The sequence below is a fragment of the Piliocolobus tephrosceles genome, chromosome 8 (genome assembly GCF_002776525.5).
Source record: "Piliocolobus tephrosceles isolate RC106 chromosome 8, ASM277652v3, whole genome shotgun sequence".
In the NCBI taxonomy this organism is placed as follows: Eukaryota; Metazoa; Chordata; class Mammalia; order Primates; family Cercopithecidae; genus Piliocolobus; species Piliocolobus tephrosceles.
In genome coordinates this window covers 87,746,344-87,886,546 of record NC_045441.1, presented here as the reverse complement: position 1 = coordinate 87,886,546, position 140,203 = coordinate 87,746,344, and the positions used below count along the sequence as shown (strand labels likewise).

The window sequence follows — 140,203 nt, the reverse complement described above, 5'->3', positions numbered from 1 at the left end:
TCATATGGTACAAATTTCTTAGTTTAAACGTCACTTCCTCAAATAGGTCGGCCCTGACCAGACCAATCAATAGATAATCACTGATTACTGTGATCATTAATATTGTGTGTCAACCTGATTGGATGCAAAATATTGTTCCTGCATGTGTCTGTGAGGGTGTTGTCAAAGAAGATTAACATTTCAATCAGTGAACTGGGAGAGGCAGACCCACTCTCAATCTGGGTGGGCACCATCCAATCAGCCGCCAGCACAGCTAGGGTAAAATCAGGCAGAGGAAGGTGGATGGGCTAGACTGACCTGAGCCTTCTGCATTGGTCTTTCTCCATGCTGGATGCTTCCTGCCCTTGGACATCAAACTTCAAGTTTTTCAGATTTTGCACTCTTGGACTTACACCACTGGTTCGCCAGGGGCCCTCAGACCTTCAATCACATACTGAAGCCTGGACTGTCAGCTTCTCTACTTTTGAGATTTTGGGACTCAGACTGGCTTCCTTGTTTTTCAGCTTGCAGACAGCCTACAATGAGATTTCACCTTGTGATTGTGTGAGTCTTTACTAAACTCCCCATTTATATATACACCTATCCTATTAGTCATGTCCCTCTAGAGAAACCTAACTAATACAATTACTTACTACACAGCAGAATTTGTCCTTGACAATGCGAATACAGTAGTAAGTATATCAGACAAAAACCTCTGTCCTCATGGAGTTTAAAAGGTAGTGGGAAGACAGACAAGAAAGCAAGAAGTAAAATCCTGTTGTGACAGATGGTCTGAGTCACAGGAAACATAAGGAAGGAAAGGGAATGAGAAAGACCGGTGTGTTTGGAGGTTATATGTTTCAAAATGTTCTTCAGGGAAGGCCTCTGTGAAAAATTAGTTCTTTAGTAAAGACTCAAGAATGTGAAGGCATGTGCCACATGGAAATATGCATAAGAGTATGGCAGGCTGAAGAAATGTGAAGTCTAAAGGCAATGAGGAGGAAAAAGCTAGGAAATGCAAATAGTTGTAGCCTGCTGAGCAAGGGCAAGTGCAGCAGAAGATGAGACCAGGCAGGCAACTGGGCACCAGGCTGGGATGACCTTAGGTTCTAACCCTGATTGAGATGAGAAGCCATGGACACTTTAAGCAGAGTGACATGCTCTGTATTACATTTGAACCACATTACTCTGGCAGCTGGGTTGAGGCCATACTGAGGCAGAGCAAAAGTAGTCTAAAGGAGCACCTCTCACTCCTCATAAAGTGCATTATTATGTATTCAATTTTACATTCATTTATTTAGTATCATCTCTCTCATCTGTTGAAATACATTTACCATGAGGACCAGAACAAAGTCACTTTGTTTACGGTATCTCTTTTCCCAACAGGTGTTGAGCCTGAGTTTTTGGACACATAGTAAGTACTGAATAAATAATTGCTGTTGAAAATATTAAACAATCCTATGATGCATGATTTCCACCTTAGAAATAGATAAACTGCATTTCTGGGAAGTTGGATTGCCCAGGAAAGTGGGATAATGGGAATTGAATTTTTTTCCATTTCCAAAGTCAAATGTTTTAAATAAATACAATATTCTGTTAATATTTTATATATTTTCTATAAAGATTGTAATCAATACTTGAGTTATAAATTAACGGAACACATTAAAATTCAAGTAACTCTTTTTGATTGTCATTTTAACTAGGAAGATTCACACTTCTTATCATACCTAAACATTGCATTTCCCAATATTACTCGTGGAGTGTTAGTCCATTGTATGAACTACATATATATGGAAGACAAGGAAAAAAAAAAAAAGCCATCTTCCCTCTTCCTTCCACAATGATGGAATACGTTTCAAAAACAACTGTGGTTTTTGTTTATGGCAGCATGAGGATCTCTAGGGATTTGAATCTTTACAGTATATCTTGGACTCAGCGAAGGTAGAATAGAATCACATTTCCAGGAGGTTACCTAATATCATAAAAGGCTTTTGCTAAAATCTCAAGTGATCTGCAGTAACATTTTACTGCTCCGTTGCTATAGCTTTCCACATGTAAGTGTATATAAGCTGTTTGAGAGTCTTCAAAAGTGAACTTTGATGGACAATACATCATTAGTATATCTTTCCCATTAAAAGAAAAAAAATGGTTAATGTATTTCACCAATGATGCTCAAAATTCTGAGATTTTTTTTCTGTTTTAAAAAATGTCATTCCAAACTGCGTTAAATTAATCTGTTTTTTAAAAGTAATTTTAAACACAAAATCTTTCAATAATGTGTTTATCTGTCTAAAGCAAAACATCAGTTGAACAGTCTTTTAAATGGAAAAATGGGAAGGTGTGATAACATAAATTCCAGGAATTTCTCATAAAAATGATATAATCTTATCCAGAATATTCGTGTATTCTTATGTTTCAAATATGTGCTTTGAAGAAGGAAAATAGTAGGAATGGTAGAAAGAAATGCTTTCTACTAACATCAAAGATTTCTTCTTCAGAGTCTTGAAACTACCACAAATACAAGCTAACCTCAAACTAACAAATTAACCTATATGATACAGTCTGCCTTGTGAGCAATGAAATAATGCAGTTTTGTTATGATGTTTCTTTATTTTAGAACATTAGTTACCAGTCAGATACAAGTTTCAGGGGAATAATATGCAGTAAGAATTGTTTATAATTTATTTTCTTTTATCTTCTGTTCAAGAACATGTTAGTAACTGTAAATAAGACCCTGATAATACAAATTTCATTTTAGCAAACCTTATTTTCCCCCTATAACACACTGAAGCTCTGTAATATACCAGCTATTCAATTTTGGCAATTCAACTCACTATAAATTGAACTAACAATTAAACTAATCTAGATATTTATCATTTTATGGCAAACATACAGATAGCTAATTGTATATTTCAAATTAAATTTATGTTTTCTCTGAACACACTTTTAGGCTTCTTTTTAAGTTTATAAAGTGGACATTTCAGACTTTTGGAATTTATTTTTCCTGTTTAAAATTTAGTCAGAATAAATGAAGCATACAGTAGGAATTCTCCTGGAAACATATAGTTCAAAGAAATTTCTGGAGACGTCGTTGTAGCCCTGCAGAGCCTTTCTCTGTTGCCTACAAGGTTGCCTCCAATTAAATATTCTATCAGTGCTGGGGGCCTACCAGTATTTTTATAGCTTTTGATATCCGGGATCTGTCATAGTTCTATTTATTTCTTCTGTATGCCTTGCCACTTAGGAAGAAAACATATTTTATGAAAAATACTCTTCTTCTACCCTTGGGAGCCCCAGAGAAAGAAGCACAAAGTTGGGATGGCCTGTAACACATTGTTTATGGCAGTATCCACAAGCAACATTTTGTATGTCTACATATGGTACAAGTCTTATTTTAATTCAGCCCTTGGGACTTCAATCCAATAATGCTGCCAAAATATACTCTTCTAAGTTCAGTGATAATAGAGTCTGAGGACAGCACACTTCCAAGCTTTCCAGCTTATAGATGGCTTAATTTTTCTACATATTTTATACATATGCATAGTAAAATATATGTAAGTAGTATTTGTTACTTTATTCTATGCTTAAGCCCGAACTCTGATGTGGTAAGTCAATGTCTGTTTACTTTTACTAATAGAATTATGTCTTTACTATTTTGGTGTATTTTTCTTTTGTTTACAGTGCAACCAAATACAAGTGACATCTGTTAGGTGCTTGAACTTTTTCAAACACAGGTACACATTTTTTTTGTAACTCAAATGCTTTTTTTACAAAGTGAAATATGGAATGTCCAAACACGTTGTAATGTCCCATCAGAACTGTTGCTTTTTCTGGATCTGTTTCAGCGTTTTGGGCCCAAGCATAGTAAGGTGTCCACTGATTTTACAAGCCAAGCCTGACATATGTTTTTTACAGAACTCTAGAATGGAGTAAAGAAAATTGTTCATATTTAGGTCACAACAATGCCTTGGGGAAGAACAAGTGTGCTCACTAAGTCTGTATTACACTTAATGCTCTGGCCTCTGTGCCAAGGCTTTATTTTGTGTTTTTTTCTAGATTAGAGTGTTATTACTACGAGTATATCACATATTTGTCTTTAAACCTTGAATGATTGTGAGCAGAGAAGCAGCCTAGGTTAACATAGCTCCCGTTAAAATGCAAACTATGTACAGGGTTTGTTTTTTTCTTCTCACTGCCATGTAATCAAAAGGAAGGACAGCAAAACCACCACAAATGGCTTTGCAGTATTTTTCCATGATGCCTTTAGTTTATTTCTGGGCTTAAGCTAGGTAAACAGTCACTTAAAATCATATTCCCCAAACTTGTCACTTCTTATTAAAAGCTTAAATAAGCCAGATGAAACAAAGATTGTTTTTATTTACAAAACATGTAGCTTCTCAGTCCAAATCTAACAGTATTGAAATATTTTAATTCAAATATATTGGATGTAATTTTATTGCAAACTAACACAATTATTCATATAGATCAAATAAGACAGTATGTAAACAGAGCTACATCTGTAAACTGAGTAATGGCATATCCAATATTCTTTGCTTTATAGTTACAGCCTAAAATAGGTTGTCTTGGCATTCCCCATTAATGTCAGTAATTCATTTCTGAAACAGAAGTTCTGTTTGAAAATAACTACTGGAAGTCCATTTCATATTGTATCAATGGGAAAAATTATAATGCATTGCGTGCCAACCTCTAATCTTCAACCAATTATCTAATATGAGTGTGTGTAAGTAACAAAGTACCATGTTAGAATGTTAAATGTTTTAAAACATTAATTTTTGATGATCAAAAGAATAATATGTGCTGTTTAAAAGAAGCAGTAGGTGCAGTACACTGTGTGGTTTGCACTCCTTACCATAAGCATTTAGTTTTGATAAGGCATGTCAAATGCAATATAATAAACATATTTAGAAAAGCATAGTTACACAAAATATAATGAAATTATCTAAAAATATAGAATGACAAATGAAAACTAGGGGATTGCTCTGATTATCTCTTAATGCCTAATATTATCAACACTTACAGTTCTGTGGGTTGACTGGACTCTGCAGGATCCTTCTAGCTTAGGGTTTTTCATGTGGTGACAGATGGAAGCTGGCATTGTAGTTATCTAAAGGTGCAGCTGGATTGAATGTCCAAGATTGTTCATGCACACAGCTGGCAGTTAATACTAGCTGTTGCCCAGGACCTGGAGCCGTCAAGCAGAGCACCTACACCTGATCTTCTCATGGTATGGTGACTAACTTCATATAGGAAACATTCCAAGAAAAAGCATTTCAAGACGTCCAAGCAGAATCTGCAAGCTTTCTTATTTAGCTTCAGAAGTCCCAGAACATTATTTCTGTTTCATTCTCTTAGTGACAAGTTTATTTTAAGATCAGCTCAGATTTAAAGAGAAGGAGATTTAGAGATTTAGATTCTACCTCTTGGTGTCAGATGCAGCATAAGCATGTGCATATAAGGAAAGAAAATAATTTATAGTGAGCATATTTGGAGATTGTCCACCATAGAAATTATCAAACTACAACTTCCAAGCAAAATCTATCTTACCACCTGGGGTTTTAAATACAGCTTTATTGTAACAGTGCCACACTCATTAGTTTACATGTTGTCTATATCTGTGTTCACTATATAAGGGCAGAGTTGAGTAATTGTGACAGAGAACATATATCCCACAAAGTCTAAGGTACTGTTAGGCAAAGGTTGCTGAATCCTTCTTTAACAGCAATTTTCTGGAGCAAACAGTTATTAGCTGAGTAGGGACTTGAAGCTTTAAGAAAAGTTCAGAAATAAGGTGGGAAAGAGAAGTAGATCATTGTCACTGGGTGTGAAAAATGATGGTGTGGATGAGCCAAGTGAAAAAGGGAGAGTTTTAGGTAAACTATTAAGACTCAGAGCCTCTACCTTAGATTTTTCATTGTTTTTGTGTTCCTATTGATATTCCTAAGCAAAAAGATCTTAAAATATTTTTAGTGGATTTAACAAAGTCTTTTGAATATTAAAACCAATGCAAAATGCAGCTTTACTCACGTTCTTATTTGTGTGTATGTGTATGTGTATGTGTGTGTTTGGAATTATGTGAATGGTGTGTTATGAAGGACATCAGACCGTTTTAAAAGAAAGGACATTCATGATACATTCAAGGACAATGCTTATTGTTGCATAATCCACATTTCTTCAAGTTAATGGTGTCTTGTGTTTTGCTTGACTGCTCTTTTAGGTTTTTTACACCATGGCCTTCTTCACACTAGGTGAAACTTAAAGGCTTTTCAAAGTTATGTCTTTGATTTCTTCTAAGCTAGTTACTATTTCAAGAGGAAAGCTTTTCCTTTTGGCATTGATTATCTTTTCAAAGCTTTTGAAATTAACAACAATTGCAGGATCTGTTTCTTCAATATTCTGTTAATCATTCATAGAGAAACTCTTTGTCATGCCTTATCAATGATTTCTAAAACTGTTTTTATGTAAAAGCATTTTCAAAGGCCTTTCAGTGAATCTTCTTGATTGGCATTCACACTGTAGATCACATATTGTTTGCATAGGGAAATAAGCACGAGAAGCTATAAAGAAGGCAATACCATACTAGTTCACAGGATGCATTAGAGAGGTCCGTTTGGGAGAAGGAAAGCCACCTGAATGTTGTCACTACATATTACAACATTGTGTTGTTGTCTAGGAATATTGTCAATAATGTGTAAAGCCTTCTTTGTGAGGTTTTATTTGACTGTTTTCTCCTTCAGGAAGAACGGTTATTAGAATTGTACGTAATTTGCAAACACATTCTCATTAACTAGTGTAGATATTTAAACTCCAGAAACTTGATTTTTTTTGAATATTTTTTAAGCACATGGAGATTTACAAAATGATCATTAGAAAATGTTGAAACTTAACTCACAGCAATGAAGTTGATCTCTTCTGGAGGCTTTGTGATCCAATGCTTTCTTCTCCTCTAGTAAAATAAATACTGTGAAAGGCATACATTTTCAAAACTAAAATTTGTTTTGCCTATAATTTTTTACATTGAATGATTGCTCACTTGTATAGACACCTTCATCAATACTTTTTAAAAATTAGATGGTAATGTGATGTTCACCTCACTGTCAGCTACAGCTGCCTCCCCTGTTGTCTTGATATTGTGGAATATGGCTTAAATATACAGCAAAACTCAGGGCTTCCTCCTTTATTAATTTATCCTTCTGTACTACATTCTTCCTCTTAAGCTTCTCAAACATGTTCGCAGTCTCCCAGATCAACATAGTACAGAAAAAGTGTCTTGATCACTTTGGTTTAACATCTACTTTTCCAGGTTTATTCTAAGCTTTCCTAACATAGAACAGTGTATTATTTCCCTCACTGCACGTATTGCTACCAAAGTGCTTTATGGCTTTTTTTTTTTTTCCACTCCTTATTATGATAGTACACAAGGTGATGATTAAATAGTGCAGTATGCACATGATGTCTTTGGTGGGCTGGCTGTCCATTGTCAAAACACTATTAACTTCATTTTCTCTTCTATTGCAATCATCCCTCATACTCTTTCCAAACTTTTTCATACTTTTTTTTCAAAACTTTTCCAAACTTATGAAGACATTTTATAACGTGAGACAAAAATAAAGGTTACATGTAAGTATACGTTGTAAAAATAAATTTAGGACGTTGTATAGCTGAGGAAAAATAATTACACTAAGTGTGATCCTGTGATGACCATCTTGGTGCTAGCAACAATTGATATTCACATCCCTTTTATTAGCACTCAAAATATCTTTTAAAATATCACGTGATTTTGCTATTTCACTGTTAGATTTCAAATGTAACATGAGACGTTACTTACACATAATTTTGTAAAAATATTTCAGTTTGGAGATTTATACCCACACACACCCCAAAATGACCCTCCAAACTTAATATACACATATTTTATACATATATCCATGTTTAATATCTGTATGTATAAACTTCAAACTTAAATTAAGCTTATATTTATATGTAAACTTTAAAAATTGTATATAAACATGTGCCCACATATGTTTACATATGTATTTAAACATATATGTACAAGTATATACATGTATGTATATATAATTTTTTCTTCAAAAAAATTACTATTACTGAGCTATGTCCTAAGAAATTTTGATATTAAAAACTAGATGGTATTTCAGCAAGATTTATTATATGCCTACATAAGTTTTGTTAACAAAGGAAATGTTTATGAAAAAATGACAAATAATTTATTAAATTATACATAACCTTTACCTTATTTTAGATACATTACTTTCACTTCATTAGATATTAACATTTGTTGCACTCTCTAAAATAATCTTTAAAAAATTGTTAAAGAGACATATCCTTTATTACACATAGAAGGAAAAACGTATGTATAAATGCACTTAATTGTGCCAGTAATATCAGAGACTGAAAGTCAAAAAAATCAGACTACGTTTCTTCTTTTTGTCAATCAAGTATTTTAACAGAAACCATGGTAAATACCTCTACCTGTCCACTAAATTCCATTTTTTTTTTTTTCTGTGCAATAGAATTAGAGCCAAGCACATGACTGGACTCCATTCCCCAACCTCCCTGAAGGTGAATATGACCATATTACTAAGTTTATCCAATGTTACAAAAGTCGAGGTTTCTGATAAGGGCATATGTGCCCATTCCACTCTGACTTTCTGCTTTGTCTCTCTGGAAGTGGCAGGTGACAATGTCATAGAAAAGGGTGGAGCCCAAAACTCCTTGTATTACCATATGAAAGATAGCTGCCTACCAACAAGGAATGTCTATTTTGGTTCATTATGGAACAATAAATAAATTACTGCTGTGTTCATGTCATTAAGCATTTTGGGTTCTGGTTGTTACTGCAGTTTAGCTTACCCTTACTATTACAGAAGTAATTTAATACATTGAAATTTTTGTGCAAAAACATCAAAGATTTGTAAATATTTTGCTTTTTCATTAATAAAGTAAGAATTTAAAAATTCAGTCATCGGGGCAGGGCGCGGTGGCTCAAGCCTGTAATCCCAGCACTTTGGGAGGCCGAGACGGGTGGATCACGAGGTCAGGAGACCGAGACCATCCTGGCTAACACGGTGAAACCCCCGTCTCTACTAAAAAATACAAAAAACTAGCCGGGAGAGGTGGCGGGCGCCTGTAGTCCCAGCTACTCTGGAGGCTGAGGCAGGAGAATGGCGTGAACCCGGGAGGCGGAGCTTGCAGTGAGCTGAGATCCGGCCACTGCACTCCAGCCTGGGCGACAGAGCGAGATTCCGTCTCAAAAAAAATAAATAAATAAAATAAAATTCAGTCATCAAAAACATTCAGCATGTAGAGTTCTAAGTTTGTTATAACCTCTAAACATACTCTTTGTATCTTTATTTTGGCTGCTTGGCTGGGAATATTAGCTATATGGTATGGTGACTACATTTTCTATCACTTTTAATTTTATTTTATACTTTTTTGTGTTTATAGTTTCCCTCACAAAAACTATGAAACTCTTCAGGATCATATCATGCATGTTTTATAAATGGTGCATCCCACCTAGTATATACTAGTTACATGTTAGGTTCATAACAGATGCCATAAATAAAATTGAGAACTTTGGTGTTTTTTGTCATTATTCCCTCTCATATATACCAGTCTTTGTCCATAAGGTAATTCTATGAAAAAGGATAATGATATTTATCTCTAGTATTAAAGCAAAAATGCACAATTTTCATATGTTCTTTTCATTGTAGATGTAGATACTAATACATTTTTAAAAATTCATTACAACACTGGTTTATCTTGGGAGTTGCTTTGAGATATTTAATATTTTTCCCTCTGATAGTTAACACAAAAGTTACAAAAAAAAAACAAGTGTGGGCTGGGCGCAGTGGCTCACGCCTGTAATCCCAGCACTTTGGGAGGCCGAGGTGGGCCGATCACGAGGTCAGGAGATCGAGACCATCCTGGCTAACACGGTGAAACCCCGTCTCTACTGAAAAATACAAAAAATTAGCCGAGCGGTGGCGGGCGCCTGTAGTCCCAGCCACTCAGGAAGCTGAGGCAGGAGAATGGCGTGAACCCAGGAGGCGGAGGTTGCAGTGAGCCCAGATCGCGCCACTGCACTCCAGCCTGGGGGACAGAGCGAGACTCCGTCTCAAAAAAAACAAAAAAACAAAAAACAAACAAAAAAAAAGTGTGGATCTCAATGATCTCACACATTGTGTTATTTTAAATTACTTTGTAACAGGGCATCATTATAGAATTAAAACAAAATGAATGTGAACAATATTATATTACTATAATAACAAATTCTATTTTTTTTCAGCACAATATTTCAAAAATAAGCTACTCTGAGAATAAAGCAGTTAAAAATAAATTGAATAGGTTTCAAATAATTTCCATTTAGGCAACTTTTCATTCTAACCATAAATAGTATAAGCATGCAAGCACAGGCTTTAAATGCATATATACGAAAATGAAATACTTATTTTTAAATAACCCAGCCTAACCACAATATTGAAAATAGTGATATATCATCAACCATTGAAACTGCAGTAAAACATTTTAATATTCTGAATTCATTTTATTTTTCATAAACTACATCACCAGTGTTAATAATAATTATTAATTGGACAAAACAGGATCCATATTATTTATTAATTTTTACATGGTTAAATCACCAGTTAAATCAACACATTGTGAAATATAAACTGAATCATGTGCCTTTTCCCTCAAAGTTCTTATTTCATTCGTGGTTAACATGATCTTTTTTTTTTTTTTTTTAACTTGTTTTAAGGCTACAGTTAGAAACATGCTTATATAATCAAACACTGCCTAGTGTATTGGGTAACTATAAATAAACAATAATTCTTAGTTCTTTCCTTATGTCATCAAACACTGCATTTGATTATTAATAATATTAATAAATTAGCATCATCGTTTATACAAACATGCTCTTTTGCTGTGTCATTTTCAGCGTCAGTGTTGGCATCCTATTGAGTCAAATGGAAGATCATGCACAGTGATGTCTTAAAAACAAATCAACAAAACTTAGAAAGAAACAACAAGAAACAGCTAGACAGTTTGCCAAACATTCAGATGCCAAGAATTCTTTACAGCAATCCATCTCCCTCTTTTACTAGAATAAAATATGCAGGAGTAGGGACATTAGACTTTTGAAACACTTTTCACCACATGTAGTTATGCTAGCAATTTTTGTTAAAGTTAATGAAAAATCTATTACAGACCCTAGGCACTATCACAGATATGCTGTTCTTGGATCCCTCTCTCAGGTCAATAGGGCTGCAGTACTGGCTGGCATGCTCTTTGGAGAAGTTTTGTGGAATTTGAGATGGTAATTCTTCATGTAGGTAATGCAAGCAATGTCTATGTTACCAGAGAACTAAGAAATATGAAAATTTGTCATTTACTCATTTTTTTCCTATTTCTTCCCAAAAGTCATGAATAATAATGTATACTTTAATTTGCTTTGCGTATTACTTTACTACTTTCATGTCTTTTACTTTCCAGTTTCTACAATCATATGAAAACATTCTAGGACCTTCTATTTAGAGCTTTCATCTCACAGATTCTTTCTTATCCACAAGAAAATTTACATTGCCCTCAGGTTTACCCTAACACAATTTGCAAGTATGATTAGGGTAGGGAGAAATGTAACAAGTTTTCACCTTAAACTTACTCAGGTTAAAAAAAAATTACACACGGCCGGGCGCGGTGGCTCAAGCCTGTAATCCCAGCACTTTGGGAGGCCGAGACGGGCGGATCACGAGGTCAGCAGATCGAGACCATCCTGGCTAACACGGTGAAACCCCGTCTCTACCAAAAAAAATACAAAAAGCTAGCCGGGCGAGGTGGCGGGCGCCTGTAGTCCCAGCTACTCGGGAGGCTGAGGCAGGAGAATGGCGTAAACCCGGGAGGCGGAGCTTGCAGTGAGCGGAGATCTGGCCACTACACTCCAGCCTGGGCGACAGAGCGAGACTCCGTCTCAAAAAAAAAAAAAAAAAAAAAAAAAAAAAAAAAAAAAAAAAAAAAAATTACACACAATGAGGGCCAAGAAAAAAAAACAAAAAACAAAACATTGTTTTATGTGACAATGTTTTTTCTTTTTTTTATCAACAAGGTAGTCTGCTATAAAAACAGATTGGGATTTTTTTCTGTTATATTTGAGGTATTGCCTTATATTAGAATTATTAAAATCCCAGTAGTTAATGATGTTAGTTATATATTAGGTCTGGAAAACAAGCATCATAATTTTTCAAGAAATGCAAAATTAGGGTAGACTTTAGAGTCTTTGTGGAAATTAAGTCTAAGTGGTTAGAGTCACTGAGTTGTCACTTTCATAAGGATGGCTGAAAATAGGGCAGACAACCTCTCCACAAACAACTGAATCTCTACCATGTTTAATGTGTTTCAGATCCTCTAAGTTATTCCATTCTTTTCTAAGTATAAAAGTCTATAAACTAATTATGAGCATGGTTAAGAAAATCTAAACAGAAAGTCATATTTAAACGTTTATTATAAAAAGTAATCATACACTTAATTCAATACGTAGCTAGCAGCTATTAAGTTGATTATTTAACTTATAATAATAGATTTTTATATACTCCTCTTACCTTTTTTATAACACTATGAACACCCCAAAAATGAGTCACACTGCTTGTATGCATGTAACTTGGTAGGCTGTTTACAAAGAACAGTGGTTTCCAATACTGGCAAAATATGTATTTTTGGTTGGCCCCGAATTTTTATACCTAAGAATGAATATAAAGGAACTAAGTGAATGAAGTAAGTGATCAGGATTTAAGGAATTAGCAGTAAGGATTTCATCACAATATTATTTTTGATATGAAAATGTTGATAATAGCCTAAAGGTAAATAAGTTAAATAATGAGTAAAGGATTATTTGGTCACTAAAATGATATCATACATATTTCATTATGTATGTGGAAAGATATTCACGTAGTATCAGGCAAATTTAAGCTTAAAAACAATGTGTGGAATATCAGCTTACCTTTTATGAAATAAACATAAACATAAAAATTTCTAGGAAGATATACAATCTGTCGATTTTAAAAAGTAATGATTAGACATCTAATACTAGAAATAACTCTCTATTATAAAACTTAGTTGTAACATATTGCACATTTACTTCACTCTTTTTCTGAATTATTAAGATTATTATTATTTTGCTGGGACTGAAAAATGCTTGATAATCAAATGCAAAATACTTTAACATCTACTGAGTGTTAAGGTAGAATTAACAAAACATTTACTGCTTACGTAAAGACAAATTTATTGGCAGTCTTTCTACTGGCATCAGGCAATCAAAAAGAAAAAATATCAGTGATGTGATAAAGGATGTAGTTCATGAACTCATATAAATGTTTTGTTAATTCTACATTAACACTCAGTAGATGTTAAAGTATTTTGCATTTCATTATTAAGCATTTCTCATTTCCAGGAATAATAATAATAATAATAATAATAATAATAATAATAATTCAGAAAAAGAGTGAAGTAAATGTGCAATATGTTACAACTAAGTTTTATAAAAGAGAGTTATTTTTAGTAATTAGATGTCTGATCATTACTTTTTAAAATCAACAGATTGTATACAACAATGAAAAGGATGTTGAAACCAAATGTAGGTCAAAGAATACCTCTTTCTTGGTTTTGCTCCATTGATCATAGTTTCCTTATTAAACATAGGAAGTTGTGCTTGGAGTTGCCTTAAATTGTATCATGTCAATCGAATTGAGTTTAGGAGGAAAATGTTTTGAAATACTGACATAAATGGAAGTAAAACCTGAGAGTCTCCTCTTCATGCACTGTGTGCTATCCTCCTGATAATACCACAGAGCTTATGCCAAACTCTGCAGACCTGTTCCAGAGGTACGTCTAGCCCACAGTGTGTGAGCAGTGAATTTTGGGCACTCTTAGAGCTTGAATAGATCAACTTTGGAAGTTCAGTGAATCATTTCAGCCCACGTGGAAATGTCAGTAGCTGAAATCTTAGTAAAAACAATTAGTGGTCTGAAATACTAAACTCACGTGAAAATTTGTTTTCACTTTAAACATCTTTTTGGCTTGTTGTACATCAAATACAGGTCATATTCGTTGCCTACATACTTGTAGATTAAAAAAATAACGACCAAGGATGTCAGCACTGTAAACTATAATTGTAATCAACATATATGATGGGTATAGTTGCTTTATCTTTTCAAAAGTAGACATGTTTATTAACTGACCAGGTTACAAAAATAAACACAGCAAACGTCTTGGTTCATCCTTCTAAGTCTTTTGATTCTTCTAACGCTTTTGGTCTGGCCTTCCCTGTTGTCAGCATCTCCACCTTCTACAAAATGAGTGGACTTTTTCTTTATTGAACATCCTGGAGAGGATGATTTGAAGGGCCACAGGGAGTTATCTGCTTCTTTGAAGCATTTTCTAACGGTATAGATCTCATGAATAAGGTACTCAGTGCTGATGATGCCGTATTTACCAAGAGATGGACCAAAGCGTTATCTGTCAAGGCAATTCACTTGTTACTGATTTAGCCATAACCATGCTTATAGATTAGTTCATTTACTGACTTTAGGTTTGGGTACTCCTGTGCAAAATATGGTTCCACAATTCTCACATTGTTAATTGAAGCCTCGTTGAGGTTAAAAAAAGTTTCTTTCAAGATCTGATGAAGGCAAAGAAACTGGAATACCTTTTGGACCTTTGGACTCACACCGTTAATACCTCAGATCCTGATGACAAATGCCAATTTGGGTTCTGCAGGTACATATAACTTGTCAGTTTTTCTTGCCATCTTATCCAATCGCATATCAGTTCTATACATTTGACTATATTCTTTGTAGCAGTGCTTCACTTTTTCATAGATCAGCTTCCTCCTTGCCTTCAGAAGCATCTTTTGGACTAAACTCCTTTCTCAGGCATTTGATCTTCAGGTCTGCAAAATTCCATCACAGTTTCTTAAGGGTTTCTGGAACAGCAGAACCTTCTTCTTCCCTTTGACATCCTTCTTGGTTCCAGCTAGAAAAGAGTGGTTGCTTTTTCTTTTTAAGAAGTTGTCATTTTTTCAAAGCATTGAATTAAGGTTTTCCATGGTGGTAAGAAATGCAGAGAGAGCATGAAAATTCACTGACAAGGCAAAAAGTTGACAATTGTTTGTGGGCAAGCATCTTTTTCTTAAATATAAAGTGTGAGTTAAAGAAATGAGCCAAAGATGTAGGTGAGCCAGATGGATACAACTTTCATTTTATGTTTTTCTCACACCTGTATAAAATACTGTTTTAGTTCAAGGTATTGGTGTGAATATTCAAGTCCCACTCAAGCCACCCCAGAATGTTGAGATCAATAATGCATGTCAAATAAGAAAAGGAAACATTATGGATCCAGGTGTAAATGTTATTTGTCGTGTTTCTAGCTTTGCTGAGTACTTTTTTCTTCTCTCTGCCAATTAACTTTTTTTTTTTTTTTTTTACAGGAAGTAATCTTTTATTCCATGGGTGAGGTGTGTTTCTAATCTTTTACTCCATGCAGAATAGTACCATTAAGGAAACTTAAGTTTCTTTTCTTTTTTTGAGATATAATTTTTTTTTAAGCCACAGGTTTAATGTGCTGCCCTTGACCTGAGAAGAAAATCTTGGATTTGTCTTTAGAGGAGGGATTTTGCTATGCCCCACAGTGTTTATGACCAAAGCACATATTTGCTTCCTTTGTCACTGCTGTGGGGTTATCATGTGCAACTGGGTTAAACAAATGAAAATTACATTCCTATCACACACCCACCTCTGAGTCCAGATAAAAACATGAGAATGGGACCATAAATGTCATCATTAGTTTGATATCATATGTATGCATATATATTAAATGTGTGCTTGATATGTACCTATTTGACAATGAGTCAAAAAATATTCTACTATCATCTTTAATAACTCTTATGTAAGCCAAATGTGGCATGAAGTGATGTGATCCAGAACTCTGAGTAATCCCAGCCACAGTTTACTAGGATTTTCAGTAGTTATTGAAGCCTATGAATGTGTGTAGCTTTTCTTTAAGTCCTTCTGAAAACAGGTCTGTCCTTGAGGTGTCAGATTAACACTCCACTCAGAAGACAAATTGTTCGTGGGCACACTGGACATATGAGAGCCATTAGAAAGTGTGCTCTGCATTCTTGAAAAATGAAAAATTCTAGGCAACATTACATCTTATAAATGCAAGATGTTTATTATTACAGTACCAGCAATAAATGTTTAGAAACTAGAGAGGGTTCACAATGGTTCTGACTAGGAACATATGCCTATCAAGTTCATTGGAAGCGGAGCCATTGATTTTTGGCATTAAGCAAAGGGTCTGGAAGCTATTATGCGTTTAGGCTTCTATGAGTATTTAATTATATCAATAGGAGAACACAATTTCTGTTGTGTGTATAGTGCTGAATGTCTCCATTTATTCATGTTTCTGTGCATGATAGATGAGTTTAAACCAGATGCTGTAACTTTCTTGCTATTTGGCCAAATTATTTAAATCATATTCTTTGAAAATTCAGAAAATACCCTCCTGAATATCATTAAGGAAACTTCACCCATGGAATCTGTTTACAGACTTTTCTAAGGATGCTATACACTTTAACATACCCACATACACACACAACTGTATATAAACATTCCCACTCCTTGATGTAAACTAATATATACTACTATATTGCTCTTACCCTTACGCACTTTTCCAGGTCTGTCATTTCTGTTTTTCAATGATGCTTGCTTGAATATGTGATTACTACTGTTTATTTTATATTTGCCACTGCACACTCAGACATTATCTAATGATGCAATCCAAAGCTTTTTGTCTGGCAGCTTTCTTTTTATATGACTGCAGTTAAGATATGGGCTCTGGTACTCTTCTACTGTTTTTGATAAAGGTGATTTTACATTTAGAGTAAAACATCTTTTAAAGAAACCCATTCCTAGTTTGAATAAGATAAATACATTGTATATATAAACTAACATTTTGTGTTAGCACTTAGTACGATCAATAACTTACACGTAGCAAGGATACAAAAAATATATATCAAATGAATGACTGAATGAATGAGCTTATGAAAGTCTCCAAACAAAAGAACAAACAATAAACATACAACTATTTCCAAAGTAGTCGTTTTCTACCACAAACTATTTCTTTTATTTTTATTTTTTAAATTGACAGATACAATTTTATGCATTTACCATATACAACATGATGTTTTTATGTATATATCCATAGGAGGTAATGCATTTGTTAATTAGCTATACTGAACCATTACTATGTAGTTCTGATTTAAGTAAGATTATTGTTCTTGAATTGTTCTGTTGGCCTGTTGGCTTGGGAGGAACCATTGTTGGGATTTGGAATTTATAATTCCATTTAAGTTTATACTTTATTTAAGCTCTGGATCATTACTACCCAATAGGTAATGCTAGTCATTATTTTTTAGGCATTGTGCTGTACCCACATATTTCTTATCTTTTTTGGGTCTTCAGATACATGATGTATTTGTTCCATTTGCAGTTCCTTGTTACTCCATGACAGACTCCATGACAGAGAGAATCTTGAGAGACTGAAAACAATAGGCTCTGAAGTCAGATTTGGCAATAGCAATAAGTTGCCTCATTTCTAATATAAGAATAATTGTATTACTTGGGTAATGACTTTGAAAAATACAGAATTAATAAATATAAAGCAGCTACCAATGTGAGTATTATAAATTAGATCCCCTCATTAGGTAAACTACCAGTAAAATATCCCCTAGAAAACAATCATCCCCTGTCGTCTTTGGGCTCTCAAAGGGTATAATTTTGTCATGGTGCACACAATATTACTTATCCCTGGTAGACTGGTTAAAAAAAAAATAGTGAGTCCAAATAATTTTAAATAGCAAAATAGTTACTAAAACTGAAATTCAAAAAAAAGTAAATATGAAAAGGATAAATCAGTATAAAAACATCATATTTGTGTTTTCATTCTTGTTTTTTCCTCTTCCAATGCATTAGGTTAAAGTTAAAATTCTGAATCTAGTATAACAGCATCAATGACAAATTTAAATGTACAAGTCAGAGGAAGCTGAGGGAGTCAAAAAAGTTAAATAAGACTAACAAAAAAAGGAAATCTTAAAAAAGTTAGATGGTAAGACATGGTACTTACTGTCAAGATGTAAATATACCAGTTTTCACATTCAGGAAAATTTTCCACATGAGCGGAATGAAACACAGGAAAAGAAAGTAATTTGCCGGTGTTATAAGGGTAAGCCCATGTGTGAAAAAAAAAAGAATAAAACAGAAGAACAAGGGAGAGTAACAAAGCAAAGCCATTACTTTTGGGTTGGGAACCAGATGATGAATATTCCAAATGCAACATAATTGTGCCTTTAAACTAGGACAAGGTTTAATTCCCTTAATATGTTTATATCTTTTTTTTTTTTTTTCTCTTGCTACATTTTTCCTGTCCTCCATGACAGTGCTAGGACATAAATTGAAGACATGGGGCGGAGGGGCAGTAATCAAAACCAAACAAAATAACCCTCTTGTTATTTAGTAATTCCTCCTTCTGTGGTATTCTAGGAATTCAGATAACTCGTTAACAGCTATCTTTTATTTACAGTGCCTCAAGCAAGAGGAGTACTTTCTTTTTAAATGTTTATGGTAGAAGAACATCAAGTATAGTTGTCAACGGACTTCTTAACATTACTGGTTGTGCCCTGCCTCCAGAGCATGGATTTGATAGCTCCAATATTGTAATCTAAATTTCCTAGTAAGAATTTTGTTATTTCATTACTTGCTTAGGTAAAACAAAGTCTTGGTACTTTTTAATGGCTTTGACACCTTATTTCTGATAAGACAAATATGCTTTAATTTCTTCGCTTGTCTTAATTTGGTTTTAGCTTGCAAATAATTCCATGACCTAAACATGCATAATTAATACTAAACACCATGAAAATATCCAATAGTATTTGTTACAGTAGTAGGAGTGGGAGCAGGAGGAGTAATAGTGTCAGTGACTAACATTTGTTTCCAAATTCCGCATTTTGTTCTATCTACTCCATATGTATCATCTAATCCTGAGTAAATGCCCATTTTAAAGATGAAATAACAGAAGTTTTAAAACCTTATGTGTCAGGCCTCTGAGCCCAAGCCAAGCCATCGCATCCCCTGTGACTTGTAAGTATATGCCCAGATGGCCTGAAGTAACTGAAGAATCACAAAAGAAGTGCAAATACCCTGCCTCGCCTTAACTGATGACATTTCACCACAAAAGAAATGAAAATGGCGGGTCCTTGCCTTAAGCGATGACATTATCTTGTGAAATTCCTTTTCCTGGCTCATCCTGGCTCAACCCCCCCCCCCCCCACTGAGCACCTTGTGACCCCCAATCCTGCCTGCCAGAGAACAACACCCCTTTGACTGTAACTTTCCTTTACCTACCCAAATCCTATAAAACGGCCCCACCCTTATCTCCCTCTGCTAACTCTCTTTTCGGACTCAGCCCGCCTGCCCCCAGGTGAAATAAACAGCCATGTTGCCCACATAAAGCCTGTTTGGTGGTCTCTTCACACAGACGCGCATGACATTATATAATTTGCCCAATGTCACCTAGCAAGTAAGTGACAAAGTCAGATTGGATGTTAATACTTTTACCCATTAAGATATATAAACTATTTTTTCTTATTAAGTTTATAATTTAGTTAAGATAATTATTTCCTTTATTGAAAAAAGAACAGTCTCTTGAAAACTGTTTTTGAATATTTTATATTTAGTTGTTTATTCATAGGTCCTGGCCCTCATTAGATCATGACTATGACACAAAAATCATCTTTTTTTTTTTTTCTTGCATATGAAAATTTTGTAGTACTACACAAGAGGGGAGTTTAACTCTGCTTTCCTGTCATCCAAAATATCAGCTTCTACTTCTTTTGTCACCTCCTAATGGAGCTGGAACTCAGCAGGGCTTGCTTGATAATGGAGCATTCTACAATGAATGCATCACATGCTGCCTGGCCCCAGAGTGGGCTGCCTTTACGTAGGGCTACTACTGCTGCTTCCAATTCAGAATGCTGTGCTGTTGTTGACTGCTTTGTCAGGTTCATGGAGAAAGACCATACATCATGCATGGGAGTCAGATTTTCCTTGGGAAGTCATTAATTATAGCCAGGAATACTGTAAGTATCTGACTTGAGGTGAGGAGGAATATACTCTATCTAAATCCAATGGGAGGCTGAGCTTACACTCTGAGGTATGGAGAGTTCTGGATCTCTGCCAATAATGGAGTGCACCAGCATAACTAGTGAGAAACAAATAGACCAAGAGTGGCAATAGGAATGAACAGTAATACCAAGATTCAATATTTAATGAGAGGTGGCAATATAACAAATCAATTCTGCTTGAGACTATTTTCCAAAGAGATTACTGAGTGTTCTTTCCATGAAGTGTGGTGTGATGCTTAATTGACCCTCTATGGGTTATCTGATTCAATTAGAGTTTGGGTTTCTATTGAAAAATAGCCCAAAACTCTCACCTTCAATATAAAACACTCTCCACCTTCAGCCAGGTAGTTTCAGGTAATAGATGATAATGGGATAGACAGAAGCAAAGTCTCAAAAAATTCTGGATCAAAGGTTTATGTTCACAACAGAACCTGGTAATACGGGTTCATTTTTGAATGCAGAGTAAGAAGTTGTGGTTGAAGTTTATCAACTAGAGGGTCCATAAAAACATATACATTATAAAAGTAGACTTTCATCCAAGAAACACAAATACATACATCACATCATTTCCTGAACATTAGGAATTCATTTTTGAAAATTCATAGGTTCTGCATGAAAATACTAACTGGGGGCCTATATTAGTTTCATGTGGCTGCTGTAACAAATTACCACAAACCGGGTGGCTTAAAACAACAGAAATTTATTCTCCCACAGTTCTGCAGGCCAGAAATCTGAAATCAGTATCGCTGGACCCAAAACAAGGTGTTAGCATCATTGCACTCTCTGAAGGCTCTACAGGATAATCCATTTATTGTCTTTTCCAGTTTCTGGTTGCTATCAGCATTCCTTGGCTTGTGACCATATAATCCAACCTCTGTCTCCCTGTGCAGAGTGTTCTCCTCTCTATGCATGTCTAATTTACCTCTGCCTCACTTTTATAAAGATACATGTAATTGCCTTTAGGGTCCACTCAGATAATTCAGAATAACCTCCTCATCTCCAGACCATTAACTTAATCATATCTACAAAGACCTTTTTTCCAAATAGTGAAACATTTAAAAGTTACAGAAATTCAGATTTATTATAGTATCTAGAGAATATTATTCAGCCTAACACAGAATGTATTTTCTGTTAAGTTGGAAAAATGATAATGGGCTACATGTTAACCCAAGACTCTCAAGCGATACCATGTAACTGAAACATGGTAAAACACTTTCATGTAAGAAATATACTACTATGTAAATATATAAAATACATACTTAAAATGCTACTTCCTGACCATTACCTGATGAATATGGATATTAAACTAGAGTTTTATTGTTTGTGTTTGTGTGTTTATACTCTACTAGGAGAGTATAAAAACCAGGAATATATTTTGTGGGGCATCCCTAAAATGAGAATGTTGTTTTCCGAGTATTGCCTATAGATGGGTCATAATGACCCATATGATAAATGGATCATGGGAGAGAAACAGTTTCTCCTTAGAGAAAAAGAATGAACAGATGACCAATGTGACAAGATTGTAGGTTTTACATCCGCCAAGATGTATTTGTGAGTCTTTACATCATTAAGAAAAAAATAAATAAATAAATAAATAAAGTCCAACATCGGGAGAGTCAATCCTAAAACGGATCTTCCTTTCACTCAACCCAAATAACACTTCTCAATTGTGTATGTGTGTGTGTGTGTGTGTGTGTGTGTGTGTGTGTGTGTTGTGCTGTGCTTTGATTCGGTTTGTTTTTTACTCTAGGACTCTAACAATTTTAATTTCTGATTCTGGAAGATACATTATCCAAAATACATCTAACATTTTTCAATTTTCTTCGTTTCTACTACTACCACTCTGGTCTAAGCTATCACCTTTTGCCTCAATTGCTCTAATAGTCTTTTAACCAGTCTTCTTTATTCCACTCTTGCTTCTCTACAATTCATTTCCAACACAGTGATCATTTAAACATGTAAGTCAGATTATTTCAGTTTACCAGTTGCAAGCCCTCTAATTTTGGGATCTAATCCAAATTTGTACTGTGATGCTGGTTGATGTGCCTCCAGCTTGCCTCATTTCCTACCACTCCTTCCCACTCTCACTAGCCACATTAGACCTCCTTCTGTTCATCATTAAGCTCATTGGAGATGCTGAGCTTATCTCCACTTTCAGAGCTTGCTGCGTCCTGAGCTGGAAGGTAATTAATTCCCCCAGAAAATACACCACTGTTGGGAATCATGCCAGTCTCAGCTGATCTTGAGACAGCCCGGTCATGCCGGTCCAATCTAAAGCAGACTTTGAACCCCAGTCACTTGTGAATGCTTAACTCTGCTTTATTTTTTTTCATGGGATCATCATCCTAAGAATTGATCTTATTTATTCACTTGCTTATAGTTGGTAAGCACCACAAAAGAGTTACTGCTCTGTTTATAGGGATGAGAATAGTTTCACTTGCAAATTTGCTTTTAAGAAGAGAATTCTTTATGTCCTGGTTTTAAACACCAACTCATCAGTCTGTTTATACTGCTGGACTAAGGCATTTCTTAAGGACAAAACTTAGGCACAAGGCCACACTGCAAGTAGATATGTGATTTCTTTAGAATATCAAATCCTAAGGTGTGTCAATATTGAGAGTCTGCTGAAATTGTACCAGGGATTTAACTGGTACATCAAAAATGGGTTTTAGGATGCCCAAATATTTATCTTTTTTTGGAGTCTGTTGTGTGAGATCTAGGATGTCTCAGGAGGATGTTATGACAATCCTCTTGTGTTTACCCAAGTATGCAGTGTAAATAACAAATGAATCATTTTCTGAGTTGCCATGACATTTAAGGAATGTTGAGAAGTGCTGCACAGACACGACTAAATCCTTGCTGTGCCCTTCATAAATACCTATGCCTTTCCTGGTACAGAAGACATGCTCCAGTGCTCTCCTGACCCTTGCCTCGGTCCATTCGTGTTGCTGAAACAGAATATCATGGACCAGATAGCTTATAAACAACAGAAATACATTTCTCACTTTTCTAAGTCTAAGATCAAAGAGCCAGCAGGTCTGGTGTCTGGTGAGGGTTTGTTTCCTGGTTTATTGTTGGTGCCTTCTTACTTAGTCCTCACATGAAGTCAGCTTGCAAACAAGCTGAGGGATCTTATCACATTTATGAGGGCTCTGTCTTCATGACCCAAATACTTCCCAAAGGCCCCACCTACCAATATCATCTCCTTAGTGGATAGGGTTTTTACATATCAATTTGGAGACGACACATACTTTCAGACCACAGCACTCCTCAAAGTCCTGGACTTTGGGTAAACTAAATAGAAGTTGTCATCATGTTTAGCAAAAATTGCAATAATGGTACAGTGTCTGCTACAATTTATATAGTCTTTGAATATTGTTGTTGACATTAATAGTGAATTTTTATAAATAAAAATAAATAAATTTATTGGTTTGAGGTTGATGAAACCAAACAGAAGAGTCAGTAAACTCCATTTGATAAAGGAAAACATACAGGAAATGTTAAAACAAGCAAAACAAAAATATAAGCAAAAACAAAAACAAAACACAGTTTAAAACAAATTATAAGTGGCATTTATTTTTTCTGTATGTCATGTCAGAAACATATATATTAGTGACACAGATTCTTTTAGGTTGCCCAGGATGTTAAAGGTACCTTATCCTTTTTGTTCTAAGTATCAATCAGGTTGAAACACCATTTCACATCCCAGCTCCCATCAACATGCCTTGGGTTTAGTAAGTAGCTTGAACTTTGTGCCTGATCATATGTGGTGCCTATTTATTGCTTCTCAGCAGACTCTTCATCTCCCTCAAGTCTTTCTACATATGGCTGCTTCTGTCTTTCCTCTCATGTCACCCATATCAGTCCCTCTTCCACCCATCTATTGAGTAGGAGACTTCTACTGAAGATTGAGGAGTAAGGGAAACACAGTTGATGTACAAGAAATAGTGCTGCATCAATGAGCAGCACATAATTTAAATTGGTACATTATACAGCCTTCTTTAATATAAAGGTTAGGTCAGTTCCACAACTGAAAAAATATTCTTTTCACTTCTGGGGGCATCTCTAAATTCACAATATCCCAGAAACCTGTATATTTCTTCATAGAAAATTACAAATTATACATTTCTTTACATTTTCTTTAGTATTATTTTTATTACTTTTTTTTTTCTTTTTGGAGATGGAGTTTCACTCTTGTTGCCCAGGCTGGAATGCGATGGCGCAATCTGGGCTCACCGCAACCTCCGCCTCCCAGGTTCAAGTGATTCTCCTGCCTTAGCCTCCCGAGTAGCTGGGATTACAGGCATGCACCACCATGCCTGGCTAATTTTGTACTTTTAGTAAAGACCAGGCTTCTCCATGTTGGTCAGGCTGGTCTGAAACTCCCGACCTCAGGTGATCTGCCCACCTCGGCCTCCCAAAGTGCTGGGATTCAGGCATGAGCCACCATGCCAGGCCTCCTCTTTACATTTTCATTTTCAGCTAGCTTCTCTAGTCTAGGCACTTACATAAAACTGCTTTTTCACAAATTGAAGACCCATCAAGGTAATCGTCCAATGAATTCTTAAAAATTAAACTCTTTCTGCCCTCTAAGATTTGTAATTATTTAATATATTTGATAGCAGATCTTGTAAAAGCTGTAATGCTACATGAGTCTTCATAATATAAAAAAGGTGGTTTTTTTTTTCATTATCCAAAATCAGTAGGAAAAAGGATTAGGTCTGAAATTAGTAACCAGATCCTAGTTAACATTTAAAACCTAGAGGCCCTGTTTATACATTGGCAGAAAACAAGGCCAACAAACAGAGCCCAGTGGGACTGCTCTGGAATAGTTTCTTCTTTCCCATTGAGATGAGACACAGGAAAACTCTATAGCAACTGGAATCAAGAACCAAATTGGGCGGTAAGATAAATACACTTTGGCTCAGCCAACAGTTGAATTGATAAATGTCCGCTTCAAGCCAAGCTGTTTTTAAAGAGCATATATTCCTTATAAAACTATCTGGGTGGCGGGAGGCGGAGTTTGCAGTGAGTGGAGATCTTGCCACTGCTCTCCAGCCTGGGTGACAGAACAAAGCTCCGTCTTAAAAAAAAAAAAAAAAAAAAAATAGTGGTACAGAGAGGTGAACCCTAGCCTAAAGGAGGTTGGCCTGGAATACTTAAGAATACAAACATCAGGCCGGGCGCGGTGGCTCAAACCTGTAATCCCAGCACTTTGGGAGGACGAGACGGGCGGATCACGAGGTCAGGAGATCGAGACCATCTTGGCTAACACGGTGAAACCCCGTCTCTACTAAAAAAATACAAAAAACTAGCCGGGCGAGGTGGCGGGCGCCTGTAGTCCCAGCTACTCGGGAGGCTGAGGCAGGAGAATGGCGTAAATCCTGGAGGCGGAGCTTGCAGTGAGCTGAGATCCGGCCACTGCACTCCAGCCTGGGCAACAGAGCAGGACTCCATCTCAAAAAAAAAAAAAAAAAAAAAATACAAATATCAAATGAGTATGGCCTTTAAAAAATATGGGAATTTATAGGGTGGTTTTCCAAGTGGAGGAAATCACATCCTTAATGCCTTTCCTTTTCCGTTCTTGAGTTTCTCAATGGTAGAGATACTCAATCCTCCATGCCTTATATTTCACACGTTAGTCTATTGACCTCAACTGGGAAAATATTAGAGAGGTTAGACACAAGTTTAACATTGGGTACACGACTTATACATCAGTAAATAGACCAATTTTGTGGTTCTCTGACTTAAATTTCACTTAGTATATTTCAAAAATAAATATTAATTCACTATAGCTACTAAGTTTTGTAATTTGGGCAAGTGAAAAGTTAAAAAACAAAAAGCAAAATGACCTCTACTATAATCATTTCACAAAAGAAAGAGTGTTTTAACACCAGAAAGAGTAAAAAAGCTTCTTAGACAAATAATGAAAAAGTCTTTAAAGAAAATAAATGTAGCTTTGTCAAAACTTTTAAATATTATGTTCTAGTTTTCATTTGGCCCAGACCCAAGGCGAATTATTCACAGACTGACTCCAAAGTGCAAGCAAGTGATTGGGTATATTGGAATAGCTCTTTTTGTTTTTTCTTTCTGTCACCACTTTTCTCACTATAATTACCTGGAAGAAACTTGCATCTTCAAGCACATAGGTTCACATAACTTCTGAGTCTCCTTCTGGTTTTCATTTGTTTATAACTTTAAACCACTACTGACTTTAAAGTGTTCAGCATAAAACCCAATTTGTGCTTTTATTCATTTACAACAGATGGGGTCAGAGTGAAAAGAGGGGCAGCTTATAGCTTCCCTTTTTTGTAGCCCCCTTTATTAAAATCACTTGCATCATTTTTATAAGGTTCACACTTTTCTCTAAGATGTAATGTTTATAAAGGATACTTTATTTAGAAGTGTTTAGTAAGTAGTAAACCTGGACCCTGAAAGTCTCTATAAAAAAGTTACGGCCAAACTGACCTTCATCTAAATCACAATACAGAAACCTAATAATTTTTCAAACATGCAGAAGCCTTAAGCAGAACGAAATTCCAATAACACATGCTACAACTGATGACAATGAATGCAGCCAATTGCTTACCAAGAGCTATTGCTTACCAGGGTGAGAAACAAGATGAAAAAAGACTTATTACTCTTTTTGACTGAAAAGACATTGTCAGTCAGTCTGCCAACAGACTAGTACTTAAAATTCATTTTAGACTTACAACTACGGGGATATTAGTAACCATTACTGATAACACACACACACTCACACACACCCACACCCACCCTTTATATGTCTCTAATTCTAATTTTAATTTGAAAGGGATATGCAAGAAACAGGCCATGAAAGTGAAGGGCAAGACATGATAGGCATAAAACAAATTAATGAGTAATTTTAACAAAGAAAAATGTATTGAAAGAAGGAAATTGCTAGAAAGGGAAGCATACCTCCATCTTCCAGAATATGTCATTTCTTTCTTAGCATGTATGTCACTGGACCATGTAAAATTCCTGTCAACTATCCTCATGCTTTGCAGTTTAGCTTACAATATACAGGATAGACTATGGTAATAAATTGTGTTGGTCTGATAAGGTAATATGTGAGCTGGATCACTGAGTATGTCTTTATAGTAACAAGTATATAAAAAATACTTTTAAAAATCACTTAGCAATGATGAAGTTTTTTTCACCATTTATATAAAAATGCAAAATGTATTTTCTATTTTATACAGAAAAGGACAAGCAGATATAAAATTCCATGCACATCACCAGTTATGCCCCATAGAAAATATTATTTGCATGACTAGCCGATCTCGCCTCACTGCAACCTCTGCTTCCCGGACTCAAGCAATTCTCCTGCCTCAGCCTCCCGGGTAGCTGGGATTACAGGCGTACGCCAACACACCCAGCTAATTTTTGCATTTTTAGTACAGACGGTGTTTCACTATGTTGACCGGACTTGTTTCGAACTCCTGACCTCAGGTGATCCACCTGTCTTGGCCTCCCAAAGTGCTGGGATTACAGGTGTGAGCCACCATGCCCGGTCGTTATCTCTATATTTTCTAAATTTAAAATTGCTTTCCAGCTTTAAACATACCGATATACATATGCATATATTAACCTAGTCAATACATGTTGCCTATATCCTAACATTTTGCTATTTACACATAATATCCTGCTTATGTTGTCTCTTTCTTAGATAAACGATCACATATTATACCCACTTTTCTTGAACTTGCTTTCTATATCTAACAATATATATTAGAGAAAACTTCTTAGTAGTTTGTTGAGGTATTCCATTTGTCATTTTAATATTATCAGGATTTCTATTGTGTTACTATACCGTGTTTATTCAACCAACTGCAGTATCATACTTATATACATTTGTTTTTTTCCCAGTTTTTACAATTCAGATATTGCAGCATAAATGGCATTGTACATATTGTTCTCTTTTTCATATTTTTGTCAGTATATCTTTGGGATATGTTCTTCAAAGTGGGATTGCTGGGTCACAAGACAAAGGCATAAATGTTGCTAGACTTTATTAAATTTCCCTTCATAGTGGTTTTGAACATTTTGCATTTTCGTCATCAATGTATGAGACTGTTTTGTTCATCCTTACCCAAAGAGGACATTGTCAATCTTCTGGATTTTAGCCAATTCAATATGTGAGAAATTGGATCGCAGAGTATTTTAATTTGCAGTTTTCATATTATGAACAAAGCAGAACATTTTTTCATATTTTAAAAGCATTTATATTTTCATTCTTTTTCAGCTATCTGTATATTTTGCCTATTTTCTATAGTGTTAAGGCTTTTCTTTATTTTTAGAAGATATTAATATGTTTCACATACTAACTTTTTTTGTTGTGTGCATTACATATTTCCAGTTTCTCATTTGCCATTTACACTGAATTTTTTTGCATTTACAAATTTTTATATGAACAAATTTATCAATATTGTCTACTATTTTGTCTATAAATTGTCATAGTTTGAACAATTTTCTCAACAGTGAAATTAACCTTTGTTTTTACCTAGCACTGGTATATAGTTTTTTTCATTTTAGATTTTTAATCCATTTAAAATTTATTCTGGCGTAATAGGTAAGACTGGAACAAAATTTGTTTATTTTTTCTTACATGGCTATTTCATCACAAGATCTTGATTATTAAAAACTAGTATATTTTACTCACTGACTTGAAGCCTCACCTTTGTCTTATACCAAATTTATATTCACAATTTGGGCTATATCTGGAATATCTATTGTAAGGTACCAGTTTTAGTCATATGAACTTGTTGAAATTAATGAAGCAGCTGTCCAGAAGAATGTCCTGCCTATTGGGTTTGTCTGTTTAATTCCTTTTGAGGTATTTTACTTTATTTTTCATTTTGCTAGAAGTTAAATTTAAAAGCTTTATAAAATCAAACGAAGCATTTTTGACTAGAACAAAAACTGATGAAATTATATCCTTCATAGTACATCATAGCAGAATTTATGCAATATCAGTTTGACCCACCATTAATTATACTATAATTTGTCACTAAACAAGTTAACACTGATGATCCCTCTGTCATATATTTTTCCTTGAAATTTGTAGAAATAAAATTTAGAATACATCAAAATTTAATTAGTTAATTTTAATTAAACTTAATTTATTTATAATTTTAAAATAAAATTTATCAATGATTTAATATAGATTGCTATATTTTTAAAATATAGTATATTTTATAAAATATTTTATAAAAATAGTACTCAAACTATAAGATAAAACATTGAAAATATGTTATGGCAGCTAGAATTATAGTTGCCTAATTTTTAAAAAGTTATCTCTAGTTTTCTGTTTTCCTCTACTTTTATTTTTATAATTCTATTAATACTTAATATCATTACTAAGGTAAGGGTCTAAACTTGCCTTAATAGTGATATCAGTATTAATACTTATTATATCAAATCATATCAAACCATCATATAATCAGTAGACATTTTAGTGACAAATGAATGATTTAAACAATTTTTTTTTTACTTGACAAATGAATGATTTAAACAATTTTTCTTTTTACTTGTTCCCTTATTCTAGGCAGACAAAGCAAATTGCAAAAAAAAAAAAAAAAAATCACATTCAACAAAAATATGTGAACAAGTTTTTAAATTGATAATTGTAAACTATGAGTTTCAAAAATATTTTTGTATTCAGTTTTGCTAGAATAACAGTATATATAGTACTTGTTTTGATAAATAATTTTTAAACATTTTTTTTCACCTTTTAATGAGAGCATGGATATTTCCCCTCTAATTATTTTACGCATGCATGGGTAAATATGACTTGTTTCTAAAATCATCCAAGATGCAGCCTTAATTGTTTTCCCTTTTTTATTTTCAGAAATGTCAGTAGCTACTAACATTTTTCATATTTCAAATAAATAGATGGAAATACAAGGAATTCTAACATAGTTGTATCACTTAATTATCTAAATCCATTTTGTATTGTATGTGGAAACTATATTGTGATCATTTACCAGACATTACTTTTAATGATTTATTAACTGACAACCATATTTGACCATCTTTCAATTTTGTTGAAAGCAAATATTGGAAAGCACTTGAATTGTAAAAGCATTTGTTACCCAATCAGCAAAGTCATGCACATTTTCAATTTTGGGGAAGTCTAAAAATTGACATGACCAAGATCTGTCAAATGTCTTAGTTTTCATACACATGTTAGAAGTTAAAGGATGCTTCTTAGGCAACAGTAAATTTAATTGTTTTTTGTTTAGTAGTACAAAGTAGGTGAGAATGAATGATGGCAGAGAGTTGGTCAGAAAGTGTGGGAACTGACAGAACATCTTTACAGCAAGTGTCTTCTCAGGCAAATAGATTTTAGCAAATAGTATCTATGAAAGTGAGAATATGATCTGGAAAGTGACTGCCTAAAAAGTGTCCATGTCAGCTTCTCCCTTGGTAAGTATGTATTCCTGGGTACATATGTCTCTCAGTTTGAAGAACACTGTCCATAGGTTCCCACAAAATCATGTAGAGTGCCTTTCAAAAAGAAAGAAATGTTGATAGAGGAGATGCTGATAAGTTTCAATAAAATAATTCAGGAACCAGCACTTCAAATTTATTTAGATTATCATGGGTTTTAAAAAATATATATTCTGGGAGCCTGTGTTGTCTCTTTCCTTAGAAGACTCTAAAAATAGTCAACTGGAATCTGTTTCTCCTTTGCATTAATCAGCTTGCGTTAATCAGCTCAATTAGAACCTCTGCCTATTCGCAAGGACAGAGGACTTTCTGTATCTTGAGTTCTTGCCTTAGTGTACTGAAAAAAATCGGATCACACATGAGCTTGGAGAATGAGTGCAAAGTTCTGTTGAGTGGAAGTAGCTCTCAGTAGCTCTCATTGAGTTGAATGGGGAGGACAGCAGGGAATGGAGTGGGAAGTTGGAATTGAGCAGCCCAGCGGCCAGACTCTCCTTCTGCCTTGACGTCTGCGTCATTCCTCTGTGGATGGCCTTCCAGGATCTGACGATGGGTTCTGCCAGGGTGTTCCTCTAGACATCTAGCCGCTTGTGTCTGTTCCCACGAGGATCTCGGGGTTTTATAGGCATGGGGGCGTGGTAGGCCAGGGTGGTCTTGGAAAAGCAACATTTGGGCATGAAAACAAGAGTGCTTGTCCTTACCTAGGTCGGTGGGCACAGACTCGAGGGTGGAGCTTTGGCCAGGGAACCACCCTTCTCGATGCAGCACTTCTCTGCCCATTGCAGTATCATGTGATATATACTTATACACAGTTAGACATTATATTTAATATACTATTTAACATATAGTGCCTAAGGAAAGTCCATAAACAATTCCACCTATTATTTGGTATGGTTTTTGGCAAGAGGAATTGTAGCCTTCTCTGTAAACAATTACTATTATTACCAACTTATAGTACTTAAAAGGTAATCAGGAAAGCATTGGTAGTGAAATGACATACATATGTTAAAGTACTTAAAATGTTGTATAGGATGAGATACGGTAAATTGGACAGAGATGACAAAATGAATGGAAAATGGCATGGAGGCTAAGTATGATAATAATGTGTCTTATTCAATTATAGGATTTAATGATATTTTGATTTAAGGTTAGATACAATCCAAATCTCTCAAATTTTAGATTATTAGCAAATGTAAACTATTTTTTATTTTTCCCTCAAAAACTGAATTAAGTTACTTATAGTGTATTAAATGGGGCCATTTGTACATTCAATAGCTCTATTTAATCAGAAACATTCAAACTGTTTCCTTGAAAAAAATATATGGGTGTAAATAATAGTGGAAAATGAGCTTGGCAAGGTATCTTTGGAGCATGCCAAACCCCAGACATCTTAGAAATACCTAAAGATGTTATAATGAGCAAAACATACTACCAGTTCACTGAACCTTGGCGAAATGTGTCAGGAAAGCAGACAAAATACCAAATATGTTATCACGCTTTCACTGAACCAAAGCCATCCTTTTGCATTTGAATTTTACTAAAGACTTATCCCATTTTTAGTTCAGCTCTGAGATGAATTAGTGTGATTAAACCAATGGCAGATTCCAATAAAACTTTTCATCAGTTGCTTATATTAATCTCTGAAATGGAATTGGGCACGTATGCTTTGAAGACTTTCACAAAAGGATACAACAGCATTTAATGAATTGCCTAAACTATATATTGAGGAAGGAATTTCCTACCAGTGGTACATGGAAATTTTTGCATTAGAAAAATGTTAGTAAAAACACACACCATATGCTTCTGTTGCAGGAAGTTTCAGAGCCTTATTATGTCGCATAATAGACAGAGAGCAGTACAAATTCTTACTTTTACATTGTACACTGTCTATTCTTCATGTCAAATGTGTACAAAATGAGTTCCTCTTCTACTGATCCAAGACTATTTTCTTCTTCCTTTTATTACCTGAAGTCTACTCCTATGTTATCATTCTTTTAGATGAATTGAAATTGAACACATATTTTATGCACTACATCAAGTGCAGCATAGCTTATTTATATATGAATTATTTTGCTTCTAATAAGAGAACAATCCACAATCCATCCTATATTATATATTATATAAAGTGGGTTAACAAAGAGGAGATTCTAGAATGTATAAAAACTACTGGGTCAATGTTCTGTTTTTAGTTTGCTGCTTCCATTTGGATGCCTCTAAACTGAGCTAAGAGAAACTCTTTGATTTCATTCTGAGGAATTACTAAAAGATTTCTGACATTCAGGTGAGAGGGCAGAAGGAACCAAGAGGCATGTAAAGCCAGCAGTATGCAGCTCATTCTGATTTAGAAATATCCAAAGGCCCAGCCACAAATGGAAAAACCACTGGAATGCCAAGAGTGCAAATGTTTTAAGAAGACAAGAATTCTAATTAGCCTGGATGGGAAACTCAGCATGACGTTCGATAGCTGGTTTGATGTTTAGAGTCATTACACTGAACTGTGTCAGTAGGATTATACAATACTATTGTGATAATACAAATGTTAAATAAACCACCTACCTCAGAAATTTCTAAACAGAACTTTACAGTTTGTGGAGCAAATAAAAAAAAAAATCGTAGTATTTTTCTTTGTTAGATTTCCTAATGAATTTAGCAGTCTTTACACTTAGCAGGAAATCTGGACTGATCATTTGAGGCCTGTTTTCTTTATACGTTTTGGAGTACGGGTTTGCTTTTGGACACCTAATAAATCATGATCTAACATCTAAGAGAGACTTATTGCTATACTGTGAAATCAAGGGAAGAGAAAAAAAAAAAAACAATGTAATTACTTGTACTATCTTGCTATATTCTTTGACCTACAGGACAGTAATGAACCAAAAAGCAAAATTCTCTAGCAATGATATGTTAGTGCCCCAGTCTTACTATGTGGAGTTAGTAATGGTTTTGTGTTTGAAAATGTTAAGCCTTACCTTGTTTGTAGTTCACCAAGGAATACAACCATATGTGATGCTTTTTCTATTTCAGGCAATGCCCCCACTGCTGGATAGATTGCTGTTGACAGTTTTTGACCAGAGGGAGCCATTAGATTTTGCTGGCTAGCAAACAATTACAGCTTTGATATGAGCTACAAGGTAAAGATTAAAAGGAATACCAATGCCCAAAAATATGCTAGGCCTGTGTGGTCTCTAGTCCCTTCTTGTGCAAATGAAAAATTGTTTAGATGTAAAAACTAACAAAAGAAAACCAAAAATAGCCAAACTTTTTAGGATTCTAACAAAGGTCATCTGAATGGTGAAAGATCCCTTTAAGAAGAGTAAAGACTTCATACCATTATAAAGAATTCAAAAGTTCCATTTAAAGATAACACATATCTTTCAATTGATGCTATTAGTAAGGGAGGTTTAAAAATAATTTTCATATTTGGAAATGTGCTGTTTTTATTTCTAGCAGTGTAGTCTTATGGGAGCAGTTATATCTTATGTATTATGGTGCAATAGTGCATTTAAACTGACTAGGCATATGGGTCAATGAATGCTGTCAAACAATAAGATAAAAAGATTGTTCGTATGATTTGGGCATTGCTGAGAATAAGCTAAATCCATAGTTTGTTAGTTTGAAAACATTGCTTGGAATAGAAAAAGAGACAGGAACTATGGCAAATTTAGTATTTCATAGATCCTGATATTATAAGAAAAATCAACTTAAACATTTTTATAGGCAAGCATATCTTCCTTTGGCAGAAAAGAACCTTACATAGATTCTGAAGGGAATCTTACAGAGAAAAGATAAAAATACTAACTTTTTTTGTGTGTGGAGTGTTCTGTGCTCTGAGATTTTCAAAAACTGGAAGGAAATAGTAACCTATGAGTTCAATTTTAAGAAAGTAAAAGCTTCTGATGTCCTAAGACAAATGCAACCTTACAATCTTTTACTGTGGTAAAGTGAGGTATATTACTCTTTATAAAAAGCCTATGGATTTGATAATTTGTCAAACTACTAATATATAACTTAATTTTTGTTTTGTTTTTAACTGCATGATTATTAGAATCATTTTTCCTCTGGGTATTTTCATCAGTATCTGTAAGTATAAAGTAGAAACTGATGTATTAAACGTAACATATTTAGGTTGACTATAGTATGAAAACTGACATGGTTTGGATGTGTGTACCCTCAAAATCTCACGTCGAAATGTGACCTCCAGTGTTGGAGGTGGACCTGGTGGAAGGTGTTTGGATCATGAAAGTGGACTTCTCATGAATGACTTTGCCATCCTTGTGGTAACAAGTGAGTTATCACTCTATCAGTTCATGCAAGAGCTAGTTGTTTAAGAGTCTGGCACCTCTTTCCCTGTTCTCTTGCTCTCTTTCTCTCTCTCTCACCATGTGGCAGGTCTGCTCCCCTTAAACCTTCTACCATGAGGAGAAGTTTCCTGAGGGCTCACCCGAAGCTGAGCAAATGCTGGTGTCATGTTAGTACAGCCTGTAGAATAATGAGCCAAATCTCTGGCGTTTATAAATTACCCAGACTCAGGTATGCATTATAACAATGTAACACATATTAACACAATAGTTAAAAAAGCATAGTTTTATTATGTTATGTTGTTTTCAAATATAGGCATCTTGTATAAATACAAACCTGCCTTACGTAACAAATCCATTTACTAAATATTTTCCCTTGCATTGTCTCTTACAAGATTTCTGAAACAACTTTAGTCTATTTTAATGTGTTTGCTACCCTCGTCAGTTAAGACCAATAATCTGGCTGTTGGAAATGAAAATATGATTATCGTACAACTGCCATGATGACAACAAAAAATATAGTCTTTTTTGGATTCCCTGGATCCAAAATTACTATTAAATAGCCTGCATAAGTGAGAGAGATGACTTACTTTACAATAATATGGAACCAAATAAGAATCACTTCCTATTCCATGTCTGAAAAATTGCCTTAATGGACACTCTTCCTCCAAATTTTGGGTTTATGAAAGGTCTGGCTGTCTGGCGTGTAGAACTACAAGTAGACAACTGCATTCTCATTTGGCTTATTTTCCAAAGTATACCATTTTTTCCACTTTGCTTCTATTTCTATATCCGTTAATGGAGGATAACAATACTTAGCACAAGAGTTGTTACAAGGCTCTTAAATTGCTTTGCGCACTGACATATGGTAAGTGCTCAAAACCTTAGCTAATTTTATAACTGTAATTGTTTTTACCTACTTTTAGGGTACAGAGTCTTTATCATATCATTAAAAGAACAAATGAGTGATTTAAAAATCAATGAATCTTCTGTGGACAGCTTATGAAAAATATGTTGATTTAAAAATATCTTAAATGATATTTATCTTCTTGGACATCACCTAATTGCAAGTCTTTCTCTTTTCTCTAAAAATAAACACACACACAAAAACAAAAAACAAAGCAAAACAAAAAAAAAAAAAACAAAAAAATTTCAAATCTCGGCTGGCCGTGGTGGCTCACTCCTATAATCCCAGCACTTTGGGAGGCCGAGGCTGGTGGATCACCTGAGGTCAGGAGTTCGAGACCAGCTTTGCCAACATGGTAAAACTCCAACTCTACTAAAAACACAAAAATTAGTCAGGCATGGTGGTGCATGCCTGTAGTCTTAGCTACTCGGGAGGCTAAGGCAGGAGAATTGCTTGAACCCAGGAGGCAGAAGTTGCAGTGAGCTGAGATCAAGCCCCTGCATATTGCAACAGGGCTGCAGAACAAGACTCTGTCTCAAAAAAAAAAAAAAAAAATCATTAATATTCTTCAAAAGAATCAATAGAAGCTTACAGTAGCTAATAGCCTATTCAATCTCTAATAGAATATGCACATTTTAAAAATTCTGATAAATGAATTTACATTTGAAAGAATCAAAATTAATTGAAACAACATAAAAAACACTCAAATTTTATAAATGAATGATTTTGAAATAAGTGAACATTTTTATGTTAAAAAATGCTGAAAGAGAATGTAAGCTATACATTACATTGTCCTGCTAGATATGTTTTGATCATTTATTGGTTTTGTGTCTGTTTGGGGTGTTTACACATATCTCTCTATGTTGGTGACTTGACTTCCTTTATTCTTCTACCCTTTACTTGAATCTTTACTTTTTCAGTTTTCTTTGTCTCTCTACATTTGCCTAAGTGACAAGGCTTATTGTCACCCTTCAAAACCCTCCTCTCCACTTTCTGTATGCAGTCTGACACAAAGATATGGCAGTGCTGGGAAGGAAAGAGCATAGTCACTTTAAATGATATGGAAGGTGGGAAGAGAAGTGCTGGATAGAGAAAGGCGGGTCCTTGGCTAGGGTTCCACCCCCACGGACTTCAGCGAGGACAGGTATTTCCTGCCCAAATGTTGCATTTTCCAAGACCCTGCCACTCCCTCATCCTGGGTATATAAAAACCCGAGACCCTAGCATGCACAGAGGTGGCCAGATGTTGAGAGAAGCACATCAGTGGAAGAAGATGCAAGCGGCTGGTTGTGGAGAGGGGCACACCAGGAGAGGAGCACACCAGGGGAGGAGCACACCAACAGATGCCAGAACTCAGGCAGGCCATTCACCAGTGGAATGACACAGAGTTCGGCTGGGGTGGTCGGAGAAGAGTCAGGCCAAGCCTGACTCCAGGGAAATAGCATCTCCCTTCTGGCTCCCGGATCTCCTGAGAGCTACTTCTACAACAAAACGTTGCACTCAATCTCTAAGCCAACATGTGATCCGATTCTGCCAGTACACTAAGAGAAGAAAGCCCTGTATATAGGAATCCCTCTGTCCTTGTGATAAGGAAGGGAGTCTAATTGAGCTGGTTAACACAAGCCGCCTATAGATGGCAACTAAGAGAGCACCCTGTTACACACCCACTGGGGCTTCAGGAGTTGTAAACATTCACCCCTAGACACTGCTGTGACTTCGGAGTCCCACAGTTTGCCGTCTGTATACTCCCCTAAAGGTTTAAGCATCAGGGCACTGAAGAAGCATGCCACACACCCCCATCGTATGCCCTGCGAGGGGGACAAGGGAACCTTTCCCATTTCAATGATTCCACTTCAAACAATATCTTAGATTGGGCCACGTTCTTCTGCCTACACTACCATCGTTTCTTTCCTGAAGAACAACAACCACCTTCAATTTAGTGTCTCCTAGAGTTTTCCTTTAGTCTTCCCATAATCTAATGCAATCTTAAAATGTAAACTTGTTTTCTGCATTTCCCTTCTTAAAATCATTTGACTGGTTTCTTATTGTGTGTGAATAAAATGCATATTCCTTACTGTGGTGACCTTCTCTCAGGTCCATATCATCTTTCACTGTACTCAAGCCAAAGCGGCTTTTTTTTTTTCTATTTCTAGAAATGTTCAAACTCTTTCTTTTCTCAGAACTTTAATATCTGTCCTTTCTTTGCCTCAAATGCTCTTTTCCCAATTGTGCCTCAGGAAATATCTACCTAAATAAAAAGTATGAATTTTAAAAGTTAAGGTGTTAGAGAGAACTGTCCTAATCGAACAATGCAAGTTATGTTCTTTCTGTTACTCTGCTTTACAGACTCACTGTTATTTTGCCTGGTAGACTCAATGCACTTATTTTTTTTAGGACCTATTTACTGTTTTTTTTTTTTTTCTATTTGTTTGGCTATGAAATTGATCAAACAGAAAAGTAAAGGCTGTTAAGAAGTACACAATAGTGTTCCTACCACTGAGATTTAATCTTACATACACTGCCCAATTTTCTTAAATACGTTGCAATAAAAAGTTGCCAACATCAGCATTTCTAGAGGGCATGTTTATTTTCACCCTTTATGGCAATGTATGGAGCTGTTATACTCTCCTAATCCTTGTTAACACTAGCAACACTCACGAGTAGTAAATGAAGTCTCCTAGTTTTAAATTGTTTACTGATTGCTGTTTTCTTAGGGGACTTTCTCCCTGTCTACTGCTTAAATATCCTTACTCTTCTTTTGTGACTTGCCTTCATAATATTTATCTATTTTATTCTTGAGTTGTACCACCCTCTCACACCACCATTATCAGCTTATGGGAGATTTTTAGATGTACAGCATCTTATCATTTGTTTATAATATATGTTGCAAATATTTGCTCCTAGTGTGTGTGTGTGTTTAATTCAATTTACTTTTTTGTTTTACAGTGTCTTTAGTTACACAGGGATAATTCATTGTAGTGTAATACAATTATCATTTTTTAAATTATGACATTTAAACATTACAAAGAAGGACTGGGTCACACTTGGGGGTAGAAAGGAATGAAAAATTGCTTTTAGGACTTCTAAATCTGAAGTTCAAATATGAAGATGCAGGACTATGGGTAATGTGAGGCTGCAACACAGGAAGGACCCATGGGATTGAGAGGAAGGAGAAGCTCAAGGAGGAAGAAAAGAGGCACAAACTGAGAGAGTGTAGCAACCTGTGGAGTTCTAAAGCTGCGACTTTATTAGCGTTTCAGTAGTTTAGGGAAGGAGTATGAAAAGAGTATAGTGTGGGTATTGAGATCTAGGAGATAGTGCTAGAAGAATTAAGTGATGATTTTTCAGGGTTAACCCAGAACTGGAGACAAGTTTGAGGAAAATGTTTTTAATATGAGCTCAAGGCCCCCAAATGAGTGAAGAGAACAAGGAAAATGGGCAGAGAAAAGTGTGCATGCAATATGAGTCGCAATAGATCATTCTGTGCTTGCTGTTTTCTCAAGACTGGATGATCAATGTCATGCACCCAGTTAATTTCTGTTGAGTATGACCTACATATGAATGAAGTCCTTGTCGTGCCTCAGTTATTTTGCATACCATAGATCAGACATGCTTTCACTATAATTCCCCATTCATGGCACAGTTCCACTCATTTGTGAGAAAACCCCTCAGTTTCCAAGTTCTCCCTAGGGAGGAAGCTGGACTATGCATTAAACATTCCACCTTTTTCAGCTATTTGTTGAGGAACTAGCTTTCTGGTATCACCGTCTAGGAGCACTGACAGAACGCAACATACACTAAACATCTCAGGGCTACTGTGAACAAAGGCAGTGGTTTGACCTAGTATGTGGGCACTCACCACAAATCATCTCACTAACTCTGCATACAGTAAGTGGATAAAGAAGAGCCTCAGCTCACAGCTTTTCACTGGAAAGAAAATGGTTGGACCACAAATCCAAGGTTCCAAATTTTTCAGGAGCTGCTCAAGGGTCTGACTTCTGTCTTGCTTTTCTCAGAGTGCTGACAGAACCAATCACAGTCTAGAAGCCTGATGGTCACTGAAAATAAATATTATTTTTTAAAATTTCATTTTTGTTTAATTTGAGTATTTTATTGTTAAAAATTCCATTTATATTGAAATACAGATAAAAATCAATGCATACAGTTACAAAATACAGACAGAAAATTTCCCTTCCAACATCTCTAGCCTCTTACTCATGGGTTCTATTTCTTAATAGCAACTACTTTTTACTGTTTTGTTTTTAGTCCTTCTGGCTGTTTCTTTCATAAATTTAAATTATATGTTCACTCCTGTATTTTTGAATAATCTGTGCTAAATAACATCTAGTAGTTTTTATTTAAAAATTAAAAATTATTTTACTTTTAACATTATGTCATCTCTGAAACTTCTCTTCATTGTTGAAAATATTTTTATTTTTACCTTTTTATAGATTATGTTTACTTTTTAAATGACACATAATTGTACCTATTTATGGGGTTTAAACAAGCACAAAAGCAACCTCCAACTCTCTCCCCTGCCTCGTGAAGAGTGAGTGAAAAAACTTTGTCTTCTGTCTTCTCCCTGGGGAGGTAAAGAGTTGGACAATGAACCCAATGATCTAACTCTCTGGTTTCTATATGAGAGAATGGCTTCTGTCTTTGATATCTTGGAGCAGTGTCAGGATCTGCTGTACTATAGACACTTGAGGGTGGTTGGGAACTAAGATAGCAGTATGGACTACCACAAAGGTTTGGGAGATCCACAGATAATCTGGCCAAACTGATTGACGAAGGTCTTTTACTGCACAAAGCAAATATGTGAAGACTGAGTGAAGTGATTTTTTTCTAATGTGTAGATCATATCAATGTACAAAGCAAAGGAAATGAAAAAACAAGAAAACACAATCCAAATAAAGCAACAAGATGAAACTCCAGAAACCAATCCTAATAAAACAGATAAATATAAATTAACTGACAGAAAACATGCAGTCATCATTATAAAATGTTTAATGAGTTTAAGTGAACAATATAAGAAAAATAGAAGAAGTTCAACAAGCAGATAGAAAATTTTTAGAAGAACAAAACTGAAATCTTGAAGCTGAAGAATATAATAACTGAAATAAAAATGTAATAGAGAAGTTTCAGCAGCAGACTAGAGCAATCAGGAGAAATAATCAACAAACTAAAACACAGGTCATTTGAAATTATACAGTGAGAGTTGCAAAAAGAAAAGAAATGAAAAATAGTGAAAAAAGCTTAAGGGGCTTAGGGGAAAACATTAAGCAGATCAATATAAGCATTATGGACATTTCAGAAAGACAAGAGAGAGAGAGAGAAAGAACCATAAAGTTTACTGAAGGCATAGTGGCTGAAAACTTCCAAAATCTGGGGAAGAAACTGGAAATCCAAATGCAGAAAGCCCAAAGGATTCTAAATAAGATGCACCAGAAAAGAAACAGAAAGAAGAAACACACCAAGACACATTAAAATCAAATTGTCAAATTCAAAGAAAATTCCAAAATCAGACAAAAAGGAAACTTTCACATACAAATAATCTCTATAAGACTAACAGCAGCTTTTTACTTTTCAGGCCAGTAGTTAGAAGTATGATATATTCAAAATGCTGAAAGGAACAAAAAAAAAAAAAAAAAAAAAAAACCTGACAACCAAGAATATTATACTCATTAAAACTAGCTTTCAAAATTGAAGGGAACAAAGATTTTCCCAGGTAAATAAAATCTGAATAATTTTATTACCACTATATCTGCCTTACGAGGAGTACTAAAGGGATTTTTTTCAAGTTGAAATGAAAGGATGCTAAACCATAACATGATAGTATAAGAAACCATAAAACTAATTGGTAAGGGTAAATATATAGACATATATAAAATGCTGTAATAGCAGTGGATAAATAACTTTTTATTCTAGTATAAAAACTAAAAACAAAACCTATTAAAAATGACTAAGTAAAAATATGTTAATAGATACACAATATAAATAGGTTGAAATTATGACAAAAATAATATGAAGTGTGGGAAAGGGAGAAATAAATATGTAGAGTTTTTGTATGCAGTTCAAGTTAAGCTGTTATCAGCTTAAAATAACTTATATAATGATAAGAAATTTTATTTAAGTCTCATTATAACCACAAAGAAAAAAATATATTTATCTAAATCACACAGCAACACAGAAGAGAAAGTAAATAAAGCATATAAAAAAATCTACTAAAGACAAAGGAACACCACACAAGTGGAAGAGTGACAGAACAAAAAACAAAACCTCATAGAAAGCAATTAACAAGATGGCAAGAGGAAATTTTTTCTAATCAATAATTACTTTAAATGTAAATGGATTAAAGTACTCAAGCAAGAAGCACTGAGGGGTTGAATTAATCAGAAATAAATACGATCAATCCATATGCTATCTACAAGAAATTCACTTTATGTTTAATGATACACAGTGACTGAAAGCAAAGAAACAGAAAAAAAAAATACTCCATGCAAATGATTGCCAAAAGATAGCAGAAGTGGCTAGACTTAGATCAGGCAAAACACACTTTAAATACAAGACCTTCACGAGAGATAAAGAAGCACATTATATAAGGATACAAGAATAAAATTGTCTGAAAGGTATACATATATATATATAATTGTGATGTTGCATATGTGTGTGTGTACCCAACATCAGAACATATAAATATATACAACAATCATTGACAGACCTGAAGGAAGAAATTGACTGCAATATAATAATAGGAGACCAGAAACAGCCAACATGAACAAAAGTACAGATTGATAGATCTACCAAACATATATAGAGCACTCCACCCAATAATAGCATATATATTGAGTAGAATATACATTCTTCTCAAGTGTACATAAAGCATTTCTCAGGGTAGATCACATTTTAGGTCACAAAAGAATCTTAACAAATCGAAGAAGATTGAAATCCTACCAATTATGTTTTCCAATCACAATGGAAGAAAACTAGAAATCAACAGCAGTAGGACAATTGGAAAACACACAAACATGTGAAAACTAAACACAATTTGAACAACCAATGAGTCAAATAAGTAATCAAAATGGAAAATGGGAAATATCTTGAGGTAAATGAAAATGAGAACACAACATACAAAACTTACGGGATGCAACAAAGGCTGTGTGTACTAAGGAAAGTTTATAGTGATAAAACACTAACATTCAAAAAGAAGAAAAATCACAAATAATCAAATTAAATTTAAACCTCAAAAGATTGGGGAAAAAAACAGCCTACCAAATTTAGCATAAAAAGTAAATAATAAAGATTAGAACAAAATATATAAAATAAAGAATAGAAAAATGATGGGAAAAAATCAACAAAACTGAGTTTTTTTTTTAATGAAGTATTTATCTTTTCAAAGCTAAACAAAACCTTTAGCTAGACTAAGGAAAAGAGAGACGATTTGAATAAATAATCAGAAATAAAAAAGGAGACATTGCAACTGATGCCATGAGAATAAAAAGGATAATGAGAGACTATTACCATTGTATGCTTTCTGAATAACCTAGAAAAAAATGAATCAAACCCTAGAAAGATATAGCTTACCAAGATTAAGTCAAGAAGAAACAGATAACTGATGAAATACCACTAGATTTAAAGAAAAATTAATGCTGGGTCTTCCCAAACTCTTCCAAAATATTGAAGAGGAAGGAACACTCCCAAATTCATTTTATGAGGCTAGTGTTACCCTGATAACACAGCAAGACAATGACACAACAAGAAAAGAAAACTGTAGGTCAGTATCTCTGATGGATATAGAATTTAAAATCCGTAACAAAATACTAGCAAACTGCATCCAACAGCACATTACAATGTTCATACACCATGACAACGTAGGTGTTATATCTAGGATTCAAAGATGACTCAACATAAAAACATCAATATAATATACCACGTTAAAAGAATGAAGAATATAAATTACATGATCATTTTAATAGATGCACAGAAAGCATTTGAAAAATTCAACACACTTTCACAATAAAATCTCAGCAAATTAGGAACAGAAAGAAATTACTTTAATATAACAAATAATATACATGAAAAGTCCTTGGCTAACATCACATTCTATGGTGAAAAACTGAAAACCTTCCCTCTAAATTGAGTGAGGCAAATATGCCTATTCTTATCACTTCTGCCATAATAATAAATGTCCTAGCAAGAGCAATTAGACAAGAGAAGGAAATAAAAGTCATCAGAGAAAAAAGAAGTAAAATTGTCCCTGTTTGTGGATGACCTGATCTCACATATTGAAAATCCCAAAGACTCCACCAAAAACCAAAAATGAAAAAATCTTTTAGAATGAACAAATAAAGCAATAAAATTGAAGGATACAAAATCAAGATACAAAAATAAGTTTTTTATAGTAAGTTTTTGTGTTTTTGTGCATTAGCAATGAAATATCTGAAAAGGAGATTACCAAAACAATCCCATCTAAAAAAAGCATTTAAAAATACTTAGGAATAACCTTAACTAAGGAGGTGAACAATCCTGTGTAATGAAAAGTACAAAACATCAATGAAACAAAGAAGACGCAAGTTGAAATACATCCTGCACTTATCAGTTGCCAAGCATAATGTTTTTAAAATATCCATAGTTAACCAAAATAATCCACAGATACAATGCAACCCTCATAAAAATTGCAATTGTTGTCTTCAGAGAAGTAGAAAAATAGCTTAAAATTTATATGGAAACCCCAAAGACCCCAAATGGCCAAAAAAACTTGAGAAAGAATAAAGCTGGAGGCATCATACTTCTTGATTCCAAAATATAGTACAAGGTTACACTAATTGAAAGAGTATGATACTAACATAAAGATAGACATATAGATCAACAGAGTAGAATACAGAACCCAGAAATATATCCACACATTTACGGTCAACTGATCTTTGACAAGGGTTACAAAACTATAAAATGGGAAATGATACTTTCTTCAACAAATAGTATTGGGAAAACAACATCCAAATGTAAAAACAATGAATTTGAACCCTTATCTTACATCATACACACACACAAAAAAACCTCAAAATAAATTAAGGCCTTAAATTTAAGACCTGAAACTGTAATAGTAACAGAAGAAGAGATGGAGAATAAACTTCATGACATTGGTCTTGGCAGTGATTTCATAAATATGACACCAAAGGTACAGATGGCAAAAACAAAAATTAACAAGTGGGATTACATCTAACTAAAAGCTTGTGCGCAGCAAAGAAAATAAGCAACAAAATGAAAAGGCAACGTATCAAATGGGAGAAAAAAATTGCAAACCAGATATCCAGTGAGATTAATTTATGAAATAAAAAAGGGATTTATACAACTCAAAGTAAAATTGTATCAACAAAAACAAACCTAATCCTATTTTAAAAATTGGCTAAGGATTTGAATAGACATTTCTCCACGTAAGTCATACGAATGTCCAGCAGGCCTATGAAAAGATGCTTAACATCTCTAATCATCAGGGAAATGCAAATAAAAACCACAATACAAGTTATCACTCCACATGTTGATATGGTTAATATTAAATAATAATAATAATAATAATAATAATAATAATAATAATAATAACAAATCTTGGCAGTTAAGGAATTGAAGTCCCGTGAACTCTTAGTGGAAATGTAAAATGGTGCAGCTGTTATGGAAAACCATATGAGTTTTCTTCAAAAAAAAAAAAAAATACCATATGATCTAGCAATTCTACTTCTAGGTATTTGTCCAAAATAACTTAAGTTAGGATCTCAACAAGATAATGCATTCTCATATTCATTGTACCATTATTCACATATGTCAGGGTGTGGAAACAACCTTAAGGTCTATCAGCAGGATAGGTGGATAAAGCAAATGTGATATATAAACACAATGGAAAATTTTCAGCCTTAAGAAAGAATTTTTGCTATATATGACAATGTGGATGAACCTTGAGTACATTATGCTAAGTAAAATAAGCCAGACACAGAGAGGCACATATTTCATGATTCCACTAATATGCACTATCTGAAATAGTCAAATTATTAGTAACAGAAAATGGCATAATTGTTGCCAGTGTCTGGGGAGATAGAGTGACATGGGAAGTTGCTAATCCATTGGTATGAAGTTTCAGGAATGCAAATATGTCAGTTTTTTAGAGATCTGTTGCAAAATACTGTGCCTGTACTTCACAATACTGTTTTTGGACACTTAAAAATTTCTTATGAGGGTGGGTCTCATGTTAAGTGTTCTCACCACTATAAAAACTATAAATAAATAAATAAGAGTAAGATAACTATTTTCTAACTGTCTTACAATGTGCAAGGATCCTCTCTCTGGGACAATACTTCATTTTGTCAGTCAGGTCAGAGAGTGTCAGTTCCATTCCTTTATCAATGAGTTCAGAGTAAACATTTTCAGTTTGTCTGGAATATGAAAGTAGTTGAAAATGTAGAGATTCATTGTCCACTCTCTGTGAAAAGAATGGAGTCACAGAATTTTGTGATTACTATTAATGCAGGTTAAATTGTAATCATGGCTCAAAGCTCTCACCTTCTTCAATATGTGGGAAATCGGGAGGAGTATTCCTTTGGTTACATTAGAGTAGAGCAATAATTTAAAGACCTGTTATATAACTAGAGAGCTTAGACAAGTGTGTGCTGTATGCATGATAGTTGATTTCTAGTTTTACATGCACCAAATAATTGTCAAAGTGTTCTACATTCCACTGCATATAAATTTCCTCATACAGTCTATTGATTTATTTTCTTTTTTTTGGAGAGTAATGATTGAATGAACTATGTTCCAGAAATACGTTAGAGTCTGAGGTTACAAAAACATGTTAGATGTAGTGCTTGCCTACAAGGAATATTTGAATAAGGGATATAGGCATGTAATTCATAATTATAGTGTTATAAGTGCCTATGATTAGAGTATGGAATGGGTAGTATTGAATTACATAGAAGGGGTATCTAAATAAGGTGAGGGATTAAAAAATTTTTGAAGAGATAAACTGTTTCAGTTATACATAAAAAACCAAGAGAGTAATGGGAAAGATATAATATAAAAGTTCATAAAGCTATTAAGTAGGGGGATTAATAACCATTGAGGGAGAAAATACTGTGCTTAATATATCACTAAGTCATCAAGTAATTATATTTTATATGAATTTTGTTAATTCTCATCATTAAAAAATGATCTATTTAGTTTTTGTGTCAGGGCTGCTCATTGTCCCCCAAAATACATTATCTTTCTTATCAGTAAGGGAACTTCAGTATTTGGTTAGGTACAGGGGCTAGTATAAAGCTTGCAGCTAAGATTGGTCTATAATTAATGATTAAGTTCTGGTCCATAGGATATAAACAGGAATAATGTCCTTAAAAAACAGTAACGTATCCTTCTCTATCCCTTCCTCCTTGCAGGTGGTGAGAATACAGACGTGTTGGCTGGAGGCAGAACAGTCTTTTTGGACAATGCTGTAATAATTGCGAGTTGAAGATGACAGAGAAAAACATAGAAGAGCTCAAGTCCCTGCTGACCCCATGGACCAGCATCCCACCTCCACCCATGGATTAGCTATTCTGGGATTTTTTTTCTTTTTTTTTTTTTAATTGGAGAGAGAAACAAATATGCATATCGGAGTTTTCAATTACTCAGAGCCAAGCGGTCATAATGAATATAGTTTTATTCTTACAACACTCATTTAAAAAATACTTTGTAAATGAATGACAACATTAATTAGAATAACAGTTATCATTTTTCGATCACCTCTGGTGGTCTAACACTTTACCTAGGTATATGTATCTCATCTAAGTCTCTCAGCATCCCATGAAGTAGGCCTTATTATTAGCTGCTCCAGTTCACAGGGGTGAAGGCTCAAGGTCAAAGAGTTAGTGAAGAGATCAACCAGGATTTGAACCAGGCCGTTGAAATCTAGTGTCTGGCTCTTCCTGTTCTGCATATTCTGCCTTCCCTAACTGGATACAAATTAAGAAAAACAAAATAATTTATTTTTTTTCTGAAATCATGAAGATGAAATTAATAAATTCATTGAGTTTTCAAAATGTATTTTCTGTCTTTTTCAGTAAGCATGCAAACTGCAATACGTTTCAAAAAACAAAGCTATGTGAAAATAATACATTTTAGATATATGCGTTCTAGGAATCAGGTTCGTGAACTTAAGATAGAAAAAGATGAACTATCAACAGCATATAGAAACATAAACTTCTGAAAATATAAATTAAATAACAACTTTTTAAATTACTTTTAAATAGACAGTCATCCAATTCATATGACTCTACCATTCCTGTATGTTTTCCACTGATGTGTGACTTCTCCTATTATTGAGTCAGCAATGAGAGTAGGAATTTTTTCCTGTACAATATAGGTGGTCATATAATTTCCAGCCTGGATTAGACTTAGAGAAATCCTAATTCTATCTGTTTAATTTATCAATAAAGAAACTATTAGAGAATAGTTTCTCTATTAGGACGGCATGTTATAGCAACTTAATTACAGTTTGAATTGTATTTAGATCTAGTTCTAATTGTAAATCTAGTAACAGTTTCATTACATCTCATATATGAAAAGAATCTTCTGCCTCCATTTGATGGAAAAGCAGGCAAACTGCTTAATATATTTACAGGCTAAATATCCCTGAACAGATTGAGGGTTTCATGGTATCTATTATTTTATTTATTTATTTATTTATTTATTTATTTATTTATTTATTTATTTATTTTTATTTCTAGAGATGGGATCTTGCTATGTTGCCTAGATTGGGCTCAAACTCCTGGCCCCAGTGATTCTCTTTCCACAATTTCCCAAAACACTGGGATTATAGACATGAGCCACCATGCTTGGCCAAGGAGTCTGTTATTTGATAGTAGATATAATATTATTTGAAAGTAATAGTAGTTTATTGTACTCAATGTATCAGCCAGACAAAAGTTTCTAGTCTGGAGATGGTTATTTGTAGGTTTATAAGCCACTGAAATTGCATAGTAAAATATTTACATGTAATCATACATTGTTCTGAGGAATGAGTACATAGTTTTGTTAGATATTCAAAGTGTTGAATAATTGAAAAACATTGAGAGAAGTGCCTACTTCAAATGTCCTGATTATCTGTTGAAGCGTTTTTTTTCTCACCACTTCATTCACAATTATTTGCTCTTGTTTTTTTTTTTTTTTTTTTTTTTCCTGCCATAATTTGGAAAGTGAGACGTAATCCAGATAAAGGGATAAAAAGGATGTCCATAATTGCTCTGGGACAATTGCCCCATTAAGTAAAACAGTAAAACAAACAAAAACAAAACACAAAATGTGAATGGCTTGGATGAAATAGTTGCAATGAGAAGGCAGTAGTGTATTTGTTGCCATCATAGAACACACAGGTAATCCTGAGAATGAGGCAGAAGAGAAATGTTCCTTGAATAAGCTCCCTTCTTATCTTTTAGCAAAAAAAAAAAAAAAAGTGAGCTGGTTTTTAAATATCACACCCTTTATGAAAATGGATCATGAAACACATTTGACTTCACAGGTATTTCACATTAACTTATTCTTTAGGAATGGTGATGGCTGAAAGACACAAAAGAAATAATTGTTCGTGAGACTGTAAAAAACACCAATCATGCAGCACACCTCACACTCTTAACTAAGAACATGCGGCTCAGTTATGAGTCTCCATCTAAAAAGATTTTCAATATAAAGTAAACATGGCAAATGAATTCGCCTCCTTCCTTTGGAGAGGTCACATCTGAGGTTCACCGGCAATGCAAGATGGGAAGGCCTGGCTTGTGCTCACCTACTAAGAGTTCAACAGAGAGTTTGTGCAATCAATGCCTGGTGTTTAATGGGCAGAACTGAATTTATCACCTGAAACTCTAACAAGCTAATAAGCCATTTATTAATTTGTGTTAGTTTGGGTACCATAGAATTGCCGTACCTTGAAAACAACCACCCTCTCAAGATATGCAAAAATTCTCAGGCAAAATAGTTGCATTCATTGCTTTGGAAAATCAAGTTTACCAGGCAGGTTTTGTTGTGCTCTTCTCAGCATGGTTCTTAGAATCTAAAGTGCCACCACATGTTGTAACAATAAAGCTCTTGCTTATCAATCAGACCAAGTTGACAACCAACAAATGCTGCTATGAGTTGTTGTAGGCTGGGTTACAATCCTCTCCTTGGTTACCCATCAGGGTGTGTCTAATAAGCAGTGTTCAGTAATGTTCAGGGTAGTAAACTCATGTAGAAACACTTAGAAATTAAAACAAAAACAACAACAACAAAACAAACAAAACAAGAAACAAAGGCTATGTGTGGAGAAACTTTTCCAGAAACAACTAATTGTGAAAGTACACAGTTTCCACAAGGGGAAAAATACACTATTTTTTAAAGACTTGAATAATTCTAGACAACACCATGTTTTTTATTAAAATCTAACCTTACAAGTAACACTGAACTATTCTTAAAGATGGATGGGCATTCATCACCCTCCTCTTTGATGGAAGGTGTTGATGCATTTTTGGTGGTAGCTTAGCTACATCGTTCTTTAACTCTTTCAGAAGTTTTAGATGAAGACCATTTGAACATGGTGATTTATGGCCACTTAATTTCTCATATTTTTTCAATCAGGTCTTTGTTTTGATTTCTCTGACAGTTCTCCACCTTCTTTCTTTGTACAAAGTAATTCTAGAGTAGATACTTCTTCATCATCCTGGAAAGCAAGCCAGGCACAAAGCATCCATTCAGTCTCTTTGTATTTTTTACTATCCCTTTGGAATGTTTCATTCCCAACATGGTCTAATAGGTCAATATAATCTTCAGTGGATTTTGCATTTCTGATATACTTGTCACCTGTCTGAAGGGAATTCTTTTATTATGCACTTGGGAATTACTTTTGATTTTTTTTTTTTTAACATTATCCCTAAAGATCAGTATTGTGGTCTCTGATCACATCTCCTCCATCTTTTCCAAACTCAAACATTTAGCCTCATATTTACTTTTGTCGGTGTTCACAAGTCTCTGATAATGTATCCTTAGTCAGGGTATATGCTATTTCTATGTATTTAGGTTCCCTACCTTTTTGCTTTTGGACCTTTCTAACTAGTCTCTTCGTTGTTGTTTTTCTTAAACTTATCAAAATTTGGGTATCCACATATATCCCTTTGATGTAAAGATTTCTATGAAAATATCAAATGTGATTGTGTCATCACTACTGCTAATTTTGTAAATTTATCATCTTTCACCTTCAGACCAATGCGTCAAAAGTCACAGAAGCTAGAACAACACTCTAATTTCCTAAATGGTGTGCTTTTAAAAAAACGCATTCATCCCACGGTGATACAAGTTTCGTGACTTAAACTAACAATGTAAAAATCTTGTTATTTTTATGCCACCTTTTGAAATGTGCCACTCATGCCCAAATAGCCAGAACAACAAGTTTCCCCATCTACCAGACCTGCCACTGCTGTCCCATGCTCTATATAACATGCCTTTGCTTTAATGCAAAGCTTATGTCTTGTATTTTAATATGATAAATCAATCGCAATGAAACATAGGTTTCTTATTAACATATGTCAATCACTCTTTGGTACTTCACCAACACTTGTGTATAGTAACCATAGTTTATCCTTCCTTGTATAAATAAAACAATGTGTCTCTCTCACTTTTCTAACCATTTCAATGTAATGCCTAGTGTCAGACAAACCAACTAAGCAGTGGGGAACCTATTTTTACTCCTTCCAGATTGAATAAATCTAATCAAATAGTTTTATATTACCACAGATTCTCTTTTGTAAGAAACCATGAAAGAATTGCCAAATTCCTGGATTAACTGAAAAACATACAAATATTTCAGCAAAATCTTAAAGTGACTTTGTAAAAACTCATAAAGCCAGTATATACTTTGCCATTACTAGGGACATGTGTTCTGAACTTAGATCTCAGACTATTTTATAATAATCTATTTCTCTTATATGGATTGTTCAGATTGCCAGGTAACTTGCAGACCTCATTGTCAATATTTCCCAAATGCCCAAAGTTTACAGAAAGCACACCTGGCTCTGTATCCATTTGTTAATATTTGCATTTAAATTCAGATTCAGAGTATCCTATCCTATCCTTGTGAAACTCAGGACTTTCACAAGATAACCAGGCTTCAGACAAATGTTATGGATGGATTGTATCTCTCCCAGATTCACAGATTGAAGTCCTAACCCCAAAAGTACCTTGAAATGTGGTCTTATTTGGAAATAGGGTTATTGCAGATGTAACTAGTTACATTTAGGTTATACTACAGTAGAGTAAGCCCCAAAACTATATGACAGGTATCCTTATAAAAAGGAAATATTTGGACAGAGAAATACACACACAGAGAGAATTCTATGTGAATATTGGCATTAAAATGTCACAAGCCAGGAGTTGTTACCTAACAACCAGGAGTTAGGTAAAAGGGTTGGAACTGATCTTTGCATATCCTTACAGAGAATACAGCCCTGTCAAAACCTTGATATCAGACATTTGGTCTCAAGAACTGTAAGACAATTCCATTTCAGTTGTTTAAGCCACCCAGTTTGTGATATTTTGTTATGGCCTTTTCAGCAAAATTCAGTATAGTTAATATCAAATAATGAATCACGCAAATAACGAATGATGGGCAGAGTAAAGAGAAATTTATAATATAATTTTGAAGGGTTGTTCTTTTATATAATCCTGAAGTATACATTTTTTTCTATAATTGCTGGGTAATTATTAGCTTGCTCTTCAGAACCCCCATAGCATTTGTTTCATATGTACATTAATAGTGCTTTTCACACTGTTATGATCACTTATCTTCAGGTCTGTCTGTCGTTATCTCGAAATCGAAGAAGCCTGGGACCACGTGTAGCTTCTTCATCTCAGAATCCTATGACACATAATACATGCTCACTAAATGTCTTCAAAAATGATGAGACTATCTTTGCCATCATATTTAGAATTTTTATCAGATTGTTCTTTAAGTAAGATTTTTACTCAAAATAGTAATAAACGAGACACACAAAACAGTTAAGACTGGACTCTCATCGTATCTTTTTTCAACATGATTACTACAAAGGAGATATATTGTTTTTTAAAAGGGTTTTAAGGACCAAATTTACTGATGATATAGTGGACTGAAAAGTAAGAGTGAAGGGACAGAAAGCAGTCCCTGGCCTTTGAACTAGATTTCTATTTGTAGATTCGTAGTTGATGTCTGTTTCTCAGAACTTAGTATTAAGAGAAGGCAGGCCGGGCGCGGTGGCTCAAGCCTGTAATCCCAGCACTTTGGGAGGCCGAGACGGGCGGATCATGAGGTCAGGAGATCGAGACCATCCTGGTCTACACGGTGAAACCCCGTCTCTACTAAAAATACAAAAAAAAAAACTAGCCGGGCGAGGTGGTGGGCGCCTGTAGTCCCAGCTACTCCGGAGGCTGAGGCAGGAGAATGGCGTGAACCCAGGAGGCGGAGCTTGCAGTGAGCTGAGATCCGGCCACTGCACTCCAGCCCAGGAGACACAGCAAGACTCCGTCTCAAAAAAAAAAAAAAAAAAAAAAAAAGAGAAGGCATAAAAATATTGCCATGTGTTAACCTCTATCATAGACACCGCTTGTCCTGTTAGGCCAGGGATGGAAGTATGCAAGCTGAAACACACATCTTAATGTGAACCAGACTTGGTGGGGGATTCACCACTGTATCTTGCCAGGTATTCAAGCCTTCCAGATACTCTTCGTCTTTTGATGATCTGCCTATAAATTCTTTCAGTCTCAGAGACTGAGCCCAATATTTCTTCTCCTCCTGCTCCCTCTGACCTCCACTGTGTCTCATCTGTATTGTACAGTCTGACACAAGCTACCATGGTTTTGTCTCACTTTCATTTTGCTGCATCTGTTTTACCGCATAACCCAGATCATTGTGTTTCCAAGCATAGACTGGAAATCTGACTTCTGTTCCTGATAGATAATTTCGTTTTATTTTTCTGACTCTGTGTCTTAACCCACTAAGAAATATCCAAGACATAGCAGTTAATCACAAGCATGGAAGCATATATTTTTGATCTCTGTCCCCAGATGTATGTGAAGTGGCCCTGCATTTGATCTTGAAAGATGTGTTCCCCAGGTAACTGTGCTATAGCTACTATTGGTGGGCTCCTGTATATAAAGCATTTACAAACACTATTTCTCAATTTCATTAGTTTAAAACATGTTGGGTATATATATACAGCATTGCTGATTGAGTTTGCTTTGCACTGAAACTCTTTATTATAGATTCTTACTGATTTTCAACGATCTTCCACGAGATTTAAGTTATTTAGAAAAAAATTGTAAGTTTTCTCTCACTGTCATTATTTTCCTTCTCAAAAACAGTTGATAGAAATACAATGGAGATTTAAAAATATTTGATACTACTATAATGGAGATCGAAAGTTGAAAGACCCCAGATTAAATGAAGTTTAAAGTAGTCTGTTGGGCTGATGAATGTTTTTAAGGTTATTTGTCAACAAAATTTAAAGGCAGTATATTTCCACCCACCTCCCTTCATGCAAAACAAAAACAAGACTAAATTCTGAATCTCCAACTGATGCTGAAAAAAAAAAAAAATGAAAGATCTGGCAACATAATATTTCCATTTCCACATGACTGAAATTGATTCTGATATGGTATGGTTAGTTTACCAGATTCCCCACCTCTCCCTCTTATCCCTACCAGACTTACTTCATTCATGAGAGATAGCTGTTGGCTCCTGTATTAATTTAAATAACCTGTAAATTGCCCGATATGTTGATGTTTTATGCAAGTGATTTCAGTAGGATGAATCCTACATCATACTGAAAAAAAAAAAAAGTTTTTCAATAGAATTGTGTTTATTGTTGTGTGTAACTTGCCCATAAACTGACCCACTCAGTACAGATACATATGTCCCAAGTGTTAGCCTTTCTTAAAGAGCAGAACTTTGATCTTGTGGATATAGGTTTTTTGTTCAATAAGGAAAACCATCAATTACATTATGTTGTTTGGTTCCAAAAATGCTTTGATCTTTTTTAAGGGTATTTATTACAAAGGAAAGCAGGGTGAGAACCTTCTGACAGATATGAGGCCGTGAGGCTTTATGTGACAACCTTGAGCATCTGTGACTGACTGACATAAAACCATGGGTATAAAATGTTTCAGATCTGATCCACCTCACCTTTCTGGATTTGATTTCTAGCTTTTCTACTTACTAGTTATGTATTTGTGGAAAAATCCCAATCTTCCTGTGCCTGAATTTTTAAGTTTGTCACATTATTTCTTTTTTTTATATATGTTTTAAAATTTTTATTTTAGGTTTGGGGATACATGTGAAGGTTTACATATGAAGGTTTGTTACATACATAAACACAAGTCATGGGGGCTGTTGTACATATTATTACATTACCCAGGTATTAAGCTCAGTACCCAATAGGTATCTTTTCTGCTCCTGTCGCTCCTCCCATCCTCCCCAACAGTGTCTGTTGTTCCCTTATTTGTGTTTATAAGTTCTTATCATTATTTCTAAGATTCCAAATATGATCACTGAAAACCCACTGAATTCGTTAGAAAACCTCAATAAGACTCCATAGCATTTTAAAAGTTCTCATTCTAATTAGCACATTAGAAATTCATGGCCACAACTCAAATGTTTTATAGTAAAACCATTGTGCAATTTAACCTAAAATTGCTGAACTCATTGTTGTTCTATGGGTAGTGTATAGAGTTTTTATTTACTTTTGTTAACTTCATGTTTTCATCACAGTATATTAAATTTCAGATGGAATTTCACCCTAGAATCTATTCCAACTGCTAAAGGTTTTGAATGTATTAAATTGCAATTCAATTCTCTGACACCTCTCCACTTTCTGTTTCATCTTGAAAATAGGCTCTACCTCTCCTCTGAGTATTAGAAGTCTGAAAAGAAGAGCTGTCTCCATGAAAATGGGCCACATGTCCTCCCTCCTGTGGCTGATTGTGCTACATCATCCCAGCATGATAAACCATATATCTTTGAGTGAGTTTGACTTCCTATCCCTCTGTGATCCTGCAAAACCCAACTAGTCATGTAATTTGTGCATTACTTATATCCACCCACCAGCCAAACTGCTGAGGTTTTGTAACAAACTCTTTGCCCAAGGCCTGCCCCCTTAACAATCTGTGACAGTATTTTCAAACTAGTATTTCTGCAACATGTGCTTAACTATTTCTTTCTTTTTCATAAAACCATTGTCCTCTTTCTCACAGCATTGTGAAGTCAGCATGTGATGGTCATAAGAACACAGAGTTGGGGAAGGTGACAAGCCAGGGTTTATACTGATGCTCTCCATTGTCAACTATGTAGTCACAGGAAGTAGCTATGTTTGAAAGGCAGATATTAAAAACATTACTTTAGGGAAAAGAGTTATATAGGTTTTACACGTCACCACAGAAGGCAAAACTAGGACTTCCTGATAGATATGATAGGAGTGCGTATTTTCAATGTAATACACTGAAGAATCTTCATTGAAGCAATTTCAAAATGAAATTTAATGTTTTATGAAACACAATTTCTCCATCCTTAAATGTATTTTAGTAGAGAAAATATGACTATGAGTTAAAGAAAGAAATGCATGTATCAGATGGGAAAGAAGCGAGGTTGCATGAGGAAGCAGCAAAGGATGTTTCCAATCTGAGATTTTCCAATTCTCTGGTTTTAGTTTAATTGAATTGGCTTAAATTAAATTCTCATTCAAGTTACTTTATGCTTGAATTTCAGGACTACATTCATTTATAGAAACAAAGTTTACTAAATGTAAAACTTCTTTATCAAGTGGATATGTACTATAAAATAACTCTTTCAAACTTAATTTGTGTAGAACTTGTACTTGGATTCAGGGATGTATGAGCCGATATTATGTTTAATTCTTTGGTGGTTAACTTGAGAAAATTTTAATACATTTCTTGAGGAATCTATACACATGTACACACACACAACAGAATTATCACAAAAATTCAAAACATTTTATTTTCTTTGAAATGAATAGATTATTTATCAAAGAAATTACACTATTAATCTTAGAGTTTCTATAGTGATTTAAACATCATTTACTTTTATTTGCATTTACATATATTTCAAGAGTTTTATTTTGAAATATAATTTTTTCAGAATCTGAACAATTTTTGTCCTTGAGAAAATTTGTTGTTATTGTTGTTTTGAAATAACATTTTTGTTTCATTTAAGCCTAAATGTAAGGAGATAAATTGCTACAAACCCTAATGGTCTTTTTTATGATGTGAATACCTGTCCGTGGAATTGAGACCACCAACCAATTTCCTATAAACCATCAAGTAACATCATGTGTTAACAATTTTCGGTCACTTTTAATCTGGTTTGGATTCAAAATGGTAAAACAGAGGTGAAAGGTCGGATTTAAAAAAAAAAGAAGAAGAAATTCTCCTGGGATAACCAGCCTTTTGAATTTTCCGATTTTAAGTTAATTATATTATTAGAATTTAATGAAATTATCAACATGTTCAGCTTCATTTCACAGTAACACTTCCCTGTTCAGATTAGAATCAATCTTTTTATGTTTATCTAGGTGTTTATAAAGAGAACTACAGAGGACCTAGTGTTTTTATAATGCACTTCATTATTAGATTTTGAAGTGAGACCATAATTTAAGATTTGGTGAGGGAAATGCTTTTTTTAATGGTAAATGAACAATGTTTTTGTTATGTTCTTATGGAATTTATACTTAAAATTTACTCACTGGTTAAATATTCATCTCAATGTTGTAGTGCTATTTTTGACCTGAGGGTTATTATATTTTTGTCATAATTATTTATTTGTAAAATTAAGAAAATATTTAATATTAAGTAGTTTAATAGAATGACTACTATTTCTTTTAACCAATATAAATATAAAGTAAAATAAATTATTCTAAACTTTAATATACGGATAATCTTTTGAACTTAGATTCTAAAAAGTGAGAATGAGTTTATAACTATATTATAGGTTTCATACTTCACATATTATTGTGTTTTTAGATTATCTTACCAAAATAGATGATTCTTTGAAGTCCTTAATGACTCTAGCTTAACTTTATGAACTTAGTCACTTTAAAAAAAAAAAAAACTTAAATTTTTTAGTCACGTTATTATTGTAGGTTGCTTTCTCTTGTTATTTTAAAATTTATTTATTAAATAACAAAAATTTAGATAAATATTAATGGAACGTGACATAAAAATGATAAAGATGAAAGATAACATAGAGTATTTGTAAAATTTGTTTGTTTTTCATATGACACCATGTGAAGTAATTAATTAAGGAGATACAAATTTCAGAAAGAAGTAATAAATAGGCTCTTGGATTTCTGACAATCTATTTAATAGACAGTAATGAAATAAGAACATATTTTAAAAAATTTTTAAATGGCAGTTTGATAAAAAATGCATTCGTAAAGAGACTATACAACTCAGAATACACCTCAAAATAAGGACCACCATAAGTATCTCATGATTCAATAAAAATATAAGTTGAAATAAATATTTAAATTTTAAAATTAAAGACAGTTTATAATCAACTGTAATCGATTATGATCATTCTCTTCTACTAAGATGGTAAAGGTGACCTTTATAGGCTTTATAGTTGTTAAATATTTGTATGTTTGTGGCATTTTTTTTCTCTTCATAAAATCCTTTAACACCCAATGTTGTATTTATAATTTTATCTTTGTTTGATCTTAAAGAGGATAAAAAGATTTTTTAGGTTTTGGGCTCCACAAAACTTAGATCATCTCCTTGTTCAAAGTAATATTGTTTAAGAAATATTTAAAATTCACTCAGGTGAAGAATGGTGTACATTTCTAAACAAGAAGGGGAAATTACAATCACTTTGACTTTCTTTTACATTCTTCCTCCCCTTCTATTTTCATCTCTGTGCAATGCTAAGTTGTCTAGTGCAAAGCCTTCTCTAACCGTGCAATCGGGAAAAGGTTTGCGTACGTGGAATGAGAAAGCTCGTAATGTATACCTCAACAAAACGTCTCAGCCCAATTTTTGAGACAAGAGATTCTTATGATAGTCATTATTTCCCATTTATTTTATTCCTTCAATGACACATTGTTCATCAGTATAACTAACTTGAAACACAACTTCAACTCTGCCAACTGACTTCTGCTTTGGAAGATAAATTAATCTGTAATTAACAGAAAATCCAAAATAAGTGTGGCTTAAACAACAGAAAAATTTATAACATTCCGAATTAATTGTAAGCAGTCTAACACTGGTCTGAAGCCCCATATTATCAGGGATGCCAGCTCTTTCTCCTTCGCTGATCTGTTGATCACAATATACAGTTTCTACAACATTTTCCAAGGCCGTTATTCAAGTAAATGCCTGAAGTAAGAAAAAACATGGTAGTAACAGATTTCTCCTTTAAGACACTTCCTGGATATTCCACAAGGCACTTCTACTTATAGGTCATTGGTCAGAATTGTGTTGCATGGAAAATGAATTATTTATTCTGAGTGTCCCGGGGCATAGCTAACCTCCAGGGTTGATATAAAATGTCCATGCCGTATAAATTGTGTTATGTTTGTAACTACCGTTTTCCAGTTCATTGTCTTTATTGTGGCTATCTAAGAACTTGAAAGTACCCTGCTCAATTCTTGTCACTGCACAGTTTCCATTTGTATAGAGATGAATAAATTATTGGTATCATTCACAGCCACTATTTTTAGTTGTCATTCTTAGAGAGTATAATTTAAGATAGGAAGTTAGTATTCTTTTTAACTTTTTTCCCTTAAGGCTAATCTTAAGAGATGAGCCTAGGAGTGCACAGTTCTCTTAATGCAAATGTAATATGGCATTAGAATATTGTGTATCATGATATTCTTAGACCTAAAAAAGTAATATTATTTCACATCATCTGAAATCCTAAGAAATAAAATAAGAAAATAAATAATTTAATAAGACATATCAAAATTACATATATCAAAAATAAGATAAATTAGTAAAGGAAGAATACTTAGTTAATGAACTATGGACGAAGTAAACCACCAAAGGTGCTTGAAGTTTCAAATAATAGCAAGGAAAGCAAAATGGAAGGGGAAAAGGCAAAATGATTATGTTTGTATTATATTTTTACTAAATGGGAAAATAATGAAGCCAATAATATAGTTAAAATTGTGGGGGGAGGTGAATAACTTTAATGGCTAAACAATACATATTCATGAACGACATAGAAGGGGACAGGAAAGTAATATGATTTTATGTACCAGTTCTTTATTTTAAAAATATATATGGTAGGCCTACTATATTCCAAGTTGTATTCTACACTCTGGCAATAAAAGAGTATATAAGACGAAGTCTATGACTTCAAGAGTTTATATTTTAGGAGTGATAAAGGCAATAACAAATAAACAAATATAAAATTAAGTGATATCAGTTAATTGTTAGTATGTTGAGGAAAATAAAACAGCATAAGAAGACACAATGATTTACAGGAGGTAAAATGACAGGCATTTACAGAAGGTGGAAGGGCAGGGCACAGAGTAATTTACAGAAAGTGGCAACTATTTTGCAATTACAGTCTGAGAATGTCTTTCTGAATATGCTATATTGGAGCAGAGCAAAATTGTAACAACAAGATTCTTGCAGAAAAATGTTCCAGTCAAAGGAAATGTCTCAACTTGCACCCAAATTCTGAAATTTGAAGATAGATAAGGCTCTAAAAGAACTTCTGTTAGGTTTATTACAGATCTCATCATCCAGAGGAGTAAACATTACTTTGAACATGTTACAAAGGCACAGAATGAGAGGAATAACATGACGTTGCCATCATTTATAAAAGGCTGAAGGTCGTGAAGCAAATTATTAACCCTACAAACATGCCAAATGCACAAAAAATCAACTGATAAGTTAGATAAGTTTCCTAGATTTCCCTTTTTTAGGTAATTAGCAATGATACTTTTAAATTAAAAAAAGAAATGAAACAGGATTAATGTTCTCTGTCATATTTTGAAGGGACTCAATATCCCTCTACCTCTTCCACGTTGAAAAAAGATAATAAACCAAATTGCTCCTATTCTAGAAAAACAGATATAAAACTAAAATAAAATTACATTAATATGTACTTGATGCAATGATATCAATTACTACATGTTACTAGAAAACCACAGAACAGGGGTTTGTAATTCACCCCAGAGAACATTCAGTGAAGGCATCAGTGATTAAGTGTTATTTGATAAATGGTGTGTTGCTGTAGTTTTCAGGCAAAATATGAGCAGCATAACAGAATTAGGAATGAACAAAAGAAATGACTGGAGAAATATCCAGGTGAGAAATTTTTTGATTAGCTAGCAGGACTTAAGGAAATGGACAAATCAATCATGACTCCCAAAATTTAAATGTAGGGCTACTAATTTAAATGGACCCTACAAGACTAGGAGATGGGAAATGAGTTAAGCATACCACCCAAGGCCTATTCTATTAATGCTGAATTAATTACCTGGCATAACTAGATCAGTAAGGGACCAAGGGGAGAAGAGTTAATTTATATGCCCCATCTCCTCTGAGTTGCTATTTAGGTTATTAGAAAAGCACATAGTAGGGGTTCCTAATCCCTAGTGTACATCATTTTATATACTAATAGGTTTTGAAGCTGTTACTTCCTTGTATTTCCTCTCTCTTGGTATTTACTCAATGATGATAGTTATGATTCCACATGAGACTAAGAAATAATGGGATAATATTATGCTTTTATTCTAATAAAAAGATATCCTGTGGCAGTTGAATACAGAAATCTCAAAATCAGGGTAAATTTTGGAAATCATCAGAATACGAGTTGGGGCGAAATCATAAACACAGATAAAATAACACAAAGAGAGTATAAAGAACAAAAAAGAAATTTAACTTGGAGAAAGGGACTCACAAATAAAATTAAGCACCAACAGTAACAGAAGGATAAGGCAAATCCCATGTATTCAATAATTCAATCAATTATATAATCCTGCAGTTCCTAGACAATAAGTCAACAATGTCAGATTCTATTTAAGTTACGTACTTTTAGTTAATGTTTTGACACAAATTGTTATTTGGTCATTCCAAGTAAAATTCAAAAGCTCTAACTGCTAATATTTTGCTTGTGGTAGTACTTGAGTACTCTGAAAAGCATATTGACACATTTTAATTATAAATTAGTAAAAACAATTATGGAAATATTTACTTAAAAGCTCTATAATTGGTTGTATTTACAAGAATACCTTTTGGTTACAAGTCACAAAAACTCAATCAATAGTAGAATATGTTGGTTCAGAAACATAAAAATCCAGGGTCATTTAGGTTTAGCTGGATCCAGGAACTCAATAAAATAATCAAATATCAGATAACCTGCCTCTTTTTATGCTCTGTCTCTGCTCAATTTTACTTTCTAATGGTTTCAGGCTCAAGAAGTTTGTCTCCTGGCCATCATCAGATATAGTTTGGATTGTACTTTACAACTAGCAATGCCAGAGAAAAGTGCATAGCATCCCATTCCCAAGATTTATATCAATCTTTGGAAGACAAAGTCACTGAAGCTTTTTCTTTCATATGCACCATAACATTCAGGAAGTGAAGCCAGGTGATTATAGACTCTACTAAGTGAAAGAAAGAGCTGTCCTCCTTAGAGGAAAAAGATGCAAAGAACGGGATGCCAGGAAGATAAAAACAACAAATATCAACTGCACTACCTAGGCATGTTATAGGTAAAAAGGATCAAGAGTCAGTATTTGAAAAATATTGTGACCCATCAAAGTATGTTTTTTATTCATATAAGGAAACAGTGTTCTTTTACTCCTTACTATGATTTAGAATAGTTCATAGTACAAATCCAAATAATTAACTATTACTATAATGTTTCTTCACCAGACATACATAGAAATGAATACTTCTAATGAAGGATTTGAATTGCTCTGTTTTGAATTTGTTAACTATTTGTTTAACCTGTGCTGTCAGAAGTACTATAAATCTATCTTGGATAATTGTATGTGTCTTTTTCTTTTGCTTGATACCCTTAAATGTCACTAGAGACTATCTTTTCTCCACGAATGATTAATTTTAAAAAATTATACATTTAGATTGAAAGATGTGGAAATAGCATAAAATATCAGGAAATCCACCCAGGAAGGAAAGCCAAAAATAACACACCTGAAAAAGTAAAGAGTGTAACAGTTATGCCAATGGAATATCAATTTAAAACATAAATAATTATAATTTTGATTGACTATTTCTAAAGCATTTTTACATATGCATATGAAAGCAATGCTAAATTGCATTTTTCTGAAAGCTTCTCATCTATGGTTTAAGAAAAGATTTACATATTTTACATAAAAATAAATTTTGCTGCTGCATTCATTAATCATTCAACAGCTATTTGATAGCACCTGTGGCATGCCAATCACTGTTGTCAATTTTAAAGATAGAGAAAAGTACCTACCTTTAGACTTTGCAAAATTAAGAGTTTAAACGATTACAATTTGGGTATAAGATATAAGGAGAAAAAAGAATCAAGAATGACTTCCGGGCCTTTGGCCCTAACACATTGTGTGAATAGTGATTCTATTCAGTGAGATGGGGAGGAAAAGCAGATTGGGATGATATGCAGGGAGAGGGCAGTTCTGTTTTGGACATAGTTTGACATGTCTGTTATAATGCCAAATGAAAGCATGAATTAGACAATTGGATACAGAGGTTCCTGTTCAAGAAAGAAGTTCAGCCTGCAAACATTTGGAAGTAAAAAATGGAGAGATGTTAACCAAGGCCATCAGACAAAATGAGATTCTGTAGGGAGAGAAAAAATTAGAGAAGAAAGGGCCAATGATATCCTTGAGGTGCTTGATAATTTAGAGCTATGGAAAAAAGCAGGAGTCAGCTACAAAGATAAATAAAGTGATGTAGGAATATAAGGCCAAATAAAGAAAGGATTTCATGATAGATGCAGTTGAGTTAACAGTTGCTAAGAAATCAAAAAGGTGAGGACTGAGAACTTGGCAAGACGGTGATTATTAGTAACCTCAATAGGACAAGTTTCAATGATGTTGTTGAAATAAAGAAATAACAAAGCTGAGGAAACAGATAAAGGGAGAAGTAATAATTGCTTCAAAGAGTGTTGCTCTAAAGAGAAGTAGAATAATAGGGTGGCAACTAGAGAATGAGTCAAAACTTTTAAAACATGGGTCGTACCATGATGGGAATTATACAGCAGAGAGTGAAAAACTGATTATATAGGGGAAACAAGATGGATATTTTAGGGAACAAAGCCTTGAGAAGTTAAATGAATTGGATCTAGCAAACCTGTGGAGGAATTAGTCTTCAATACAAGTAGTGACATTTCATCCATAAGTTCAGGAAGGAAGATCTTATGTACAAATATAGACACAAGTGGTTTTGTAGATTTTCTTCCTTCACATCTGGGATACAATAAACAAGATCATTAGTGAGACCCAGGGTTGGAGAAAGTTGTTGGCAATTTGAAGAGAGAAAAAAAAGTGTAAAGTAGTCCAGGAGACTGGAAGAGCAATGCTGGAGCCCATGAAGGGTTACACTATCAGAGAATGTGCCGGGAGAATAAGTGTGATGATGCATGATATATTTAGACAGCAACCACAGGGCATGATCCTGATCCTATCAAGTGAACAACTGAGATTGGGCTGCAGGGCATAGTCTAGGTCATAGATTAGGGAATATGTTTTAGACTTGATAGGAGTTTGTTGGTAGAAAGTTTTGCAATTTGTAATATGCTGAAAAAAAAAGAGCTATAGCCATATAGATTCAAAACCATTTAATCTCACTGGTAAACAAGGAAATACAAATTACAAAAACCATAAAATACCATTTTATGTTTTGAAATTTGCCAAAAATTAAAATACCATAATATAAAGTCTCACAAGGATTACATTCCCAGCTGGTAGAAACATAGTTATACCCAATCACTTTCAGATTATTTTGTCAATATCAAGGAAAGTTGAAGGTGCCCAAATTTATGTGGGAATATACATTAAAGAGACTCTTGTCAGCTTCATTAGATGTACACAGGTAATTATAATAAAAAATACATGTATATTGGTAGGAAAATAGGACAGTAAATTGTGTTATTGTTATAAGTTAGAGTGTTCTGGAGAGATAAAAATGAATGAATGAGCTCTATGGACCAATATAAAGTGAAACAAGAGGGAAGGTAAATATTTCAGTGCTGTAGAAAGTTGGCTTATAGAATTGTTGGTGGGAAGATAATGATATTTCCATCCTTTTGTTGTCTTAATGAATTGAAAGATGAGATTAGAAGCTAAAATAGGATGGAGGAAAGAAGAGAAATTTGGAGACTTGAGAAAAAGCAAAACTGTACAGTAGTCTTCAGAAAAAGAAATGAAGAAAATTCACTAGAGAAATCTAGCAATCATAAGCAGAGTTGCAACGCCTACACTTTTCATCATTTCGATAGCAATAATCATTTCAGTAATATAACTGAAATTTATTTGTATCTACAAGGTTATACTGCTAGACCAGAATGATTTAAAGTTTCCAAGGGCAATTAGTTGAAAATTTTTTAAAAGGGTGGAGGTGAGGAGGCTAAATTTCTCTGAACCTTGAAGATGCTTGTGCAATTGTAGCTCTCTTAAAGGATGATACACAATCTTACAGAAGCATTTTACCAGAGAACACATAATTGGACTTGACTTGCGAGACCACTTTATATATAGCCTCATAAACTTAGTAAAATATTGTCTATCATAATTAATATTCATTTAAAAAGAAGTCTTGATTTAGCAAATTTCTACCATGTTAAAAAAACCATTATAAGTACAAGGATCTAGTAATATACTAAACAGCGTTCAGGCATTGAATCAAAGAGGTTTGAAATACTATTGAACATGTTTCTTACAAATACAAATTGTTGTACAGTTCTTGCAATTATGAGAGGTACTTCAATATAAAATCTCTGGAATAAGATGGAATGTATTTTCTAAAGCAACTTTAAATTTCAGAGAGATATAAATAATAGTATATCACATAGTGGTTTTTCCAAGTATGTGCTCTTAAATTTAGATATTTCCTGTTATTTTATTTCCTAGGAGTAATTTTTAAAGTAGAATTGGTTAAGGTTTTAGCCTTCATTATTTCCTAATACATATCTATATGGAAAAAGTATTCCAGGTATTGTTATTTATAGAAGGCATTATTTTGCATTGTATTAACAAGAAAGGAGTGTATCCAGCTGAGTATTAGTATTTTTCTTCAGTTTCCAGGAGTGGTTCGAATTCCTAGTCTCAGATACAATCTTAAATTTCTGAAATGGAAACTCTCTGTTCTGACTGTTCCATATTTGGCATCAATTTTATTATTAAGCTATTAATACAGAGTGCTTCAAACACTCATCTCCAGATTATTTAGTTTAAACAATTCAAGTGAACTAGAAATATATATATTTATTTTTCAACGCTTATTGGAATGATAATTTGGGGGATAAAAAATGTCAATTGAAAGCATTCAACCACAATAATCTTATTTAATAGTATCTTTCAGGCAAGCTAATATGTATCAATGACACAGATAACTTTTAGACTAATTTGATTGCTTTCAAAGAGCTACCCTCTTTATGAACAACTTACCTTGAAGAAGAAGGACCGGGGAACAAACATTTTAGGATTTACAGATCAAATAGTCTCTGCATCAAGTACTCAAGTATTCAGCTCTGTTGTTGTAGTGTGAGGGCAGCCATAGATAATTTGTAAATGAATGGCTGTGACTGTGTTTCAATGAAACTTTATTTACAAGAACAAGTTGCAAGCCAGATATGGTACCTGGCTGTAGTTTGCTTACTCCTGGATTGGATCACTTATATATAAATAAAATCCATTTACTCAAAGTTATGTATTATTAGTAAATATCTGGCATATGCGGCTAATGAAGTAGAAGAGATTTTCCAAGAAAAATATTAATAAAATACTGATGTAATAAGATAAATTGTATTGACATAAGAAAAATCATTTTTGTATGTAACCTTAAGATAAGATATAAACACAATAGTTGATGCCTTCTTTCCATTTTCTTCTGTTAAACATTCCCTCTAAACTCTCCAATGTTGCTTTTAAACACATTCTGTATTGGTCAAAGACTTTTTTTTTTTTTTTTTTTTAAGTTTCCAGTAAGTAACAGAGTACATGTTAAAATCCACATCTTTGTATTCCAATTTTGGTTTATTATTGTCAAATTTAAACAAAGAGGCATCTGTCTAACTCTGAAAGACAGGAGTTTACAAATATTAATGTTACTGCAAGTGGAGAGCTATTTACCCACTACTCCAATGGAATTGTCATTCTGCCAGAATGCTTCACTGGTATCTATTAAAACTCCACTACACAGAACACTGATCCCCTCCAAAGCTCTAAAATTTTCAGGGCTTTGCAGTGTTTTAATGATGTATCTCTATAAACTCAGATTTTTTTTTTCCTGATTTTGAACTGTTTTATTTCATCTCTCTAAAAATAGATGCAAACCCCATTTTAAGTGCTGAATTTAACATTTTTAAAAGTTTAATTTACCAGAATGTTGAATGTTTAAGATTCTAAATAATGATGACATAATTATGTAGCTTTGTATTTTTCATCTTATATATTTTCTCTCTTGCTTATTCTATTTCATTCTCACATACATATATATTGTGTGTATATATATAGATATAGTAATTTTGTTCATTATTGTGTGTAATTTTCAAACAAATAATTGCAAATAAAATAAATACTAATTTTTATGTACTTTACTATTATCTATACATTAAATTCTGATATATGGACTCCTATAATCTTTTATAATTTGTTATATTGTTAATTGGGTGGCAATTTCAGTTAAATAATTTTCTCTAGACTAAATCTATAATTTAATGGCTAGAGTAGAAAGAGTATAGAAAAATATATAATCTATAAATTGTTATAAGAGAAAGATTTCTGAAACATAATTTTCTTTTTCAGGTACCACATCTTTATTCTTATGAAAATCCAGATACCACTGGTACTCTTTGCAGTAAGCATGCAAAAAATATGTAATTGGCTCTTACTGAAGAAATTTGAAAGCATAATTTTTGTGACAAGAATAATAACTGCATGAGAAATAAAAGCATTAATTTTTCAGTGTTTCCAGTTCACCTTTTATTAATTTATTTTCACTCTTTAAACAAAGAAGGCCTAATGGGATAGCATAGTATTAAGATATTAGGAGACTTGAGGTGCATACAATTGTTTTATAAGATTTAAGGATTCTTTTGATGGCAGAACACAACACAATTGCATTCAGGTAGAATAAAGACAGAGTTCTTTGTTATTTATATCTCCAAACAAGAGAAGGCTGACACACAGGGCCAGACAGGCAGTTGTACCTAGGGCCAGGGGAGCAGCAAGCTGAAGTTTGGAGAGTAATTTATGTGGGGAAAGTGGGGTGACACTAGCTAGATGTCAGGAGCTCTCTGCGGACTAGTTAATTTGACTAACTTCATGGGCTCTGAGCATAGGTGCTGTCCCAGCTAGCTGGTGCCTGTGCCCCAGGCAATTAAGGTAGGTTTATATGGTCATGGAGTCTGAGAATTCTAAAAAAAGAAGTGTTGGAGGTGTGGACTTCGCTGCTCAAGAAAATAAACTGTCAGTCTCCAGTGAAGTCCTCAAAACTGGGTAGACAGCATTTAAAACAAAAACCAAACTATGTTACAATTGACCCCTTTGTGTCTCGACATCAGTTTTAACATAAATTATTTGGGGTATCTGAATGGTCTAAATAGTAGAATCTGCCAGTAGATATTCCACACATTACCCCCAACTCTGTAGAAAATATTTTATGATGACAGTAAAAAGGAAGACAACAAGTAAAAGTACAAGGCATCTTTATAGGTTTCCCTTAAAGGAAGTTTCCCATGTATAGAGTATTACCTAGGAAAACAAATCTGAAATATCTGGGTGTCTAAGAGTATCTTTGTGGTGTTATAAAGTATGTTAGAAGTATGAATTAATTTGTATGCCAATAATATCTTGGTGTATTCCTGAGTCAAGGCAACAAGTCCAGTAGTTATTTTGTAAAGGGCATGAACTCATATTCAGTAAGATACATGCAAAGTTAGGAATAACCAAAGCGAAAGGGACAACTGTGATGCTCCTGGTCTGAGACGTAGTATGCGGGGTCATGTGGAAAGCTGGACCGGGGTTTAAGAGAAGGAGCTGTGGCGTGGGAAATTCTCCCTTCATGGAGCCGAGGAGTGGACTGATACGAGGCAGTTACCTCCTGGAGAAAGTAGTAACCTTGATCAACTTTTAGAATGGCACAGATAGTAGTAATGGCTGCAAGATTTCCATTTAGGCTTGAGAGCATAGGAATGCATGTAGTGGAAGAGTGCAAGGTTTATGGACTGAGGAAACAGTGGACTCAGAGAATATAATAGAATCTGAAATAGCAGAGGAAGAAAAGCAATAAATGCCCCATCTCCAATTTGTCTGCATCTTAGGAAAGGCAGTCCACGGGAATTGCTGAGGCAGTGTTCTCAGTGTACAGGATGCCATCTTCTCTGGCAGCAAGCTCCTGTCCGAGAAGATGTTATCTAGGCTGTGGAATTAGGGCATCTTTCTCAAGTAGATAATCACTCAGGCCTTGTGGATCACATTTTTGTGGTTCTATAGTATAACGAGTCTGAACCACCTGTGAAATTTGAAGGAAAATTTTGGCCTGGGAGCTTGACTTGAAAATATCTTTTAAGTCAAGGGGCCTTTGGGTACAGGTGATGCCAGCATCTCAGATATGTTAGTAACTGGAGCACAGTGCCAAAACCTGCCTGGCACAATTAAAGCACCAATTATTGGTGACTGAATCTAAAGGCCCCCAACTCTCCATGTTTTTCCCAGATGGATGAGGAGAGGGTTTTGAAACAAATATGTTTTAAATCATATGGCCTGATTTTGGTTCATGTGGTTAATACGGTGTGAAGTTGCTTGCCAATTAAAATACCTGTGGCTATGAGTAGAGCTGCAACACTAGCCTGTAGGCAGGTCCTCCAATTTCACCGATTACTATGGATCCATTGCATCAGCCAGAGTTTGGAAAATGCTACTGTAAAATCTGGTACCTTGGCATTGATGAAAGAGCAGAAGCAGGCCCTAGAAACTAGAAAGAATCCCCCTAGCTATCCTGAAACAGGCCATAAAACCCAGCTCATCTTTCCCTTAAAATAGATTATAATACCCTCATTCCAGAGGGGTCTTTCTTCTACCCAGAGAGGGGAAAGATATCCTTAATCCTGAAGATGCAAAGACACAGAGAAGAATCTGAACACCAGGTCTTGATGAATTTCCTCCCCAATTTGTTACCATTACCTCAGACCACTTTTTGTCCAATTACCTTTCACCACAAATATCTACTTCTTCTTCAGACTTAGCATAATATGTACAGAGTTGACCTCATTTTTCTGAGCATTCATTTTCTGAGGACTTTCATATAACATAAAGCATATTAAATAAATGTTTATGCTTTTCTCTTATTAGTGTTTTTTGTTTGTTTGCTTGTTTTTGTTTTTAAGAAATTACTTTTTCTTCCTTCCACATCCGTTGTTGGTTTTTTTGGTGAAGGACAAGCTGGTGAGGCCTTTGGGTTTCATTAGTCAAATTCAATATTTTCCATGCTTGGTTAAAACAATGACTTGGAAAGTTTAAGTCTGTGTATCACAAACCAATGAAAGTACCCAAACTGAGAGTAACCGACTAATAGCCTGCAGAATGGTGTGCAGTTAGATTTGACAGGGTTTTGCTGCTTGATGTTGCTTTTCCTCTGGTATGTTATTACCAAGAAGGGTTTGTCTGGTTTAATCTTTATGAAATAATGGTGTAAATTCCATTATTATCTCTGAAGATAATTTTAATTTACTAAGTTGAGTTTTCTGTCTTCCTTCTGTGTAGTCTATACTGTCTATAGGATTGGCCCTGGACCACTAATTTTAATTTTATGGAGGGATGAGAAGGAGATCCCAGATTAATTATCCACCCCTTATAACACAAATATTGAGGGAAGTATTTAGAGTGGTGGTAATTCAAGTTCAACTAGGTCCCATACTACAGAGGCAGGTATCTGGCCTGCGAGACAATCTATAGCTAATGGGTCTCAGGAGAGTATGTGCTGTCCATATGACTTCCAGGCCTTATGAGCCAGCGTAATAACTGAAAATTTATAAAGGAAAGAGCAGATATTATTGAGGAAATTCATAAATAAAGAGTCTCCATATATACAGAGATGAAACATACCCCCCATTATATATAGGAATGGGCAAAAGGTAGGATTTTAAAAGTTGTATAAGATCTAAAGTAGGCCAGTGGGCCTTCAATTAAGATAGATGAAAGTCTGGGGCATGATATGGACCCATTTATAAGTCTATTTGCCATTTCACAACTTAAATATAGTTCTCTGAGTAGCCCATTAGGCCTCTCAATTAAACCCTCTGTCTGAGGCCTATAGTGGAGATGAAAGTTCCATTGAATGTCTTTTCTAAGAGCTGTTATTGGGTATTCTGAGATGTGAGATGCACTAGTAATGTCTGGAACTTTGAAGGGAATGGAAAACACCCTGATGAGGCTTTATGTTGTTGTCTTAGGATATGTGAAGATACACGAGGACTTGATTTAGTTTGATTTCTGTGAGGTGAAATATCTCAGAACTCTTTATCCTGAAGAGAACAGATCAGGAAATGGCCTAAGTGTTTGTAAAAATGTGCAGATGGGGTCATTTGTTGACTAGGGCATTCAGTGCTAAAATGACTTTCTGAAGCGTGGCCAATTGTCCTGCCCATTATTAAGGAATTCTTCGTTAACTATGGAAAGCAGCAACATTCTACTGAGCTTCACTACTTATAATGGTTTCAATGCCATATGTTCAGTCTATGCGATTCCACAGCTATTCACTCAGTTAATCTCACTTAATTTACAGGTAGCCAAGGAGCTAGACATCCAGCAACATGACATCTGGCAAGGAACTGAAGACAGACAAGGCCATTCCCTCCTGCAAGAGGAATATGTTATAGGGCTCAGGTTCAGGTACATCCTGTACCAAGGATTACTCACTAGCCATGCTGAACTTGTAGGATGTTGTTACCATGATCCAGGTCATAATGGGCAGGATGGTATGCAGGGCCACAGGCTTAGGGTTTTCAAGAGCTTCAATTTCCAACAGCTTCCAATATGTGGCCAGAAATTGCCACTATAATGGTAGATGTCTGAGAAGAAAAGTTTCTAGCATTGGAAACCCATGGGCAATTTATGCCCATCATAGCTGGTTCAGAGACACCATGAGGCATGAGGGGACACTATTAAAGCTTCCACAGTGAAGAAACCTCTGAGGATACTAATAGGAACGTCTGTTGATTTTAATTTAGACAAAAAGATGTACTCATATTTCCACAAAATGTATGTCCAACAAATCTACTCAGAAGAAAGTGTCATACTGGAGAAAGTGGGATGTAGTTAAGATCTTACCTGGAAAGATGACATGCAAAGACAAATCTGTTGAGATATCCCATGAGTAGGCTAGGAGATATTGTAATCCCTTCAAAGGTGAAGGCAGACGGCAGCTGAGAGACTGCTGAAGTCAGCACCAAACAGAACATATTCGTCAAATGTACAATATAAGGATATTTACCAGCTGCTAATTTGATAAAGTTATTAATTTTAGTAATACTGAATTTTGGCTAGGGAGGCCTTAATGGATGGGACCTGAGAATTAAGACTGCAGCAAGACATTGTAATGTACTATTCATTTTTTATAGGTTTAAGAATAGCAAAACTGAACCTCACGCTTCCTGGAAATAAATCGTGATGGAGTGAGACCCTCTCCACTCCACACGCAGGCAGATCTCCAGGTATTCAGAGCATAAGCTCACCTGGATTAGCAGCCTGAGCTGTCCCACTCTTCCTGTGAAGAGATCCTGGTGCAGGGCAGGTGCAGCGGGGAGTGGGCTCTCTGCTACATGCTCAGGAAGATCTCCATGCATTCAGAACATCTGCTTTTCTGGTTCACCAACCTAAGTCACCTCCACTCCTGTGAAAAGATCTTGCTGCAGGGGAACCTTCACTCCACACCCAGGTAGATCTTCAAGCATTTGGAACACTCACTCACTTGGTTCAGCAAGCTGACCTGTCCCAACCTTCCCATGCAGAAATCCTGATGGAGAAGGCCTTCTCTGCTTAATACCCTGGCAGATCTCCAGACATTCAGAGCACCCACTCATCTGGTTCAGCAGTCTAAGCCACTCCTCCCTTCCTGAACATAGATTGTGGTATAGCAAGGCCCTATCTGTTCCACACCCAGGCGGATCTCCAGACATTCAGAAAACCTGCTTGCCTGGTTTAAGAGCCTAAGTTGCCCCACCAGTCCTGTGTAGACATCTGGGTGCAGTAGGTCCCTCTCTGCTCCATGCACAGGGAGATCTCCAGGCATCTGGAATGCCCACTCTCCAGGATTAGAAATTTAGTATATCCTCATCCTCTTGCAGAGAACCTGAGCCCAAAGAGGTTTCCCAGCTCCACGCATAGACATACTTCTGGGCACCTGGTGGCCACCCACTGGCTTCTCCTTCTGTACAGGTATTTGTGCCTGCCCTGGGGGACCTTTAGGAGGACCTGCCAGGTCTGGCTCTACCCATCATGGCCTGATGGGCAGGTGGTTCAGACCACTGTGCATTATATGAATAAACCCATTCTCTGAGACAACAGAGAGCTTATTTCAATAAGCAGGGATCAAGCATACACTCAATCATATAAGGTGCAGCCAGCTCTTACCTGTACATGCTTTTTATTGGCTCATGCATTGAACTGCACAGGCCAATATAAAATCTGCTAAAAGAATTACATAGGGCTATAGAAGCAAAACCCAAATACCCACTTAGCATTATCTAGAGTTGTACCCTCTAGGGAGTGGGAAAGAGGGAAAGAGAAAGAAAAAACTTAATACTACAGGAAAAGGAAGAAAAAGGAAAAATATATATATATACCCGCACAAAAACAATTTAACAAATCAGAAGTACCAGCATTTCCAGCTGACAAGGAACCAGTGCAAAACTTCTGGCACCGTGAAAAATCTAAATGTTGTGACACCACAAAAGGATCACACTAGCTCTCCAGCAATGGTTCCTAACCAAAACAGAAATTCAGAAATGACAGAGAAAGAATTCAAAGCATGATTTGCCAGGAAACTCAAGGAGATACAAGACAAAATTGAAAGTCAACACAAGTAAACTTCTAAAGCATTAAATGAAGTAACAGATAAACATCTTAAAAAGAAAGTATTCAGAGCTTCTGAAATTGCAAGCTTACTTAAGGAACTTCAAAATACAATTGAAAGCTTTGTTAATAGACTGGACTATGCAGAAGAAATAATTTGAGACCTTCAATACTGATATTTGAGTTAACCTGGTCATACAAGAATAATGAAAAAATAATTTTAAAAAGTAAACAAAGTCTTTGACAAATGTGAGATTATGTAGAGCAACCAAACCTACAAATTATCAACATTCTTGAGAGAGAAAAAGAAAATAAAATTTAAAAAAATATTTGAGGAAATAATTTAATAAAATTTTTCTAATCTTGTTAAGGTGGTCAACATCCAGAGACTAGAAATCCAGAGAACACCTGCAAGATAGTACAAAACAAACATCACAAAGGCATATAGTTACCAGAGTGTCCAAGGTCAACAATAAAGAAAAAATCTCAAAGGCAGCTAGATAAAAAGTTAGGATTGCTCTCCGCCAGACCGCCACCGCGTCGCCATCCTGGACACCAGCCGTGTGCAGTCTATCAAGCTGGCCAGGGTCACTAAGGTCCTGGGCAGGACCGGCTCTCAGGGACAGTGCACGCAGGTGTGCGTGGAATTCATGGACGACAAGAGCCGCTCCATCATCCGCAATGTAAAAGCCCCCCTGCGCGAGGGCGACGTGCTCACCCTGTTGGAGTCGGAGCCAGAAGCCTGGAGGTTGCACTGAGCTTGCCTGCTCACTGGGTCTTGGATGTTGGGTTCGACCACTTGGCCGATGGGATTGGTGTGTCACAATCTGCTCCTTTATTTTTTGCCCGCCACGCGGAATTGAGATGCTCCTTTAAATAAAGCGTTTGTGTTTCAAGTTAAAAAAAAAAAAAAAAAAAAAGTTAGGATCATATACAAAGGAATCCCGTCAGGCCTACAGCAGACTTAGTCACAAGAAACATTACAAACCAGGAGAGATCATGGGCCTATTTTCAGCATTCTTGAAGCAAAGAAATTCCAATCAATAATTTCAAATAACCAAAATAAGATTTATAAGCAAAGGAGAAATAAATTCCAAATTACTGAGATAATTTGTTACCATTAGATCAGCCTTACCTAAGATCCTTAAGGAAGTTTTAAACATTCAAATGAAATAATGATACCCACTGCCACAAAAACAAACTGAAGCACATAGCCCACAGACCCTGTAAAGCAGCCACACAATGGAAATTACAAAGTAAACAGCTAACAACTATATGATGGAATCAAATACTCTCATAACAATATTAACTTTGAATAAAAGTGATCTAAATGTCCCACTTAAAGGGCATAGAGTGGCAAGTTAAATAAAAATAAATAAATAAATAAATAAACAAATAAAAAGATCTATCAATCTGCTGTATTCAAGAGACCCATCTCACACATAATGAAACTCATAGGCTCTAAGTAAAGGATTGAAGAAAAATTTATCACGAAAATCGGGAGCAAACAACAAAAAAGCAGAGGTGACTATACTTAGATAAAAGAAAACTTTAAATCAAAAGTAAAAAAGAACAAAGAATTATGTCAAATAATGACAAAGTGTTCAATTCAACTAAATATATATGCACCCCAAATTGGAGCACCCAGATTCTTTAAAAAAGTACTATCTATTTTGTTAATCTTTTCAAAAAACTAGCTCCTGGATTCACTGATTTTTTTGAAGGGTTTCTTGTTTCTTTATCTCCTTTAGTTCTGTTCTGATTTTAGTTATTTCTTGTCTTCTGATAGCTCTTGGGTTTGTTTGCTCTTGCTTCTCTAGTTCTTTTAATTGCAATGTTAGGGTGTCAATTTTAGATCTTTCTTGCTTTCTCCTGTGGACGTTTAGTGCCATAAATTTCCCTCTAAACACTGCTTTAGCTGTGTCAAAGAGATTCTGGTATGTTATGTCTTTGTTCTCATTGGTTTCAAATAACTTATTTTTTTTCTGCCTGAATTTCATTATTTACCCAGTAGTCATTCTGGAGCAGGTTGTTCAGTTTCCATATAGTTGTATGGTTTTGAGTGAATTGCTTAACCCTGAGTTCTAGTTTGACTGCACTAGACCATTATGTGGTCAAGTTTAGAATAAGTGGCTATGTGGTGCTCAGAAGAATTTACATCCTGTTGATTTGGGGCAGAGCCAAAATTAAAAAATTAGATTAAAAATTAATCTAATCGAAGTGTTTCTGCACAGCAAAAGAAACTATCATCAGAGTTAACAGGCAACCTACAGAATGAGAGACAATTTTTGCAATCTATCCATCTGAAAAAGGGCTAATATCCAAAATCTACAAGAAACTTAAACAAATTTACAAAAGAAAAACAAACAACCCTATCAAAAAGCAGGCAAAGTATATGAACAGACACTTCTCTGAAGAAGACATTTATGCATTCAGTAAACACATGAAAAAAAAAAGCTCATCATCACTGGTCATTAGAGAAATGCATATCAAAAACACAATGAAATACCATCTCACTCCAGTTAAATGGCTATTACTACAAAGTCAGGAAACAACAGATGCTGGGGAGGATGTGGAGAAATAGGAATGTTTTTACACTGTTGGTGGGAGTGTAAATTAGTTCAACCATATGGAAGACAGTGTGGTGATTCCTCAAGGATCTAGAATCAGAAATACCATTTGATGCAGCAATCCCGTTACTGGGCATATACCCAAAGGATTATAAATCATGGCACATATACGCCATGGAATACTATGCAGCCATGAAATACCATGAGTTCGTGTCCCTTGCATGAACATGGATGAAGCTGGAAACCATCATTTTCAGCAAACTAACACAGGAACAGAAAACCTATTACCACAAGTTCTCACTCATAAGTGGAAGTTGAACAAGGAGAACACATGGACACAGAGAAGGGAACATTGCACCCTAGGGCCTATCTGGGGTGGGGGGCTAGGGGAGGAATAGTATTAGGAGAAATACCTAATGTAGATGATGGGTTAATGGGTGCAGCAAACCACCATGGCACATGTATACCTATGTAACAAACACGCACATTCTATACATGTATCCCAGAACTTAAAGTATAATAAAAAATGAACTATTAAAAACAAAAAAAAACAAAAAAACAAGTACTGCTAGATCTATGGAAATACTTTGACAGACAAACAATAATAGTGAGGAACTTTGAAACCCCAATGTCAGCATAAGACAAATAATCTAGGCAGAAAACTGAAAAAACAATTCTGGACTTAAACTTGACACTTGACCAATTAGACCTAATAGATATCTATCAAAAAACTACAATGACCAATGACAGAATATATATTTTTCTTCTCTATAAATGGAACATACTCCATGATTGATTCAAACATTTGCATGACTATAAAGCAAGTCTTAATACAGTCCAAAAAATCAAAATTATGCCTGTCATACCCTTGGGCCACAGAGAAACAAATTTAAAACTAAATAGCAGATGATCTCCTCAAATCACAGAATTATATGACATTAATCAACTTGCTTTTCAATGACTTTTGAGTAAACAAGAATAATAAGGCAGAAATCAAAAAGTTATTTGAAATAAATGAAAACGGAGACACAATATACTAAAATACCTGGGTTGCAGCAAAAGCATTGTTAAGAGGAAAGTTTATAGCGTTTTATATCTACCTAAAAAGTTAGGAAGACCTCAGATTGACAATCTAACATCAATCTCAGAGGTACTAGAAAAACAGGAAGAAAAAAAAAACACCCAAAACTACCAGAAAAAAAGAAATAACTGAAATCAACACAAAACTGAATGAAATCAGACCCAAAAATCCATACAAAGAATCGACAAAACCAAAAATTGGTACTTTGAAAGAATAAACAAAGATTTTTATCTTGCACATCAAGATATTTTATCCTCTGAAAGATGTACACTGATATATACATTTACAAACAGAAAAAGAGAAAAGATTAAAATAAGCATAATCCGAAATGACAAAGAACACATTACCACTGACCACACAAAAGTACAAAAGATCCTCAGAGTCTACTATGAACACCTTTGCACATGCAAAATAGAAAATACAGATGAAATGGATAAATTCCTGGAAGCACAGAATTCCCCATGGTTGAATCAGGGAAAAATAGAAACCCTGAACAGACCAATTTCACATTCTAAAATTGAATAAGTATAAACACCCTACCAGCTAAAAAAAAAGTTCTTGGCCAGATGGATTCACAGCTGAATTCTGCCAGACATACAAAGAAGACATGGTACTGATTCTACAGAAACCATTCCAAAAAATTTAGGAGGAGGGACTCCTTCCTACTTCATTCCGTGAAGTCAATATCATCCTGATACTAAAACCTGGCAAAGATACACTGAAGAAAGAAAACTATAGGCCAATCATCCTGATGGACATGAATGCAAACATCCTCAACAAAGTACTAGCAAACTGAATCCAACAGCACATCAAAAATTTAATTCATCATGATCAAACACACTTCATTCCTGGGATGCAAGGTTGTTTCAACATATGCAAATCAGTAAATGTGACTTACCATACAAGTAATTAAAACAAAAGCTATATGATCATCTTAATGGATGCAGAAAAAGCTTTCAATACAATCCAACATCCTTTTCATATGGTTTGGATCTGTGTCCCTGACCAAATCTCATGTCAAATTGTAATTTTCATTGTTGGAAGTGGGGTCTGGTGAAAGGTGATTGGATTGTGGGGTGGTTTCTAATGGGTTAGCACCATCCCCCTATTGCACTCTTGGGATAGAGTTCTCATGAGATCTGGCTGTTTAAAAGTGTGTGGCACCTCCTGGCTCTATCTCTCTTCCTCCTGCTTCGGCCACATGAAATGTCAGCTTCCTCTTCACCTTCTGCCATGATTGAAGCCAAACAGATGCTGCCAAGTTTCTTGTGCAGCCTGCAGAACCATAAACCAATTAAACTTGTCTTCTTCGTAAATTGTTCAGTCTTAGGTATTTCTTCACAGCAATGTGGTAACAGACTAATAATGCACCTTGACGATAAAAACCCTCAACAAATTAGGCATCAAAGGAACACACCTCAAAATAATAAGAGCCATCTATGACAATCCCAAAGCTAACATCACACTAAATAGTCAAAAACTGGAAGCATTCCCTTGAGAAATGGAAAAACTTCAACACAGTAGTGGAAGTTCTAGCCAGGGAAACAAGGCAAGAGAAAAAAGTTAAAGGCATCCAAATAGAAAAAGAAAAAGTCAAAGTATTTCTCTTCACTGATGACATAAATCAGTATCTAAAAATCCCTAAAGAGATGGCCTAAAGGCCCTTGGAACAGATAAACCACTTCAGGAAAGTTTCAGGGTACAAAATCAACATACAAATATCAGTAGCACTTTTATATGCCAGTAATGTTCAAGCTGAGACCCACATCAAGAATGCTATCCCATTTACAACAGACACACAAAAGAGCAAATACCTAGGAAAACATCTAACCAAGGTGGCAAATAATCTTTATGAGGAAAATTATAAAACACTACTGAAACATATCATAGAGGACACAAATAAATGGAAAAAACTTTCCATGCTCATGGACGGGAAGAGTCAATATCATCAAAATGGTCATATTGTCCAGAGGGATCTACAGATTCAAAGCTATTCCTGTCAAACAACAAACGCCATTTTTCACAGAAATAGAAAAAAAAAAACTATTCTAAAATTTTATGGAATCTAAACATAGCCCAAATATACAAAACAATTCTAAGCAAAAAGAACAAAGCTGGAAGCATCACATTATCTAACTTCAAAGTGTACTATAAGGTTACAGCAATCAAAGCAGAATGGTACTGGTATAAAAACAGACACATACACCAATGGAGCAGAATAGAGAATCCAAAAATAAGACATTATTCCCAAAGCCATCTGATCTTTGACAAATCTGACAAAAATAAACAATGCAGAAAGAACTCCCTATTCAATAAATGGTACTGAGATAGCTGGCAAACCATGTCAAAAAGAAATGAAACTGGACCCCAACTTTTCATTATATACAAAATTAACTCAAGATGGATTAAAGAGTTATATGTAAATATTCAAACTATAAGAATGCTAGACAAAAACCCAGGAAACACCATCTGGCCATCAGCCCTAAGAAATAATTTATTATTAAGTCTTTAAAAGCAATTGCAATGAAAAGAAAAAGTGAGAAGTAGAAACGAATTAAACTAAAGAGCTTCTTCACAGTGAAAGAAACAATCAACAGAGTAACATATAACCTACAAATAGGGAAAAAAATATTCACAAATATACATCTGACAAAGGTCTAATATTCAGAGTCTATGAAGAAATTAAGCAACCGAATAAGCAAAAACCAAATAACATATTAAAAAGTTGACAAAAGACATGAACGGACACTTCTGAAAAGAAGACATACACGCAACTAACAGACATGAAAAATTGGTCAACATCACTATTTATCAGAGAAATGGAAATGAAATTCACAGTGAAATACCATCTCACACAGTCAGAATGGATATTATTAAAGCATCAAAAAGCACAGACATTGGTGAGGCTGCAGGTGAAAGCAAACATTTATACACTGTTCGTGGAAAGAAAAATTAATCTGGCTATTGTGAAAAGCAGCTGATGATTTCTTAAAGAACCAGGAAAGAACCACCATTCTACCCAGCAATCCCATTACTGGATTTATATCCCAAAGAAAACAAATCATTCTACCAAAAGACATCTGCATTCACATATTCATTGTAGTACTATTTACAATAGCAAAAGCATGGAATCAACCTAGGTGCCCATCATCAGTGGACTGAGTAAAGAATATATGGTACATGTACACCATGGAGTGTTATACAGCCATAAAGAAGAATGAAATTATGTCCTTTGCAGCAATGTGGATGCAGCTGGAGGCCATTGTCCAAAGTGAATTAATGCAGGAACAGAAAATCAAATACTGCACGTTATCTCTTATAAGCAGGAGGTGAACAGGGACAGAAAGACAACAACAATAGAAACTAGGTACTATTAAAGAGTTGAGGTAGGGAGGGAGGGAGGTAAGTATTGAAAAACTTTTGGGTACTATGCTCAGTACCTGGGTGACAGGATACTTTCCACCCCAAACCTCAGCATCTTACAATATACCGATGTAACTAACCTGTATGTGTACCCTTTGAATCTAAAATGAAAGTTGAAAAATAAATACATGAATGAATAAAGAATAAAGAATGGGTAAAACTGTCAAATGGAGAAGCTAATTAAGACTTATAGAGTGAGTTTTGATTCTTTAAATCCCTGTTTTACTTACATTAGGTCATATTAACTATTTTAACCAGAATCTATAAGTAATATTTTGTCACACCAATTTGTAAAAGTTCCAAAGATTTAATTCAATTTTAATTTGTTAGTCATTGTATCAGTGATTCTATGCCCACTATGAGATATTTTAGGACATTGGGTACTATTATCTCGGGAAATTTAGGCACGGCTACAATTAAAGTGAGGTATACTTATATTTCCTCCATTTTATATTTAGTTATTTTCCTCAGATTATAGAAGATAACATGTTTATATTCAGTGGGACCCCAGATATAATTGTAATTTGAGCTCCAGAATTAAGTCCACAAATCTTTGCCAATTGGTGAATTATAGTAAGAGTTAAGTTAATTAAGAACTGATGTTACAGAAAAATAAAAGCCAACCAGCACCCTTTTAAATATGTTTCTTATATAAATTATTTTTTCTAAACTTTGTATTTCCAAATGAGTCCAATTGTCAACCATTGTTTCACTTTGATAATAAATCTCTCTCTCTCTCTGACACACATGAACACACACACACACACACACACACACACACAACAAACACACCGCACATATCCTTTCCCTCCTTGTATTTAGGTTTCCTTCTTTCTTTGGTGTTATCGTTGTTGATTTTTTGCACTGGATATATTTTGATGTCATCTTTTTGCAGTAGTCATAACATATATATTATATAATATATATGTTATATGTTATATAATATAAATTATATGTTATGTATATAAATTATATATATTTATACATATATTACATATATTATACACTATTATATATTTATATATAATACATATAAAATAGTATAACAATTATATATTATATATAAAATATACATATATTATATATGTATAATATATATATTTAATATATACTATATATTCAATATTTTTTTCTCTAGAGAATTTCCAATTAGTATTGTCAGGGTTAGGAATCTCCTCCACAGTAAGGGTTGCATGTTTTAAAAACCCTGGCTTTTAAAGCTTACGTTTTGATTGATTTGACTGGCTTACGTTTTGATTGAACTAACCCTTTTGTTGTAGCAAAAGGCACAGGAGTGTTTTCCCTTGCAACTCTGATAATTAGGTTACTATTTCAACAGAGCCATAAGTAGGATAGCTGTATAACAGAAAAGCACTAGGTCTCAGAGCACAGAGATGGTTGGATTGAAACCACACTGTAATGTAACTCTGAATTTTCTCTTTGATATGGTATATTAGTTAGGGTTCCCTAGAAGGACTGAACTAAAAGGATAGATACATATACACAAAAGGGAGTGTATTAAATATTAACTTACATGATCACAAGGTCCCACAATAGGCTGTCTTCAAGCTTGAGGAGCAAGGAGAGCCATTCCCAGTCTGAAAAGTGAAGAACTTAGAGTACGATGTTTTAGGGCAGGAAGCATCCAGCACAGGAGAAAGATGTAGGCTGGTAGGGTAGGCCAGTCTTGCCTTTTCACTTTTTTCTGCCTGTTTATATTTGCTGGCAGCTGATTAGATTGTGCCTGCCAGATTAAGGGTGGGTCTGCCTTCCCCAGCCCACTGATTCAAATGTTAATCTCCTTTGGCAATACCCTTACAGACACACCCAGGATCGATACTTTTCATCCTTCAATTCAATCAAGTTGACACTCGGTATTAACCATCACATATGGCTCTGCTTTTTCTTTTCACACTGTCCACTCTATTCCTAATCACCTCCCCACTTATTTCCCTTGTTTTGGGTTTCTAGCTGTGTGAAGCTGTCATTCTGTTTTTGCCATCTTTCTGTGATTTATAATGTGGACCTTTGGGTGTTTACAGAAGAGGACAGGAGTCTTGGTAACTTGCCTTACAGGTGGCTGATATGGCCTGGATACTTGTCCCCTCCAAATCTCATGTTGAAATGTAATTCCCAGTGTTGGAGGTGGGACCTGGTGGGAGGTGAGTGGTTCATGGGTTCAGATCCCTCATGAATGGTTTAACACCATCCTCTTGGTGATAAGTTAGTTATCACTCAGTGAGATCATGTGAAATCTACTTGTTTAAAAGTGTGTGGTACTTCCCACTCTGTCTCTTGCTCCTGCTCTTGCCATGTGACATTCCTGATCCTGCATCGCCTCCCACCATGAGTGAAAGCTTCTTGAAGCCCCAGCAGTAGCTGAGCAGATACTGATGCCATGCTTCCTGTGCAGTCTGCAGAACTGTTAGCCAATTTAACTTATTTTCTTAATAAATTATCCAGCCTTGGATATTTCTTTATAGCAAAGCAAGAATGGCTTAATACAGTGTCCATCTCTTCTTTCAAAGTTTCTCAGTAAGTCCCTCGTGGAGGCATCTGGGTTTGTATCTCAGAGAGCTCTAGCAGCCTATCCTTGGGACAGTTAACTCCCTGTCCAAATTTAGTCCCTTCTCATGTTGATATGAAGCAGAATTTAGTAAGACCCAACTATACTAGCTGAGTGTTTGACACTTAGTAATTGAGTCACTTTGGCTGGTGTTCTGCAGGCCCCAGGAATAAAGTATGTACACCCTTGTCCCTTTGAATTAACCACTAGTCCCCATGGTTGAATCTACAATATCCCTGGGGGTCTGGGAATTGTGAAGTTTTCTGGTGTCAGCAGCAGTGTATGAAGCAATAAAGAAGGCCAGCAAGTCAGCTACCCCCCCTTCAGCAACACTGACATCAAGATCAGGATGCCATTTAAATTATTACTTGTATTATTATGATTATTCTAATATATTATAACATACACTACGTATAATAGTAAAATATAATGTAACAATTAATTAGTAGTACTATATTATAATATACTATTGTAATATTTTATTGATAATTATGATTACAGTGATGATTATGCATCCCTGTAACTATATTAAATATCATTATGTTGTACAATTTTAAAAGAGCAAAGTGGTTACATTAATACCAAATGAAATAGATTTAAGGATAAGGAAATCTGCCAGAGACTAAGAGAGATATTACATAATGATAAAAGTGACAACCCATAAAGAAATCATAGTAATGCTGTGTGTATGTAACATATAACAAAGCTGAAAATTATGTGAAGCAAAAACTGATAGAAATGAGAGGAGAAACAGACACTTCCACAAATATAGTTGGAGAAGTCAATACCCTCCTCTCAACAATTGACAGAGCAACAAAAAAGAAGATCAACAAGGATACAGAAGAATTCAACAATGTCATTACCCAACAGTATTAAATAGACCTTAATGGGACAATTCACCCATAAACATCAGAATACCCATTCTTTTCAGGCATCCACAGAATATACAGAATATATAATGATATAGACCCTATCCTGGGACTTAAGACCAATCTCAACAATTTAAAGAACTAAAATCATACAAAGTTTCTTTTCTGACCACAATAGAATCAAACAAGAAATAAATAACAATTTATTTCATTGATATGAAAATATCCACAAAGTAGCTAACAACCATGTAAATAAATGGAAATATTTTCTGATATTTTTGCTACCCAAATCCATCATTAATTTTAGGTGTTCATCTTTAAAATGAGTAGGATGCTCCTCTAGATAAGACAGATATATAGTAAAAATCACAGACTTGTATCCTAATCTCACATGGAACTCTAAGAGGCTGTGTTATACTGAATAAGTCATTTATTATTTCTCAGAGATAGTAGAAAAATGAAGATATCTACATTCCAAAGTTGTGCCAAGTTATGAAGTAATCTCTGTAAATGCCAAGTATAATACTTTGGTCCTACCAAGTAATACAATAAATATTGTTTCTTCCTCATTCAACAAGTTATGGCTTCTTAGAGATTGCAGTACAATACTGAGAAATGATGCTTTCAGCTAAAATACAACCTTGGAAAAATATTTTCTAGATTTTAGTATTGCTTCCTACCAAATATATGATATAGAATATAAGAACTGCAGAAAGATGTCCAAAGTTATGAAACTACTAAGTTTTACAATAAGAAAATGTATAAATAAGGGTTTTCAGGCATTATTTGTATTTAAAATAAAGTATGTCAATATTGCGTAAACTAGAATTTTAAAGGTGTAGAAACTACTATTTGATTATCTCTCATCAGTTTAATTCTAAACATCCTTTCTTTCATTCATCTGTTTAGAGATAATAAAGGGAAAAATAGCAAGCCAAGTGAGACATACGTTGTTAATGGAATTATTTCTTTTCAAGATTGTATACATGTAATTATGATATGAAGTTCAATAAGCACTACACAAAGTAAAAATAAAATTGTGAAGATGATTTTGGGAAATGTGCTTTTGAAATTTAGGAAGAGAAAGAACAAGCTTATATCTGTATGGTTAAAGTTCAAAAAAAAGCTCTGTATATATAAGTTCCATTTCTGACAGTTTTATACTAAAGAATAGGATTTTAGAAGACAAAGATGGAGAGAGCATTCTAGATGATGTCAATATTATAAAGAAAGCCAAATTCAGAGTGTGAGCATGTCTTGGCATAATAAGTACACCAGTTTGACAGAACAGAGGTTATTGGCATTGGAATAGTGAATGACATTCTGAAGACAGTCTGGTATTATTCAAATTTATTGGATTATTGTGTACAAATACATCCTTCTTCTGTTTTTAAAAATCTGCTTATAGTGGGCTAGTATTGTGTTTAATAATATAAACGTGAAAATATGAAAGATCGTTGACTAGATGCAGTTAGTATGTGCCTCCTCTACAGAGGGGACCCAGGATAGTAAGTATATATTCACATTTGAGATAGTTTAGGAGAAAATTCCTGGGTTCACTAGAGAAGAAACAGGAAGCACCAGAAGTAAGTAGAGGGTTCAAGGCAGCTTGCCCAGCTGCCGTGAGAGGCTCCTACACATACCAAAATAGTAAGAGAGAAACCCTCTAGGCTCAGATTTTATAATCATGGCTATGAGAGAAAATTTTGATCCACTAGGGACTTCAGCCTGACATACAGAGATGCCTAAAGTTTGCAGAGAGACTTTACTCCAGAAGGGGAACCCAAAATAGAATCTTACAGGCATCTGAACCTAGTCTATCCTCAGTTGGCTGCCATTTTGAGAGTATAGACACAGGGGATCTACAAACATGGCTGCTGCCACTGTACTGTGGATGGAGAGGACAAACGAGGTGCTCCCACGCACTGCAGGAGGGTCCCTATCACCCTACTGTGGGCTGATATTAAGACTGAGATGTGAGTGAAGTGCACTCCCCAGAGCTTCTTGCCTATGCTACTTGCCTTGAAGTGACCCTGCCCTCTCTGGTTTGAGGCCATTTTGAGAGTTTAAAGCTGCACTGCACTCCACTGTCTCTTGGCCAAGTTACAGCTGATATAGCACTAGCTACCACCTGGACAAGAAGTGACAGGGAACCAGGCTATCCTAACCAAGCAGAAATTCTGGAGCTAAAAAATTCACTGAAGGAAATATAAGGCACATTCAAATACTTCAATAATTGACTATATCAAACACATACACACACACATACACACCCTCCCCCACAAAAAATATAAAACTTGAACAGGTATTTTTGAAATAATCCAGTCAGACAAAAATAAGAAAGAAAAGAGTGTAAAAGAATAAGCAAGGCCTTCAAGATGTCTGGGACTACATAAAACAACTGTCCTTATGATTATTGGTATTCCCAAAGAGGAAGAGAGACCAAGAAGTTTACAAAACATGTTAAAGGGAATAATCAATGAAAACTTCCTACGTCTAACAAGAGAGACACACATTCAGACACAGGAGGCCCAGCAATCCCTGGAAAAAGACGTTGCAAAAAGGACTTCACTATGGCATATTATGCTCAGAATGCCTAAAGTCAGAGTGAAAGAAATAAGTTTAAAATTAGCAAGAGAAAAGCATCTACACACCTATAAAGGAAACACCTTCAGGCTAACAGAAGACTTTTCAGCAGAAACATTACAGGTCAGAAGACACATTTTTAAAGTGCTGAAAACAAGCAAGCAAGCAAACAAACAAACAAAAAACCCATCATCCAAAAGTTTTATATCCAAAGAAGCTCAATAAATGAAGGAGAAAAAATGTTTTTCCTGAAGAAGCTAATAATGAGGGAATCTATCACAAGACCAGTCCTACAGGAAGTGCTGGAAAGGATCTTAAACATGGAAATTAAAGGTAGACATTCATCATCATAAAAACCCATGGTAATATAAAACTTAGAGCTCTTATAAACCAATCACACAAAGGCAAAAGAGAAAGGAATCAAACTGACAACACAACAGAATCTCATCAAATCACAAAGACAAAAAGACAAAAATAATAAAATAATGAATTTATTTTAAAAACCTGAAAACAATAATATGACAGGAACAAAACCTTGTATATCAATATTAACTTTAAATATAAATAGATTAAATGTTCTACTTGAAAGATATAGATTGGTAGAAAGATATAGATTGGTAAAATGAATACAGCCATGATCAAACTATCTGCTGCCCACAAGAAACTAACCTTACCCATAAAGACACATGTAGACTTTTTAAAAATATCAGATAAAACAGCAAATAAGCTAACTGATCTTCAACAAAACATACAAAAACGTAAATTGGGGAAAGGATACCCTGTTCAATAAATGGTGCTGGCAAAACTGACAAGCCACATATAGAAGAATGAAACTGGATGCTCATATCTTACCTTATACAAAAATCAATGCAAGATAGATCAAAGACTTAAATCTAAGACCTGAAATCATAAAATTTCTAGACAATAATATCAGAAAAACTCTTCTAGATATTGGCTTAGGTAAATAATTTATGACTAAGACTCCCAAAGCAAATGCAACAAAAACAAAAATAATAAATGTGACCTAATTAAACTAAAAAGCTTCCACACAGCAAAAGAAATAATCAATAAACAGACAACCCACAGAGTGGGAGAAAAATATAATAATAGCAGGGGACTGTAAATTATGTTGTATTTGACATGTCTTTCAAATTCCCTAAACAAAGAATGGAAATGCTTTGTATTTCTTTTTGACCGAACAGTGATTCTAGAGTGTGTACCACTCTATGGTAAGTCATTTTAATCTGTTTGTCTAGATATGTGAAACCAAAATGTTTAACAAGAAAATAAACTTGGAGTGAAAGAGCTTGGCATCAATAAACTGGGAAGCATTGGTAAGATACATTTTGATGAGGAGATGTGTTAGGGATAAGATGTCAAGTATAGGACAATTCCAGAAAGTCCTCCATGTGGTCTCTAGGAAATTTGGAATTGTCACACAGAGAGACAGAAGAACAAACAGCCAGTGTGACAACCACTACAAGTCAAATGTAACTCATTTGGCAAACTCGCCTATAACAATGCTTATCTATAAACAGTTTTAGTGTCATGTCAAATAATTATTTAAAATTTAAATTTTAACAAAAGTTTATTAAACAAATATTAACCGGTTCTTTGGTTTTCACAGTTTTAAATGGAAGGCATAATAATTTCCTTAGGAAATTTCTGGGAGTCCTTTGGAAGAGAAAACTGTGAAAGAATATTTGTTCATTTTAATATTCATCACTTAAGAGTAGGTTTCTGAGAGTAGATTGTAAGAAACAATAGAGTAGGGTTCCCAAAAACGTAGAAATATTTAGAAAAGCAGTTATGTAAAATACATGAATAGCCAGGTGCAGTGGCTCACACCTGTAATGCTAGTACTTTGGGAGGATGTGGCAGGAGAATTGCATGAGGCCAAGAGTTCAAGATCAGCCTGCCAAGATAGCAAGACCTTAAATTTATAAAATGTAAAATAAAAATAAATATATAAATAAACAAAATATATAAATAGACAAATATTTATAAACACATACCCATTCCTATATATATCTTATACCAGTAATATGTTAATATATTTATAATATATATAAAATAAGTAAAGAATACAAATTACTTTTAGTTGAAGAAAAATGATGCATATGTATAACAAGTGTGTGCACACATATATTCATGCACTTAAAAACTAACATTCTAACCAATTTCTGAAAACATAAATATTTTGAATGCAGATTAATTTCAGGATTATTAGCTAGATTTTCCATTATCAAGTCTTCCTTTAGGAATTGTCTATGGAACAATAAATATATAATGTAGCTTAGTTTTCCCAACACACTAAGAATCTTTTCAATTAAGTTATTTGTTTGTAAAATCAAAATGGAATGCCATTCATTTCCTGCAGTGAAGGTTTAATTCCCCTGAAAGCTGTCAATCACTTTTCTCACATTCAAGTATGGTTGGTCTAATTTTTTCTTTACCAATGCATTCAAATTATTAAGATCTGGCTAGACTTTTGGTTGGCAACAAGCATGACTGAGAATCAAGATTAAAAAATTATGTATATCTATACTTAAATAATTTCTTCTTCCTGTTTCTTCTGGTTATTCTTCTATTCAGTGTTCTTCAGGAAATTGTAAAATTAAATACCTTGAGTCACAATAAAATGTGTTTCAGTGTGCAGTCTTTACAAACAGATTTTCCCAAATGTATACTGATTGCATTGCATAGATTGCTTCAAAATTAAATCAAATTTATAAAAGCTAGGAAAAATAAAATTATTAAAAAGCTTTAGAAAAATTAATAAATGAAACACTCTTAAAAGTTTGGCATAGGGTAAGAGACAGATACATTTTGAGGACTTTTGGAGAAGTATCTAAAAACTACTTCTAAGACTAAGTTGTACATATAGAAAGAAATGTTTGTAATACTTATTCTCACTATCCTTTAGATAAAGTATGATTAATGGGAATGTTACTCATTCTCTATATATTTCTATTGGCATATTCTATCTTTCCCCTTATTATACTCTCGTTCTCTAGTCCTGTTTAACAATTTCATCTTTCATTGCTTTTTCAGTATTTTCCGCAATAATTTTTTTTATTAAATCATCAGAAAACCATTTAAATGTGCAAGAATAGTGCAGTAAATAAGTAACATAAACCCTAGAATACTACAAGACTGTGCTGAGTGTTAGACAAAAGATAAACAAGTAGCATTTCTCAGAGGCCAAGTGCACAATAATAAAAAGGATAGTTTATAAAGAGGTCAATAATTTTCTTTTCGTTTAGAGAACCTATTCATCTCAAATATAGGTCATTGCCCTTGGGGTGGACCCTTGACCAAGATGGGTTAACTTCATTTTCTCTCCTAGAAACTCAAAATGAATGGGCACAACCCATGTATTTGGGATTCTAGATCACCATTTTGGGGTGATCATTATGTGTGTGTCATTTATCATGTGCAAAATGATTAATAAAACATATTTAAAAGAGAAGCAGAGACCAAAGCCACTGAAAAACTAGAAAGAAAGAAAAACGCTTTGGTCTCTGCATTCTATTTGTCTTATTCCATTTGGGCTGCTAGACCACAGTGCTATAAACTGGGCTTGGGAGGTAAAAGTTTAAAAACACAAACTGTATTAAACTCACAATTCTTGTTAATAGAAAAAGAGGAGTTTGGAGCTCCAGGGAAAACCCAATGAAAAGGGTTGTCAAAGAGGAACAAATAGGTAGAGTTTAAAGATTGCAGAAAAGTTAAAAGAGCCAAGAAAGATATTGCCGATGGAGGTGCAGTTACCATTATGGAAAACAGTATGGCAATTCCTCAAGGATCTAGAACTAGATGTACCATATGACCCAGCCATCCCACTACTGGGTATATACCCAAAGGATTATAAATCATGCTGCTATAAAGACACCTGCACACGTATGTTTATTGCGGCACTATTCACAATAGCAAAGACTTGGAATCAACCCAAATGTCCATCTGTGACAAACTGGATTAAGAAAATGTGGCACATATACACCATGGAATACTACACAGCCATAAAAAAGGATGAGTTTGCATCCTTTGTAAGGACATGGATGAAGCTGGAAACCATCATTCTTAGCAAACTATCACAAGAACAGAAAACCAAACACCGCATGTTCTCACTCATAGGTGGGAACTGAACAATGAGATCACTTGGACTCGGGAAGGGGAACATCACACACTGGGGCCTATCATGGGGAGGGGGGAGGGGGGAGGGATTGCATTGGGAGTTATACATGATATAAATGATGAATTGATGGGTGCTGACGAGTTGATGGGTGCAGCACACCAACATGGCACAAGTATACATATGTAACAAACCTGCACGTTATGCACATGTACCCTAGAACTTAAAGTATAATAAAAAATAAATAAATAAATAAATAAAATAAATTTTCAATAAAATAAATTTCAAAAGGCAATTGTAAATTTGTTTTGTAGTGCAGTATAATATCCTCTCTCTCCTCTAGCACTTCATCACTATCTATTAAGCTGATTATCTTTTTTTGTGTGTGTGAGAGAGATTATATATTTGTTTGTGTGTGTGTCTGAGGGAAGGCAATGAAAAAGAGGTGGGATTTCAGGTTCATATTAATATGGTAACTTCCTTGAAGGAATCAGTCAGTTGGATCCCTGAGTGTGTTATTTGTTTCCTTCCCCCACCTCTCCATCTAAGAAACTCTTGGAAACTTTGGGGGAACAGTTTAGACATCTCCAGATCTTAGAAGTGAGGAATTTGATGTACCTTTTTCTGAATTTGAAAAAGTAGAGTTTTTGAGTTTATATCTGGGTTGCATTAATATTAAGCCTCCTTTTTACCTGAATTGTTTTTTGACTGAGCTCTGTTCTTTTAAACCAGACAAGTCCACTTCATTGAAGAACTTGAGCGGTCACCTGGAATTGTAACAAGTGTTAGGTCTGATTTTAACCAGATGATGGCAAGCGCAAAGGATACATGAGGAATTTGGATTAATAATTATGACACAGTGTGGTAAATGCTGTAATAGTAGAAGCATGCAACATTATAACAGTAAAGAGAAGACACAGTTGAGTACTTTTGAGATGCAGTAGTTCAGAAATGTTACAGGGAAGGGGATCCATAATTAAATCTGGATTGGTAATTTTAAGATTAGACAACTGACTGTGAAAAATGAGTAAATGACACAGAGATATAAAATAACTTAAAATATTTAAGATATAAGTATTTTTATGTATTATATAACTTAAAATAAGACATTAAATGATTTGGTTTCAATTGAATACCAACTGTGTTTCTAACTGATTTTATGTAGCTTAAATAAGGAAGACTCTGAAGGCAAATGGAACAAAAAATTAAATGGATATATTTCAATCCTGTCAGAGGCAAGTTTATGATAAGAAAACCCACTCTGGTGGCAGTGTGCAGTATTTATCATCTGGACAATAGATACTATGGGGTAAGGAAACAAGTTTGGAACTGTTTATAGAAGAAAGGATAAGTTTTAGAGTCATATAGAAGGCAAAATTAATACAGCTTAGTATTGGTGATTAAATATGTGAATATAAACATAATTAGTAAATGATGGAATGGGGTAAGACTGCTAGATGAAACTCCAAGGCTTCTGTCTTGGGTGACTGGCCTTATAACGTTTGCTTTCAATGAGATAGAGACCAGGGTCAGTTTATGCTATATTCCTTCTATGAATATTCAAGAGATATAATAGATATATAATAGACTAATTCTGAAGATCAAGAGAGCCAAAGACATTTGTGAATCAAAAGCATACAAGCAGTAGTCAAAACCATAAACAAGAATAAAATTTCATCAGAACACATAGTTTGAGAAGAAAATAAGGATTGACAGAAAACTAATATTTTCCGAGGGGGAAGAAAACAAAAGCAGTTAGAGCCAGGTTAAAAATAGAAAGCCAAAGGTTATCGACACAGTGGTCAAAGAAGGTGAGTGCTAAAGAAGAGGAAGGTCTGCAACTGATTAAAGATAAAAAGTGTCAAACAGATTTAATAATTAATTAAAGAAATTGACAAATGGCTTTTTAGAGCTTACTATTGGCTGACTCGATTGATGCAAACCTCTGCAGACAGAATGGTAGCTCAGAGGCCTAGTCCTTATATTTGTGGGTGTTACTGTCCAATGACATAGACAAATAATAAATACATTAACAGACAAAGATTATGATTTAAGTGGCAAGAGATGGTCTCTTTCAAGTTGATATTGAGTTTATTTGAATAGTATTTTAGCTTGGAAATGATAAGCTAGGATAAGAAGGAGCTAACCAGGAAGAAAATCATGCCAGGAAGAGGAAAAGTGTGGTTAAAAGGTGTCAGACAGGAAAGAGGATGGCATGTTTTCAGAAACATGAATAGAACCCACACAGTTGAAGTGATGATGTGGGAGGAGTAAGCACATCCAAGTCATGTTTGTTTTAAGCTTGGAGAGACATGAACTTGTGACATTTTCCTAAAAAAATTAAGAAGAGTACTTATGCTGAGGTAGAAATCTGTGAAGACTGAAAGATTTTGTAATAAATTAGGAAAAATGTGTATGTTCTATTAAAAGAATTGACAATGAAATAATTACTCCTACTTTGGAGTATGAATTTTTCTGATGTGTATTTCAACATCTTCCCCTAGTTCTAGCTTCTCTGTGAAAAAGTTTTTCAAAATATATGAATCTGGTATGACCTACACTGGAAACTGCCTACCTGCCAGAAGGCAGGTGAATGACCCAAAGTGAACACACTGAAGTGCTTCCCTGTTATTTTTCATTAAGTGTACCACATCTTCAGGGATAACCAAGGAAATAATTGCCTACCTCGTGGAGAAGCTTTTCAGAAGAATGAAATTAGTGCTGAGAGCAACACAGAGAGACAGGAGATGAAGGGAGTTCTTAGGATTTTCAAGTCTTTGCGGACAGTCATCAATGAGACTTCTGGCCTTCTCAAAGTTTATCCATGTGAGCTAATAACTTCATCTTTTCATCTTTTTGTTTGTTTAAACCATTTTTAGTTTCACCCTTTTGAAATGAAATTGTGCTGATTCATATGATAATTAAATTGGCTGGAGGTGGTCTCTTTCAAATCGATATTGAGTTGATCTGAGTTGGTATTTCAGTTTAGAAATGAAAGATAAGAAGGAGCTAACCAGGGAGAAAAATCATGTCAGGAAAATCATGCCAAAAATCATGCCATTTATCTAGCGTGGTTTGAAGAAAGGGAAAAAGTTACTTGGAAACAATCACATAAAGCTCAGAATAATAAAATATGATGGGGATAATAATACTGTTTTAGTTGCATTATTTGTTTTGTAGAACATTGCTGTTATTATAGCAGGAATAGAAAGAAAATAAAAGTCCACAGTCAGTTTTGACATTCAGAGTGAGAACAAACAGCAGAGATGAGCAGAGAATCAGCCACAGACAAGCCTTTACCTTCCCCAGGGCCATGAGAACTAGAACTCTTCCCCTCACAAACATGCATTTCAGAAGGAGAGGAAGGGAAAACAGTCTCTTAGGGACTGGAACTTTACATTGACTGAAAGCTTAACTGAGATGGACTAAGTTACTCCTATTGGTAAGTTTATGGATTTCTAATAAAATGTGGGAGGTTTACAAGAAAAATTAGAACAATTATAAAAAATACAGTTTTTAAACTCTACATCTTTATTGTCCATGTGAGTGCAAATGTATGATCCTTCCAGACTAGCAATAAAAGGGGAAAAAAATCCGGATAACTTTATTAAAGAATCACCAATGAGGTGCTCAAGTTAATATATATTTAATAATGTACAGCTGTTAGCCAGATTCCCCCATCACTATTACCCACCTGCTGGCAGAAAGTTTTTATTTTTAATTAAAAAATTATCTTTTCATCCCTACTCCTGAAATAAACATGCCATCACATGACAACTCATTTTATCAAGAGTTTATAACATTCATAAATGGATATGCTTTGATCTGGCAGGTCCCCTATCTCTAGTAAAATCTCACATCCATTTTTATTAAGTACCTTTGTGACATCGCTTTTTATTACTGCTGTGAAATAAAAATCTGGGCATCATTCAGGTTCAAGGTCACTTCTGTAAGAGAGGTAAAGTGCGAGACTTGACAAGCTTATGAAAATTATAAGAAGGATTAATAGTATCGAGGGATCATTAAGGTCTCTATGATTGTACAAAGACTATAACGTTCCCGTGCCTAATAGCTAGAGATTATCTCAGTTTCTTGCTTTCTTTTTTTTTCTTCTAAATATTTGCTCCCCAGAAGATGACCATTTAGAATACTAGTTGTATATATATCCACTGAAAATGCATTCTTCCTTTCTCTTATGTAAACTGTATTTACACAAAATTTAATTGTTTATTATTTGGGAAAAACAAAAGCATTTATTAAATATAAGAATTTCATGGAAATTGACTTTATAAGTTAAATTTTGTGTTTCAAACAACATAAGTTTGTTAATACTTATGTTTCAGCATATTTAAAACTTGATGCTACAGAGCATTTTGTGGTACTTCTAGAACTCTTATGGCTAGATGTTCCAGAGGAGAGAAGTGGAATAAAATAGATAAACTGAAAATGGCATGCTAACGGGGAAGGGCTAATTATCTACCTTTCCTGTCTAAGTAAAGTTAAATAACAGTATGAAGAGAAATTCTAAACATCACAAAGAACATAAGGGCCTACTGCTATGTTTTGTTAGGTACATCCTGAAAGTTATTTTATGCTGCATTTAAATTTAAAAGATAAAAATCACAACAACAATTCAGGGTTACATTTGAGTTCAAAGTTTAAAGTACACGTTAAGAATGCCCAGGATTAAAATAACTTGCAAATTGTTTGATAATAATTATAATTTTCTCCTCATTTTTGTCCTACTAGTGAATTATATCAACAGATAAGCAATTTAAGGTGCTTGAATAAATATTCATTGTATTTACAAAAGAAAATCACATAGAGCAATAACACTCATATTTATTTACTCTCTTTTATTCACAATGGATAAACAAATATGCATGAACAATATTTTCAGGTAGAATTGACAAAGAGATGAAAAAATAAGTCAGTTTAAACACTAGAGTTCATTAGGACTGCAAGCTTTTCTAAATCTGTATTGTTATTATAATCATACACTTAGAATAATTTAGTTATGATTTTATTAAAATATAGTATTTTACTCATTCCCAATGATGTTATAAAGAAATTGCAGAACATTTGGAAAGACTTTAAAGACTTATAAATACTTAACACTTCTTAGTATTTAAAAAAATATTGAAGTCTCCCTCTTCCCAAGAAATACATTTCTGGAAAGTCAAATTAAGTTAATATTGTAAGTAAAGACAAACTGAAAATATATTCTATGTAAATCTATCTTTCCTTATGATTATAATTCATATGTAGATAGGAACATTCCCAATGATTAGAGGCTGATGGCTGAAGTTTAATTCAAAGCTGTAATACCGTGATTGCATAGTTTAATTGACAGATGTAAAATAATAATATTTAGGACTCTTTTCTGAATATGTTCTACATATGAAATACATTACAAATTGAACTGCTGTCAGTTCTCCTTCCGGATTGGCTGGGACCATTATTACAGTCCATCAACTCACCATCAGACCATTACTTGCTCAGCAGTGTTCCCTGAGGACTTGCATTGCTCACTTTGAACATATTGCTTTAATAAGGAGAATTATTTCAGAAAGCTTGAGTTATCTCAGGCCCGGGAAGAAGCACTTCAGAACCTGACAAAGGGGTTTCTTTAGTAAACGGCTTTGGAGATCAAAGAGTAAAATGTATATTTGACTTCATTTACATAAAAACATCCAGCACAACATTTTACAAATTAACACAAATTTGATATAACACGGAATGATATACGACTAAATTCTTCCATTTCTAGGATTCCAGATGTGTTTTTTATGTTGATTGATTTACTTTTTGATTAGTTGTTAGAATGTAAGACATCTGTTGCCATTGTACAGTGTAGAATATTTTAATGGTATTACTAAATGCCGTGCATCTATCAGTGCCTAATCATGTGTCTAGTGCTAAAGCAACTCCCTGGGTAGGGTTTTCTAACAGATGTGGAACACTAGACTGCTGACCATGAAATTCTTCCAAAACAGTGCTTACAAAAAGCAACTTCTTAGTATTAAATTTAGGTAGCAAAAAAAGTGCTAAAACTGTACAAATATAATTCAGCAAGTTTCATAATTTTATTTGATTTTTTATTGCTGCAGCTGTAATGGCATATGTTTTCTGTAGTTGCACTGTATGTTTAAGAAACTTAACTTCATTGTTATTGGTTACATCAGATTTTTCTGTTTTCTCTGAAGCTCAGGAAAGTAAGTCGTAGTATGCCTAGTGTCTAATAACTAACCAAGGTGGAACTAATGCAAATCAGACACTGATTAGAAAGATAATCATGTAGTTATCCCCAAATAAACTGTATATACACTTCTTTATTCCTGCTTAATTATCTAATTTTTATGGAATGTGTGTCTGCTGAGAGGATTTACAGTGTTTATTGCCAATCCAGACTTTGTTTTCTTTAACTATTGATAAGAAAGGCTACGAAAAGATAATGACAGGATGAACAATTAGCTACCTGGTAAATTTCAGAAATCAATAAAAGATCGCAGTTCAAAAATAGTTACAGTGATATATTGCCAGGTGATTTCATTTTACATATGTAGAATTCTAATGATAAATAGAATTCTGAACTTATTTAGGTCATAAATACTACCACTGTGCAAATCTTATTAAGAAGAAGACAAAAACGCATTCTCTCTGCACTGATGCTCAGCTAGACCTGAAGCAGTAATGACTGATCCCTTCAAACTGTTATGGGAATAGGTCAAAGTTAGAATTTTTTTGCTATACTCTTTGTACATTATATGCACATAAGTAGGCATCATTTTAGATAAAGTAGGAGATATCTCCTGGCCAAAGGAAGTAAAAATATGGTTAAAAAAAAAAAAAAAAAAAAGTGTAGGGATTCGTTGCTTTCGTGAATCTTTGAAGTAAAATAGAAGAACGTTCAAGTTACGACTTTGCCGTTACCTAGCTATGTGATCTTCAGGGAGTTAAATAGCCTATTTTTGTCTCTGTTTCTTAATGAAATGTGGAAATAGAGATGACCGCTTGGTAATAATTGTGAGAATTAAATATCATGTACCTCATGTTTCCCGTGTAAAGTTCACATATACCAAATTCATTAAGCCTTAGTTATTATTATATTGTTTATTATCATTACACTATTATTTTTATTCTCTCTGATAATTACATGGAGTTATCATTCTGAGACAAAATGTACCGTAAAGGAACAAAACCAATGCTTAATTCTCACTGAAAATAAATTCTCATTCAACATCAATTATGGCCAAAAGGAATATTTGCTTTCACGCTGTAACTGTTTAATGGAAAGAATGGGAACTTCATCTACATGTTCAATCCATTCTGCCACATGGGAGCATATTTTGTGCTTAATTTATTATGATGTATCAACAGGAGGCAGATTATTATGGCCTAATAGCTATAAGACCTCTGTAAGTAATATTAAGTTAATCAGAATGCACAATAAAAATAGAGGCATTAATTTCTAATACTAATTTTTAAGATGTATACTGCATCTGCAGTCAACATGTGTTTCATGTAGAAATAAGGAGGAAATACAAAGGCATTCTTCAGGGCATCTTTAAGATGCTTACTTGGTAAGTTTCTACCAACTGCTCCCACATAGCACGTGAACTGAACTGTGTCACACATGCACATTATTTTTAAGGAAGACCTAAGAGGCAGAGTTTTCATTGTTATTGCTGCTGTTATTGGGTTGTTTTGTTTATTTTTCACTGGGTGGTGCGCCACTCCCAATCAAACTGAAGTCCTGTTTTCAAGGAAAAAGGATAAACTAAATATTAGGTAGACAACAATCACTCTTTGTCATAATAGGGTACACAATAGTTGACAAAATGTGATTAAGGCAAACATCAGTTCTATAACATGGGAAATTACAAGAAGGAAAGAAGGAAAGAGGCATAACTCTTGGAGATCACAAGTTTCAACACTCGTTTAAAAAAAATAACTCAGGAAACAGTTCAGAACTTATTCAGAATGTGAACTTGCTGTAATAATTACAGTTCTTATTTTAATTCTCTTTACTAAAAAAAAAGTGACCGAAGTAATTCATGTCAAACCCCTAGAAAATCCAAGAAAGCTCCAAATAGAAAGGAAAAATATTTAATATAATCATAATCTCAAAGCAAGGACTAAAGTTAAGATTTTTACTAATATGTATATTTTTTAGTTATGTATTATATTTACAGATACACACAGTTTATAAATATAATTCTTTACCTATTTTATCTTTATTAAAAATAAATTTAAAAACCTTCTACATTATTATTTTTTATGATTTTAATGTAACAGTATAGGCAATTTGAAAGTAACAGAACATATATTGCTCCTTTATAGGAGGATATAATTGCTTATTATAAAGTTCTGTTGTAAAGAAGATCATAATCACGAACTAAGTGACTTAGTGAGATTATAATGCAAGAATTTCAATAGGGATTTTCATTTAAAAATTCATACATTCTCTATTGCTTTAGTTTTTCCAATATTATTTATGAACTCTAGACTTTCAAAACAGACACACACACACACACACACACACAGACATATACATACACATAGCAAAGGAAAACAAAACACATTATCATAACTCAAATTTTTATTGTTTCCCAAATTATCTTCTCTCATAATGTGTACCCATTGAAATCACAATATTTTCAGCTACCACGACTTAAGTTAGAACCTTGAAGAGGACTCTATCCGAGTGGAATGTGCTTCACCTGCTAGAGTTGAATCCGACTCAACCACGGATGCTTAGAAACTTGAATTATCTTTTGTGCTGTTTTCTAATCTATAAAATGGGAGCAATAATTTTTTTGTCTAATTGTATGATTTGGAGAATTTAATGAGATGGCATGTTAAGAATTTAGAACATTGTCCATTATTACCTGTTCTATTTTGGTCATATATTGGCCTATTATTTCTACCTCTGTATTAATTATATGCATTTCAAACTCTTTGTTCTCACTATAATTAATCATAATCACAATAATCACTTTATTATCTTACATTCCAACCAGTCTCACAACTTCCAATTTCCCCTTTTTAAATTTAATTTAATTTTTTTTTTGAGACAGAATCTCTCTCTGTCACTCTGTCACCCAGGCTGGAGTGTAATGGCATGATTTCAGCTCACTGCAACCTCCGCCTCCCAGGCTCAAGCGAGTCTTCTCCCTCAGCCTCCCAAATAGCTGGGATTATAGGCGTCTGCCACCAAGCCCAGCTAATTTTAGGAGAGACGGGGATTCACTATGTTGGCCAGGCTGGTCTCGAACTCCTGACCTCAGGTGATCCACTGCCTCAGCCTCCCAAAGAGCTGGGATTACAGGCATGAGTCACCAGGCTGGCTGGATTAATTTTCTTGAAGCAAACCTCTGATACACTTATGCTGCTGCTCAAAAGTTGGTGGCAACTCTTCATCAACAATGAATGAGAGGCCACCTGACATTTAACATCCTCCACAATGTGGCTGAAACTCACTATCCACGTTTTTGGTCCTTTACTTCACTTTTTCATTCATAGGGTACAGCCATAATAATATTTTCTCTAAATCTCCCTATCTTTCTCCACTGGATATACTTTCCTTACATTTTCACATATTTTAATCTTACCTGTTCTTCTAGATTCCACTAAAAATACATTTTTTTCCCATAAAATGTAGGCTTTTATTGTCTTACTATCATACGCAATCTCTCCTGGCACTGAATTCCTCTAGAGTTTTATTTGCATTTCTTATGAGTCAGTGCTTTTTACATTTGTCTGTGAGTTATAGAATCCATTTATGATTTCTACATATTTTAAGAATTGAAGAACTTTTGAAGTGGAATTATGCATTTTTTCCTGTCTCCATAGCATCCGAGTTTATATAGCGGGGATACTCAATGAAATGTAATTGGCCCAATTAAGTAAAAATTACTCTTTTAAGTATTTCCAAAATTGCAAGAGTGATAAAGAAAATTGGCAAAGGTATGGTAGTATTACTTCAGATTCTAACACTCCGTTCTATGATTTTATGAATGTCTCCTATAATTTTTAAGAAATGAGTAGACTGATGGAATTTTACAGCTAATTAGAGATTTTAGGAATCACCTATTCCAACTTCCTCTTGTAACTGATGAAGCTTCTGAGGTTTAGAAATGTTAAGGAACTTGCAAACACAACATTTTTATTGGCAAGAAGCTGGAACCTGGAATCTTATTTTCTGACATGCAGTCTAGTAAACTTTCCACTATTTGTCAGCCTTAATTTGCTTTGTGGTCCAACCTAGAGTTGAGTGTTTAGTGAAATGACTTCTGTTGATTTCTTTTCAACTTTGAGATATATTTTACATATTATAATTTAATTTATACAACTCAATAAATTTTCAGTAAATTTTTTGAATTACGAATGAAATTATACAATATGTGGTCTCTTATGATGGACTTATTTCACTCACCATAATATTTTTGAGTTTCACTGATATTGTAACATTTATCAGTAGCTTGCTCATTTTTAATGCTGACTAGTATTCTGTTATATGGATATATAACACTTCATCTATTTCTTCATCTGTTGATAAGCATTTAGGTTGTTTCTAATTTTGTCTATTTGAATAATACTTCTATGAATAATTTATGCACAGATATTTTGTGTGGACATCCACCTTACTATCCACCTTTATGTCTCTTTCTTTCACTTTTGCATTCATATGGTACAGCCATAATAATATTTCATCTAAATTTATCTACCTTTTCATGTACTTCTCCCCACTGGATATACTTTCCTCACATTTTCACATATTTTAGTCTTAACTATTCTTCTAGATTCCACTAAAAATGTGTTTTAAATACCTAAGAGCAGAATAGAACAGGTTTTATAGTATATTTATGTTTAACTTTTAAGAAACTGCCAACTGCTTTGCAAAGTGGCGGTACAATTTTACCTGTCCATCAGCATTATAGAAGGCTTCCTGTTTCTCTGATCCTCAACACTTGCTATTATCTGTCTTTATTATAGCTAAAATGGTGGATTTAAGTAATTTCTTATTGTGATTTTAATTTACACTTCCCTAATGACTAATGATGTTAAACATCTTACATTCTTACACATAAACACACACGCACATACATACGCATACATACACACACGTGCATTAAATATATGTATATATGTGTATGTATGTTCGTGTGTGTGTGTGTGCATCAGTGTGTGTGTATTCTCTTTGGTGAGCTGCCTATTCAAATCTTTGCCTAATTCAAGGTCTCCAAGATTTTTTCCTGCTGTCTACTAACAAAATTTATCTTTTTCGTTCTTAGATGTAGCTTTATGGTCTATATATAGTCTATTTTTTGTGTGTGGTATGAGGCAAGGGTCTAAGTTAATATTTTTTTTGTGAATTACTTTGGTACCTGTTTTGAAAAACAATTGACCACAAATGTTAGAATTTATTTCTGAACTCTTAGTTTTAGTTTATTAATCTACCTGTGTATTCTTATGCCAATACCACACAGATCTGATAAATACAACTTTTAATAAGTTTTGAAATTGGAAAATGAAAGTTCTTTAGCTTTGATCTTTTTCAAAATTGTTTTGGCGATTTTAGGTCTTTTAGATTTTCTACAATTTAGAATCAACATCAATTTCTGCCAAAAAAAAAAAAAAATCTGCTGGAACTTTGTTAAGATTTATATTAAATCTATTAATTACTCTGGGGAGAATTATCGTCTTAGCAATATTAAGTTTTCCAATTCATGAACAGAGAATATATTTCCACTTATTTGGGTCACTTTTAATGTCTTTCAACGTTTTATAAATTTCGGTATACTATTCTTGGACTTCTTTTGTTAAATTCATTTCTGAATAAGATATTTTATTTTATTTATATTTTCTTCAGAGACAGAGTCTTCCTCTGTTGCCCAGGCTGGAGTGCAGTGGAGCAATCATAGCTCACTATAATCTTGAAGTTCTGGGCTCAAACAATCTTCCCACCACAACCTCACGACCTCCTGACTAGCTAAGAATGCAGGCACACGCCACCACACCCAGCTATTTTTTACCTTTTTCTTTAATTATTATCTTTCATTGTTTTTCTCTTCTTCTATCTCTTCCCCCTCCTCTTCCCCCTCCTCCTCCTCCTCTCCCTCCTCTTCTTCCTCTTCCTCTTTCTCCTCCTCCTCTTTTTTCTCTACTCTTTTTGCAGTGATGGGATCTTTCTGTGTTGCTCACGCTGGTTTTGAACTCCTGGCCTCAAATCATCCTTCCACTTTGGCCTCCCAAACCTCTGGGGCTATTAGTGTGAGGCACTGTCCCAAGCTTAAGTATTTCATTGTTTTTCATAGCAATGTGAATAAATTTTTCTTCTTGATTTTATTTTTGGGTTGTTTATTTCTTATATATTAAAATGCAATTCATTTTAGACATATCAATCTTGTATCATATAATCTTGCTTAAGTTGGTTATTTTTTCTAATACATTTGAAGATAATTTCTTAGGGATATTTTTGTATACAGGATCATATCATGATGCATAAAGACAGTTTTACTTATTTTTTCTAGTCTACACACCTTTTATTTCTTCTTCGGTTTTATTCCCCAGAATGTCTGAAACAATGTTAAATGATGTGATGACAGTGAACATCCTTGAAACTGTTCAGATCTTAGACGGAAAGCTTAATTTTATTGTTAATTATGATGTTAGCTATAGGGTGTTTAGTATGTGGATTTTACTAGGTTAAATATACTGAGAGTTTTTATTATAAATGGGTCTTAGTTTTCATCAAATTCTTTTTCTACATATTGAGATGATTATTTTGATATAAACATCCATATATATACACACAAAACATCTATATATATACACACGTGTGTGTGTGTGTGTGTGTAAGCACTTTACATTCTTAGGATACATCCCATGAAGCAGTAGTGTATAAATTTGTATATGTTGTTGTACTTGGTTTACTAATATTTTGTTGTCCTAAATAGCTTCTGAAAAGATTACTCAAATGTTTTTCTTTGAGTGTCTATATGTTTCTAACATAAATTTTAGACTAGATATGCTACTTGAACTATTTGCTGATAAAGAAGAGATTACCTTATGCTTTTAATTATAATGCAGTATGGTGACTATAAGGAGAAACAGACTTCCAACACCAATTTAAATACCTCTGGGGAATTTCATAGCATACTCATTATTAGTCCAAAACTACTGTCACCAGAGAGCTGGTGAGACAAAGAATGGGGATTATCTTTTCATCTAACTAAATTTCAAGCCCAAACACCTTGCTTCTGAACTCTCTCCAACTCTTTTGGGTATGTTACTCCTCATCTTTGATCAAACTATATCTTTGACTTTTTTTGTCATCTTTCAGTTCATTCATTCTGGCAACCACCTTCTGGGTACATTTTGGTTCCTTAATTCTACTAGACCCACTGAGTCATCCTTCTTAACTTTTAAATTCTGAGTTATTGGAGAATATATCTATATGATGTTGGCCAGAATCCTTGTGAAATCACATGGCTTATTTATCTATACCCCCGTCCCCTGAATTGAAGCTGTTTTTGTGATTTGTCACATAGAGTATGACAGCATTAACATTGTTCAAATATCAGATTCTAAGACCAAGAGGTGTTACAGATTACACTCTTGTTCCTTTGGAACACTGTGAAAAAATACAGATTGGAGGAAAGGAGGTCATGTGAGTATGACCTAGGACAACTCAGCTCACAGCCAACACCAACTGCTAACATGTGAGGCCATGTCAGAGCATCCAACCCAGTGAAGACTTCAGATAATTGCAGCTCCATGAGCAATCCTAGATGACACAAGCAGAAGAAATGCCTGAACAACCAATCCATAGAATTATGAGGAATAATATATTTATTATTCTTTTAAGTCACTAAAGATTGGGATAGTGTGCCACACAGTTATAGATAACGAATACACTAAACAATCAAAGTACTTCATCTACAACTTTTTTTTTACTTACCACAGTCACTTTCATTAATATTTGTACATATTTTTTTTAAAAAAATATTTCTTTTACCATGAAAATTCTCTTTGAGTTTGAATAGATTTAATTTTAAGAATTATTTCTAATATCAATGAGTCCTAGTAAATTCATGTACATATTTGTTCTGTCAATATATAACCATACAAACCCTTTCCTGACTCATCCAGTATATTGAATAGCTCTTTTTTCTACACTGTGTATCTATTTTGTATATGCTTCTATAGTTGCATTGTTCAATCTCTACTGTAACTTTATGATTTTACTTGTCTATCTCGCTTTTATGACTATGTACTTCTCATGGTAAGGGATTGTGTTTTGTCAGCCTAGGTATCCTAGATATCCACACTCTTCTGGCACAATTCCAGAACTCAGTAAATATTTAATGAAATAATGAATGGATTAATGATGAATGTCAGAGCCAGTGATGGATGAAGAAATGACTAAATGAGTAGCTTATTTTAAAATATTACTTTGTTAGTTACTTTCCACTTTTACTTGTAACATCTCTAGAGTTCTAACATATTTTTCTTGTGTTTTTCTTGTGTGTTTCGCTTTCTTCCCCAAATAGATTTTAATGTCTTGGGTGGTGAGACTATAACTGATACTATGGTATGTATCTTGTAGATAAGTGACTTTCTCCTATGACTACTTGTTGTCACATATTTGATTGCTTTATTCTTAATTTCTCTACCTAATTGTCATAGAGATATATGAAAGTTTATATTCTCATAGTTAAATATCTTTGGTTTTGAAAATTTAATGACAACTGGCATTACTGGGAACACCACAGCATGGTACAGAAAAAGGCAGAAACTCTCAGCACTAGGAACTAATAAAATTATTGTTGGCTAAGACACCTAAATGTAAATCTTAATTGCAACAAGTAGTCCCCCATCTCCCTTCAACAGTGCTAGCAAAGCTTTAACTTTCAAGTAAAAAATCTAGTAACTGCCCAAATTTTACATGTCTTGTTTCTGTTATTTGGTAAATTCAGTTGTTGAAAACATGATAGTTATTTCTGGTCCGAGGATGCCCTACTCCAGCCAGAGAATATGGATCTTTTGTGAAAGGATTAATCACTTGCATTAAAAAACAAGTTTAGAATATATTCTCATTATCAAGGGTCAACAGCATCAATGTTACATGAAAATAGTAATGAACAGTATTCTTATTTAGATATTTTTAACTTTATAGACTAAGATATACATATTTTTTTCTCAAACTATGTTTTCTATACTACTAATTGGCCAGTACATTACATAGAGGGCTAAATATGCATATGTAGACATACATGGATATATAAAATATATGTGTTATATATGTATCTTCTGGGGAGGGAATTGCTTGTAGCTGTTTGGTATACAATACCAATGAAGTCCTTTAAGACTTTCTATCTTTTAATCACTTAATGTTATATATTTTATATATTATGAAATTTTACTTGTGAGACTAGTTCCATAATTAACAATCCCATTTATTGTACTTCTGATTGCTGTTTTATTGCTCTGGTAGAGACAAACAGTAATTGGAATAATTACTGCATTTATTACATGCAGTCTCTTGAGATTTACAATAAATTTTCCAAAAATCTAATGAGAAACCAAGAGTGCAGTATTCTTTCTATAATAATTGCCAGAAATTTTTTAAAGTAATTTCGATTATTTTAAGAAATTCTCTATGCATCGATTTGATAAACAAGTAGATAACCAAAGTTTATACTTTATTTTATGAATAGTAATCTTAACTATTTTTTTTCAAATTTGTAATCTAACAAATATTTTGAAGAAAAAATAAATAGTACACAATCATCTGACTCCTGTCTAAAAAATGTTAGTTTGAGTATTTTGAACAATGGGTATTGATTGCTAGGAAAAAGTGGGTTATAGCTTGACTAGACCTAACTGAAAGGATGAAAAACTACTTCAGAGTTTTCCCAAAGCAATTACTTCACCGAGTCACCTTTTGTCATCTTATGTTAAGTACTGATTGTCCTTTTGGGTAAGAAACATGTGACTGGATTCACAAAAGCTTTAATGAATCCAAAAGAAGTCAGAAAATAATTGCCACTTTTAAAATTCTTCTGATTTAAGGCAACAGCATCTTTGTAGTCAATCTACAAACTGAATTACATTCAACCTACTGCACTACTATTTACTTATACAGACATGCTGTAATGTGATTCAGTATTCAAACAAAAATAGAAGACTAACAAAGGAATCTATCTGAACAATGACATTTAAATAAACAGCCACATTATTGCAAAAGATATAATACACAATGGCATGTCTTTAGAATTTTTTTAAACAGAAAGAAAATGTGGACTTGTAAAGATATAAAACTTTTCATTAATTGAATGGTCATTATTGAAAATTTCTAGCATAATAAATTATAAAATGATAGGGTATTTTACATTTCATGGAACAATCAATCAGCATTGTGGAAAACTCTATAATATGCTAACATGTTTTCTAAAAATTAGTAAGAAACATATATGCTCTTTCCTGCAGTGGACTTTAGTATAAATAAAATTACCATGGGATTGGTAGTCACTACTTCTGATTCTTAGCTTATTGAGTGATGCTGATCTCCCTCAACAGATATTCGTCCCCTAAAATCCTTTATCTGCATGGATCAGACCCTCTACGTTTGAGTAACAAAAAAAATGCAAGGACATGAATTCTACAGATTTCAAGGAACAAAAATTTACAATAAAATCTATTATTAGAATCACTATAGGATGCAATTTTATATTTAGAGCTTTTGCCAGTTTCAATATATGTGTATCAGCTGCTAGGGTGCTTCAAAAATTATGGTGGTCAAGATGTCTTAGTCGGTCCCAAGGAGGATAAGGGTTAGCAGAGTTGCTTGAATTTATATCTCTTGTTCGAACGCTCCATTTTCTCCCCAGAGATCAAACACACGTTTTTCTTATTAAAGAAGTTTTGGGAGAGTAGATCATCATATTCCTGTCAAGATCACCCTTTGTCATGAGTCAAAATCATCTAGCTAATCTCTCGTGATTTCCTTTGAGCACACTGGTTCACTAGGAAAGATCTTTATATTAATTTTAAACCTCAGTGTTTCTTCTCTCAATAGAAAAACTTTGAGAAACATTAAAAATGAGTATGTTCTGGTGATGTGGAATAAATTAGCAATATAAGAAAGGAGACTTCTTATGATGTGTTTTCTTCAATAAAAAAATGGCATTAGAAATATTCATATTTCACTGCCAACTTTAATATTAAATGCTAAAACCATGAAATTTTCAATGAACTTAACCTGATCCTGTGGCTATATTGACATAAGACAGGTTAGAGAGCTATTAGTCATTAAGAATTTACCATGATGATTAGATTCTTGTAACATAAATTTAGAGTAAAATCATCCTGCTTACTTCATACCTTGTTTTCCTGAAAAGGAAGTTAAAGAGCACATATACATACACTGTAACCCAATATGTGAAACATTAGGGAGTTTTGAGAAATTCCTTTTTTCCCCAAGTGTGTTCTCTTATTTTATATGTCTGAAAAGGCTTGCAAGACTAAGAGCTGTGATGAAAGCATCCAAGATTTCTCAGAAAAAAATAATCAATGTAAGAAGGAGGAAAACAATATAGTGATCTATAAGAAGCATCACCTTCTTCTTAAAAGAGTCTAAAGCCCAATGTCTCATGTATTTTCAGTTGTAATGATATTTTTCTAATTATTAGGAATTAGAAAGGAAGCTATAATAATTGCAACTATTGTGGAATAAAAAAATGTTTGTGCATATTTTTTATAACTGCAAATGTTTATACAATTTTAGTATCACTTATTGTGAAATTAGTATAATGTTATTTAGATTTTTTAGTGAATTATTTTTATTCATAATCATAGTATTTTAACATTTCTATCAACTATTTGATCCAAATCAAAACAAAGCTCTGTAAAATTATTATTCATATTTATGATACAGAAATTTTTCAGAGATAAAAATCTTATGTTGGTTTTCCTTAACACACTTATTTATTTATTTTTTTTCCTGAAAGCCACTCCTAATAAGGTCTGCCACATAGGTGAGTCTTTGGTTCTCAAAATAGTATTCTTGGTACCTAACACAGTACCTATTACACATTTATGGCTATTTGGTAAATGAATAAGTTACTACTATCTTGAAACTAAGCAATATCTCAGTATTCTTCAAACTTTTTAAAATGTAAATCTCTTAAAAGTTCAGGTTCATATAAAGGAATACTCATATACTCCCAATATTTTATTTAAAGCTAAGGAAAAACAACATCATAGAAATTCTGAGATAATAAAAAAAAAACTACAGAATAATTTTTTGGGGGAGGCAGGGCACTAAATTATGCATTTAATGCAAGAGACATTGGTCTTTATAGTTTGCTGAATGAATTAGACAATGAATTGGATAACGAATCATACAAGTGATGTCAGAGTCCCAAGAAATAGAAAAAAATGAACCAAAATCCCATTTTAAATCTAATGAAAATCATAAACTAGAGCCTAATTATTATTGGGTATCAGACAGATTCATTTCAGCATGTCTTTACTTGTCCCAATTTCCTTGATCAATGACACTCACTTTTGTTAAAGCAGTTTTCCTTTTATTTTCTGACTACTTTTTACATCTCACTAATATATTTTCATGCACATAACTCTGACATTGAAAGGCATATTCTATTTTTGTAATTAATATTCTATTATTAATATTGTTTTAGAATTAGAAAACAAATAAAAATGTTTTATCTTCATCTTACATATAGGTACAATTTTATTACTATAATCAAAAATAGTATTATATGAGGAAACAAATAACACATGTAAAAGTTGTTTCAAGCAAGCAAATGGATAAATTAGTTAGAAAGTTTCTTCCCTGTGTATGTTTCATTAGAGTGAGACATAATTGCAATACTAATTTTATACCAGCAACAGATTTTCATTGATTAAACTCTCATGTATCGAGTTAAAAAAAAATCCGTCTCACAATACATTCTCATCTCTCTATAAGCCTGTAATTTAAGGAAATGTTAGTATGCACATTAGCTGAAACATGGAGAATACTAAACCTTTTAATCATTGAATAGATAGAATTCAACCATTCCACATAAGGGAGCTCCAGAATTATCCGTCCCAACATTTACAATTTGATTGACAATACAAAAAGTAAAAATGTCTCAGAATTATCCTATCGCCCTTACATTGGAGGAAAAAACCTCCTTCTGGTTTTTCTTTGAAAACTTAAGTAGCTACCAACTTTTTGCATGTCAAAATTGAATCAAATGTTTCTATTTTTATTCAGAAATATCTTTTTTATGATTTTTACTTTAAATAAAAACAAAGTAGATTAAATAATTAATAACCCAAAGTGGCATTAAAGTATGAAGAAGACTGACTGCTTCTTAATCACAAATTCCAGGGGATATTTGAAACAAGTGACAAATGTACATAATTAAGAGACCAGTCCATCCAACTTAAACATGAACTCTGAGTGTCATCCCACAATCATTTAGTTAGTTCATTCTTTTGCATAGTTAATAGAAATGTTTTTAAATATGTGAAAACAAAATTCAACATTCAGAAAAGCAGCAAAATGGATAATATTCACTACACTTTATTCCACAGGTTTCTCTGTTTGTATATTACGCACATTATTATGCACATTAGAGATTGTGTCATTGGTTTACTCTTATCAGAGTCAGTAAGAATGTATTAGCCTATTTCTGGATTTTGAATTCACAACAGCCCATCCATTTATTTATTTATTTATTTATTTATTTATTTTGAGACGGAGTCTCGCTCTGTTGCCCGGCTGGAGTGCAGTGGCCGGATCTCAGCTCACTGCAAGCTCTGCCTCCTGGGTTTACGCCATTCTCCTGCCTCAGCCTCCCGAGTAGCTGGGACTACAGGCGCCCGCCACCTCGCCCGGCTAGTTTTTTGTATTTTTTAGTAGAGACGGGGTTTCACCGTGTTAGCCAGGATGGTCTCGATCTCCTGACCTCGTGATCCGCCCGTCTCAGCCTCCCAAAGTGCTGGGATTACAGGCTTGAGCCACCGCGCCCGGCCAGCCCATCCATTTATATCGGTGCCTTAAGTTTTCTGGGCAATCTATTTCATTACACTTACTAGAGTTTTCCTCTATCCTAGAACTATAGCTTCCTAGCAGACAAAGTTATTAACCTCTGTGGCTTACCTCGCTACAATTGGGAAAACTTTTCCCATCTCATCACAGCCATGTTCCTATTTGTGCACAAAAGTAATTTGCAGTTCTATGGATCTGCTGAGAGGGGCTCACTAAAACGTCTCAGATACTTCCCTTGAATAATATTAAATGTCTCAAAATGCACACAAATAAAACTCTAGAGTACAGTCAAATTTTATCCAACCATGAATTTGATATGTTAAACTTACTATAAATTTGTTGGAAGTTAGCTTAGGGATAAGTCTCATTCCTTCTAAAGTGTAAGCTATTATATATTGAATATCAGTCATTGTGCTATGCACTTTACATGCAGTTTCATTTATTTCTCCCATTAGTTCTAAGAGTCAGGGCCCATCATTTTCTCTGCCTTGCATATGAAGAAACTGAAGTTTAGAGAATAATTAACTTACCCAAACTTAATGGCAAAGCAGAAAATCATACTCTAAATGTATTTCTTCAAAGTTCTAGTTGAGGTTGTTATACATATGTCTGTTTTTGTTTTAGAAAAACCTTTTTGAGAGATAACTTTAAGTATACATATAAAAACACCTATATGAAATTTACATGTTGATGTCTTTTTTAAAAGCATAAACCTTTAGAATCACCAGCATAAATCAAGATAAAATGTTCATTATTCCAAGAAATTATTGTATATACCTTTTCAGTCAATTGCCCCCTTATTGTGAGCCACAAATAACCACTGATCTGCTTCCCATCATGATACTTTGGTGCTTTGTGGTTACATAAAATGGAATCTCCAATTATGAAATTTCTGTGTTTGTTTCTATTCCTCAACATGATGTTTTTAATATTCACTTATGTTTTTGTGTATATCATTCTACTTTATACAGATTGTAAATTGTTTATATCAGCTATTGTACAAATCAGTGAAATTTCTTTCTATAGTGATAGTACTCCTTGATCTATCTATCTACCTATCTTTCTATCTATCTATCTATCTATCTATCTATCTATCTATCTATCTATCGATACCAAAATTTACTTAGCCATTCATCAGTAGACAGACATTTGAGGTGTTTGCAGGTTTGGACTCTGATGCATACAACTGCAATGAACATTTGTTTCATTTATTTTTCTGAAGAAAATACCTAGGTATACAGTTTTGGGGGTCATTAAATAATTGCATTTCTAACTTTATAAGACACTACACTAATTTGTAATTCTCATTTTCCTAATGGTAAATGATGGTGAGTATCTTTTCACATAATTTTTGGCCAACTGTATTGTGTTTCTTCCTTGGTAAAGTTGTATTCGTTTTTTTTTTTTTTTTTTTTTTCTCAAAATGTTAATTGGGTAGTTTTTCTTTTTACTACTAAATTGCAAGTGTTCCATATTTTTTTACAGAATTTTATATCATGTGAATGTGTTTGTTTCTCCCCATTATTTTCTCCTAGTTTGTGAATTTATGGTTCTCTCAAAAACAGAAGTTTTAAATTTTGATAAAATATAAGATTTTTCTCCTATGATTTGTGCATTTTGTGTCCTAAGATATGTTTGCCTATTCCACATTGTGAAGGCCTTTTTCCCCCTCCATTTTCTAGAAATTTTAAAACTTCAGCCATACATTTAGACTTCCCGACCACTTCAAGTCAACTTTTTATCTGATATAAGGATCAAGGGCTTTTTTTTTTTTTTTTTCATATGGCTATCCAGTTTATTCAGCACTGTTGAAAGGACTCTTGCTGAAAATCAATTGACCAATAACCTTTCTATGACTGGCAGGGCAGTAGGTTTGTTTAGACCTGCATTACCACAAACATGTGAGTAATGGGTAAACTACTGCCCTGCTGGTTGTATAAAAGTATAGCACATACAGTAATAGACAGTACATAATATATAATAATAATCATAAACATCTTGTTACTGGTTTATTTATTATATTGTACTTTTTGTCATTATTTTAGAGTGCACTTCTTCTACTTACAAAAATAAATGAACTGTAAGACAGCCTCAGGCAGGTCCTTTAGGAGGTATTCCAGAAGGCATTGTTCTCATAGGAGTTGACAGCTCCATATGTGTCATTGCCCTTGAAGACCTTCCAGTAGGACAAGATGTGGAAGAGAAAGAAATACTGATGATCCTGACCTTTTGTAGGCCTAGACTAATGTGGGTGTTTGCATCTTAGTTTTTTAAGAAAAAAGTTTAAAAAGCAAAAATAAATAAATAAATAAAATAGGAAAAAGCTTACAAAAATAAGCATATAAAGAAAACCATTTTTATACAGCTGTAAATTTATATTTTAATTTGTGTTACTACAAAATCAAAAAGTTAAAAAATTAAGTTTCTAAGCTAAACTGTTACAATAAGCTTCAAAAAATTTATTATTACAGAAAAAATATTTTGAACTAACTTAGTATAGCCTAAGATTATAGTGTTTATAAAGTATACAGTACTATACAGTAATCTCCTAGGCCTTCACATTCACTCACCACTCACTGACTCACCCAAAGCAACTTCCAGTCCTACAAGTTCCATTCATGGTAAGTGTCCTAGAGAGATGTACCATTTTTTTAACTTTTAGAGCACACTGTCACTGTACTTTTCCACGTTTATATATATTATATATGTTTAGATACACAAATATTAACATTGTCTTACAATTGCCTACACTGTTCAGTGCAATACCATATTGTACATGTTTGTAGTCTAGGAGCAGTAGGCTATAAAATATAGCCTATGTGTGGAGTATGCTAGACCATCTAGGTTTGTGTAAGTATACTCTATTATGTTCATACAGTGACAAAATCACCTAATGACACATTTATCAAAAGATATCCCTATTGTTAAGCAATATGTGACTGTATATATATATGTACATACATATACATGAATATATAAAAATTATATCCATATTTATATCTATGTATACAGAGAGACTTATTTTAAGGAATTGGTTCATACAATTGCAGGACTGGCAAATTCAAATTCTGTAGGGTAGTCCGGCACACTGAAGACATAGGGAAGGGCTGAACTAGGGAAGTGTTGATGCGAAAGTTCAGGTCTTAAGGCAATCTGCTGGAAGAATTTACTCTTTTTTTGAGAGAGATCAGCCTTTTTCTATACACATTTTCAACTGACGGAATGAGGCTTATTCACATTATGGAGGGTAATCCGCTTTACTCAAAGTCTACTGATTTAAATATTAATCTCATTGTATTAGGCCATTTTTACATTGCTAAATCTCATTACCTGAGACTGTGCAATTTGTAAGAAAAGCAGATTAATTGGCTAACGTTGTGCAGGGAATATAAGCATGATACCATCATCCTTACACTTCTGGGGTAGCCTCAGGGAGATTTTGTTTATGATGTAAGGCAAAGCAGGAGCAGGTACTTCACATGGTAAAAGCAGGAGCAAAAGAGAGAGAGAGAGATTATGTATATACACATACATAATATTTGTACATGTTTATGGGGTACATGTGATATTTTATTACATGCATAGGATATGTAATGATCAAGACTAGGTATTTATGGTATATCTCATCTTGAGTATTTCTCATTTCTATGTGTTCGTGATATGGTTTGGCTTTGTGTCCCCATCCAAATTTCATCTTCTCATAATTCTCACATGTTGTGGGAGGGACCCAGTGGGAGACAACTGAATCATGAGGGTGGGTCTTTCCCATGCTGTTCTTGGGATAGTGAATAAGTCTCACGTGATCCAATGATTTTTAAAAAAGGAGTTTGCCTGCACATTCTGTCTCTTTGCCTGCTGCCATCCATGTAAGATGTGAGTTGCTCCTCTTTGCCTTCCACCATGATTGTGAGGCCTCCCCAGCCATGTGGAACTATAAGTCCATTAAACCTGTTTCTTTTGTAAATTGCCTAGCCTTGAGTAAGTCTTTATCAGCAGCATGAAAATGGACCAATACAGTAAATTGATATTAGTAGAGTGGGGCATTGCTGAAAAGATACCCAAAAATGTGGTAGCAATTTTGGAACTGGGAGGGCTCAGAAGAAGATAGAAAAAATGTGGAAATGTTTCGAACTTCCTAGAGACTTGTTGAATGCCTTTGCCCAAAAGCCTGATATAGATATGGACAATAAGGTCCAGGTTGAGGTGGTCTCAGATGGAAATGAGAAACATGGGAACTGGAGCAAAAGTGACTCTTGCTATATTTTAGCAAGGAGACTGGTGGCATTTAGCCCCTGCCCTAGAGATTTGTGGAACTTTGAACTTTAGAGAAATGATTTAGGGTATCTGACAGAAGAAATTTCTAAGCAGCAAAGGATTTGAGAAATAACTTGGCTACTGTTAAAGGTATTCAGTTTTATAAGGCAAGCAGAAAATAAAAGTTTGGAAAGTTTGCAGCCTGACAATGTGATAGAAAAGAAAATTCCATTTTCTGAGAAGAAATTCAAGCCTGCTGCAGAAATTTGCAGAGGTAACAGGAAGATGAATGTTAATCCTTAAGACATTGGGAAAACGTCTCCAGGTCATGTCAGAAGTCCTCATGGCATCTCCTCCTATCACAGGCTTGGAGGTCTAGGAGGAACAAATGGTTTAGTAGGCCAGGCCCATGGTCCCCGTACTGTGTGCAGTCCAGGGACTTGGTGCCAGAGTCCTGGCCGCTACAACCATGACTAAAATGGGTGAAGGTACAGCTCAGGATGTTGCTTTAGACGGTGCAAGTCCCAAGCCTTGGCAACTTCCACATGATGTTGAGCCTGTGGGTGCACAGAAATCAAGAATTGAGGTTTGGGAATCTCTGTCTAGATTTCAGAGGATGTATGGAAATGCCTGAATACCCAGGAAAAAGTTTGCTTCAGGGGAGGAGCACTCATGGAGAATCTCTGCTAGGGCAGTGCAGAAGGAAAATGTGAAATGTGAGCCCCTACACAGACTCTCTACTGTGGCACTGCCTAGTGAAGCTGTGAGAAGAGGGCAATCATCCTCCAGACTCCAGAATGGTAGATCCACTGACAACCTGCACCATGCACCTGGAAAAGCTGCAGACACTCAGCACCAGCCCATGAAAGCAGCCAGAAAGGGGGGCTATACCCTGCAAAGCCACAGGGGAGGTGCTACCCAAGGCCACGGGAGCCCACCTCTTGCAACAGTGTGACCTGGATGTGAGATATGGAGTCAAAGGAGATTATCTTGGAGCTTTAAGATTTGGCTACCCCGCTGGATTTTTGGACTTGCATGGGTCCCATAGCCCCTTTGTTTTGGCCAATTTTTCCCATTTGGAACATCTGTATTTACCCAATGCCTGTACCCTCAGTATATTTAAGAAGTAACTAATTTGCTTTTGATTTTACAGGCTCATAGGCAGAAGGGACTTGCCTTTTCTCAGATGAGACTTTGCACTGTAGACTTTTGAGTTAATGCTGAAATGAGTTGAGACTTTGGGGGACTGCTGGGAAGGCTTGATTGATTGGCTTTGAAATGTGAACAAATGAGATTTGGGAGGGGCCAGGTGTGGAATAATCTGGTTTGACTCTCTGTCCCCACCCAAATCTCATCTTGTAGCCCCCATAATTCTCAGGTGTTGTGAGAGGAACCTGGTGGGAGATAATTGAATCATGAGGGTGAGTCTTTCTCATGATGTTCTCATGATAGTGAGTAAGTCTCATGAGATCTGATGGTTTCCAAAATGGGAGTTTCCCTATACAAGCTCTCTCTCTTTGCCTGCTGTCATCCATGTAAGAAGTAACTTGCTCCCCTTTGACTTCCACCATGATTATGAGACCTCTCCAACCATGTGGAACTGCAAATCAATTAAAGCTCTCTTGTAAATTGCTCAGTCTTGGGTATGTCTTTATCAGCAACATGAAAATGGACTAATACAGTTGGGAACACTTCAAGTCCCCTCTCTTAACTATTTTTAAATATCAAATATGTTGTTGCTAACTATAGTCACTCTGCTATTCAACATTAGGTCTTATTTCTTCTACCTAACTGCACGTTTGTATACATTAATCAACCTCACTTCATCCTGCCCATCTCAACCCACAAACCCTTCCCAGCCTCTAGTATCTATCATTGTGCCAACTTTTTGGCTCACACATATGATGATTGAGAATGTGGAATATTTGTCTCTTTGTGCTGGTCTACTTTCCCTTAACGACCTCCAGCAACCATGCTACTGTAAGTGACATGATTTCATTCTATTTTATGGCCAAATTGCATTCCATTGTTTATATATGCCACATTATCTTCATTAATTTGTCTGTTGATGGACACTTAAGTTGACTTCATATCTTTGCTATTGTGAATAGTGCCACAATAGACATAGAAAGGCAGGTATATTTTTTATATAATGCCTTTTTGTCCTCTGGATAAATACCCAGTAGCAGGATTGCTGGATCATATGGTAGTTCCATTTTTTTTAGCTTTTTTGAGAAATCTCTATACTGTTTTCCATAGTGGTTGCATAATTCACATTCTCACCAACAGTGTATAAGAGTTCCCCTTTCTCTGCATTTTTACCAGCATTTTTTTTTTTTTTTTTTGTCAATTTAGTAATAGCCATTCTAACTAGAGTAAGATAATCTGCCATTGTGGTTTTGATTTACATTTCCATGATGATTAGTGATGTTGAACTTTTTTTTTTAATATACTTGGCCATTTGTATGTCTTCTTTTGGAAAATATCTATTCATGTCCTTTGCCAATTTTTCATGTTTTTTTTTTTTTTTTTTTTTTTTTTAACTGTTGAATTGTTTGAGCTCCTTATATATTCTGGATATTAGTCCCATGTCAGATAGTTTGAAAATATTTTCTGCCATTCTGCAGGTCATCTCTTCACTCTGTTGATTATTTTCTTTGTTGCACAAAAGCTTTTAAGTTTAATATAGTCACATTTTTATATTTTTGTCTTTACTGTCTATGCTTTTGATGTGTTAGCCAATGCAAATATTCTGAAGTGTTCCCCTACATTATTTTCTAACATTTTTATAGTTACAGGTATTTTATTTAAGCCTTTAATACATCTTGAAATAGGTATTTTATTTGCTTAGTGATAGGCATCCTATTTCATTCTTCTGCATATGAATATCCAATTTCCCCTGCACCATTTATTGACGAGTTTATTCTTTCCCTGATACATGTTCTTGGCACTTTTGTCAAAAAGAAGTTGATGTAAATACATGGATTTATGTCTGAGTTTTCTATTCTGTTCTATTGGTCCCTGTGTCTGTTTTTATAGAAATACCATGCCATTTGGGTTAATATAACCTTGTAATATATTTTGACGTCAGTTAGTGTGATGGCTTCAGATTTGTTCTTTATGCCTAGGACTGCTTTGGCTATGTGGGCTCTTTTTGGATTTTATATGAATTTCAAGATTATTTTTTCTATTTTTGTGAAAAATGACATTGATATTTTGATAGAGATTGTACTAAATCTATAGATTGCACTGAACGTATAGATTGCTTTGGGTAGTATGGTCATTGTAACTATGTTAAATCATCTGAGTCATAAACATGGAATGTTTTTCCATTTGTTTATTTTCTCTTCAGTTTCTTTCATCAGCGTTTTGTATTATTATTACTATTTTTGGTAGAGGTATTTTACGTCATTAGTTAAATTTATTCTTAGGTATTATTATTTTCGGTCCATATGTATCTTTTTAGGGGAGATGATTTTCTTGTAAGCAGCATATATTTGGGACTTTAAAAAAATTCCCCAGCTGGACTGTATCTTTTAAGTGGAAAATTTAATTTGTTTACATTCAAGATTATTATTGATATGTGAGGTTTATACCTGCCATTTTATTAATTGATTACTGATTTTTTTGTATATCCTTTGTTCCTATCTTTCTTATTGTTTATCATTGTGATTTGGTAATTTTTAGTAGAGAGAACATTTGAATACTTTGTTTCTCATTTGTGTGTTTGCTTTACCAGTGCATATTACACTTTTGTGTCTTTTTATAATGGTAGATATTGTTTTTTACACTTCTAAATGTAGAATGTCTTTAAGAATTTTCTGGGGGGGGGGGGTGGCTAGTCTAGGCATGATGAATTCTCTCAGCTTTTGCTTGTCTGTGGGAAACTTAATTTATCTTCCTTTATGAGCATAATATTTCTGAGTACAGCATCTCTGATTAACAATTTTTTTTTCCTAGCACTTTAAATGCATCATTCAATTTTCTCCCGACCTCTAAGGTTTCTGCTGAGAAATCTGGTGTTAGTCTGATGGGGGTGGCCTTATAACTGATTAGACACTTTTTTCTTGTTATTTTCAGAAATATTTGTGTTTGATTTTGATAGCTTAACTATAATGTGCCATGAAGAAGATATTTTTGCATTGTATCTGTTTAGGGATCACTGAGCTTCTTTTCTGTGGAAGTCTCAATCTTTTGCAAGACTTGAAAAGTTTTCAGCTATTTTTTTGTTAAATAGGTTTTTTATCACTTTCATTTTCTTATGACCTTCTTGGATGCTTTTTTTTTTTTTTTGTAATGGAGTCTCATTCTGTCACCCAGGCTGGAGTACAGTGGTGTGATCTCGGTTCATGGCAAACCTTCGCCTCCTGGGTTCAAGTGGTTCTCCTGCCTCAACCTCCTGAGTATCTGGGATAACAGGTGTGCACGAGCACTCCCAAGCTAGTTTTTGTATTTTTGTGTAGAAAAGGAATTTCACCACGTTGGCCAGGCTGGTCTCGAACTCCTGACCTCATGTGATCTGCCCGCCTTGGTCTCCCAAAGTGCTGGGATTATAGGCATGAGCCAGCACACCCGGCCCCCCAATATTTGAATACATGATTACATTATGGTGTCCCATATGTCACAAAAGCTTTGTTCGTTTAATTTTTTTTTTTTTTTTTTGTCTGACTGGATTATTTCATATGACCTGCCTTCAACTTTGGAAATTCCTTCTTCTGTTTGATCTAGTCTATTGTTTCAGCATTTGAATGTATTTTTTATTTATTCAATGAATTATTCAGTGTCAGAATTTTTGTTTGGTTCTTTTTTAATGATATCTATCTCTTTGGTAAATTACTCATTCATATCCCAGATTGTTTTTTCTGGTTGCTTTGTATAGCTTTTCAGAGCTTTCTGAGCTTATTTAATATGCCTATTTTGAATTTTTTTTATCTGGGATTTATAAATTTCTTTTTCATTGGAATCTATTATTGGAGAATTATTGTCTTCCTTTGAAGGGGTCATATTTTCTTGGTTTTTCATGTTTCTTATGTACTTAATGATATGTGTCCATCTGACGTAATAGTCATTTCTTCCAGTTTTTTGAATTTGCTTTCATTCAGTGGACTTTCTCCTGAAGGTGTACTTATGATGTTGTTTGGGTAGGCCACTTTAGCTTTGATTCTAGATGTATGTAGTAGTGTAGACCTTATATGATTTCTTCAGTCATAAACAGTGTCATTAGTGTCTGTGATTTCCTCAGTGGCTTAGGTTGTGTTTGTTCGTGGATGCTACAGTACAGTTTTGATGGGGACATGGATGTCTAATAAGCCAGGCCTCGGGCCCCAGTGGTGGCAACAGCAGGACAAGCATTTTTGTCCTTGAGCCCCAAAGTGGCATATGCTGGCACCATTGTTAGCATGTTCAGGAAGACAAATTCTTGGGCCTCCAGGTGGCTTTCTTGGGTGCCAACAATGGCAGCACTAGGCCATCCAGGTGGGTGGGCTCTCGGGTCCCTGGGCTTGAGCATGACGTGGATGATGGAAGTAGCAGTGGCAAAACAATCCTCTGGCTTCCCAAGTGGTCTGCTCTGGTCTTGACAGTGGCTTCAATCAGCATGGGTCAATCCCCATGCCCACTCATGGAATGGGTGGGTGGGTTCCAGCTGTGATGATAGTGGCAGTTTAAGTGGACCTATCTTCATGCCTCCAGAAGGAGGGCTCTGGTGCCAATGGTGGTGGATAAGGCAGGGGATCCCCAAGTCCTTGGATGACATGTTTGGGCAGTAGGATGAAGTATGGAGCTGGACCAAGCAGGCCAGTTCTCCAGCCCTTTAGTGGTATGTGGGGGTGTTGGCTGTAGTAGGTAGGAACAAGGTGATCTCTAGGACCTCAGTAGAATACTAGAGTAGGGGTGAGGGGCAACAGCAGTACACTGTGGCTCTGCTCCTGGGGGTAGCAAGGTCATTGCCAATGACTCACACCTTGGGCCTGTTTGCAGTAGCCAGCAGTTCCACCAGGCTGTGTGTATGTGGGATATCAGTGGGGCTCCAGGGCTGGGCTTGGCCCCAGGACTGGATGCAGTCTGGTGAGGACTGGACTCTCAGAATGGTACCTTGTTGTATCTGCTTAGGGCTTGAAGTGTGTGGGACATGGTGTGACCCCCCCGCCCCCCACCCATTCCTGGAGCAACACCACTGCATGGTTTCTGGATAGCTTTCTATGTTAGTTTCAGGACCTGCAAGGATCAAAGGGCTCTCTTGTGGCTAGAATTATAGGAGTTATATCCGTTTTATTAAAGAACTTCTTAAATTTCATTTAGTTTGGAATCCAGTCATACATATTCTTAAGATTATCTAACCATTCACTTCTTCTATCACCTAGAAGCATTTATTTCCCTTATTCATAAGGTACAAGGAGAGATTTTTGACAACTACGATAGCCTATGTCTTCAGCAATCATTTGATCTAGGAATCTAATAATACAGTTAAAAAAAAAAAAAAAGGAAATGACACTTGTTTGACATGACTAGCTTCTAGTAAATTCATGCTGACTGCCAGCATTCTCAACATTCCAAGTCTAACTGTGTCATGTGCTAAGAAACCAGTCAAAAATTCCTTGGTGAGCTATGTCATTTTGAGCTTTACTCGTCTCCTCTGTTTGAAAATTGAGATATTTACTTCTCTGCTTATTTCTCATTAATCATAAATTCTGAAAAACTATCAGGAATGGTTTTACTAACATAATTACAATTACTTTCAGCCTAAAATATAATTTTCTGGGCCTAGAATAGTTGAGTGCTTTTAATTAAAGAGCTCATGATAACTACTTTTTACCCATTATAAAACATCTGAGCTTTTAAAATGCATAAAGATTAATGTGATGGTATCTCACATTAGTAGGCATCAGGAAGCAAAGCAGACATTGTCCTCATCCTCACAAAACCCACAGTTCAGTAAGAGAAAAATATAAAAATATTCACATTAACTACGTAAAATTACAAATGTGAAATGTCTTAAGAAAGAACAATCAAATAGTGTTGAAAAGGCAGGAGAATCCAACTGAATTTGGGATGCCACAGAAGTCTTATCATAGGGAGGTATTAAAAATGAGTAGCAATAAACTAGCAAGGTAGGCCGTAAAGATAAGAAGGCTAGCATTCTAAACAGACGGAACAAACAGCATGTGCAGAGGGGCTTGAAAAAAAAAAAAAAAAAAAAAACAGGCTTACTTAAAGCCTTAGTGTTGTATATCCAAAAATATTTCTCACCAGTTGCCTTTTCTTACTTTTCATTTATAATAAAATGGAAGTTTATTTCTTTTACCTAATGTGCATCTAGACCTTAGAAAAAAGTCTCACATGGTGCACATGCAGTAAATATTTGTTAACTGCCTCAATGAATGAAAGAATGTTATTCATCAGTCAAAATTATCACCCAGTTTTAGTGCATTTACCATATTTATTCTTAACCTTGGTTTGGTGTTCAGTGTCTTTTATCACTTGGTGCATTTCACCTTTTCTTCATAGTCAAAAATTTACTTTTATGTCTGATGTCAAACGTTCATCTGCAAATCCCTTTCTCTTGCTCTACTCTGGTTTAGTCTTTCTTCTCTTACATTCCTGTCACATCATAACATGTGCTATGCTATTAATATTTAGTATCTCACCATATGCAACCATTATTGCTATTTACTTGTTTGAGTTTTGTTCATCTATGTACATATCTTTGTTTTTAAATACAGCTACCTTCAAAGTGGTCAAGTTTATAGTCTCCCCTAGAATATTCCTAGTTTCATATCCTAACATTGTGATTCTTGAAGGCAATGAGTGCTACATATGTGTTTCAATCTTCTCTCAAGTTTCAGTTAGCAATGTGCTCAGTACATTAACACGTTTATGTATTTAAAAAATTATTTCTTGTTAACTTATTGAAACATTATTATTACCTGATAATTGTGAATGTTGTATTGGGAAATTGGATTCCAGATGAAATAAGAGCAGTGAGGATTAAAGGAGTCTATAGGTACTAGAAATCAAAGCACACAAATAATCAAATTCAAAGAAGTCAGACATCAAAGTAAGCTAGTGGGGTAGACAGTAGATAAGAAATTAAAAGAACGAACAAAACAAATCACTGTAAAATAAATGTTTCTTCTGATACATCTGATGAGGCATGTTTGTTGAGGTCTAGTGAGTGGTTAGCAGTGGAGCAGGAAAATACTATATCTTAATTTAGTACCTACTAAATTTCCCTTGGTTTTCTTACTTTACATATCAGATGTCATTTAATTCTCACAAATACAATGAAATATGTATTGTTATCCCAGTTTTATAAATAAATGATTTTAAAGAATATTGGTATATTTGGATGATATATGCAAATGTATATTCTCCAAAAGAAAAGACTTAACTACAACTAACTTTTCTTGGTATAAGTTTTCAATGTGGTTTATATTAAACAATACAATGCGGCAGGTGAAGTTTGCCATTTTGTTGTTTTTGTTCTTATTTTCTGGTAATGCACGTTGAAGTTTGTTTATATTAAAAGTTGAGTTCCTAAACATTAGGCATATTATATATGCAATGCATTTTATGCATGTTGAGATACTAATAATAAGCTCTCTGCAATTATTAGAATATCATTAATTCAACCAAATGCTGTGAGAAGTTTTCAAAGTATTATTTATTTGTTCATTTTTGATGTAATTCTTGATCTTTATTTGGAGGAAGATCTTGGTAATACCTTGTAAAGTGCTCCTTTGACTGCCTGTTTTGTTTTGTTTTGTTTTAATCTAAGTTATGTTTTAACAGCTTAATTTACTTAAGAATCTATCAACTTTACCAGCAGATCAAGAATGATATTTACTCTCTAAGTTTTACTGGAGCACATAGCCCATCTTTTTTGATACCAAATTCTTATCAAAAGCATATTTGTAAGATAAAACATTTGTAGAAGTTCGTGTAAAAAATATGAAATCTATTCATAAACCTAAGAAAAGTTTTCTTATGAATTCTCTTTATTCCCATGTGTATATGTATGTATGTGTGTGTGCATAAAAGAGGAAGATTTCACATTAAAATTAAGACTTCTCTGGAAAACAAAATCTGGCTGCCTGACAATCACATTTCTACAAGACAATGCCAAGATTAAGCTGAGAATGGCCCTCCAGTTTTCTACAGTTTTCTCCTATCCTCTTAGCCCATAAGACCCATTATCTAATCTGCCTGGCCTCCAACGGTCATGTGAGTTTACAAGTTCTGAACTAAGATTCTGGAGAACTGTATGCTTAATCAACATTGTTTTCATACCCCAAAGATTGATTTTATTGAACTATACTTGGGTGGTATGCATGTATTTTACACCAAGTATTGCTTATGCAAACAGTTACATATAATTCCACATGGAAAGATGTGAATATTGATTATTAACTATCATTCACTGTGTCCTTTTCCCTCTACACAATAGGTTAAAACAAAGAAACAAAAAACAAAACAACAACACTATTCTTTTTTGTGCAGTTGCAGTAAATCACAAGGATTAAAGGGCCTGAATCTAAACGCACACTGTCTGCACCTGAATCCCTGCTTTAACACCTACTACTCTGTAATTTTAGAAGTTATTGAACCTTTCACTGCCTCACCTTCTTCATCAGAAAAAAATCTGAAGGTGAATAATTATAATGAGATAAATAAGGTAATTTTTTTTTTTTTTTTGAGACAGAGTCTCGCTCTGTTGCCCAGGTTGGAGTGCAGTGGCTCGATCTCCACTCACTGCAAGCTCCGCCTCCCGGGTTCACGCCATTCTCCTGCCTCAGCCTCCCATGTAGCTGGGACTACAGGCGCCCGCCACTGCGCCCGGCTAATTTTTGTATTTTTAGTAGAGACGGGGTTTCACCGTGTTAGCCAGGATGGTCTCGATCTCCTGACCTCGTGATTCGCCCGCCTCGGCCTCCCAAAGTGCTGGGATTACAGGCGTGAGTCACGGCGCCCGGCCAATTAAGGTAATTTTAAAGAGTAAGTAAATTAACACTTGTAAATAACAAACTAACAGTTAAGTAAATCCACATCTGTAAATAAATTAACCAAGTGCCAGACACATAGTTAGGATTCAATGAATATTAGTTATTATAACTTATATTACAAAAAATTAACAAAGCTGAAAAATAAGTCCAATCATAAGCCGTATATTCTTTCAATCCTAAGTAGTATTGAAGCCACGAAGGGATTTTTCCAGGGAAAAGTATTTAGTTCAAATCTTTGTTCAAAATTAAAGATTGCATATTGTGCAAAATTTGCTAATTTTTGTTCAGTAGAAATTAAATTACTTCTGCCTGGTAGCACAGATAATATCAAAAGTTTAATATCTATAGGATATTAAACAGTTTCATCTCTAACACAAGAGACTTACAATATTAAACTATATAAAATCATATCAATTTATATGTTTGTGTGTGTGTGTGTGTGTGTGTGTGTGTGTGTGTGTGTGTATATATATATATATATATATATACTTCTCAAATGACCTTTAGCTCTTTGAGCTAATTTTAGTATCTTACTAATATCTTCTTGTAATAAGTTGAAAAAAATTCCCTAATACATGTTCATTTTGTATTTGTGTTATATCACTATTTTACCTCTTTTAATATTTACTCTAATGCCTGTTATACTCCCTTCTTGGTTTTGTCTCCTAAGAAGCTCATACCCAGTTTATGACAAGTATAAAACTCTAATCCTGGCTTCAATATATGATTCTACCCTTAATAGCTAAATCATTTTACCTATATCTTCATAACACTATATAATTCTATCAATCACCTTAAATGAGTTTTAATGAGTTAGACTGTACATTGCCCTAGAATCAATCCAATAAACAAAACAATTTATACTTTTCATAATCATTTCCTATCTGCATCACATTTTATCATCTTCTCTCTTATGACTGTCTTGAAAATTGAAACCATATCTTGTTTTAATTTATTTTCTTATTTTCTTCTTATTAAACAAAACAATAAATATTTTAATAATCACAATATTTAAGAAACATTCACAGAATGTAATGGGAATAAGAGAATACACTTAAAGTTGTGTTTAAGACAGTACTAGGAAAATATCTCACAACCATAGCCGCTTCCATTTCTCTAAGGAAGAGTTTTTCATGGAGAGATGCACCTTTTCACATAACAAATCAATTGAATAATATTTTACACAGATGTATCACATTTTCCAGTGAACAAATCAATACCACTGACTATTTTACAGCACTGGATCCTGACAGACACAAAAATTTCCTGACACACCTTAACTCACCCAGCAGGCATAGTGCAAATCTGAAAACATAATTCACTTTAAAATTAAAATGTTAAAAAATGTTTTCTACGTTAAAACAATCAGATTGAATGCTTTTCAGTGAATAGAGTAGGCAGTACCCATCTGCGGGGAATACTGAAGGAGATAACAGTGATGAAAACCTGACAACAACCTGACACATGAAAGGAAATTCCCACTATGATGGGAGAAGTGAAAGTCACATCTGTTATTAACATTAAACAGAAATAAAGCCATTCAATAAAAAGTGGTAGAAGGAAATGCAAACAAAGTTGCAATTTTGATTTTGCCCTTTTAAAATCTCAGAACTTTCTGTTAATAGAATAACTACTGAACAAATATGATATGCATAAGACTATTAGCAATTTTATAGAGTTCTAAATAAGACAGCTGGTAACAGTCAACACTACCTTTATGTAACTATAAAAATAATCTTTATATTTGATGAGATATTTATATTAATTTTAGAATTATGAAGAGATTAGATGCTTAAGCAGTTGAAGTTTTTATAATTAGCAGATCAGATTATTTTTTTCATATTTTGTGGGTACCATCTGTTTATAAAGCAGTGTTTGCTCTACAGAATAAACAGGCTATGCCACTTTACTGCAGTTTTAGTTTAGCCATTCAAACATACAGAACTCAGCTGGGAAAAGAAATTATCGCCCTTGCTATCCACCCTTTTCTTTTGGAGATTCACTGTCAAATGTAAGTTCAACCTTGGGCATTTCTATGGCTCTAAAACATTTGCAATTTCTTGGGAATGGGTTCCAACCATATACCAAAGTGTCTGTTTCTAAGAGCATATAGACCGCATTTGTTTGACATTACCTATCAACTTGCATCTTCTCCAGAACAATTATTGACCACGATTACTCTTTTTTATGTAAACTTTGACCCTGCATCATGTATGATGGTGTACATTAATGTAGTCAGAATTATTCCTTTAGCTGTCCTGAGGAGACATATGTTTTCACATCAAAAAATCTTGTGATTTCAGTTTGAGGGAAGATTGAGTGCCACTACCACTTATTTAAGTGACTAATCATGCATGAAATTATAGAGATTATGATTATGAGGATACAGTTCTAAAAACTGCATCATATGTTATTTAACAACACAGAGACTGTTAGTAAATGCTAATTAAATGATCAACTGAAAAAGTCACTAATTCTGTTCAGAAAACAAAAACCCTAGAATGTCTGAAGAAATGGATTTTTCTCTTTTACGTTTGGCCATCATCATCCATATACTATAGCGCGCTAATGGTTTTGTTGCATATGGATGTTCCTTATTCCCTGATTGAGCTGTGGCTTTTCTAAAATAGGATAAAAGTAGAAGATGGGGGCCATGACTTTACTATTTATTTCTTCAGCTTTTTAGAAGGTAAGATGCCCTTTTTCATAGTGAATAGGTTCGGATAAGATTCAGAGGAATTTGAATTTCTCCTTTAAAAGCTAGAGGTGGTCCCTACAGCTAAAGTTCCATCAGTTGAAAAACTTCGATCTGTATGAACTTGAGATGCTCAATGAAAATTATAATTTCTGCTGGACAATAAGGGATACCTTAAGTGACAGAATGATACTTAGATGAAGAAAACTTACTGCAAAAGATAAAACTAAAGAAATGAAGAAAGAATTCCAAAAATCTTAACTCTTCAACGTTTAGCTTTTCCTTAAAATTGGCTAGAATATTGTTATCTTAGTTATTTGTCCTTTTGATTGTTGATCACTGAGGAGGGAAAGGGAGGCTTGAGGATTATGACAACAATGTAAACTTAGGACACTCCTTAATAAAATTCAGAATTGTTAAAAAGGAATTGAGCAAGCGAAATACAGGAATGATCGTGGGCACCACACATATCTTTATTTGAATTGCTGCTTTGCCAAATTCTCCTTAGGGTAATAAGGGGAAAAATAATTAATATTTACAAATCTTAAATCCTTCCTCTCTAAAATGATGATAACAATAATAATGCTTATTTCACTAGATTGCTAAAAGTAGTTAGTGATATAAACATGTAATGCTCCTAACACATTGCAGGCACTTAGTAAATAGTAACAGTTACAGTGGTAGTAATAGTAACATCTTTAGACGTGAAAAAACACAAGACATAAGTGACAGAAAAAAGTATGTAAACATTAATTGTAGATGACTAGATATTACCTCAGAAAATTATTACTATAGTTAAAGATGAATTATGATAAAAGAAAGAAATTTATGAATGAAGTTGGTCAGCCCATTATCTATATTGCAGTATTGAATATTAATGCTGTTTAATGAACAGGACACCTTTACCTATAGATTTAATTATACAGTCTGTCTCATAGATATACTTCTGTAATGTTGACGGACACATCTGGCCATTGTAACATATAACACATATTTTATACACACACACATACACACATATAACACATATATTGCACTATTGACCACCATATTTTGATTGCATGTTCACCAAGCAGTTGTCTAATTATTATTTAGTATTATGTTTATTTTGCCTACCAAGGTAGAATGTACTTGTCAGTAAGCCTAATAAATGGTTGTTATTAACTAATGAACTAGCCTGTCTTATGCGTCAACTGCCATAAATTTAGTTGATATTACATTAGCTCGATTTATGGAGTATGATCATTATGAATCACCCTCTTTGAAATCACCCTGACAATGTGACATTATCCAATAAACATTAGCACAAGTAACAATTTTAACTTCCAGGAAGAAGTTTTAGGAACATATGTATGAATTGTTACCTTCTCTTTGCCTGCTTTAATGATTATGGAAGCATGTACCAAGATGGAGTTTCTATCACTGTGCATGCCTGAATGATTACAATGAGCCTTTAGACCTTCCTCCCCCTGCAGTTCCTTGGTCATATAACAGAGTAAGCAGTTTGAATTCAACCCCTGATATGTGGGGTTACCTGCTACTACAACATAATCTACCTCATTCTAAGTAATGTAATAACTAATTGCACACTTTTGAGAAATAATATTATAGTATTGTACTAGTTAAGATTTTTTTTTTTGCCTAAACATTAAATGATGTGTTCCCATATCATTTTTTTATTCCCTTTCTGTTAGTCTTCTGAAGTATGGGAATCCATAAGTAATAGGAAAAAAAGTATTGTTTTGTTCCATTAAACTACCTTAACTGTAAATGTCAATATTGTAAAAGCTCTATTAATGGAAATATATATCTCTGTACCGCATACTCAAGTATTTTTGAGGGATATGTTTTTCCTGATGTGGAGGGAGATGGAATTTTATTCTTTAGAAAGATTTTCTACAAGTAGACATTCCTAGGCTTATCACTAATTCTTGTTCACCTAAGTGTAAAGCCAATTATCTAGTTTAGTTCAAATTCATTTAACACTTATTATGTTCTTTATATTACACTTAGTATTTCTATTGATTATTCTAGTTAACCATTGCTATAATCCTAAAAGCTATTGCTATGTTGTCGTACAGGGAGAAAAATTAGGGATACAAAAATTCAAAATACGTCCCTGGGTACGAAAACAGAAGGTGATTGAGCAGCTGCCTCTTAGCTCTCTTGTATTATCAAAAATATTTGATCAGCAATTGATATTCTAACATTATCATTAACTGAGCATTTGTCCACTGTATTTTAACCTGTGTTTTTGGTCTAATGGTTTTCTTAGTAATTAGGAAGTAAAAATACCAAACATCTCAAAATTGCAAAATCTACTGTATTTTTTATTTTTATTTTTATTTTTGAGACGGAGTCTTGCTCTGTTGCCAGGCTGGAGTGCAGTGGCCAGATCTCAGCTCACTGCAAGCTCCGCCTCCCGGGTTTACGCCATTCTCCTGCCTCAGCCTCCCGAGTAGCTGGGACTACAGGCGCCCGCCACCTCGCCCGGCTACTTTTTTGTATTTTTTAGTAGAGACGGGGTTTCACTGTGTTAGCCAGGATGGTCTCGATCTCCTGACCTCGTGATCCACCCGTCTCGGCCTCCCAAAGTGCTGGGATTACAGGCTTGAGCCACCGCGCCCGGCTAATGTATTTTTTATGTTCAACCATGATTAATTATATTTCAATAAATACAATGTATGTTTAAACACACCCTCCCACCACAGAGATTTAAAAAAAGAGTATAGGACAAAAAGAGCAGTGTGTGCGTATCTGCTGTGTGTATATCTTAGGTCTCCAAATTGAGGTTGACATAAAAAACCTAGTTAATAGGTACAGTAGTTTGTGGAACAGAAATATCAGTTGTTGAGCTATTCTGCCCTTTGGTGCATTGCGGTAAAGCTGCTGATGTCATAATGTATTGGCAGCATGTTGCCTTTCACTAAAGGCAATACCTGTAAACTCAAAGGTGGGTGAGAGTATTATTCATTTTCAATTTAGTAATCAGCACAAAGCACATTTTTCTATTGGTATGCTTTGTAATGGGAAGATAAATGTATCAAGAGTTGAAATTAACTGACAGAAAACAAGTGGAACAGACTGTTAGTAGAATGTTTGTTCATGGATGTCATAAAATAGATTAATACATTCATAAATAATAATCCCACAATAAAATTTCAATATTAAAAATTAAAACTTACCAAGAATTGAAAATAACTAGCAGAAAACAAGTAGAACATAGTGTTAACAGAATGTTTCTTCCTGAAAGACATGAAAATTAATTAACATGTCCATAAATAATAAGAACCCAGTGAAATTTTAATATTGACCAAATAAAATAGCTGAGATAGAGTTTCCATAGACATAGGAAATTTTTTGTTTTTCCAAAATAAAAATTACCCTTTAAGGTAACAAAAATTTTGTTTTCTCAAAACAAAAATTCCCCTTTTAGGTTGCCCAATGAATGATAACACATGTTTTATTATAAAACTTGATTTTGTTGTTAATTTGGTACAAGCTATAATGATTATTTTGCATAAAGTATTTCATATTTTTTCTGTTTTTCTGTGTTTTCATCTAACATTCACTTAAACAGCTATTGCCTGAATCATACCGTGTAACAGATCATTCAGCATCGTCTGCAATATATATCAATATGGGAAACTGTCTATATATTTTTACTATAAATTAAAGTAATCTTATTTTAGTTTTCTTAGAATACAAGAGTGAAGTTTAAAATGAATTGGTTAGATTTGTCAGTCACCTATTTAAATAGGCTGAAATATTCATAAGAAATGTCTTTCTTTATTAAAAAAGTGCATATATTAATACCTTACCTCTTTCCTAAAAGACTTGAGGCAGTAGTGGAATATTTCTTAGAATGAAGCATTTTTTTTTTTAGTCAACAAAAATTATAGCAGGCTGTTGGAACTACTATATGAGCTTCTTAGTTTAAATAACTCAGGATACAAGGAGTAAAAATTAGAGAGCCACATGAGTGAAATATAAGCTCTGAACTTCCTCAATGATTCACTTAGGGCAATAGCAGGCTATCAGTAGAAAGCTATGAATTCTCTCAACCATATGTAAAAAAATAAATAAATAACATTTTGCACACACAGCTAAATCTCATGTTGCAAATTGTTTTTATATCCATGCTTAAATATTAAGTTCTAAAGAGAATACCCAAGAGAACTGTGGAAAAGGGCTGGTGAACTAGGGACAAAAAAATGCATGGAATCCTGGAAAGAGCTTATTTTACTAAGCTATGAAGTAACTAAAAATGGCAAGAGAATGGTTGGAGTACTCTAATTTCTGGGCCTTAAGCCTGTTCTTTAGGAACAATCTGTGTGCATTTGTTTATTCTAAAATGCTAAAATTCCTGACTCAAAGCTTATACAATGAATCTCATTCTGGAAATCATTCCAGCAACTGCAAGAATCAAATGTTGTGAAGAAAAAACTAAGATGAATGGGAAATTATATCCAAAGCATCTGCTCTCAGTGTTGCTCTGATTGGACACAAAGACAAGAACAAGTCATGCAAAAGCTTAGTTCTCACAGAAAACCATGCAAGTCGGGTGACTTTTTGCCAAAAAAAAAAAAAAGGTAATGTAAAAAATTGTAAAGTACTAAATTTTAAAATGGTCAATAAATTAAAGAGAATCGTATAGATTATGTGATACTAAAACATCTGTGCATTTTGGGTTTTATATCTTGTGCACATTAAATTTTAAACAGGGCAATCACAGAAGGTATATCAGTTATTGCCACACAGTGCTAAGTAAAAACAACACGGTAACATACAACAACACATGTTTATTTAGCCCACAAGTCTGGGGGCCTGTTATAGGATGGTGATCTAGGCTGATCTAGGCTGGGTAACCTAGCTGGTTTCCATGTGTTTCTTGTTGTCCTTCTGGGACTTATGGATCAGCCTGGATATATTCTTCTCATCTGGATAGCAGAGGTGCAAAAGGGAAGATTTAATATTACAAATGCTTTTCAAGCAGAAACAATCTGTATAACGTTCCACTGGCAATTCACATGGCAAAGGCTAAAAGTCAAGGGAGCTAGTGGGGAGTGTAGGTAAGTACACAGCACTTGTGCAGGTGGGATGGGGGAATGCATGTTTCTAATCTGTAATATACCAGAGAAATCCCTTCTGAAAATAGCTCATTTAAACAAAGAACAATGGAACTAAGGAAGCAGAAAGCTGTGCTTATATCGGAAAAACAGCATGACTGGAAGAAGTAACACCAAAGAGCAAAGATAGAGTTGGGAACACGACATTTGATGTATCCAGGGACTAGAACAGCATGATTGCAAAGTAGAGGACAGAAGAATCACAGAGGTTAAAGAAGACTAGGCTGTGTATGACATTTTGTTCTTTGTAAGTTGTTTGATACTGATTCTGAAATGGGTAGTTTCTGAAAACTTTTGTATAGAATAACAGGTTCCTTCCAAATGATCACCATAACAGCTCTTTCAAAAACAAAATTTTGAAAGCATAGCTGGCACCAGCAAGACAAGGTCAGATGCTAATGCAGAAATTTATCTAGAGGTATAATGAAAGAAAGAGTGAATAGAGTGAGATTTGGTATATTTTGTCATTCATCTCATCTACAAATATTTATTGATTACCTACTATGTGCCAGATACTTTATGTAGCTTATATCTAGAGAATAGATTAGGATGGCATGTAGAATTTGCTAATGAATTAGATATGGGCGTAGGAAAAGGAGTCAAAGACACCTTTTAGCAAGGGCTTTTGCCTGAGCAAATGGGGTAGATGGAGTTGGAGAAGGCTCTGGGAGGAAAAGGTTCAGGTACAAAGAATAGATGTCTAAATTTTCTCATGCTCAATTAATGCTAATTACCCAAGGAGAGATATCCAGGAGACAAATAGTTGCATGAGACTAGAGATCAGGAGAGACGTCTGGGCTGGAGATGTAAATTTGGCACCATCAACCTGTATATGTGTTTAAAGCCATGAGAATAGATGAGATCAGTAAGGAATGAATGTACAGAGAGAAGATAATTATGAACTAAAATCTAGTACATTCAAGCACTGAAAATCAGGAAGATGAGGAGAAACCTCAAAAACAAAATGATAATTGACTAACGGAATAGAAGAAAAATCAGGAAATACATTGTTCCAGAAGAAAAGTAAAAAAAGTTATTCAAGGAAGAAGAAGTCAACTATAACAAACAGAGAAATGTCATGACTTAGGAGAGGAAAAGGAGCCTCCAGATTTGGTGAGGTGTCAGATCAAGCAGCTTAACTGTGTACAGCTGCTTCACCAAATCTGGAGTTCCGTTTATCTCCTAAATCTTGGGGCTTGTGTGTTTTAACAAGAAAAGATTTTCACTCACAACACAGGAAAAATGAAGAATGTTGTATTTAACCTGTATTTTTTAAGCTAAAAGTAAAATAAAAATTAATCCTAAGAAGAGAATATGGGCTGGGCATGGTGGCCTATACCAGTAATCCCAACACTTTGGGAAGCCAAGGCAGGAACATCACTTGAAGTCAGGAGTTTGAGACCAGCCAGGGTGATATAGTGAGATACTGTGTAATAATAACAAAATATTAGTTTGGTGTAGTGACATGTGCCTATAGTCCCAGCTAGTCAGGAGGCTGAGGCAGAAGTATTGCTTGAGCACAGAAGGTCAAAGCTACAGTAAGCTATGATTGTGTCAATGCACTGTAGTATGGGAGACAGAGCAAGAGCTCATCTGAAAAAAGTAAATTTTTTTAAAATTAAAAATTTTAAAACATAGGAATATGAAAGCGATATCAGAATGCAAATATTCTACTTATTTAACTCGAGTTTAAAGCTTTACTTGCTTCCATTTGCATAAATCACAGCAGAAAAAAGGAGTTAAGTAATGACAGCGAGTCAATCAAAGGACAAAGGACATTTTTCACTACATAACACACATCCCTCCACATGACCTGTGAAAAACAGAAATCGACCATTTACCAAGTATGTAAGACAACAAGCTCAGAGAAGATTTAATGAAAGGATGTAGCAGGAAAAAAGATGAGTAGAAATTGAAACCAGTTCTTTGAGGTGGTAGCTTTTGAGCCTCTCTAATACATTCCTCTCTTACTACACGGTACACATTACGAGGTCATTTTATAAGGCTGATGTGTCTAATGATAATAAGTAAAGATGAGCTGGAACTGAAATCTGTGACATGACTTCTGACAAAGAGTGCCAAAACACACATGGGAGATCCAACCTGAGCAGCTGAAAAATAACAAATCCCATATATGGACTTACACTTGCTCTTCAAACTCTCCAAATCCCACTAAAGATACTTATGTCATGGAGGATTATTCTACATATTAATTTATTAAGTCATGGAGGGTAATTTTATTTATTATTCTGCCTTAATCTTATTTCTCCTGAGCACACTGAAGATATATATGTTAAATATTTTATTGTCACCAAAAAGTATTAGCAGTATTGCCTTTGATGAAATTGCTTAAACTGAGAACCAGTGAGATTACTTATAAAAATATGCACTATTTCATTCAGTAATTCTGTTTTTTGGCTGCTATCATCTAGAAGCACATAGAAATACATGTTCATTTGTATTATGGAAGCAAGTTAGGTTTTAAGAAATCTTTAAGACAGAAAAATGTAAAGAAAATACCTTTGAATAATTAATCCAAATATAGTAATTTTATATACAGCTCCTTTTTGACTCTAATTATGATCTTAAACATACATGGCTCAGTAGAATGGTTAAATTTCATCAACTACCCAAATAACTATTTACAGTAAGTAGCTCAGAAAATATGAAAATTGTATGCTGTAGAGAATATTGGAAATAACTTTTTGAGGAGTCAGGTTTATAGTTGTAAATTTGAGCTAAATTTATTAGTGTTGCTATTGAGCAATGCTTACACTGATATTTAAAATTTGTGTCAGTGCTTTCATAATAATATCTTACATTTATCATACTAAGAGATGCCAAGAATGTCTGTTATATCTGTGATGGCATACTGTGTGCAAAAATAGAGATTTAATTTTGCCTGGTATGGTTGCAGATAAGTTCGACAATCCCTTCAATATCTTTTGAGACTGAAACGTCAATTCTTCAAATTTTGTTTGAGCCCTGGAGCCCTCTGCTATCAACAGACAAGTACAAAAGATCACAACCTGCTCAGGCTGAGATATTTTAAATTCTAAAATTTTTTTTTCTACAATATGAAGAATTATGTGTTAAATGAAATCAGTCCATGTACAGCATATTTAACACACCAGATTTTTGCTCAGTTTCTAAAACAAAAGTTGTCACCCATAAACAAAAGCATGTGATGTGTCCTCAAACAGCTCATTCAACGTCCTTATTACAATTCTACTCACTTAGCTTATATTCAGTTCAATAAACATTTGAGTGACTATTTTATGCCAGGCATCAGAAATGCTTTCAACGAATTTAGAGTCTAGGGAAGAAGACTGAAAACAAAGTGGGAAATTTCAATAATGAAAAGTGCTAAGCTAGAGGTTTGATAGCTCTAGGTTAGAACCCAGAAAAGTGCTAAGTTAGAGGGTAGCTAACTCTAGGTTAGAACCCAGAGGACTGACATTTAGCCTCTGGTGTATACTCTGTAAAAGAGTAGGCTCTGAAATCTAGAATACCAATGAGGGAAAAAGGTAAATAAACTTATATTTAAACATCCATTTTCAAGATGAATTGAATGTTAGAAAAAAATATGAATTTTATTCACATTAAGGTTGACAATTTTTTAAACGTACATGATAAAAATTGTCTTGTAATTTTGTTACTGTTTATATTTTTGTGGATAACTATATTAAAGATGAATACATTATGTAATAACTGCTCATAGAAAGATACTTTAAAAATAAAGATAAGAAGTGTTTATATATAACAAAGGAAGGGACAACACAGAAATACGGAATGTTTTTTTCTACAATTTCAATCAGCTATATTTATTTCAACTTGAAATTTAGATGATCTTTTTCATGGGTTTAATAAAAACATAAACGAATGTAAATTCTTTACATCTTTAAAAATGTCCAAAGTTAGCATTCGTTTGGTTGCATAAAGCTAGCAGGTAAATAATGCTGCTTATATTCTTTTAAGAATTTATACATAAATTAGAACAGATAACCAAAGATATAGTGATTTAGGATAAAAGAATGTGGTTTAAGGACACTGGAGAAAAGTACCTTGAATATTAATGAAAAATGTGTTTCTTTTTAGGCCGGGCACGGTGGCTCATGCCTGTAATCCCAGCACTTTGTGAGTCCAAGGAGGGCAGATCACGAGGTCAGGAGATCGAGACCATCCCGGCTAACAAGGTGAAACCCCGTCTGTACTAAAAATACAAAAATTAGCTGGGCATGGTGGCGGGGTGACTGTAGTCCCAGCTACTAGGGAGGCTGAGGCAGGAGGATGGTGTGAACCCGGGAGGCGGAGCTTGCAGTGAGTCCAGATCACACCACTATACTCCAGCCTGGGCAACAAAGCGAGACGCCATCTCAAAAAAATAAATAAATAAATAAAAATAAAAAATAAATAAAAAAAAAAAGTGCTCCTTTCTTACATGAATCAAGAAAGAAAACTTTGGAGGATTGCAATAACACATAGAGTCTATGATGTTGGAAGTTAGAAAAAGTTATTAAAGAAATAACCTAGAATATCATTTTTATACTTCATTAAATATATTCCACTATTCATGATAATAATTAGAAATATTTAATGTCAGCAAATATATCTACACTCTGATTTATATTTTCTACAAGTACTTTTCAAAAACGGCTAAATAAGAGTGAACACTAAAACTGTAAGCTCAAGAGGGAAATGGGAAATAGGCTAAAGGGCATTAACTTTTTGGACACATAGTGCCTTGGCTTCCACAGTTTTGGAGTCTTCCAAGCTGTGCAGCTAATATCGGTAGATGTAAGGATTTAAATATAACTCCATTTTATAACAAGATCATTTGTAAAAAATGTTAATTATCCCCTTTCCCATCATGTTGTTTGTGTGATTTATAATAGATTCTAAAGGTATTTACTGAGAAACATAGCTCAGTCTAATATGACACTTTCATGAATATATATATATATGACTGCATGACCCCTTGGAGTAGTTCAGTATTTTATTCTTTAAACTTAACTTTTCAATAAATTAAAATATTGCTTTTTAGCACTTATTGTTAATAGTCATGTTCTCTGAGAAACAGTAGAAAAAGTGTAAACAAACAACCCTTATAATGTCATTTAGCATGATTTTTAAAAAAAAATTTTAGATTTAATAGCACCTTTATACAATATTTGCAATAACTACTTAAAAAGTTTTTTCTTAGTAAGTTACTGAGATATTACACATTCTATTGAACAATATGACATTATATATTGTAAAATCTATTTTACTGTGATGTACTAAAGAGAGATACAAGAAGGTTCTAATTAAACCATAATGAAAGCCTATAACATCATCAGTGTTAAAATCTTGATACCAAAGATGGTTTTAAGAGAAGTTAATTCTAGATTTGATAAAACACAGCCATAATCAAAGCACTTATAGCTACTTAAATAAATTGCAGAGATTGGTTAACTTCCTCTTCTTTCTGCATTACATTTCCTGCTCATCATTGCAATTAGTTATAGCCATGTGACTGAGTTCCTGACTGAGGGCAGCAGTAGTAATATATTACATTTAAGGGTCCAGTTCCAAAGATCTCCCCTATGCAATCAATCATCCATGTTCTTCCCCTTCTGCCTGCTGAATGTGAAAACTCAGGAAAGCTTGGAAGTCATGTGTGGAAGACTGTAAAAAGTTGGAACTCCATATGACAGCGTGAAACAGAACACTCTGTCCCCCAGCCACCCGGAAGAGCAGTATGGGATTGCTGCTTGAAAGAGAACATGCTTTTCCTTGAATTAAGTTACTGGATTTAAGGATCCATTTACTGCAATAGTTATCACCCTAGTTAATATAATTTTCCATATAATTATTCCTTAGGTTCATACCCTATGGACATAAAGCACCTTACTAGTATAGTACATATTCTAAAAATGTAAGATTCAATCTTAAGAGTGAAAAGCAGGGGTTATTCAGCTCCTTCTCTAAATGCTAATGAACAAATAACAGAATTGGAGAAATGTCAAGAAATACCTATTAATAGTTAATTGCATGCAAAATAAAGCACTAGATGTTGCAAGAGTACAAACTATATCTAGGGAAATGCAAAGCCCAATTGCCATTATAATGTAGCCTACTTATAAGTATGCATAAAATGATTAAGAAACGAGAGCAACAAACAAAAGACCTTAAGCCATTACAGCTAGAGAGAATATTTGTCAGAGTGTTATGTAAAGAATTACAGAGAAATACCTATTAAAGTTAGAGAAGGAAATAAAGTGAAAGAGAGAGAGACTGGGAGAAATCACATTCTGGGAGAAATAGAGACATCACATTCTCTTGTTAGATTTTGTGAATTATAAATATATGTAACTGCTTAATCTGTATAATGTGCTCATAAATTTATTCTTTTATGAAGTACAATATTAATATCTTATAGGATACATAGACTTCATTAAGCCATTTGCTGCCATTGAGAAAAATAATTAAAATATTTTCAATGAATAGAAATAGCCTTACAAATGCCTTCCCACCACTACCACAGAGATGGACAGGCATTCCTCAATAGCTTAGTGGTCAGTTTTGGGCAGTTTGAAATACAAAGGTTAATCTCATTAGATTTCTTGAAATTAAAACCTGT

The 140,203-nt window shown here is 34.3% G+C and overlaps 1 long non-coding RNA gene and 1 pseudogene across 2 annotated transcripts; both read left to right on the top strand.

Annotated features, from left to right (window-relative positions):
* Window positions 1-18,664: 18,664 nt before the first annotated feature.
* On the top strand, window positions 18,665-68,102 carry LOC111552379. Its single transcript, XR_002734623.2, has 4 exons — window positions 18,665-18,795; window positions 33,740-33,846; window positions 55,832-55,960; window positions 67,935-68,102. It is a non-coding gene; the product is annotated as an uncharacterized LOC111552379 (long non-coding RNA).
* Window positions 68,103-70,012: 1,910 nt separating this feature from the next.
* Window positions 70,013-75,121, top strand: LOC111552410 (annotated as a pseudogene). The gene is made up of 2 exons (XR_002734628.2): window positions 70,013-70,090; window positions 74,714-75,121. The product of XR_002734628.2 is annotated as a 40S ribosomal protein S28 pseudogene (transcript).
* The last annotated feature ends 65,082 nt before the right edge of the window (window positions 75,122-140,203 follow it).